The sequence below is a fragment of the Mauremys reevesii genome, linkage group 26, assembly GCF_016161935.1.
Source record: "Mauremys reevesii isolate NIE-2019 linkage group 26, ASM1616193v1, whole genome shotgun sequence".
Classification (NCBI taxonomy): domain Eukaryota; kingdom Metazoa; phylum Chordata; order Testudines; family Geoemydidae; genus Mauremys; species Mauremys reevesii.
In genome coordinates, this window is record NC_052648.1 from 677,780 (window position 1) to 810,005 (window position 132,226).

Sequence of the window (132,226 nt, forward strand, 5' to 3'; positions counted from 1 at the left end):
CAACTATCCTTCTTTATGCAGATTAATAGATAAAATCTTTAGAGCGAACACTGAAGAGCAGGGCAGGATAAAGGTAGGGCACCAGACTACAAATAAAACAAATTTAACATGCCATGGATTATTTTGATCCCTACATGCAACACATCAATAAGAAATTAAAAGCTGCTCAAGTCTGTTTACAGTGCTGAAGACACGATAGCATTCTTGAATTCTAAGAATTCCTTAGAGTTTTGGTGGACCAGAAAAAGCAACAAATTAATGTTAAACAAGTAAATTTGTTTTCTGTCAAGAAACTAATTTAAAGGCTCAGACTAACAGGAAGGAACTAACTACAAGAATCAGAATGGTGTGTGTGTCTGTTCTTTGCAAAACAAAAGAGAATTCAGGATGAAGTTTTATTACCACGAAGGACAAACTTAAAGGGCCTAAGAACAACAACTGTGAGGAAGTGCAGAAACATACCAAGAGCAGGGGGGTGAGGGGGGAGGAGAATACAAATTGGACGACACAGCTTCCCTACAGATGAACAAACCTGCAACAATACAAAGCAAAGCATGGGACCAATGTTGCAGTGTAACCTCCACAGACAAAATTCCGAAGGTGGTGGACAAAGGTCATGAAATAAAGTTGCCTACAGATTTCTATTCACAGATATAGACAAGACTATAGTATTCTGAAAAATTCAAAATTCTGAAGGTATGTGCTAATTTGTGCTTATACCTGCTTTTACAAAGTAAATTTTTTTGTCTAACCCATTTCACCTATAGCAGGGGTTCTCAAACTGGGGGTCAGGACCCCTCAGGGGATCCCAAGCTGTCAGCCTGCACCCCAAACCTTGCTTTGCATCCAGCATTTATAATGGTGTTAAATATATTAAAAAGTGTTTTTAATTTATATGGGGGATTGCACTCAGAGGTTTGCTGTGTGAAAGGGGTCACCAGTACAAAAGTTTGAAAACCACTAACCTATAGCATTCTTCTACATAGACAGCTACAGTGGCACAGGAGTCAGCAAACAGAGCAGAGTTTCAGTGGAAACCATCTCCCGCAGATTCCTAGTTTAAAGCTCTCTTAATCAGTTGTGCCAGCCTCCATCCTAGAAGTCTATTTCCCTTCTTACTCAGGTGAAGTCCATCCCAAGAGAACAGTCCTCTGCCCATGAATGCTTCCCAGTGGCCATACATCCCAAAGACTGCCTGAGCCATCTATTGATCGCCATAATCTTGTCACACCTTTGTTGCCCTTCTCTAGGAACAGGCAGAATCCCACTGAAGATCACCTGAGCCTTGATTTCCTTAAGCATCTTCCCCAGCCGGGCATAGTCTCCCTTGATACATTCCAGCTAGATTCTCGCTGGATCATTTGTTCCCACATGAAGGACAATCAGCAGATTCTTTCCCACTCCCGTTAGGATCCTTTTCAGCCTCAGGTCCACATCCCATATCTTAGCACTCGGCAGACAGCACACCCTTCTGTTCTCCGGATCAGCTCTAGTTACAGGCCTGTCTATTCTTCTCAGTAAGGAGTCCCCAATCACATAGACCTGCCTTTTTCTGGTGATGGTGCGATTCTCTGGTCTATCTCCTGTTCCCTCTGGCTGCAAGTCCTCTTGATTTCTATTGTCCCTTGCAATCCTCTGCAACCCATCCTGTATCCTCCTGGGGCTTATATTTGGTGTTATCTCCCTTGACTCTTCCCCTCTTCCTATAGGACTAGCTGCTCTTCTCTTCTTCCTTGCCCTCTCACCTTCAGCGACCACCTGCTGTGCCCCTTCTTCATTTTCCAACTCCACAAACCTGTTCCTGAGCTCTATTTCTCCTTCACTAGCTTGTCTTTTCCTCTGTCTGGTTCTCTTAGTCACATGCTTCCACCGTCCACTTTCCTCACCCAGCAGTCTCCCCTCAGAATTCTGTGGGCCTGCTTCCATCTGCAAGTCTGAGCTTTTCCCTTCAGCCTCCTCATGTCTTTGCTCCATCATCTGCTCAAACCCCCTTCTAAACTCAACCAGAGTTTCCACCTGCATCTCCAATCCTCGGATCTTTTCTTCCATCAGCTCTATCAGGCGGCACTTCGTGCAGATGAAACTTATCAGGTACCCCCTCCAGGTTCATGTACATGCTGCAGCTTCCACATCCAGTCATTTTCATTGTGTCTTCCACTGCTGCCTCTGTATCGGCCATAGCTTCCCACCTAAAACCTGTTATGCCATGAAACACAAACCACCACCACCCACAGCAAAACAAACCCCCAACGGGCACCAGAACACCGGCAGAACACCTTGGAATTCTGGGTTGAGGTACCAGTGCCTGATGGGGCAAAAATCATTGTCGCGGGTGGTTCTGGGTACAGCCTCACCCCTCCCTCCGTGAAAGCAGCAGACAACCGTTTCGCACCTTTTTTCCTGGGTGAACTGTGCAGACGCCATAGCACAGCAAGCATGGACCGTGCTCAGCTCAAGACAGCAATCTTGGACGTTGTAAACACCTCGCGCATTCTAGTGCAGTCTATGCTGAACCAGGACCTGCAAAGCCAGGCGAGGAGGCGGCGGCTACGGCAGCGCGGCGATGAGATTGATGAGGACATGGACACAGAATTCTCTCAAACCACGGGCCCCTGTGCTTTGGAGATCCTGATGGTAATGGGGCAGGTTCTAGCCATTGAACGCCGATTTTGGGCCCGGGAAACAAACACAGACTGGTGGGACCGCATAGTTTTGCAGGTGTGGGGCGATTCGCAGAGGCTGCGAAACTTTTGCATGCGTAAGGGCACTTTCATGGAACTTTGTGACTTGCTTGCCCCTGCCCTGAAACGCCAGAATACCAAGATGAGAGCAGCCCTCACAGTGGAGAAGCGAGTGGCAATAGCCCTCTGGAAGCTTGCAACGCCAGACAGCTACTGGTCAGTCGGGAATCAATTTGGAGTGGGCAAATCAACTGTGGGGGCTGCTGTGATGCAAGTAGCCAAAGCAATCATTAAGCTGCTGCTACGAAAGGTTGTGACTCTGGGAAACGTGCAGGCCATAGTGGATGGCTTTGCTGCAATGGGATTCCCTAACTGTGTGTGTGTGGGGGGGCGGTAGATGGAACCCATACCCCTATCTTGGCACCGGAGCACCAGGGCACCCAGTACGTAAACCGCAAGGGGTACTTTTCAATGGTGCTGCAAGCACTGGTGGATCACAAGGGACGTTTCACCAACATCCACGTGGGATGGCCGGGAAGGGTTCATGACGCTCGCGTCTTCAGAAGCACTACTCTGTTTAAACGGCTGCAGCAAGGGAATTACTTCCCAGACCAGAAAATAACAGTTGGGGATGTTGAAATGCCTGTAGTTATCCTGGGGGACCCAGCCTACCCCTTGATGCCATGGCTCATGAAGCCATACACAGGCAGCCTGGACAGTGGTCAGGAGCTGTTCAACTACAGGCTGAGCAAGTGCAGAATGGTGGTAGAATGTGCCTTTGGCCGTTTAAAGGCGCGCTGGAGCACATTACTGACTTGCTCAGACCTCAGCCAAACCAATGTCCCCTTTGTTATTGCTGCTTGCTGTGTTCTCCACAATCTCTGTGAGAGTAAGGGGGAGACCTTTATGGCGGGGTGGGAGGCTGAGGCAAATCACCTGGCCGCTGATTACGCGCAGCCAGACACCAGGGAGATTAGAAGAGCACATCAGGAAGCGGTGCGCATCAGAGAAGCTTTGAAAACGAGCTTCATCACTGGCCAGGGTAGGGTGTGACTGCTGTGTTTGTTTCCCCTTGATGAACCCACACCCCCCTTGATTGACTCATTCCCTGTAAGCAACCCACCCTCCCCCTTCGATTACAGCTTGCTTAAGGAAATAAAGTCACTATCGTTTAAAAATCATGTATTCTTTATTAATTCATTATAAAAAGAGGGAGAGAACTGAGAAGGTAGCCCGGGTGTGGTTTGGGAGGAGGATAGGAGGGAAGGAAAAGGCCACTAAAAAAATTTCACATTAATCACAGCCTTTTGGTTGGGCTGTCCACGGGGGTGGAGTGGGCGGGTGCACGGAGCCTCCCCCCACGCGTTCTTACACGTCTGGGTGAGGAGGATGTGGAACATGGTGAGGGTGATTATACAGGGGCTGCAGCGGCACTCTGTGATCCTGCTGCCGTTCCTGAAGCTCCACCAGACACCGGAGCATGTCAGTTTGATCACACAGCAGCCCCAGAGTTGCATCCCGCCACCGCTGATCTTCGTGCCGCGACCTCTCATCTCGAGCATCTCTCCTCTCATCTCGAGCGTCTCTCCTGTCCTCACGTTCGTCCCTCCTATCCTCACGTTGGTCCCTCCTATCCTCACAGTCACTGGCATCTTTCCTGTACTTTGCTACCACGTCCTTCCACTCATTCAGATGCGCTCTTTCATTGCGGGTCACTTCCATGATTTCGGAAAACATTTCTTCTCGCGTCTTTTTTTTTCCGCCGCCTTATCTGAGATAGCCTTTGGGATGGAGTAGGGATGCTTGAAAAATTTGCAGCTGCATGAGGGAGGGAAAAAAGGGAGAGAAGTATTTAAAAAGATACATTTTACAGAACAATGGTTATACTCTTTCACAGTGAACAGCACTATTCACCTTACATAGGACATGTGATTTCACTACAAGGTCGCATTTTGCATCTTAATATTGAGTGCCTGCGGCTCTGGTGTTACAGATCTCACAGACGCAGGTCAGGGCATCAGAATTCAGCTTGCATGCGGCCATGGTAAGCCACTGTCTTTCGGCTTCTGCAGCCTTCATATATACAGTGCTTTACCCCTCCCCCCACCGCATGGCTGGTATCATGAAAGCTCACTGCTAATCACCCCCCTTACCCCCCACAACGCGTGGCTAGTAGCTGGGAAGATCCCTGCTAGCCAAACGCGAAAAAGCTCATCGCTATTTCACTCCTCCCATCCCCCCGCTTGGCTACGTGCAAGGAAGGATTTTTTTTAAGCAGCAGGCCACGAACCCAGTAGGAAAATGGCCATCTCTGTCCCCTTAATTAAATTCCTGATTTTCAACCAGGTTACCCTGAACAATATCACTCTGCTGAGGATAACACAGCGAGATAAAGAACGGATGTTTCTGGAATGCCAGCAATCACCGGGACCATACGCAGCTATGCTTTGTCATGCAATGATACCCGATTACTTGCTACATGCATGGCGTGGTAAAGTGTCCTACCATGGTGGACGGAACAAGGCTGCCTTGCCCAGAAACCTTCTGCAAAGGCTTTTGGAGTACCTCCAGGAGCGCTTCATGGAGATGTCCCTGGAGGATTTCCGCTCAATCCCCAGACATGTTAACAAACTTTTCTAAGTAACTTTACTGGCCGCGAATGCATCCCAAGTCCTCAGGGCAAATCAATCATTAAAAAACGCTTGCTTTTAAACCATGTTTTATATTTACAAAGGTACACTCACCAGAGGTCCCTTCCATGGCTTCACTGTCTGGGATAGTGGCTTGGGAGGGCTGGGAGGGTAATTCCGTCTGGGTCAGAAAAAGCTCCTGGCTGTTGGGGCTAATGGAGTGCTGTGTGCTCTCTGCAAGCTCATCCTCCTCTTCTTCATCGTCATCTTCCCCGTCCGCATAATCCTCAGCCATGGCTGAGATTACAACCCCCACCTCAGAATCCACGGACAGGGGTGGGGTAGTTGTGGCACAGCCCCCTAAAATTGCATGCAGCTCAGCGTAGAAGCGGCATGTTTTTGGCCCTGCACCGGACCTTCCGTTTGCTTCTTTGGTTTTCTGGTATGCTTGTCTGAGCTCCTTAACTTTCACTCCGCACTGCACTGAGTCCCTGCTGTGGCCTTTTTCCATCATAGCCTTGGAAATTCTTTCAAATACTTTTTCATTTAGTCTTTTGGAACGCAGTTCTGTTAGCACTGAATCCTCTCCCCGGATAGCGATCAGATCCAGTACCTCCCGTGCAGTCCATGCTGGAGCTCTTTTTCGATTCTCAGGAGACTGCATTGTTAACTGTGCTGATGAGCTCTGCGTGGTCACCTGTGCTGATGAGCTCTGCACGCTGGGCAAGCAGGAAATGAATTTCAAAAGTTCACGGGGCTTTTCCTGTGTACCTGGCCAGTGCATCCGAGTTCAGATTGCTGTCCAGAGCGGTCACAGTGGTGCACTGTGGGATACCGCCCAGAGGCCAATACCGTCGATTTGCGGCCACACTAACCCTAATCCGATATGGTAATACCGATACTAGCGCTACTCCTCTCGTCGGGGAGGAGTACAGAAACCGGTTTAAAGAGGCCTTTATATCGATATAAAGGGCCTCGTAGTGTGGACAGGTGCGGCGTTAAATCGGTTTAACTCTGCTACAATCGGTTTAAATGCGTAGTGTAGACCAAGCCAAAGAAAGAAGTGGGACCGCTAAACACTGAGGATGAAGTCGAGATTAAGGATAATCTAGGCATGGCCCAATAACTACTCAAATACTTTGCCTCAGTCTTTAATGAGGCTAATGAGGAGCTTATGGATAATGGTAGGATGACAAATGGGAATGAGGATATGGAGGTAGATATTACCACAACCGAGGTAGAAGCCAAACTCAAACAGCTTAATGGGACTAAATCGGGGGGCCCAGATAGTCTTCATCCAATAATATTAAAGGAACTGGCACATGAAATTGCAAGCCCATTAGCAAGAATTTTTAATGAATCAGTAAACTCAGGGGTTGTACCGTACGACTGGAGAATTGCTAACATAGTTCCTATTTTTAAGAAATGGAAAAAAAGTGATCCGAGTAACTATAGGCCTGTTAGTTTGACATCTGTAGTATGCAAGGTCTTGGAAAAAATTTTTGAAGAAGAAAGTAGTTAAGGACATTGAGGTCAATGGTAATTGGGACAAAATACAACATGGTTTTACAAAAGGTAGATCTTGCCAAACCAACCTTATCTCCCTCTTTGAGAAGGTAACAGAGTTTTTAGACAAAGGAAACGCAGTGGATCTAATTTACCTTGACTTCATTAAGGCATTTGATACAGTTCCACATGGGGAATTAGTAGCTAAATTGGAAAAGATGGGGATCAATATGAAAACTGAAAGGTGGATAAGGAACTGGTTAAAGGGGAGACTACAATGGGTCATACTGAAAAGTGAACTGTCAGGCTGGAAGGAGGTTACTAGTGGAGTTCCTCAGGGACCGGTTTTGGGACCAATCTTATTTAATCTTTTTATTACTGACCTTGGCACAAAAAGTGGGAATGTGCTAATAAAGTTTGCGGATGACACAAAGCTGAGAGGTATTGCTAATACAGAGAAGGACCGGGATATCATACAGGAAGATCTGGATGACCTTGTAAACTGGAGTAATAGTAATAGGATGAAATTTAATAGTGAAAAGTGCAAGGTCATGCATTTAGGGATTAACAACAAGCATTTTGGTTATAAATTGGGGACACATCAGTTAGAAGTAACAGAGAAGGATCTCAGAGTATTGGTTGATCACAGGATGACTATAAGCCGCCAATGTGATATGACCGTTAAAAAAGCTAATGCGGTCTTGGGATGCATCAGGCAAGGTATTTCCAGTGACAATAAGGAGGTGTTATACAAGGCATTGATGAGATCTGATCAGGAATATTGTGTACAATTCTGGTCTCCCATGTTTAAGAAGGATGAATTCAAACTGCAACAGGTACAGAGAAGGGCTACTAAGATGATCCGAGGAATGGAAAACCTGTCATATGAAAGGAGACTCAAAGAGCTTGACTTGTTTAGCCTAACCAAAAGAAGGCTGAGGGGAGATGTGATTGCTCTTTATAAATATATCAGAGGGATAAATATCAGGGAGGGAGAGGAATTATTTAAGCTTAGTACCAATGTGGACACAAGAACAAATGGATATAAACTGTACACTAGGAAGTTTAGACTTGAAATTAGACAAAGGTTTCTAACCATTAGAGGAGTGAAGTTCTGGAACAGCCTTCCAAGGGGAGTAGTGGGGGCAAAAGATATATCTGCCTTCAAGACTAAGCTTGATAAGTTTATGGAGGGGATGGTAGAATGGAATAGCCTAATTTTGGCAATTAATTGATCTTTGATTATTAGCAGGTAAATATGCCCAATGGTCTGTGATGGGATGTTAGTGGGAGTGGGATCTGAGTTACTACAGAGAATTCTTTCCTGGGTGCTGGCTGGTGAGTCTTGCCCACATGCTCAGAGTTTAACTGATCGTGATATTTGGGGTCAGGAAGGAATTTTCCTGGAGGGCAGATTGGCAGAGGCCCTGGAGGTTTTTCGCCTTCCTCTGCAGCATGGGGCATGGGGTCACTTGCTGGAGGATTCTCTGCAATTTGAGGTCTTTAAACCACGATTTGAGGACTTCAATAACTCAGACATAGGTTAGGGGTTTGTTACAGGAGTGGGTGGGTGAGAGTCTGTGGCCTGCATTGTGGTCAGACTAGATGATCATAATGGTCCCTTCTGACCTTAAAGTCTCTGAGTCTATGTAACATTTTCATCAACAAGATTTAAGTTGTCACCTGAAAACTACTAGAAAGTCCAGAGTACTAAAATTACTACTGTTTATATATAAATTGATGTGTCAAAAGCCAATAGGTGGACTTAGCTTTAGAGTTTAGAACAGACAGTATTGCACTAATTGGTCATTTGGCATAGTGTTGGACAAGAAGAACATAATAAACTTCTCTCTGATTAGTAAGTGGTCCTAAATTGAGTAGTGTGCTTCCTAGTGACCTGATTACAGCAGCTACAATGGGCCAATCTGTTTGGTAGAGACAGCTGAAGGGCATGTGTTGACAGCCCTAGATTTAAATTTGAGAACAGAAGAGGAGGGATTTTCAGGAAAGGGGCCCTGTTGGTGGAGCTTGCTCCTTGTCAAGGTAAAGTGAACTTCTCATTCAGGGATTTGCATGCCTTTGTCTTTAGGCTGTATAGGTCCTCGTACCTGCCCCCATTCGAAAGGTTTGGGGTGTTAGTGATGGGAGAAATCAAACTGTTACTGGCCTGGGATGATTGGGTGCAAAGTACCTGGGAACAGCCAGTGCTCTCTTCTGTCCCTGACATGAGCCACCCAGCACCACAGCTCACACCCCTCAACTGTTTCTGTTTAAGCATGTGAACACCTGAGACCTCAGTCCCTCTGGCAGGAACAAAGCTACTGCCAGTCAGTGGGCACGCCCTACAGGACAGACTCTGCTGTAAGGATTTGGGGAGCACAAGATCGGATACTGACACTAGCTGGTGCCTATACTCCCCTGTTGTATATATTGCCTGAGATACAGTAATTAGAAGGCGGACTACACCCAACCCATGCCAACCAGGGGAAGTTGGTTAGACTGGCCTTGGAATTAGATGTAGGCACAGGCATCAGAGTTTATTTTGGGGAAGTCCAGTGGCTAGAGCCTTTTCCACCTCATGGATCCTTCAGCCCCCCCAGTACTAGGACCTGACAGAAGGCACCCCCATGAAGGGATGGGATCCCAGCCAGGCTGCCCCTGGGTGAGTTTCAATACCCAGACTGGGCAGTGGAGACATTTGAGAGATTTAGGGGGAAGCACGAGAGACAGTGACACAGAGCAGCTCTGAAGGGTACTATAAAGGAGGACAGACCTTTCTGCAGCAGTTTTTATACACTGACTTTCCATACAGGACATGATGCTGTAGCTTGCTCTGTTACAAAAAACTTGTAGAAAGTAATAATATGGGGAAACAGAACAGACAGTTCAGAAAATACGTTTATTTTACATTTGTGTGTATTAAAAGGGCTCTGGGAAGTTGTACACGACCTTCTCCAAGACCTGGCAAGAGTAAACTGTACAATAAGGCCATTAGTAACAAGAGTAAGTTTTAGGAAGATGTAGTAGATCTCCTTCCAAACAAAACCTAACTTAGTACAAAAAGAATTTAAGCATGAGGTTTTCAAGCTTTGCCAAACACAATATTACAGGGAAGTCAGTGATCAGTTTACCCCCTTCAACATCCTTTGATTTAACGACCACAGAGTGATAGCCATCTCTCTGGACTTTTCCTCTTGCCAAATCACATAGGAAAGGGGTGATCAGACTTCCGGCTACACTTCCTCACTGAATGACCAGCACACACAGGCATCCCTCTTGCAGGCTACTGTCAATAATGCACAGTCGCACACACATTTGGTCCTGCATCTACATATTGACACAATGACCTCTGAGCCACATTTCGCTTGGGAAGAGATCTCATGCCCTGCTGCAGCTGAAATGAGGCACAAGGAAAACAAACAAATTGGATGTGTGCACTGGATGTGTCAACAGTAACATTTCCTATAGCTCTTACTCCACATTTCAGCATTTAAGTGACCAACTGACAATAAGCTTCCACAAAGGATGTAGGGCTGGGGGTTTGAGTCTAAAATGAGGGACTCATGCCATGGTGGGTCAGTTGTAAGAATGCTCCACATCATCTCTCATGAATGTATTAGAATTATCCTAAGTTTCAGTGAGGAAATGTACCAACCAGATGTCCTTAACTTTATTCTGTTTTTTTGTGCAGCTCCCTGGGCCTTACTTTAGCATCCACAGGAGTTCAAGTCCCTAACTGAGGAACATTTCAAATCTAATCAAAGTACCAGTGTTTCAGGGTCTCTATTCCATGGGTGTCTTCACAGACTTTTTGGTTATGCAAAGAAACTTCCTTACTGACTTCAAAAGACAGGTCCTGTACTTGCTTGAAGCTCCTGCAAACAAGTCAGACAGACTAAAGCAATTACTGTGGCTAACTGTAATGAGCAGTAAAGTGGTATAAGATGGGGGTTTGCTTACCAATATAGCAAGAACTTGGGGGTGTTGTAGAGGGAGAAGTCCCTGGGTTCAGTCATGAGCAGGCCTGTGAGTTTTTCCATTTCATGTTATTTCTAGGGCTGTCAAAGATTAAAAAAACTAATCGTGCTGTTAAACAAAAGAATACCATTTATTTTAAATACTTTTGGATGTTTATTACATTTTCAAATATATTAATTTCAATGACAGAAAAAATGTACAGTGCTCACTTTATTTTTTATTACAAATATCTGCATTTGTAAGTTACACTTTCACGATAAAGAGATTGCACTTCAGTACTTGTATGAGGTGAACTGAAAAATACTCTCTTTTGTTCATTATTTTTACAGTGCATATATTTGTGAACAAAAAAGTGTGTTGTAATTGAAATAAATATTGAAAATGTAGAACATCCAAAAACATTTAATACATTTCAACTGGTATTCTATTGTTATAAGTGTGATTAATTCTTTTAATCGCAATTAATATTTTAGTTAATCACGTGAGCGAACTATGATTAATTGACAGCCCTAGTTATTTCAACTCTAGTCTGCTTCTTGGGGGAATATTTACCCTACTGCATTATGTCCCTTTCCCACCTCTGGTGGATGTTCCAGCAGCAAGCCTTTACTGAAGCGGTGTGGTATAGCAGGGGAAAGAAATTGGGTCCAGGATCCTCCCAGGGACATACACTGATGTAGAGGGGAGGTATAATCCATTATTTGAGCCTCTTTGCAAAGCCATATGGAAGAATGGGAGAGCAGAGTCATGGCCTTCTTTGCATTCTTGCTCTTGAAGACAGAGTGCTGCAGCCCACACCTCCGATCCCTGCAACCCACACCTCTGATCCCTGGTACCTGCTGTTGTCTTTCAGGACTTTAGGACTGCTAGCCTTGGTTGAAATTTGTTTGGGAGAGTCATTATGTGTCACACTAACCACCCCCTTCTGTGATCCTTTCTCAGAGGAAAGATGTTTTCTTATTGCCTTCCGTGCAGGTAGATCTTGGGGGTGGGAGGGAGGGAGTAAATGGGTGTGTATTTCTTGCTCTGTAGGGGAAGGGGTGAAATCTGGCCATTCGTGGCCAGCTCTAAACAAGGGTACAGAAGCTAGGCTTAGTGGCACTAGCCATTTCATATATAGATTGTCTGAAGAGGTTATAGGACCCACAGATCTTTAAACAGATTTTAAGATCTGTTATAGAACTCTGGAGTCTTCAGCATGATTTTGTAAATACCTTTCAAGTTCTGCATCCATTTTGAGAGCAACTTCCTTAAGTTCTTTCAGTACCGGGAATGCCTTTGAATTTTCTTCCAAGTAGCCAGGTGCAGCTTCCACCAAAAGACTTTGCGTGACAGCTAAATGCTTTTTTAAGTCCTCTACGAAAGAGCAAATGTTACAGCTATTATCACTGAATGTACAGCGGTACCTGTTAATAATATACATTTTAAAGATGTCAGCAGCTTGAGTGGTCACCCAAGAGCTTGAAGAACATCTGAGTGTACTGGTGAAAACACAGCCTTCAGGAAAAGACAACAGGAGCGTATTACTATGAGAGCAAAGTTGTCTTGAATTACATTAGGACTAATCACAGCAGGAGACTAGGTAACTTGCTCAATTCCGTTTGGGAGATTAGTAGGTTCTACAGAAAGTTGACAAGCCGAGACCATGTATTGCTACAACAGGAGCGCAAGCTCCATTTATTCAGAATTCCTTGGCTAGTTATATGTTGCTATTGATACATTGTCCAAATGTCAAACCTTGCAGATACTTTCAGTAATAATGAACCCTCTTATAAATGCTACGCAAATGCTCTTAGTTTAGTGTGCTCTGCTCTTCTTACAGAAAAAGAAATTGGATGGATGCAGCTTATTAACTAGAGATGAACAAATATGCAGACAAAGCAAAGCTTGGGACTAATGTTTCAGTGTCCTCTCCATAGAAAGTCCAAGCGCAGCGAACAAGAGTCATGCCCTAGATTTAACAAGGTTAGAGATACATTTCAAGTCACAGAATTACACAAAAGAGTCCAATATACTGAAAAAAAAATGCAAAATCCTGCTAATTTGGAGTTTTCATACCCAAATATATGTGTCTATTTCCTTCTATGTGAATGTTCTTCACAGGAAGCTCATGTCTAGTGGTATCCAGGGCAGTTGCAAAGGTTTTATACTCCTCCTTAAACTGTTCACAGACAGTAAGAAGAGGAGCAAGGACTTCAATCTGGAAACAAAAAGGGACACATGATAACCCAGCACCTCAATGCAGAGAAGCCACTCTGAAAGCGCAGTCAGAATGCATTATCTGGTTTATCTTAAAGAATAAAGTGAGATTTGAGTCTAGTTCACTATTAAAAAGATCATCAATATGGTTTAAAGAAATCAACAAATTCTGTGGCTGTATCATCACATACTCCTATTTTTAAAAGTGCTCCCCCTCCATTTTTGAGAAGGCCTGCTCCAATATCTGTTTCTTTACTTCCTGTTTGGAAGTGCTGCCAATGCACAAAATAAACTGAAAAAATGAAGATGTTTTGTTCTAACCTGTTGGGATAGTTTTAAAGGGATACATATATCACTATTAAAAAGGCTCTTGGTGTTTGGTTATTATAGTTTTACAATGTGTTCCCGTTAAGTGATGTTTTAAAAAAGTTCCCTCAGCTACCAATGCCAAGGTGGAGCTGCTGCCACCTATCCCAATGCATCAAAGTCCATTGCAGTTTTTCTTATGCTGATGCCATGCCGCAAAACAGAAAACACACTGCAAGCAGATGCCATTGTGTCACACCCCACAACCCAGGAGGTGATTAGTGCCTCTGCTCTGGCCCTGATAACTGTAGTAGCCCAGGATGTTTGGGGCCAGATGCTGTGCTTTGCAAGAGGTGTACCACAGAAGACTAAAGGATGTTAGTGTGGCTTTAAGCCTCACATGCCTCAGATTATGAGCTGCTCTGGTGACTGGTGCACTATCACCTCCCCACAGCTCAGTATATGCTCTCGCTCTGCCTTCAGACCTCCGTGTGTTTCCTCCAGTCCATACATGAGAGGCCACCAAAGCAGGTGCTATAGGTATTCTACCCCCTTTACATTGCCTGAGAAGCATAAAGTGCCACAGCAGGGTTCAAATTTGATGCTTTTTTGTCTGAGGCACAAAATGTACCAAAAGGCCAAAGGTTGCTTCTTCAGAGCACTTGCAAACTGCAGGAGAAACATGAAGTGTGATAAACTAACCTGTTTATCCAGCACTTCTTCAAGCTTCTGCTCTCTCTTCTTGAGCAATAGTTGGCGTTTCAGCTCATACAGCTTTTTTTGCTGTTTTTCCTTTTCTTCACACAATATTGATAAGTTTCTTTCACCTTTCTCCTCCAGCTGGGCAATATTTTTTTCTATCTATGAAATCCAAGAATGTATTTGGAGCCAATATTAAACCACAGCTAAGTACTTTAAGCATTAAGTTATTTCCAAAATATTTTTAGAGAGAAGAGAAATTCAAACAAGTTTGAATTCAGAAGTTAACTCACTGTATGCGGTGATTTTTCTGTCCCTTATATAGTTACTAAAATGCTATTATATTCTGTAAGGAAGATTCTCACCTCAATGATCATTTACTACAGCTCCCTGAAGTCAAGATGGCATCTAGTCTATAAAGGGCAAACTTAGGAAGTGTGCAAGGGTAGGGAAAAAAAAATGTATCTGAGTTTTCAGAGGGAGATGTGTCTCCTTACTCATCCCCTCTGAGATGACCATCCCTCCTCCAAGTGTTTTCACTGACTTCTCCTCATCTTCTGTATCATATTCACCCAGGTCTTCAGAATCCCGTACCAGTCTCTTAACTCCCCACCTTGTCCACTTCACTCCAGCCAAGTCAAACATTTAACCACTCCCTATGTCATCAGGTCCCTTATTTCTTCACCTTCCATGCAGCCTCTAATACCAAATCCCCCACCACACCCCATTTGACTACTCTCTCCTCCAAATTCCCCCCCAAACATTCTTCTTCCGTGCCATATCATAAGAAACAGCTAAGTAAATCTGTATCATTAACCTCAGTGACTACCTAAGCCTATTGCTGAATCACTTGTCCTCCCATCCCTGTCTATAGTGTACCATGCACACTTATACCACTGCAAAAATAAGAACACTCATTCAAAGTGTGCACTTCGTCTGGAAATTGGAGGCTCCTCCCAACTATCTCAGCAGCTTTCTCACTCTGATCATTGTTTAATGAAGTGCATGGAATGCTATATATGAGGAAGTGCCTGAAGTGAATCACAATTGCATAACCAAGGATATCTGAAGCACAAATTTAACTTGTGTGGGGCAGAAAGGTCATTTCAGTTATATTTAGAAAGTTTTCCAATAGTCTATGTTTTTTGTAGCTCTATAATACGAAAACATTTGACTATCTGTATCTTACCTTCATTGATGCATAGTTTAATAGCAATGCCTGAGATTCCAACATCCCAATCACATCATCAGGATCAGAAGATTTCTTAAGGAAATCAAATTTTTTTAAAATCAATGGTAGCACATATATTTAGAAATTAAATACAAACAAGTATTTCTAAACTAAAGTTTGAGTCTGTGTTCGAAGCAACATCTCTGATATTACAGGTATATTTGCAAACAAAGTCTGTCCTGTTATCACCAAGTGTCAACTACACACAGACTATTGTTTTTTTAAATGGGTGCATTTCTTAATAATGGAGCATTTCTCACCTAACAGCATGGAGGCTGGTTAACTTTGGGTTATTGTTCTTTTATCCTGTCACCCTACCTAGTGTATTCTCTGAAGGATTCACAATACCGCTAGAGGATATGAAGTTTCTATGCTGTGTTGGATGAATCGTTGTCAACATAAAAGGGACCTCAGTTTAATTTTCAAGTACTCTACTATACAAATCATGGGGTGCAAGTAGTCTACATGCACATTTGTGAACATGGGACATCATTAGAAAGCATGGGTAAGAGCACAGCAAGGTGAAGAACTAACTTGAAGACTAGCCAAAGTAGGAGTAGAGACTAAGAAGAAATGGAAGCTGGACTCATACAATGGAGTGTTGGTGGTACACAAATCAAATCCCCACCAGCAGAGACCATGTGAGCCTTTACTAATTGTACTTGGTCACACTTTAAAGGACAGATATGCTTGGTGACACACTAAGGGGAGGCCTCCATCCCTGTAGTGACATGAAGAAAGCACCATAGTGAATTATACATTCTCTCTTCCTCCATTTAAATGATATGGGATACTCAAGGTGATACTTCACTATACAACATGGCAGCTGTCAGAACAAAGGATATTTTGATGCTTTGAAATAGTAATTTTAGAATGTTTAGGATAGGGTGCATTTCACTGGCAAAATGCAGATTTTTTTCCTTAAAAAGGAACGTAAAAATTTTATATAGAGAGCTGAGGTTAGCCCAGTATAAGTAGGTCTTAATCTAATGAGCTTTATAGCCATGGCTGAATTTGATTTATTACATTTCCTTCTGTGAGCATTTATCAGGCTATTTTTAACAAAGCTGCTTGTACCCAATGCTTTTAGTTTTATTGGCAGCTTCTTTATTCTAGTACTTTGGGAACTTCTGCATGCAACATTAGCCCCCGAGCCCTAGAACAGCTCTTCAGCCCATAATAGTCCTTAGTGCTTTCAAGATGATGATACTCTCACCAACACCACAGAAACACTCGTTACCACATGGTTTCTGGGGACAAGTCTTCATTCCTCCCTGGACGTCTTAACTCTTGCTGCCGAAGTTAATGATGAACAAAAATCCTTATTCAGTACATTCCATTGAATACAACGGTGTCAATTTCCAGCTAATTTAAAGTGTCACTTACTGAATTCTGCTCTTTTTTTCCTGTTCTTGATTCTGCTCTGAAGAGAGACTTTGAGCCAGGAATCTTTTTTATGAGACTTTTGTCTAAACCACAAAAGAAAAAATATTAAAAAAATAAAAATCTGTGCACACACAGCGCTTCTCTACCAAAATGCTTTGAGCAAGACAATCAGCTTCTTAAAACCAGACAGTTTTAATATGATTTTATGCAGGGTGGATAAAAACTGATTTAAAAACTTTTAAATCAGATTTTATTTTATTTAAAGTACGTTTTTTTTTAAATGACACCTGAATTTAATACAAAATGTTAAGATCTAAAATTATAATCTCTTAAAACATTTAAATAAAAAATAATGCTGAATCCATGAGCATCTAGCAAAAACTGAGTTAAAGGTTATTTTTCCATGTAAAGAAAGAAGTTTCTCTGATTCCAAGGTCAAGCTTTATAAATATGGCACAATGGATCATGTACAATATTAAGGGGTTGTTTTAACAGAAATAAATTTTACATACTGTCTTGTGTGTTTAAATTCCAGTTACCGTCCTAATGCAGCTTGACACAAATCATGAGCAAAAAGTTAGTCATCATTTAACATACTAAAAATGTACAATTAATAAGAATCTGAAAACATTCAGCTATGCATTTACTTAAATGAACATATATAGTTATAGTGTACCTTCCTAGGTAGCAAAAATACAGATCAAATCTAGTGTAAAGGCCCTATTTAGTTGTAAATCAACATCTTTTAATGGTTATATCAATGAGAATGTACCTTTCTTTAGAAAATAAAGGAAGTACAAAATGGAAGAGTTTATTAAAATCCATTATTTAAATCAAGTCTTTTCACTTGACGATTTAAATTGCCTTGATTTAAATCAATCCACATTGATTTTATCAAGGGAAGAAAGAGCCCAAGCAGAAACATTCTCTTCCTGGCTCTGATACTGACTTGTTGTATGAACATGGCCACACCAACTTTTCAGAACTGGCCTTTAATTTTAGGTGCCTACCTTCGAATACCTGGGGCATAATTTCCAGAAAGGGTGAGCGCTTACTAATCAGAGTGGTGGATGCTCTGAAAAATCAAGTCCTAGGAATTTAGAAGTAGGGCATCCCAAAAATTGAGGATTTGAAAATTAGAGGCCACACTAAAAAATTTAGGCCTGACCTCACTATGTCAGTTTCTCCAATTGCAGAATGAGGGTTATAGTTTACCCTCTTTTGTAATATGCTTGAGATCTTTAGAAAATTGTTAAATACCATTAACATTCCTTTTAACATCATTGTTAAAATTAGAATGTGAGTTAAAGGAGAAAACTTACCATTAATAGCTGAGAGATCCAGGTCAGGTCGAGCAATTTTATGGCCCTCTAATAAAGTGGACTGCAAGTCATCTTTTCCCAAGACAGTACGATTTAGTGTGCTAGTGGCAGTGCCTGTAGAAATATATGTAATTTTAGTGTGGTAGAACAAAAGTGAGCAGCCCAGAACACCTAGTTCTGCAAGTTCACAACCGTTTGCACAATAGTTCATTTATTAAACAAAAAAACAAACAAACCAACCATCTGGATATTGCCACCTTTTTTGTCTTCCAAAAGTCAACAAACATAGAAGGTTTAACTTGCTGCAGAGTTCCTTTTAGTTGGGGTTCAACTTGTTCAGAATGCTGCTATCTTAGCCATTTCGTAGCTTGCCAACATGAGCAGAACCCAAAATGAAGTAAAAGGTAATGCATATGTGATTAAAGCTCTACAGAAGTAATGCTGAATTAAAATAATTTTAAAATATTCCTCTCTCACATTACCAGATAAACTAGAGGATCACCTGGACAAGTGCTAAGACATTGAGAGTCGCATATAAGATCATCGTACAAACATGTAGATTTGCAACATTACTAGTGATTTATATGTTGTGGGGGTTTATTGTTCATTCCTCTAGATCTATATAAAAATTAGAGAAGTATTTTTGGGTATTACAGTAGCAGCCCAATCCATCTACAGAATGACAGGTATCTGCTTATTCTAGAGAATTAATGTGGTGTTTCATTTCTAGATAGAGAATGTAGAACTAATCTACACATATTACATTAAAATACATTAGTATTAAGTATCAATGACAGGAGTCACAATGCTGCTATATTGTCAGATAAGGGGAGAAAGTCTAGAGGCCTACAAAAGCTATCTAGTCTATGATCTTTAGGTCAGTAGTCTCCAACCTTTTTACGCCCAAGATCACTTTTTGAATGTAAGGGCAACCCAAGATCTACCCCACCCCTTCCCATAGGTTCTGCCCCTTCCCCAAAGCCCCTCCCTCACTCACTTTCACTGGGCAAGGTAGGGGGTTTTGGTTGGGGAGGGGGGGTGATGCAAGCTCTGGGCTGGGGCCGAGGGGTTCCCAGTGTGGGAGAGGGGGGTCAGGGCTGAGCCTGGGGCAGGAGTGCAGCTCAGGGAGAGGGGTCAGGGCTGGGGCAGGGGCTTAGATGTGGGAGGGGGCTCAGGGTGCAGGAGGTGGCTCCTGCCAGGCAGCACTTTTCTCCAGTGGCTGCCGCTAAGGCAGGCTCTCTGCCTATCCCGGCCTCATGCCACCCCTGGAAGGGGCCAAAGCTCCCCCCCCGGGAGGGCACATGACTCTGTGCTGCTCCTCTCCACAAGCCCCGCCCCTGCAGCTCCCATTGGCTGGAAACAGAGAGCTGTGGTCAATGGAAGCTGTGGGGGTGGGACTTGCAGGCAGGAGCAGCCACAGAGGGAGACCCTCCCCCCCGACCCAGGCCACGCTGGCCGCTTCCCCGGAGCGGTGTGCTGCCGGGGCAGTCAGGGAGCCTGCCTTGGCAGCAGCCCCGCTGCACTGCTGGAGATCGCAATCAATGAGGAGATCCTCTACATTGACCAGTTGATCATGATCAACCGGTTGGTGGTCACTGCTTTAGAGAATTTCACAATAGTCCCTGCTCCCTCAGTGATACTACAGCAGCACAGGTTGAGAGAAGTCCATAAAGAATAGCTTTGCTAAACACACACACACAAACAAACCACTTACCTGAGGTGGCTTTGCATTTCTGAAAAAGAACTGCTCTTCCAGTTGGGGTTTCCCCTTTTTCAGATCTTTTTACACCAGAAACTACAGAGGAATTTGCTGAGGTACTCTGCCAACCAGAAAATATTCCAGTTTAATAATGATTATGAGGTGTCTTGGCTCCTACTTCATTACAGAATTTCACTGATAGATAATTTAAAAAAGAAAAAACAACACACACAAAAAACACTGCCTTGGGGCATCACAATGCTTTGCAAAGTCACATAAGAGGCCTGGGCTTGGCTTTAATTCCTTATCCTGATTTTTCTCTCTGGGACTTGGTGAGAGCTCATGAGAATGCAGCAGGGAACACTCAGTGACTGGGGTTAAAGAAACCCATATTCATAGATTCATAGACTCTAGGACTGGAAGGGACCTCGAGAGGTCATCGAGTCCAGTCCCCTGCCCTCATGGCAGGACCAAATACTGTCTAGACCATCCCTGATAGACATTTATCTAACCTACTCTTAAATATCTCCAGAGATGGAGATTCCACAACCTCCCTAGGCAGTTTATTCCAGTGTTTAACCACCCTGACAGTTAGGAACTTTTTCCTAATGTCCAACCTAAACCTCCCTTGCTGCAGTTTAAGCCCATTGCTTCTTGTTCTATCCTTAGAGGCTAAGATGAACAAGTTTTCTCCCACCTCCTTATGACACCCTTTTAGATACCTGAAAACTGCTATCATGTCCCCTCTCAGTCTTCTCTTTTCCAAACTAAACAAACCCAATTATTTCAGCCTTCCTTCATAGGTCATGTTCTCTAGACCTTAATCATTCTTGTTGCTCTTCTCTGGACCCTCTCCAATTTCTCCACATCTTTCTTGAAATGCGGTGCCCAGAACTGTCCACAATACTCCAGCTGAGGCCTGACCAGCACAGAGTAAAGCGGAAGAATGACTTCTTGAGTCTTGCTCACAACACACCTGTTAATGCATCCCAGAATCACATTTGCTTTTTTTCCCAACAGCATCATACTGCTGACACTTATTTAGCTTGTAGTCCACTATAACCCCTAGATCCCTTTCTGCCATACTCCTTCCTAAACAGTCTCTTCCCATTCTGTATGTGTGAAACTGATTGTTCCTTCCTAAGTGGAGCACTTTGCATTTGTCTTTATTAAACTTCATCCTGTTTAATAAAGACAAATGCAAAGTGTTCTATTTGTTTAATCAATGGATGAGCACTTACACCATCAGAGACTGCCAAACATATTTCTAAACCATAATCTAGTCTCTTTAAAAATATTTGTTTTTCAGTTGAAACCTGATATATTTAACTTTTTTAAATTGCCTTCTTCTATCAGCTTTCATTTTATTATGTTAGAGGCCAGCATTTTTTTTAAAGCAGGTAATTTGAAACCAGACTTAACCTTCCCCACAGGCTTTCTATCATATTGAAGGTAGCGAGCCTTCACAACTCTTCCACCTGAAAAGAAGGGGAAAAAATGAAATCTGGGCAGCAATAAGACTATTTATCTCCATCTAAATTACACCAGTCTCAGCACCGTGGCGACTAAGCACTTAGGCAAATGCAACACATAACGATATAAATTATAACAGATTAATATTTTACTCGTGGGATTTCCGGCTCATGGTGATTATTGACCCCTTATTTAGGGGAAGGAGGCGGGAAGGAGCTACACACGGGGCGAGGTGGGTGTGGATGAACTCGGGGGCGGCCAAATGTGTCTGGTCACAACGCGCAGGACGCGCCGGAGGCTGAGGAGAACGGGCAGCGGCACGGATCCGACACAGGAGTTTCCGGGGAAGCAGAAATCGGCGGATTTTTACCTACGGGCCCACCCGGTCCCCACCACCCTGTCACCCTTCCTCACGCCCGCCCGCCCGCAGCGCTGCCCCTACCTTTAGGCCTCGCGCCCGTAGCCCCCGCGCTCCCGTCCGCTTCAGCAGCTCCCTCCGCTCCCGGGGGCACCCTACACAAACACAGGCACCGGGTCAGGCGGGGCGAAGGGGCCCACTCGGGCTGTGCCCCGGGGAGAAGAGGCAATAACGGGGACAGCGCCCCTCACTCACCCCGCCGGGCTTCCCACCGCCGCCATCCCAGTCAAACTTGCCGCGCAAGCGCTGAGCGAGAGGGACACTCTAGCCCCATCATCGAGTTTATAACGGAGTAGCTAGAACGCCCACTTCCGAGTCTCGCCCCCTGCCGCCTTGGAGGGGAAAGGCAGGCGCAGCTATTTCCCGTCCCTGCGCCCCAACCCAAATCCTTGCAGGGACCTTGTACCTTCGCCCCCGTGGGACCAAGGCCAGTAGCTCGGGGAGCCAAGGTGGGCAGTAAGCACAGGACAATACATCCACTGGGACCCTTCCGCCAGCCCGCTCAGGTCCTTGCTGGGGCACCAGAAACCACTCCCTGCTTATACCCTGCCAGCCAGGGTGGCCCATCTGCAGCAGGCCATGAGCCAGTGGTTCCTACCCTAAATGTTAAAAATTATGAGTCAACGCCCCTTCCCCCCGCCCTGCCAAATCATGATCTAGGCTAAAAAATCATGAGCTAAAACATTAATTCTTCCTTTCTTGTTTCTGAGTCTTTGGGAGTAGGAGGTAATATTGTCAAGGTTTATCTACCATCACAAGTACTAGGGGGTTACTTTTTTTTATTTTAAAAGACAAGCTCAGATTCTCATATAGTAACTTGACGCCATGATCTGGGACTTTAAGGAAAAAACCCTAATTATTATGAGATTCATGTTAAAATCATGAAAGTTTACAACACTGCAGATCTTTTAAGGCTCCTGATTTCGGCCACCCTTTCCTGCAACCAGAACTTCTCCTGTGTAAGGGAGATGTAAAGGGATGGAAGTGAGGATGAGACACTCCATCCAGGGCCGTCTCTAGGCACCAGCAAACCAAGCACGTTTTCAGGGCTGTTGTGCTCCTGTTCATTTGTTTTTGCTTTGGCAGTTGTGCTCCTGGAGGTTTTTGGTTTTTTTTTTGTGCTTAGGGCGGCAGAAACCTAGAGCTGTGGTCTCAATGAGGTGATGCTAGTCTACAGGTGAGATCAGAGTGGCTGGGAATGTGTGTGAGAGAAGGAAAGGTATAAATTCTACCTCCTTTTTCATGCAGCACGGACCTGCTTCTTGGTGCTGAGCTGCCACCTGGAGCACTAAGTGCAGTTGGGCATAGAGCAAACCCAGTGCTTACTTTGTAATGAAAGAGATGTTGCGGTTCAAGCAATTTTTTTACATTCATAACTGATGCAGCAAGCCTAGAGGTGCTGGGCTATGAACTGCCAAGCCTAGAGGCACAAATCAAGCACCAAGGAAACCCAGAACCTGCTGCCCCCTCCCCAGTCCAGTGCCTCTGGCTACCCCAAATATTGCCTTCCAGGAGCTGAGGGCTGCTGCCGTCTGTCGGGGTGGGTGCGCTGTTTTTCACTTAATTGTAGGGTTTGTAGGAGGCTGTTGATTACAGTAGGGACCGGAAATCTGCAATGCAATGACAACAGTTGACTGGAGTGCTTTGCAGCTACCCAGTCACAGCACCATCGACTTCCCCTGCCCCATAGCAGTGAAGCGGCTGCGTGGCTAATAGGGAATTGTTCTTCGTTGGCTCATATGTCCTATGTACATCCCCGCGATGGAGTCTGGGCTTCCCAGGCACTTGTCTAGTAACATTTGTTACCGCCTTGTACCCACCGCTGCTGCAGAGAAACCGCTACCGGGATGGGAGCAGGAGCGGGGACAGAAAACAAGAACCACCTTCGCCTTGAGAAAGGAGACGGCTCTGCAGGGGAGATGCTGTCTCGCGCATGCGCACTAGCTGCTCGGCGCTCCTCAGGCTTTGCCCGGCATTGCCCTGTCTCTCCCCCGCAAACGCGGAAGTGAGCGGTGCCTCGGCAGGGCCTGGTGGGAGGGGCCGCCGCCGGGCTGGGAGTGATCGACCAACCGAGCCGCCAAAGTAACGCGATGGAGAGCGGGCCTTTGCCTCACTCGTTCCTCTCCCTCGGTGGGTGAGCGGGAAGGGGCTGGGGTGGGGAGGCTGGGGAAGGGCGTGGGAGGCTGGGGAAGGCCGGGGTAGTTGGGGAAGGGCGTGGGGATGGGGACTGGTTGGGGGATGGGGATGGTTGGGGAGGCTGGGGAAGGGCGTGGTGGGAAGGGGGTGGGAAGGCTGGGGGTGGTTGGGGAAGAGCGTGGGGGATTGGGGACTGGATGGGGATGGGGAGGCCGGGGGCGGTTGGGGAGGCTGGGGAAGGGTGTGGGGAGAAGGGGATGGGAAGGCTGGGGTGGTTGGGGAAGGCGTGGGGATGGGGACTGGTTGGGGCAGGGGGCTGGTTGGGGAGGCTGGGGAAGGGCGTGGTGGGAAGGGGGTGGGAAGGCCGGGGTGGTTGGGGAAGGGCGTGGGGGATTGGGGACTGGTTGGGGAGCGGGGCTGGTGTGGGAGGGGTGGGAAGGCCGGGGTGGTTGGGGAAGGGCGTGGGGGATTGGGGACTGGTTGGGGAGGCGGGGCTGGTGTGGGGAGGGGATGGGAAGGCCGGGGGTGGTTGGGGAAGGGCGTGGGGGGATTGGGGACTGGTTGGCGGGATGGGGAGGCCGGGGGCGGTTGGGAGAAGGGGGGCTGGGGGTCCTGTAGCACCCCCTGGATTGAAGTGGTTTCCTTTATATACAGGGCTTACAGTTTGGTTCAATGGTTCTAAGCACCCCCACTATACAAATTGTTCCAGTAGCCCTGGTTGGGGGGAGAAGGGGGCTGGTTTGCTCAGTGAGGGGACGGTGCGGTTGGAAGAAGGAGTGTGGGATGGTTTGTGGAGAGGGTGGGGAGAAGGTCTTAATGCTATATAGAGTTCTTTAGATGGGAGATGCTTTGTGACGGGTAAAGGAGAACTGGAGGCTAACATGGGAAGTGTCATATGGGGATGATGGTGGGAGGAGGAGGGTCCTGAAGAGGAAGTGCAGGAGGGTGGGTTGAATCAGATCCTCTATAAATACACAAGGGGATCTGTAGCTTTAAGCCCTCTCAGGTGGTGCAGAGCTTGCCCATGGGATTTGGGAGGTTAGTGGGAAGGAGACACATTTGGTTGCCCCAACTCCCTAGATAAGGTCCTTCAAGATTTGCTTGGGGAATCCGAACTACTTGAAACCGTTATTGGCAGTGGAGTTTGTTTTTTCCAGCTCATAGCTATTTCCTAAGCCGTTCTGGTGCCTGGGCTTTGGAAGTAAACCCAAGCACACAGGTGTGATTGTGGGTGCTCTCTGTTCCATGCTCTACAACTGAGCCAGTGAGCAGGAGGCACTACAGACCCATCTACTGAACAGGCTGCCTCAGGCCTGTAGTGATGGGCAGACTCCTACTCTGTGCTCCAGTTTTAAGAGAGAGTGCCTGTAGGTTGTACTATGCTATGCTGCTTCTAGCACCATTGCTGTGTTTAGCAGACAGGATTGCAATGTGGTTACTATTGGCACTGTGTCTTGTGTCCAAAGAATGTTAAGGTCTTAAAGCTAGGAAGCATGCATTTTTTTCTAGCTTCCTGTATTTTGACTAGAAAAATGGCTAAAGACTAATATCCATATCGTAACTAGTTCAATTTGTGAGCATTGTGGGGAATTCACAATTTAGAATTTCTGGATTTGGTGAGAAATAAGCTGTGCCCACGACAGTTCTACAGTTACTTGTTTCCATCTTCCGTAAGATGGTATCAGAGGTCATGGAGGTGGTCTTAGACTTCTGACGTGATCAGCTTTTCAAGGATGATGGCATCAGCACCCTCAACACACAACACTTCAAAGTGGATTAATATCAGTTTGCCTGCTTTTCTATCTGCAAATAAGATATTTATTACAAGCATTCAGAAGGGCTCAGGGATTTCAGACCTATTACTGGGCCAACAGGAGCAGTTCTCCTAAAATTGTCATGAGGCAATCCTACATTCCAATTAGCACATGAATATTCACACACACACACCCCGCCATTGACTTCAGTAAACCTTTGGTTTCTTTATGTTGTATCTCATCAGGAACAGATTTATATAGAAAAAACTGAAGGAAAAACAAGATGGCTGTGTTTATAATTCTCCACAAGCTGTGAACTTTGTGGAGAGGGGTATATATACTTATTTGCCTAAAAAGATTCTTCTTCAAAAGTTTTGACTTTTTTCCCTTTATAGTTGCATGATGCTATTATCCAGAATTTATATAAAATAGCACATCTAAAAATGCAAAGTTTTAACATTTCCTTGCCTTGAGAAAAGGAGTAAATTCAGTCACTCTAATGGGGTGTGACATATACGACAGCATATTACATCTGGTTGCAGTATACCTGAATGATAAATAGACTTTAATAAAAGCAATTGTTGCTTCATTTCAGTTTATTAGCTCTTTTCTTGTTATGCTTACACTGTAATCCATGTTAATCTCTGACATTCCGTTGACGCTGGCAGTGTGCTCTAGAAGACAGAACACTGAACTGGGATTCAAGAGACCTGGGTACTTTTCCCAGTTCTGTGTTCGGCCTGATGGGTAACCTTGGGAAAGTCACTTCCCGTCTCTGTGCCTCAGTTCGACCATCTGTAAATGACTGGCCACCTTTCTGAGCTGTATTGATGGATAGTACTATAGAAGAGTAGGTAGTGATGGTGGTGGTATTAATCAGCATCCTGTATTTAAATACTTTCCTTTTTCAGTAGTCATTCACTTCTGTACTTTACCCCAATGAACTTCGGTGTTGGAATGGGTGATTCCCATTGGAGTCAATGTGGGAGCTTTTTTTTCCCCCAAGCAGCTATTGTGCCATTGCTGCACCAGTGTTCTCCCTTCTTCTCCCATTCCCCAAACCCAGGGAAACACCTACATTTTAAGTGTTGGTGCCCAGGCTTACTCTCAAGCGTGGGAGAGCCCACAGTTCTATGTACTAGAATTTTTCTGCTTAGCTTCCTTGCTGTATCAAGTTGAACTGTGCTTTCTTGCTATACTTGAGAATGACTGACTGGCTTAATAAAGAGCGTTTTCCAGAAGTTGACTCAGTTATGCTGTATGTCAGTGAAATGGGGCAGCCCAAAAACTCAGATGTTCTAGCCAGCATAGGAATAGGGGAGTTCTTAGGTCTCTGTTCCAGTTTTGCTATGGAACTTAAAATGCTCGTAGGGCTGAATAATTTAGAAACTGTAAATGCAGCTGATGAAAAATTTAAATGAGACCTATCCATAATTGAATCTTCATACAAACGGCGCTTTCTGACAAATAGTGATTCAGGCACTAGACTTGTTGAACAATCTGATGTATGAATAAATTGTTTGTCTGACTCATATACTTATAACCCAAGTCTGCCCAGCTTAAAAATGACCTGTTAGTTGGAAGGACAAATGTCTTGTTTCTCATATCTTAAGAATTCAGAAAGAAAAAACCCTTAAATATGTAATATTGGTTGTCTCAACTCTTGAAAACTTTTAACTGATTTTATTTAAAGATCCCAGGATTTGGTACTTGTTCTTACACATTTATGGTGTGGAAAGTGTGTGTCATTTTTAAATACCATGCTAAGAATTTCTACAGATACATTGCTTATATCCCAAATATAGGGTGTCCTCAGCTTTAAATCCCAAATACAAAATATTTCTCTTTAAAATTGATTTGGTATTCTATACTTCAGTACTAACAGTGAGAATTGGCATTTATTCTATCTGATTTAAGGTATAGTTGATTGATGTTTATATATAAACTGATCAAAGTATTCTCATTGCCATTATACAAAATATATATATATATATATATATATATATTGCATCTCTAGGGACTTAAAGATTGTAAAAAGTGCCTCTGAATAGATATTGTTTGATTTATTTTTAACTAGACATTTCAAGTCAGTGTAGAATTCCTTTCTAGCATTTAGCTATGATCTTAAAAATAGTTTAATATTTTTACACTGTTAAAATGGGGGTAAAAGAGGAACCGCTGGCTATATATGGAGGCAACTTTAATTTAAGAACAATGTCTAGTACTATTCCAATAGGTCATTTGTATGTGTGATCCTCATGTGTGGAGGAGATGCATCTTACCTATGGTGCAGGGTGGTAAAAAATAAGCATCCATTTGAAGTAGACTTGGGCACTGTATTCCTCAGGTGCCATGAACTTTAGCTGCAAGAACTGTGCTTCAAGGCCTGATTCTACCAATCCTCAATTTGCAAATACAAGCATTAAAAAAAAAAAGTAGATTGAAAACTTCCCAGAAGTCCCCTGTCTCAAGCAGAGAGAGCGCCCCAGGCATTGTATTTAAAATTCTTCCTTGTATAAAAAACTAATGAAATAATAATGGGTGGCACATCCGTGAAAGGATTAGCAGAACCTCTTTGTTTTGGTCTTTGACTTTACCTGCCTTGTCACTGAGGTCAGTTTCTCTTGTTTTGTTTACTGATTACATCAAGTGCCTTTTTAATAATGAAGTGGAGCATGTAGAGTTGGATTTACCTGGGCTTTATTATGATACCGTATACAATATTGAGCTTCAATTGGTAACATGGTGGAGATCTTTGCAGGTATAATATGCCCTACTACTTTAAAGAGCAATGGTCTTTAGCCGCACAGTGTTTGTAAAGCTGTTTCAGATATGCCTAGATTATGGTATGGCTCAATAAATTATTTTTAAACCCACATAAAATGTAGAGATAAAGTACCTTAAGTGAATTCTCATGGGTGTAATTATAGTACCCAGCACAATGGGGACCCAGCCTCCTTCAGGAAAATAGGCCCTAACAGAGTACTATACCTCTACCTTGATACAACGCTGTCCTTGGGAGCCAAATAATCTTACCATGTTATATTGAACTTGCTTTGATCCACCGGAGTGCGCAACCCCCGCCCCCCAGCACTGCTTTACCGTGTTATATCCAAATTCGTGTTATATCGGATGGCATTATATCGAGGTAGTGGTGTACTACTAATCGAATGAAGAACTGGGGGAGAGTCAACATGGCTTTTGTAAAGGGAAATCCTACCCCACCAATCTATTAGAATTCTTTGAGGGGGGCCAACAAGCATGTGGACCAAGTGATCCAGTGGGTGTAGTGTACTTGGACTTTCAGAAAATCTTTGACAAGATCCCTCACTGACTCTTAAGCAAAGTAGGCAGTCATAGGATAAGAAGGAAGGTCCTCTCATGGATCAATAACCGGTTAAAAGATAAGAAACAAAGGGTAGGAATAAATGGTCAGTTTTCACAGTGGAGAGGTAAATAGCAGGATCCCCCAGGGACCTATACTGGGACCAGTGCTATTCAACATATTCATAAATGATCTGGAAAAATAGGTAGAGTGAGATGGCAAAGTTTGCAGATGATAAAAAAAAATCATTCAGATCCAAAGCTGACTGCGAAGTGTTACAAAAGGATCTCACAAAACTGGATGACTGAGCAACAAAATGGCAGATGAAATTCAATGTTGATAAATGTGAAGTAATGCACGTTGGAAAGCATAATCCCAATTATACAAAATGATGGTGGCTAAATTATCTGTTACCACTCAAGAAACAGTGGGTAGTTCTCTGAAAACATCTGATCAATGTTCAGCAGCAGCAGTCCAAAAAGTTAACAATATTAGTAACAATTAGGAAGGGAATAGATAATAAGACAGATAATGTCATGATGTCACTATATAAATCCATGATATACCCACACCTTGAACACTGCATGTAGTATTCGTCACCCCATCTCAAAAAGATACATTTGAATTGGAAAAGGTACAGAGAAGGGCAACAAAAATGATTAAGGCTGTGGAACAGCTTCCATATGAGGAGAGATTAAAAAGACTGTGACTGTTCAGCTTGGAAAAGAGACAACTGAAGGGAGATATGATAGAGATCTTTAAAATCATGAATGGTATGGGGAAGAGTTATTTACCCCTTCACATAACACAAGAACCAGGGGTCACCCAATAAAATTAATAGGCAGCAGGTTTAAAACAAACATAAAGAAGTACTTCTTCACACAGTGCATAGTCAACCTGTGGAACTAGTTGACGGGATGTTGTGAAGGTCAAAAATATAACTGGGTTCAAAAAATAACTAGGTGAGTTCATGGAGGATAGGTCCATCAATGGCTATTAGCCAAGATGGTCAGGGACACAACCCCATGCTATTCTTATGACTCTGACTGCCAGAAGCTGGGTCCAGATGACGGGGTGGATCACTCAATAATTGCCCTGTTGTGTTCATTCTCTCTAAATCATCTGACACCTGCCACTGTCAGAAAACAGGATACTGTTCTAGATGGACCTTTGTTTCTGACACAGTATGGCCATTCTTATGTTCTTAAGAAAATCACCAGGTAAGACAACATTAACATCCAGGCCACCTTCGTTCATGCACTTTGCCACACAATCCTCATGGTATCCAAACAAGCTCTGACTCTGCCTCCACAGCTAAGTCCATTTCATTTCTGCCATACAGCCACACACATCGTATTTCTCTCAATCTCACTTAATAAGCACCATAGCCGTAACTCTGACATCAGATTAATTTAGGTAATAATGCATTATAGGCTTTTGAAGTAAAATTGTCAAGTAGAGCATCTTAATTTTGCTGAGTTCAGAACTAAGCTGTGCATCAAAGGAATTGGATGTGTGCGTTGTATGTGATTGATTTGTAGGGACTTTGGGGCCTGGGCAGAGTGGGGCTGTGATGCAGGGGCTTGAGGGGTGGTAAGGAGCAGAGCAGGTAGTTGAGAGGGTGGGGAATACCTCTTCTACCTTATGCAGTACTGAGCAGCAAAGCTGAGGTTAGAGCGGGGATAGGGTGAGGTAAGGAGCATGCTTGCTCCCTTTTTCCCTGCAGCCTCCCCTACTATATTCCAGCTTGTTCTGTGATAGGAAGCCCATGGCAAAGACACTTTGTCCCTTGGTTTCCATAACCTTTAGCCATCAAAAACCAATCTTTGATGGTGTTTGATTCAGGATTAACTAATGTGGGAAATTACAAGTCTAAGAGCATTAAAATAGTTATCCAATAAAATCTTACATTTGCATGTAAAATATCCAGAAAGAAGGATTTCAAGTTGCTTAGACTTCTCAGTCTGCAGCTGATTGTAATATGAAAATTTTCAAGAGAATTCAAGTTCGTTTTTATTGAAAGAAGTGGTACATGTTTGGGAAGCTCAGGGTTAATTTTAGGGATTTAAACCTTGCTTTAAGTGGAAAAGCTCAGTGCAGCCTTGGAGCTGTTGGGGCACCTCTATAATATCCTCTCTTATGGGAGATGGAGAATTTCTCCTTTTCAGTTTAAGAAACCGTGCTGCTGTCATAGTCAATAACTGTATGTTTATGAAGCAAAGAAATAATTGAAAATTGGTGTTTCACATTACTCAGGGACACTAGTATCTTGTAAAGTCTGTGGTAACTGTATTTGACTTTGGAGATCAGGCACGTATTGTTGCTATTTTCATGTTGAAAAATACATAACAATGAACACTGCCAAAATAAAATCATGCATCTTTGAAACTGTATAGTATGAGTAAGCCCCTTTGTTTTCAGTTTAAACTGATTTTTACAAGAAAAAATCATGGGTTTTACAAAAAGCATTATTCTCTTTTTCTGATTTTTCACCCTACTTTTGTATCATTCAAATATATAAAAAATAACTTGTTATTGGGAAAATACAGCACATTGAATGAGATATATGTATTCAGATGATACATTAGTCTGTGTGGATATGCAAAGCTGCCAGTTGAAGTAAGGCTATGTAGTAGTCTAGAAGATACACACAATAAACAAACAGGCATGCATGCAAGCTCTGAAGTGCGTACACATCTTACTCCTGGGGAAATTCTGTGCCTAAAAATTACGCACACACTATTTTAAAATTCTCCATATTTATCAAAATAACGCAATATAGTCATGCTGGTTTCAATTATTTTGGTAATATATTTAAATTACAATACAATGGATGGAGAATGGGATTGGGGTGCACTGGAGAAAATTCCCAACTCCCCCTTACCTAATAGTAATGTAGCTAGGTTTGACCCTTTAGTTCTAGTTATTAGTCAACAAATATATGCAGCCATATGCTCAGTGTTACATCATAGGCAATTGAAGAGCACGTGATGGCTGGGGAATCAAACTCACAATTTATATTGGCTACTGACCATCTCCAGAAAAGTTGGTAGCAAGCAGCGGATAGAACACATTTTGATAGGAATTTTTTTCAGTCAAAAAATTTAGTTCAGTTCTAACCACTAAAGCACCGTAAGCATTTATAAGGCCATACTGTCCTTTACACCACTCTGGCAATGTAAAGGAGCCTTAAAACTTTTACACGTGTTTTATACTCCTTGAGGAATTCACAAAGACAATGGGAACAATTCACTAAGCAGGCATGCTGCTACGTTTTCTCTGCCTGAGGGGACAGAGCCTGCCCATGCCTACCTGCTCAGAAACACCCTGATGCCCTGCCCCTCCATGCCACGTGTGCTGACGAGAGCGACAGAGTGCCTCTCTCACACACACGACTGCCCAGACCCCCCCGCACCAAGCAGTGATCTACATCTCTTCTGGTTGTTCTAGGTGCCCAAACCGACCTGCCTGCACTGCCGTGGAGGGGCGCATGACCACTCTTGTGGCTTCCCTTTGTTCCCCATCAGAATTAATTTTTCTGTAGGGAAACAAAGAAATCTGCGGGGAACATGAATTATGCGCACACGCAGTGATGCAGAATTCCCCCAGAAGTAGCATCTGAACATACTGATTAATCTCATGCCCACCACGTACACATTTCAAGCTGTTAGCTGGCAACGGTTTAAATATTTGACATACTAAAATGGGAAGAAAACAAAAATCTGTATCAGAACACAAGGCAGTATTTGAAAGTTTAAAAAAAAACAAAAACAGGAGGAGAGGATGAAGTTGAGTGTATGCACTGCAAATGGCCCAATTATTAAATGTAAATATTTATAGGCTAATAGTTCTAAGTCTACAATAGTAAACTGTTTATTCAAATGAAAAGTTTCATTTGTGGATTAGAGACACATTGTTTTCTTAAACTCCGAGGTGGCATTATGTTTTGTGTTTTGTTTTAGTTCTGCAGCAACCACATTGAATTCCATTCATCAAAGCATTAATCTACTGAATACTTTCCCCCCTGTCCTTCTGTCCACTAAAATAAACCCCTATATTTACCCAGAAAAATTAAAAAATGTTTGCACTGATTTTCCCCTGTTTTTGTTGTTGTTGTAATAAATGCAGATAAATTCCTGGGGAAAAAAATAAATAAAATAAAACTTGAAAACTAAGGGCCCTAAGTATGAGGCAGTCCAAGTGTACATGAAAATGGAAAGAACTGAAATATATGAATAGTTCTTCCTGCACATTTTTGTTGTAATGGTAGCTTTCCCTTTTTAGCTTCAGTATGATTCACTGGATAAATATGCAGCTTCAAATTATGGCCTTATTTAAACTAAACAGCTACCCTGTACTGGTTGAGGCACTGTCCTGTTTTCCAATAGCTTACCAGAAAGTAAAATAGAGTGTGTTCTTATGTACTTTACAAAATGTAATTGATATTATTGTGGCTCAAGAACAGTTTGAAACTATCTACAGAATTAGTCATTAAAATTGGCTTGTTAGCCTAGTTTCCCAACTCCAATGTCTTCCTCTTCACATTTTCTGTCTGTGCAAGAAGAGAATTTAAAAAGTTTGTGCTAATCACTTGGTAAAATTAAAGCATGTTGCTTCCCCTCTCCTCCATCCAAAGAAAATGATTGGTGTTCTGGGATGTTGCTCTTCTCCAATGATGTAAATGGCAGCTACTCCCGTCTTCTGTGATGGAGTTTATGAAATGCTCTCATGTTGAATAGGTTATTGTTTGGGAAATCTTCAGTATACTCAGTGCTGAGCAATTTGCATGTACTTAACATAAAAATGAATATTGGCATAAGCAGTGATCCTTAACAGACTGATTATATTAGTGCTACTTGTAAGTATTCTGTTAATATTCTGTATCTTATATAGTCAGAAGGGGAGAGTAATGAAAACTGAAACAGAAAAAAGAATAGATTTTGCTATTTTGTTGCTTTCCTTCTTCCAGGCTGGCAGGTATCCTTGCTCCAGACAAGTTGGTCAGAGAAAGGGGATCTATAATTTTGGCTTCAGTTTACCTGTCTTGCCCTATTGTTCCAGATTACATTTGCCTCCAATCTCAGCAGTCGCATCAATTTGGCTTGCTGAAACCTGAAAATACTTTCTCAAAATATTGGAAGAGGAGATAGAGATGATGCAAGTGCAGCATATAGAATAGTACTTCAGGTTGCGATAAGATAGTGACCTGTGCTTTGTGAACTCCTTTGCAGCACACTGATCCCATGTAGTTGTTCCTCTATTCATGTCTGCAGAGGTAACAGAGTCTGGTGGACTGGAATCCAGATCTGGGAGTCAAGAACTCCTTAGTTCTAACCTTGTCTTAGCCAGTGACCTGCTGCGATCACAGCCAAGTCACTTAATTATCTCTGTATAAGTTTCCTCCTCTGTAAGATGAGGGAAATACCTGCCATATAGCTTTGTGAGGATTAATAGTTTTTGTACAGTGTTTTAAAGATGAGGGGCTAAGTGCCATTTAAATTATTAGTTTTTAATGCGGCAAGGTTCTATTTGTATTAATACAACTATAAAAGGGAAGTAAACAAGAATGACTGAAGCCAGTTGTTGGCTCATGATGTTAGTGTGCATTGCCCACTAGCTAAATTTTCAGACAAGCATCTTTCATGCTCTCTCCCATGCTGCTTCTCAGACTTGTGAGGTGCTCCCTGTAAACATCCACAAAGCTACCTCTTTATTCTCCTTCAAATCCTTCCTTAAAACTCTCCTGTTCTGTGACAGTGCTGCTGCTGGTGTGCAGAAGCCACTGCCTGCCATGATGACCAATATTGTCTCATTGTTTTCTTGTACTCCCTATCTGTCTGTATCCATCCGTTGTCTCTTGTCATATACTTAGATTTTAAGCTCTTTGGGACAAGGACTTTTTGTTCTGTTTGTTCAGCACCTAGTACTATGGGATCCTGATTCATGACTAGGGCTCCTCGGGTGCTACTGTAATACAAATAATAAAAAATAACATTGCTTGGGTCATATGATAAATGTCCTACTTTAAATCAATAAGGAAATCAAGAGAGGCGGAAGAAGATAATTTTGTCTGAAGGTCTATGGTTTGGTTTCTTTTGTATCAGCCTAGAGATCTAGTAATTCTCCAGTAGTACATCATGAATTCACTTCTGTAATGTACTCTACTAGCTCTAGCAGACTGCTTAGGCATACTATTTCCTTCTGAAATTCCAGTAATAGTCTGTGAGAACAAACATTCATCTTAAGAGTCTAATTTTCTTCTGTGTCCAATGTCTCTGCTACAGCTGACCTCAGTTTTGTGAATCGTTTAGGAACCTGTTTACACTGAAGCGCCAAGTGTCTGAACCAGCTAATAAAACTGTTATAAGCAAATTCAGCACAATTTTTAAATATGGTTTGCCTGACCAGCATTGACTAGTTTCTACCTAGTCTAGAGCATGTTCCAAAAGGTTATTTCCTCAGCCACACTGCCCAGGCCAGTATTTTAAAACCTCAGACAGTCCCCTCCCACCACTATGCAGAAAAGGCCTATCTGCTTGGGCAGTCCTTGGACCTGTCATTAAGCAAAATATGAAAAAAGGCCCACCAAACCCCTTGCTGGGTCCAGCAGGGCTCTAGGGTATATCTAATCTTGGCTTGAGGCCTAGTTTAGTTGAAATGTTTGATTTCTCCTGTTTGAGTGATTTTTAATGTTTATCCCAAGAGAAGTGTATTTCCGCCTCTAGGTCAGGGGTTCTCAGACTGGGGGTTGGGACCCCTCAGGGGGTCGTGAGGTTATTACATGGGGGGTCGCGAGCTGTCAGCCTCCACCCCAAACCCTGCTTTGCCTCCAGCATTTATAATGGTGTTAAATATATAAAAAAGTGTTTTTAATTTATAAGGGGAAGGGGGGGGGGGGGTCGCCCTCAGAGGCTTGCTGTGTGAAAGAGGTCACCAGTACAAAAGTTTGAGAATCACTGCTCTAGGTTATGATTTCATATAGTTTTTGAACCTGAAGGCAGAGAAGCCCTCAGTTCACTACCAGCCAAATCATGGCCTTGAGCTGTTGGGGTGAATAGCGGAGGCATCTTCAGCTGGGATTTGTAAGCAGATTGATGGGTAGAACAGTAGATATTTACATCTTATTTTGTTGAATGCCTGTTGCTTCACAGAACATCCATGTTCATTTCTGCTTTGCTTTTGAAGATTTCATGAGACCACTTTTAGCTCTTTTTAAAGGATACTGTCAAGGTAATTAGGCCTAATAATTGATATGCTTTAAAGTTTCTAATTTTATGACACTGGGCTGAGGTCCTCCTGTTTATATTTGAAGTGGATTATTGCAATGTTGCATTTCAGACTACTCCAAAGTGAACTTTAACATTTTAGTTTTAATGGTTTTGGTCACTTCATGCAAAGTAATTATTGAATAATTTAATCTGGATTTTTCAAAGGCAAATCAATTCCAAAGGAATTCATTGAAAGCTGGGTACCCAATTTCCTTAGAGTCCCATAAAAATCCCAGCCTTTAACATTAAAATAACCTTTAACACCAATATTAAACAACTCTCTAAATATTTTACATGAGGTGGCTGTTCCACAAGGAGGAAGAGGGCCTCTGAAAATTCAACAGTGTTAAAATAAAGCAAACCACATCTGGATTTCGTATTTAGTTGAAGTGAAGCAACCATTATAGTGACTCTTCCTATTTTCTCCGTCTGTGAATGTATGTAGTAATCATGTTGCAGCAAGTTCTTTTCACTGAAGACTCCGTGCCCTAGACCATCCCAGCGAGGAAACAGAACTCCCTTGTCTGTTTGATGTCCCCCAAAGCAGATTCCTGTGATGACTGCATGTACTGCAGATCTGTGTCTAGCATAAATACTTGCAGGTTGATGTCTACCATCTGCATGTTGCTTTGTCAGTGATCAGCCGTCCCCAGAATAAGAAATATTTCTTTTTCCTGTTTCTCAGTCTTGGAAATCTCCTGAGCTCAGACCACCAGCTGTCCCCTAAACAAGCAGTATTTCATGTTATAATGGGCCTCTTGTCTTCCATGAACAGAGCTGAGGCTATTAGTGTTCCATTTCCCCCAGCAGATATCCAAGACTGTAGTTTTGGAAACTCTGATGGATGAGTGAAAAATGTACCAGACAACCTTTATATTAGCTAGTAGAGGAGGTTAGGTGGGCTTTATCAACAAGGTCAGTGCCTAGGTAAGAAAAGCAGCCTCCAACCCTTCAGCAGCTGGGAAGTAGAAGGCTTCTGAGGTTTCTATGGGAATGCTGCCTCTGGACTCTGCTTGGGTCCATCTTTCATACCAGTCTCTGGCTAGTAAGTGTCTGAATCTTCTCGCTGCTGGAAGAGAGGAGGAATTCTGTGATTGGGGAGGGTCTAAGCTACTCTACTTTTTCCCAAGGACTGCCTGGCTGAGGAGAGAAGGTGAAGTGGTCTTTATCACTCTTCATCTTCTGTAGCTTCAGCGGTTTTTTCAATCCTCTTTTCCATGAATAATTCCAGGGTCCCTTCCACTGCTTTTAGCTTTCCCAAGCAGCAGTAAGGTGAAATTCTGATTGTTGATAGTGTCACTGCTGACTGGGGTTCTGAATAGCAGTGGTGAAAGGAGCTGAATCTTGTAAATTTTACTTTGCTGTTGCTTGGCAAAGCTTCTCCCTCCGACATAGCTACTGCCTCAGGGAGGGCGGATTAACTATGCTGACAGGAGAGCTCTCTCCCGTCAGTATAGAGCATCTTCATTAAAGTGCTACAGTGGTGCAGCTGCTCCAGTACAGCTGCGCCGATAAAACATTTTAAGTGTGGACTTGCTCTTATATCACCCTTTAACCTTTGTGGTTGAGTGTCTGCTACGAGTCAAAAATCAGTGATAATTATAGATTTAAGAAATGGATGGGATTTCCTGAGTCGTCTGATCCAACCGCCTGTGTGAGTGTCACAACGAGTCTCTTAGAAGTGAAAGATCAACTTAATTTTTATGCAGCTTAAGGAACCATTCTGAAAGGGATCATGTGGATTAACTAGAGAAGTGCCATTATTTGTCCCGCTGTTTGTAGTTCATTCTTCCTCCCAGTTGATAAGGATGAACTGAAAACAATCTAAGAAACTTGCATAACAGAAAATGTTTCAGAAACTCTTGCTTCTACACAGAATTGCTTAGAAATGAAGTTCTCCATTTTTAGATTATGTTCAGGAGTGGCAGAACTGTCATGTGCTTCTCTGGAGTGATTCATTGACCGACCGCCTGTGGTGGAAATGCCAACAAAAGAATGTTTCCAACTCTCTGTGGATCTTATTTGTGGAGCCCTTTGACCTAATATTGTCTGCCATTGAAAATGATTGCATGTTAATTTGTAACTTGTATTGACTTTTGTACTGTGTTTTGATTTAATTTGTGACTTGTATTTGGGTCACTTGTTCAAGTAGCATTCTCTGAGTATACTGTAATAGGGCACCTTAAATTGAAGAGAGCAAAGATAGAGCTCCATTGTCCATCTGCCTAAGCTGTAAGATTTCCCTTAGGAAACTGCTCTCCACTGATAAGTTAATAATAGAGGTCATTGAACTCAGTGTACCACAGTCACAATGGTTTGCACTTGTAGTGTGACTACCCGTGGAACTAACTAGATGGCAGTTGAATGCCTGGTGAAGCACCACACTGAGCGAAGGACAGTGATTCAGAGTGGATTGCAGATCAAAGAGGAATAGAGACCAGCATCTTTTAAAACTCTCTACCCCCATGAGACTGAAGCTCAATTGCAGGGATCCAGTAGGAGTTGAGGAGGGGACATCAAGGTAGTGGGAATCAATGACAGTACAGGAGCTTCATGCATGAGGAGCTTGAAAGCAAATGGAAGGAGAGAGATGAAGCAATAGTTGGAAAGACAAGGGTAAAGCAATGTATAGGGGGTTCTTTAGGTATGGAATGAGAGTTGTGAATCCCAGACGAGCTCGTTACAAAATCGTAACTGAAATGTGCTACAATTTAGACTAATTTTAGTTTTCTCTTCCTCCGATAGGAGGTGAAAAGCAAAAATACACTGTGGGGCATTAAGGGTGTGGTTGTTGATTGATAGTAATTAAATTAACTCTAAATTGTGTGTCTTCTCAGTAATTGCCATGTGTTTTATGAAAGAAATAGCCACTGTGTTACTGTGCTTATGTGAGGAGAGAACTACCTGAGAAAATGCAGGCTGGAAGGAACAGCTTGTGAAACCCAGATGCTCAAACTCTTTCCACCCCAACCTCTTCCATCTGAGTCTCAGTCATAAAGCAAGCCTTTCCAATGAGCGATCATAAGTAAAAATGGGCAGTTTGTTTGAAATAACATCACTGATGTTCAGGAAAACACCTTACTTTCCATAAATTTGCCCGTGTAATAACTTCATTTTATATTTCAGATTTTTTTTATTTTTTGGCTCAGTTGCTTTTGTATTTCAGGGAAACCGGCTGGACAGGATACCTTTTAACATCTAACTGTCTTCACTCTCCTTTTGCAGATAATGGGCATTGAGCAACAAGCTGGGGCGGTATGCTGAAGTCAGGTTGGGGGCAGAATGAGTTTAAAAGATGCTGGCAGTGCAGTTTGCCAGGAGAAGGCGGCCTATAATCTTCATATTTACCCCCAGCTCTCGACAGAAAGCACCACCTGCTGCAGAGTGACTGCAACTAAGGACAGCACCACTTCAGATGTAATCAAGGATGTGATACAAATTTTGGACTTGGATGTCTCAAAGCATTATGTGCTTGTGGAGGTGAAAGAATCGGGAGGTGAAGAATGGGTACTTGATTTGAATGACTCTCCTGTTCATAGGGTTTTGCTTTGGCCCCGCCGTGCTCAGGATGAGCATCCACAAAACGATGGGTACTACTTTCTTTTGCAAGAGAGGGACACTGATGGGACCATCAAATATGTCCATATGCAATTGGTGTCCCAGGAGAAGGACGCTCGGCGATTGGTTGAAAGGGGTTTTCTTCCATGGCATCAGGAAAACTTTGATGACTTATGCAATCTCTCCAATTTAACAGAAACAACACTCCTAGAGAATCTCAAACGCCGCTTTCTAAAACACAAGATTTATACGTATGCAGGAAGCATTCTGATTGCCATCAACCCCTTCAAATTCTTGCCCATTTATAACCCCAAATATGTCAAGATGTACGAAAATCACCAACTTGGGAAGTTGGAGCCCCATATTTTTGCCATAGCTGATGTGGCTTATCACACAATGCTTAAAAAACATGTCAACCAGTGTATAGTCATTTCAGGTGAAAGTGGATCTGGAAAAACTCAAAGTACAAACTTTTTAATTCATTGTTTCACCGCACTGAGTCAGAAGGGGTACGCGAGTGGTGTGGAGAGAACTATTCTGGGAGCTGGACCAGTACTGGAGGTAAACTTAGGCCAAAATTTTTCTTTGCACAAATAACTTCTTAAAAACTTTCTGAATAATTGCTGGTATGTGTCATTTTTAGGGAAGATTTTGAAGGCCTTTCTCTTGCAGAGGCATTGAAAATCTAAGTCTGTGTTGGTCTGCTACTTTGAAGACAGATTTTTAAATTATTTTTGTTTTTAATCTCTACAGTTTCCTTGCAACTAACTTTCTGCATAGATAAAATAGACCATTTACTCCTCTTTTGAAATAGGCTATTTCTCTATTTTGCCTTTGCAAGTTACATTCTCATCTTCAAATATGTCAATTTTGATTGGTTATATTTTCACAGCCAGAGCTCAGTGTGCTGGAGTGAAGGATTCATTGAGTGTCTCTCATTAGAACACTGTCAATATTTGAATCTAGGATCAAGCAGAACCAGTCACTTGGTTCCACTGAATAAGGAATACAGTGAATGTTTTCATAAGTAAATAGCTCTCCATTGAAATAGTTACCGCTCTGAGTCTATTGGTGCTTTTGAGCATGGTGAGGAGGTCTTTAGCATTTCCATTGTGAACTCCCTTTCGCAGGGATTTATTTCTCTGTTGTAAATATTTGCTTCAGGCAGAAGCATGTTCTCAGTTGGGAAGAAATTTTGATTAACCCGTAAGTGTTCTGAGCAAATTCTGTTTTAATTACTACATCATTTCCAGCAGAAGGAAAGACAGCAACCACCAGTCTCGTACAGGGGTAAAATCAGTCTAGAACAGTGTGAGATAACAAGAGGACAAACATAAACAGTTCTTGAATTCAATGTCTTCCATTTTTTACTCTAAATTAGAATATATTTTTCTAAAATAGTATGTTTGGAGGATGCAGATGACCCTTCAGTAATCCACCAGTGAATGCATGACTAATAGCAGGGGAAATGCTGAGGGAATTAATTCTAAAACTGTCAAGGGATTGTATTCAAACAATGTGTAAAAGTTTTAACACAATCATTTGTGAAGGATTCCAAATTCTACGTTAATTTTGGTGCAGAAGGAATATGAGGTAAAGTTTCCAGAAGTGACCAAGTCAGTTAGAGACAAGGTGGGTGAGGTAATATCTTTTATTGGGCCAACTTCTGTTGGTGAAACTTGTGATCTTACACAAAGCTCTTCTTCTGGTCATTCACTTAGAATGTCATAGCTAAATACAAGATGAAACAGATTGTTTAGCATAAATAGTTAACACCTCTGCACTCATTGGGCAAAAGAGGGGTGTTAGTGGGTTACAGATTGTTGTAATAAGAATTAAATCCAGTGTCCTTATTAGGGTGGCCACTCTTATATTACTGGAGATTCTGGTATTTCTGGGCATTATGTGGGCATGATTCCATCCCTGTCAGTGTGATGCGCTTGTAGGGTTCACGCCATATGGGGGCACCATTTTGAAGATTGTGTCATCTTGCCCCCACTGGTGTGACCTCACGTACATAGTGTGTGCAAGGTCACACTGGTGGTGTTGGAGTGGGGCGCCCTCCATTATGGCATTCTTGGATAGGGAACAAACGTTACAAAAGCAGGACTGTTGGTTTGAAAACCAGACGAGTGGCCTGCCTAGTCCCTATTGAGTTCATGATTTTTAGTGTCTAGAAAAGTTATGAATTTAAGCTCCCATGCTCGTCTTTTGAAGGTGTTGTGCAGGTTTCCTTTGAGGATGAAGGCTGAGAGGTCAGATATAGAGTGATCACTTTGTGAAAAGTGTTCAACCACCAGTGATAAGGGGTTTTTGTCTTATCATTTTTCTATGTGAGTCACTTAGGTGCTTTTGAAAATTTTACCCATGATTCTTTACAGAACAGGGAGCGCATGCAAGCATTTTGCCTTGCTTTTTGCTACTTGAAAGCAGAAGTAGAATTTGAGGTTTGCTAGTTGCTGGAGCTCAAGTTTGCAGTTTAGAACAGAAAACAGGAAGGGGTCACTGTGGAAAGCACTATTCAATCAGCTGATCTTGCTATGTCTGATACCATTAACTCTTTTGGACTCTAATTTGCAAGACGTGATACAGCATAATCAAATCAGATAGCGGGGCCTGAAATCACATGTTATATTTTGCCAACTGAATGAGAAATGCAAATAGCCCAAACTTTAGCAGCTATATTTGTAATTAATTGTTATGCAATAAAAAATAAATGCTGTTTTATTCAAGCATTCTTAGAAATTGCTTCGGACTTCCATGTTAGGTGTATCATAAAGAACCACTCCTAGCTAGAAATATGACTAAAGACTGAAACCTAAACTTGGGAATTTTCTAAATAAACCTTCACATAAAGATGACGTTTGAACATACACCATCTAAAATTTAGGATTTGATGGTTTCTTTTTATGAGTATTTCAGGCAAGAACTTTTCTTGTGGTTTAAGGGCCTTCGTCCATCACACATTGATTCAGCCTAAACTCATATCTGGGGCTGTACTTTCGTAAATCCCTTTGTTTGCGTCTTAATAAAAGTAACGAAATGCAGTACAGCTGTATCCCAAAATGTCTTGCAGAGATGAGCACAAGTTTGAACGAAGGGTGCTACTGATCAGCTTGAAACTAAAAAGGAGGAAATAAAACATTCATAGGTGCATGAAAGTTAATAAGGCAGCACAATCCTGCATGTGGAGAAGTTATAGAGGCACCTGTGACTCTAACCAAGAAATATGAGTACGGTTATGTCTGCATATTGGTTAGGACCTATAATTCTCCAAGAGTTCAGCTTGAGTGTCAGTGGGAGCAGTGAAGGTTTGAAGTATAGACAACTCACATTTTTACAGTAGGGTTAGACAACATGGTAATAAGAACTGCTCAAGTCCTGTTTGTGCTACTGCCTCCATTGATGGGTCCCAGTTTTCTTAGTGTAGATGTCCTTTTCTGCAAATTCCTATTCTGTTAAGTGATAATGACAGGTTTTTCCTCCTGCTAACGATAGCTCATCTCCAATTGATTAGACTCTGCCTGTTGGTATGCATACTTCCACCTTTTCATGTTCTCTGTATGTATAAATATCCCCTGTCTGTGTGTTCCATTCTATGCATCGCTCATGCTACAATAAATTTGTTAGTCTTTAAGGTGCCACAAGTACTCCTGTTTTTTTTAAAGAATATTATGTGAGTTTAATAGGAGAATGCAATGAAAACTTCGTAGCAAATGTTCTGTCTTATAGAAACTGAAGTCTTAGCAACCAAAATGCCCTGTTTCAGAGTTGGTGATTTGGCTACAGTGAGAGTCACTTGGGTTTTTCATTTAATAGAACCAAGCAGAATAAGGAATTTTTCTTTGAAAATGAGTGTTCCTGGGGATTTTGGTGCAGAAGAACACTTTGAAGTGTGTTTTAGTCATTTGGCAATACTCTATTTCCTTTTTGCTTTATATTTTGAGTCTTTCTGTAGTGGTTTGCAAATGTGAAAGACTATTAACATTAATGAAGGCTGCTTGATTGCAGTAAGACTGTAAGAGCCTTTAAGTACTGGCTTAGACCTGTCCCCTTTTTTTGGTGACCTCTTATTTAGTGACACCCGATTGCCAGGCATCTGCTCGTGGGCTGACCTCTTCATAGAGTTCAAATGAGTCATATCAGCATATCGTAAAAAAGGTGAATGGTGGCATTGTACTGGCAGTGGGGGGGGTGTAATTTTTTTAAAAAATTCATATACTTTAAGAATAGCCTGTCAGGAAACCTGAAACTACATTTTTTTTCCTTACCGCATGTTCTTTGTTCATTTTATGTGAAGACTAGTTAGCCAAAGCTGGTAGCTCAGCTGTCCTCAAATTAGTAGAAAGTGTTGAATCATCTAATCATTTGCTCAGAATAACCAAACTATGGAAAAAATAGAACTACAACTATACCTTGCCATGGGATTAATTTAAATGCTTCTTGTAATTACCTTCTCCAACATCTGAGACATTAGATATGCCAAAATGATTCATAGGTGTCATAGTTAACTATAAAATATATTGTATATCAAATAAATGAAAAGAAAAATTGGTCATGAATTAATATGGACTTAGTGCGTAAAAGATCATGGATCTTGGAAAAATAAGGTGGTCAGAAAATAGACTGTGGTTGCTTATACTTCTACAACACTTGACCAAAGGAAATACAATATGGATCGCTTATCTGGCATGCTGCTGCATACAACAATAGTATAGCAATCACATGCAATATCATAATAGGCATGAAAAGCATCTCTTGTTTATACACTGTAACTTCCACGTGTGTCTGTTTCTGTTTGGGAAATTGTCAGGTCCCATGCCGAAACATTATAATAAAACCTCTAACAGTAACATCCCTGGGAATGGTATTTGGCTGAATTTCCAGCTTCCAAGATGTAATTTTTAAAAGCTGTTTAAAGACTGCAAGGGGACCAATTGAACATTCAGGATATAGTAGCTATCTTGGTAATAGTTGCTAGAGAGAAAAGCTATTCCACTGTAGCGTTTAGTGCTAAGAAATGTAGCCAGCAAGCTGCTAAATACATTAGGAAATAGTTTGGGGACTAATTGAAGCTTTTTCTGCTTAACCACTTTCTCCCTCTTCATAACGTCTGTTGGTGGTATTTGGCCCTCTTTTCTGGGACAGAACTCACCTAACTATGGAACTTGCAGGAAGCTTTGCCTAGGTAACTTTCTTGGAGTTTTCCTTCCAGCTCCTGAGCTAGAAAAATAGATTGTGAAGACTATTCATTTTTTGTGGAAGACAAAACTGTAAAAGGGAACTAATCTAACAGAATTCCTCAGGGAGAAAAAACAGGATTGAAATATTTTCCTCCTAATTAAGTAATTTGCCACTGCACTGCCCTTGTTAATCTACACATGCTAACAAAACACTGCAGTTAAAATAAACGATTACTTTTTTGGACTGCAGTAACACACTGATTTCAGCATATTTGTGTTTAGCAGATTATGGACTATTTGTCATCCAAAGTGCTTTTTCATTGCCCTACCCACTCTCAAATTGGTGAGTACATGTGTGAAGATCATTTTAAAACTGTTTTGTGCTAATGTGCAAGACACTGGTTTGAAGGCAAACTTAAGAATTCCCAACCTTTAGACTGGATGTGACCCACCTTCTAACTGATGAGGCACCATCTACCCCGCGGTGGTAGTTGATACCTTTGGGAGTCACTTGCATCTCTTTTTTTCTTCAGGAACAAAGGAGGGAATGAAAGAGAGGTAAAAGATGGTACAATTATGGTTCAGCTTAAAAAATAATTTCTCTTTAAAGTTATGTAAATATGAAAAGAATTAAGAAATGAAACTGTTGCTGTCTTAGCTATAGAGTGGTTGTTACAGGTATCCTTATTGATACTATAGAATAACATAGGGAATCTGCAACAAATGGCAGGGACAGATTTTGGGTGGGTGCCAGAGGATAGCTAGCGTAAAGCTAGGTAGGCTCTGTTTTCCTCTCCACAATTTAAACAATTTATCTTTAAAGTGTAATCTCTTACTGAAGTGGAGGATTGTCTTTTGGTATGGGCAGTGCTTAGGAAAACTAAACTAAGGCTGGACATAAGGTTTAGAAATTTTTATATGGACTAAGTTATAAGAACATAAGAGCTGCCATACTGGGTCAGACCATGTTCCATCTTGCCCAGTATCCTGTCTCTGACTGTGGCCCATACTGGAGCTTTAGGGGGAGTGTACAGAAGAGGGCTATTATGGAGTGATCTATCCCTATCTCCCTCTGAAAGAATTTGCATCTCCTGGGAGCTTTTTATAAGGACAAAGTTTGGGTTGGTTAATCAAACTTTTGCACTAGTCCTTCTAGAACATGGACTTATTCCACATGATTGGGAAGGCTTTACTTCACTACATAGTTTTGGAACTCTCCAAGAATTCTGTATGGTCACTTCTGTCAAGGAAAAATGCAAAGTATGGAATATATGTAAAAGACACACAGAATATGTGTTAGAGATTTTGTAAGAATGGTAAAAAAGATAAATACTGGACTTCTAAAGTGCTGATAAACTTCACTGGCAGTAGTTTCCAAATAAGAGTCATTCTTGGCAAACCCACTTGCATAATTTGAGAGTGGTAGAAATTCATTGTTAATGTCTACTTTTGAAAGACTCAGCTAAAAAATCCAGCCAGCTTCTGAAACCAAATATTGGTACATGTGAATATCTTGGATTCAATACAATAATGGCCTTCCTAATCCACTGAAATAATAAAGCATGGTGCCTCTGAAGTGGAGGATGGTAGCACAGACTGTGGAATAGATTGAGGAACCTCTGCAGTTGTGCAGCAATTTTAATTCTTATCTTAGTTTGATTTGACAGGAGGATTCCAGGTTACTCAAGGATATTACGGAGATGACAGGTGAAATAAAAACAGCACTAGGTACTCTTCTGCCATTTGGGTAATGTATTCCTGGAGGCATCTTCATGAAACTTAATTCTCTTCAAAGGATGGTTCCAAATAAGTGTGGCCCAAGCTATTAATACTGCCTGTGTTTCTCTTGTAAGCCATGTTCCGTAATAAATAAAAAATTGCAAAAAATGAATTAATATGACAGCAGAACTCCAAAGGGAGAAACAGTGAGGCTTTCCCAGAGCCCAGCCAATTCATACTAGGGAGAAGCTGCCAAACTTAGTTATGGAAAATAAAGTTCTCAATTTTCCAACCCGCTAGAAGTGGAACACAGAGTCAAACAGTTTGAGCTTGCTGCCAGCCCTCAGTCTCCTATATTACAGATCTGCTGAGTCTGTGATGTTGGTATGAGGTGGGCCAAGACTAAGTGGTACTTCAGCTCTGGTTTTCATTCACGTTTACCACAAAAGCCTACATAATATATTTAGTGGGTGTAGACTATGTTCTATTTAAAGTAGATGCTATTCTGAGGACATACACTTTTTAAAACGACCATAGTCACAAAAGGCATGGCAGTTCCCTTTTTTTATTCACTTAAAACTTAGTAGCTTCTAGTTACATGATGTCAAATGTGGCCTGACATGTTGAGCTTTTTATCTTACTGATAAAATACTTCTTTGCCGTTAAGTGCACTCTTCACATGGCTTGTCCAGACATCCCCAGACCTTCAGACGCCATGCACTGGTCATGTCATTAGCCTTTACAGACCAAGACTGCGCTGTTCTCTCCAGTTAAGAACATAAGAATGGCCATGCTGGGTCCAACTGACAGTGGCTAGTGTCAGCTGCTTCAGCGGGAATGAACAGAACAGGGCAACTTATCAAGAGATCCATCCTTTGTCGTTCAGACACAGAAGGCAGACAGAAGCTTAGGGACACCCAGAGCATGAGATTGCATCCCTGACCATTTTGGCTAATAGGTCCACCAATGGCTATCTTCCTTGAACATAAGAACTCATCTAATTCTTAATTTGAACCCAGTTATAGTTTTGGCTTTCAACATCCCATGGCAATGAGTTCCACAGGTTGACTGTGCGTTGTGTGAAGTAGTACTTTTTATGTTTAATACCTTGATTGTCCATTGGCCCCACTGATTGTTTGGCAGGCCTCCTCCTTCTGATGTACTTAAAAAAAAAAAGTGCTGTTAGTTTGTGTCTTTTGCTAGCTGCTTTTCATATTCTTTTTTGGGCTGCCTAATTATACTTTTATACTCAACTTGCCAGAGTTTGTTCCTTTCTATTTTCCTCAGTAGGATTCAACTTCCAATTTTTAAAAGATGTCTTTTTCTCTCTAACTGCCTCTTTCACTCTGCTGTTTAGCCGTGGTGGCATATTTTTGGTCATCTTTTTTTTTTTTTTAGTTGGAGGTATAGAATGGTTTAAGCCTCTAATTATGATGGGTTTTTTTTTAAGTTTTCATGCTATTTGCAGGCATTTCACTCCTGTGACTTTTCCTTCTAAGTTCCAGTTAACCAGCCTCCTGGTTGTGTGTGTGGTTTTTTGGGGTGTGTGTGGGGGTGGTATAGTTCCCCTTTTTTATGTTAAATGGTGTCATGGTGGGTTTTTTTGGTATTCTCCTCATTCCCCCACAAAGATGTTAAATTTCATTACATTTTGGTCGCCATTACCAAGCAGTTCAGTTATACTCAACTCTTGGACCACATTCTGTGTACTTTGTACTAAATCAAGAATTGCCTCTCCCCTTGTGGGTTCCTGGACTAGCTGCTCCAAGAAGTGGTCATTAATGGTATCTAGAAATTATATCTCTGCATCCTCCCTGAGGTGACATGTTCCCAGTCAATATGGCGCTAATGGAAATTCCCCATTATGATTTGGTTTTCTGTTTTATGTAGCCTCTCTAATTACTGTCACCATAGAATCATAGAAGTGTAGGACTAGAAGGGACCTTGACAGATCATCTACTCTAGTCCCCTGCTCTCAAACAAGAACTAAGTAATAACTAGACCATTCCTGATAAATGTTTGTCTAACCTCTTAAAAACCTCCAATGACAGAGATTTCACAACCTCCCTAGGCAATTTATTCCAGTGCTTAATTTCCTTGTCAGGAACTTTTTCCTAATGTCCAACCTAAACCTCCCTTGCTGCAATTTAAGCCCATTGCTTCTTGTACTGTCCTCAGAGGTTAACAAGAAAATGTTTTCTCCCTTCTCCTTGTAACAACCTTTTATGTACTTGAAGACTGTTATCATGTGTGTCCTCCCCTCCTCCGACCCCCCAGTCTTCTCTTCTCCAGACTAAACAAACCCAGTTTTTTCAATCTTTCCTCATAGGTCATGTTTTCAAGACTTTTAATAATTTTTATTGCTCTCCTCTGGACTTGCTCCAATTTGTCCACATTTTTCCTGAAATGTGGTGCCCAGAACTGGACACAATACTCCAGTTGAGCCCTTAGCAGCACAATGTAGAGCGGAAGAATTACTTCTTATGTCGTGCTTACAACATTCATAAGAACATAAGAAAGGCCGTACCGGGTCAGACCAAAGGTCCATCTAGCCCAGTATCTGTCTACCGACAGTGGCCAATGCCAGGTGCCCCTGAGGGAGTGAACCTAACAGGCAATGATCAAGTGATCTCTCTCCTGCCATCCATCTCCATCCTCTGACGAACAGAGGCTAGGGACACCATTCTTACCCATCCTGGCTAATAGCCATTTATGGACTTAGCCACCATGAATTTATCCAGTCCCCTTTTAAACATTGTTATAGTCCTAGCCTTCACAACCTCCTCAGGTAATACAGGATGTATCCTCTTGATGATACATCCCAGAATGATGTTTGCTTTTTTTGCAACAGTGTTACACTGTTAACGCATATTTAGCTTGTGATCCACTATGATCCCTAGATTGCCCTACCCCAGTACTCCTTCCTAGGCAGTCATTTCTCATTTTGTATGCAACAAATTATTCCTTCCTAAGTGGAATACTTTGCATTTGTCCCTATTGAATTTCATCCTATTTACTTCAGACCACTTCTCCAGTTTGTCCAGATTGTTTTGAATTTTAATCCTATCCTCCAAAGCACTTGCAACCCCTCCAGCTTTTTATCATTCACAAACTCTGTAAGTGTATTCTCTATGCCATTATTTAAATCACTGATGAAAATATTGAATAGAACTGGACCCAGGACTGATCCCTGCGGTACCCCACTCAATATGCCCTTCCAGCTTGACATTGAACCACTTTTAACTACTCTTTGAAAAGGGTTTTCCACCTTAAAGTAGCTCCACCTAGGTTGTATATCCCTGGTTTGTTTATGAGAAGGTCATGACCATCCTGGTCAGGTTGTCAGTAGTATATTCTTATTGCTATACTCATACTATTAAAGCATGGAATGTCTATCTGTAGAGGTTTTATGATACAGTTTGATTCATTTAAGATTTTTTTAATATATTTGACTCTATGCTTTTTTTCACATATAGTGCCATTACCCTACTAGTGCATTCTACTCTGTCATTCCTGTATATTTTGTACCCTACTATTACTGTGTCCCATTGATTCTGGTTGTTACACAAAGTTTCTGTGATGCCTGTTAGATCAATATCCTCATTTAGTGCCTGGCACTCAAGTTCACCAGTCTTAATATTTAGACTTCTTGCTTTTGTATACAAGCACTTATAAAATTTGTCAATATTTAGTTGTCTGCCTTTATGTGATGCAATTGGATGGGACTCTTTTTTTATTTGACTTTCTCTTCAGTTTCTAACTCTGCTTTGTCAACTTCTGTCCCCTCCTTTTTACTAGGATATAGAATATTCACATTAATAAATCCTCCCCTAAGGGATGTGTTTGTCCAAACTGTGTGCTCCTATGCACCTGCCAGCTTTCCCTCGGCTCTTAGTTTGGTGTAGGTGGAGCTCGTCCTTCCTGTATAGGCTCCTTCTGTCCTAAAACATTCTCCAGTTCCTAATAAAACCAAATCCCTCCTCCAAATGTCATTGCCTCATGTACTCAGTGAGACCCTGGATTTCTGCCTTTCTAACTGGCCTTGTGTGTGGAACTGGCAGCATTTCAGAGACTGCAACCATCGAGGTCCTGGACTTTAATCTGTTCCCTGGCAGCATAAATTTGGCCTCCAGGAACTATCTCCTTCTTTACCTATGCCATTGGTATCTACAAGTACCACGACCACCAGCTCCTCCCCAGTACTGTACATATATCTGTCTAGATATCTCAAAAGGTCCACAACCTTTGTACCCAGCCAGGGCAGCGCTATGTTTTTTGCTGCCCCAAGCACGGCAGTCAGGCCGCCTTTGGCGGCGTTTCTGTGGGAGGTCTGCCCTGGTCACACGGATTCGGTGGCAGTTCTGTGGGTGATCTGCCAGTCCCGCGCCAGCGTACCTCTGCCGAATTGCCGCCGAAACCACGGGCCAGTGGACCTCCCGTAGAAACGCCGCTGAAGGCGGCCTGACTGCGGCCCCCACAGGGACCGGCAGGCTGCCCCCCGCGGCTTGCCGCCCCAGGCATGCGCTTGCTTCGCTGGTGCCTGGAGCCGCCCCGGCCATTCTCCATGCAGTTCTCCTGGTCATCACAAAACCAAATACAGATATTTCTAATAATCAAATCTCACAGTACTTTTACCTATCTCTTCCTAATAATTGGAGTCCCCTTTCCCGGAGAAGTATCCTCAGTGCAAGAAGATACCATGACATCATGTGGAAGGACGGCCCCAACTACAGGATGGTTCCATCTTAATGTTATCCTTCCCTGAGACTTTCATCCTCCTCACCAGCGTGGTGGCTGTCAGACTGGGGGTGGGGCTGCTCTGTTGTCCCAGAAAGTCTCATGTATATACCACTCTGCATGCCTTGGCTCCTGCAGTTCACCCACCCCGGTCTCAAGAGCCCGTACTCGGTCTCTGAGGACCATAAGCTGCTTGTACCAGATGCACATACATGCCACCAGCCCACAAGGTAAGTAATCAGACATGCTGCATTCAGTGCAATAAAATGATACACAGCCCTACCCCCCACCCTGCTGCTGGACTTAGAGAATATTTTTAGGTATAGCTAGCTCTCTTGCTCCCTCTCTTAATTCCCCCACTTGCTTCTCCAGTTCGCTAGCTCTTCTAGTTGCTTTCTAGCTGGCATTTTAAATGCTCATTCTCCCTGAGTTAGACCCACTCTCTTGTTAAGGGATTCTAAAGGGATTAGGATAAAAGGATAGAGTTCCTTAGGAAACTATGCTAGGCTCAGCATACAGGCCTCGTCCACTTCCCAACAGACCACATTATACGTTTCAGTCAAGCAGGCACACAGTGGACAGCAAACTCACCCCAAAGGTCACCTAGACACTTCTCCTTCACCTGAAGAACTTCCTCACAAAACTCCTGTTTGCCATTCCTGTTTGCTAGTTGGGTGCAGATGTCTGTCAAACACTGGATCCAACTGTGGTGAGCCTGATTTATTGGGTTGCTTTATCTCCCAGAGTAATGAAACTAGTTCACTCTTGATAATAAATATGCATAATCGCATAAAGCTGGACAGTTCTATCATTAGAAATGGACATCGTGGACCTAATTCTGGCTCTGGTCCTTACATACACAGTGGCTCGGAGTGAAATTGTAGAACTGTGGCGATTCTCTGACTGTGGAAGTGTTTCTGCGTGTTCTTCACTCCACCCCAAAATCTCTGTTTATCCACTAGTTGTCTCCTCATAATGCTACATTTTGAGCTCTAGGCTTGCACTGTCTTTGTTTTATCTGTATGTGCAATGCCTCACACAAGGAGGCCCTGACCAGGTTGAGGCCTCAAGGAGTTACCATATTGTAAATGTTGGGTTCAAGTACCAGTGCTCTATGCCTATACTCAATCCTCTCCCAATGCAGTCTTCAGTTGTGTCATAATATTTCTCACTTTTGTAGTTGTGGCCAATGATATCCTATTTATAAGGCAATCTGGGGACTCAGTGTGTTCCTTTGTGGTTCTACAAGTCCTCATTAAATGTGCTTTAATAGACAACCACAGTGTCTACTTTATGACTGTCTAGGTTTCCTTTCTTGTTACTTTCACTTTGGGAGGGTTTTGTGAGCAGGGATTTTTTTTCATTTATAGATCCTTATTTTCAGTTACCTGGGGTCTGCACAGCCTCTTAAATTAATTTAGACCTGACTTAATTTGGTGTAGCTTGCACCTGTAAATCCTGTTAAAACATTGCTCAGCCTTGCTGGTTTTAAGAGGAAAATGTAACTTTTGATTTTAGTAACCTCACCAATTTATACAGTAAATAATGCTCAGTCCTGTTCTCCATGATATAGAGCACTATGAAGTAAGGGGGTAAAAAGCATGCTGAAGTGGTATTTGCTTCTGATTTTGGGTGTAAGTTCAAACATTACTCAGTATTTTGAAATTTTTGGCTATTTAGAATGTGTAAAAGGGCGTAATGGGTGTAATTGACAATGAGACAAAACCAATAAACACGTTTCAAAAACTATATAAAACAGATATTTTACATCATCTTTTGAGAATTTGCTGTGTGCTTAGACTAAATAGCAGAGGTGAGGTCATCTGAGCCATTGGATAGTTTTAAATCATATGCGTCGCTTGCATGAGTAATCAGTAAAAAGTCTTTCAGCAAACAAGGATTATGTAAAAGCAGCAAAGAGTCCTGTGGCACCTTATAGACTAACAGATGTATTGGAGCATGAGCTTTCGTGGGTGAATACCCACTTCGTTGGATTATGGAATTTCCTATTAATTAACTCCAGGATGCCTGCTTGCTTGTAAATAGATTGTACTTGGGCAAACCTAGTACGCTGTGTGGATGTTTTAGTAGGTGGCAAACTGACAGCCTTAAGACTAATTTTTGCATGTGGTTGATTCTCTGCAGAGTAGGTCTACGAATCCTTTATGGGGGGGGTCTTCTCTAATTTGCAGTTTGGTGAGGTTTATTACTGCTGGTTTTTTGTACTCTAAATGAGAGGTAATTGGTGACATTCTCTTGAAAGCCATAGCTAAACCAATGCCTGGTGGAGAGGGGCAGATTTAACTTCTTGTGTCATGGATGTTCATTGTTCTGATGTCGCAAGAAATCCCATTTATGGATTGGCATCCGTTCCATTAACTATAAAATAGATTAATCAGCCAGGTTTTCTAAATATACCAGACATATCAAAAATGGGTTATCTGCATGTTCCCTCAGAGGTCCGTGCCTGTGAGTGGAGTAAAATCTAAGAGATAACATTGAGAATTACTTGTTAGGTGGTAGTTACAAGAATATATTAAGGAATGCTAGTGATATAACACAAGCAAAGCTGTAATCATAAATCCATAGCTAATGCACAGTATCCTAGTAGCTGATGTGTAATATGCAATTTAAAAGGATGTAAACATTCATTGACTGCAATCCTGAAAATGTGTTCTTAAACATCTGTGTTCAAATGCCTTACAATGTGTTCTCAGAAAGCTAGCAGAAAACCATAGAAATCTCCTCAGAAGAGACTACTTCAGGGATCTGTGCTGGTAAGTGTGGGACAGTGCAACTGCAACAGCATAGTGTACTCTAGTACCAGTATGGATTCCAGTGAGAACTGCAAATGAAACAGCGTGATTAGCGTTGATGCAATGCGCCATTGATGCTTATGCCATAACTGTCCAATGGTTTACTTATGGCTGTCATTTTCAGGATTCTGTCATACATGGCCTTTCGGTGAAATCATTCCATGGATTTGTTATATTAGGAAACACAAATTTCATCTGGGAATTCATAACTGGGGCTGCTTGAAGTTATCACGGGAAATGTTTGTGGCAGAACTTTCTGCAGATAAAATTCACACTTGGGGGTGTAATATCTTCTAAACTGCTGCCTTTCCACACTCTGACTGCACTAGGTCATTTCTGTGTGCATTTTAATCAAATGACAAGGTCTCCTTAAATACACCTCAGCTAAAATACCTTAGTTTGGTTTGATTTTTGTCTTGACTTCTGGCTATTTTAAAAAAATGTATAAAGGATCTTTATTAAGATTTAATACCAAATGATAAACATTTTAAAAAGTCACAATTAAATGTTAGGGATATGGCGACATTAAACTGTTTTCAGTGCTGTCTATTAAGCAGCAGCAAATGTTCCTGTTCAGAATTCCCAACTTACAACTTTAAGTATAGGATAGCACAGGTTTCAATAATGTTTTCTTCCTGTGCTGGAGCTGTTGATATCTTCAGATTTGGTGCACTCCACTAATACACAGACTATGCATCCCAGAGCCATCATAACCTGAATAATCATGAAATCCATGGGCACTTCTAGGGTATAGATTCCACAGGGAGACTGCCTGGCATGGAATGCATCTTAAAGTCTTAACATTGGGTGGCAGTTACAACAAAAGGGAGCCAATACCCGCCAACGCTTGGAGACAAAACCTAGCAGATTCTTTTGAAAATAAATGTGTGGTCATTTACATTAATTTGCATAAATGTACATAAATGTACATATATCTGTAAATACATATTGCCCATTTATCCTAATTACCCACTCCACACATTTATTACACTCTCTCTTTCACTTTATCCCAACTCATTATACATGCATTCTACAGGCAAAATTCTCTCTGCACCCACTTCCTTTTAGTTGTGTACCCTCTAATTCTGCACCCACCCATCCACTCACTCTTCATAGATACAGCCACTCATTCCACTCTCTCATCCACCCATGCCATGTGCACCATGTCTATTCCAGACACCATTCATTCCTCACTCATGCATACACATCCTTTCTATCTGCTCATTCCATATACACATTGCTCATCCCAAGAACCCCCACTCCTGAAAGCTCATCTCCAACTGACCGGCCCCACCCATCCCTAGCTTTCTGCCCTCAGCTACTGCTAAATTAACAATTTGACTCTTCCACCAGGCTCCTGTAGCAGGGCTGCCAGTCAGGAATTTTCCCTAGAGTCTAATAGAAGGGATGAAACCTCCTGAAGTTTATGGCAGAAAATGAATTGAAGACAGGCTGATACTCTCAGATTTTGTATCTTAACTCCCCATAGGCTAAAGGCAATAAAATTGCTGCTGACGTATTTCCATCTGAAAGTCTGGCTATCAAGGTCAAGTAAATGTGCTGCTGTCTGATCCATAAACTGGCCCACAGAGGGAAGGTTGTTCAAATAATTTTAGGCCAAAACTGATCTATAATCTGTAACAGAAATACAGGCAGAGCTTGAGTAGGTGGGTTAATGACATTTAAATTGGAACCCTGCGGATGGGGCATGCCAAGCTGAACAGACATTTCATTGTGTTAGAGCAGCAGTTCTCAAATTGTGGGTCAGGACCCCAAAGTGAGTTGCGACCCTGTTTTAATGGGGTCGCTAGGGCTGGCTTAGACTTGCTGGGGCCCATGGCTGAAGCCTGAGAGCTTCAGCCCTGGGTGGCAGGGCTCCGGTTACAGGCCTCTTGTCTGGGGCTGAAGGGCAGTGGGGCTTGGGCAGGCTCAGGCTTCGGTCCTCCCTCCTGGGGTTGTGTAATAATTTTTGGTCTCAGAGGGGGGTTGTAGTGCAGTGAGGTTTGAGAAACCCTGTGTTAGAGGCATTGGAGGTAGTGATCTACTGTCTTTAGTGTCCTGGCGGCAGTATTTGTTGTTCCTCTTCCATCCTTCTCTGAGCCTGGGGAAAGTTATTCATTAAAGTGAAAAAAGAGGAAACAAATTCTAGCAACCTAATTATTGTTTCTCTGGACAGAGATTTTGGACTGTCAGATTGAATGCTACTCCTGAAAGCTGCTCATGCAAGTCTCTTCATGACAAATACTAATGAACCTAAAATTCATTCATTAATTGAAAAAATGTTGAAAGGACCAGTTCACTCTGAGAGCAATTCCAAGATGAATTTCTGCTAACCAAAGCCATATCTCTGAACTTCCATTTTTCATACAAGATTAGTTTTATTAATCCTTAGAATTCAAATAGGCTAACTTTGCAAAACAGACTTTAATTTCATATTTTCTCTTTAAAGACAAAGCAACTTTTATATTACTTTGTAACATAGAGGGTGGGATTCATTTTTGGGAACAGGAAGCTTGCTCACTTTGTGGTTTTGACTACAGAGAGGTACTTCCTTGGTAGTTGCAGCTTTCTTCCCCTACACAAGATCCTTCTCTAAGCTCATACTTGCTTTCTAATGAATTCAGGCTGTTTAACTGAGGTTTCCTTTGTTAAGCTTTCTTTAATCTTGGCTGTTCGTGTTGCATATTAAAGTAATTTCTAATAAATTTAAGAACCCCCTTCCTCAAATTCTGAAATACTGTCTGATGAGCAAAATGTACTGATATATGACAAATAAGAAAGGAGTCTTAGAAACTGTTCACTCTTATAGCACATGCATCTTGCTCTTTCATTAGGATTTTGGATGTTTAGTGCCAACCAGTAGTTGGATGAATAATGAACAGTGTAAGCTATGTACCAGCTTATTCTGTTTCACTGATGAAAATATAGATTCACCCTGTGCTTTGTTACAGGCTTTCGGAAATGCAAAAACAGCCCATAACAACAACTCCAGTCGTTTTGGAAAATTCATTCAAGTCAACTATTTGGAGAATGGTATTGTCCGAGGGTAAGTATGGCATGAAGTTCTTTCTGGAGATAAACTGTATGTTCTTAAAGTTTTGTGCAGACTTGATGGAGTCTGAAATAGCTTTTCATTTGAGCATTCCTCTTATATGAATGACCTGTTTCTGTGGATGGTGATTTCAAAGATACATAACTTCATTGTGTTTGGATTTTACATAGCCCACGTAAAAACAATACCTAGAGCTTTTCCTCACTAGGTCAGAGGTCAGTATTCGTCTCATCCCCAGTTTGCTGAGGTGCACACAGGGGAAGTGGCTTGCCCAAGCTTACCCAGCATGCTACTGGCAGAGCTGGAAATAGGCCCAGATATCCTGAGTCCAGTCCAGTGCTCTGTCTGCTAGGCCACACTGGCCAAGGTAATTAATCTCATTTGAATATATCCCTACACAGCCATGTTTTTAATAGCACAGTTTAAATTAGTAATACAATTAACAATGTAATTAATACAAGTTAAGATTCTGTCTAAACAACTAAGTAAAAGAGGCAGAGGCGAAAAGGCATCCTTTTAAAAAAATGGAAGTGAAATCCTATGGAGGAAAATAGGAGCATAAACTGTGGCAAGTGAAGTGTAAAAATATAATTAGGAAGGCCAAAAAAGAATTTGAAGAGCAGCTAGCCAAAGACATAAAAAGTAACAGCAATTTTTTTTTTAAAGTACATCAGAAACAGACAGCCTGCTAAACAACCAGTGGGGCCACTGGACGATTGAGATGTGTAGTAAGATGAGGCCCTGAAATATAAACTCTTGTGTCAGAGGCCTATTCTGAGGCCTGAAGCCTGAACCAAAGTACTTCCAGGCACTGCTAAGCAAAAGCTGAGCTGTGAGCCAGAGGCAGGCCCCACTCACAGAAATTGGTGAGAAGAGGGTTGTTAGAAGCAGGTGTGTTCACACATAAGTTCTAATAAGAGGAACTTGTGCCAAGATGGAACCTGGACAGCCTGATACAAGGACACTCCATAGACATAACAAGGAACCGGCAGGTGCATCTTAAAGACAGGACAGCATGATGGATAGATCTGTATGTCTGGAACAACATGATCAAAGGGGAGACAGCACCCTAATGAGCCAAGGGGCTGTACCTCAATACATCAGAAGGGATGAGTAATCTGTCTTGTAACTGTATAAAAGTAGGTCCTGGAGTGCGCATCTTTGGCCAGCCTAGGGGGCAGTGGAAAGTCTACTGACTGAGTGAGCTGTCCCCACTGCCAGGGGGCACATATTCGTAGTATGTCCTGTAGAGTCTATAGGAAATTAGTACTGTGCTTCGTTTGACAATAAACCTGGCTTAGGTTCCTTCGTACCTTACTAGAGTCTGTGGTCTTTGGGGGTTCTCTCGGGGTTTGCTGTGTCAGCGATCTGCGCAGAGCTGGGACAGCACACAGAGGGAACACGCACGCAGCCAACTGTTATAATCATCGACCAAGAGCAGAGCACCGCACTGGTAGCTACTAACAACAAGATGCTAAAGGATCACATAAGGAAGATGAGGCAATTGTGGAGAAACTAAATGAATTCTTTGCATCAGTCTTCATGGCTGAGGATGTAAGGGAGATTCCCACTCTGAGCCATTTTTTTAAGGTGGCAAATCTGAGGAACTGTCCCAGATTGAAGTATTATTAGAGGAGGTTTTAGAAAAAAAATTGATAAATTTAACATCAGTAAGTCACCAGGACTAGATGGTATTCATCCAAGAGTTCTGAAGAACTCAAATGTGAAACTGCAGAACTACTAACTGTGGTATGTAACCTATCACTTAAATCAGCTTCTGTACCAGATGACTGGCAGATAGCTAATGTGATGTCTATTTTTAAAAAAGGCTCCAGAGGCTATCCCGGCAATTACAGGCCGGTAAGTCTGACTTCAGTACCAGGCAAACTGGTTGAACCTATGGTAAAGAACAGAATTGTCAGACACATAGATGAACATGATTTGTTGGGGAAGAGTCAACATGTTTTTTTGTAAAGGGAAATCATGCCTCACCAAATCTACTAGAATTCTTTGAGGGGGTCAACAAGCACGTGGACAAGGGTGATACAGTGGATATAGTGTACTTAGATTTTCAGAAAGCATTTGATAAGGGTCGCTCACCAAAGGCTCTTAAGCAAAGTAAGCTGTCATGGGATAAGAGAGAAGGTCCTCTCATGAATCAATAATTCCTTAAAAGGTAGGAATCAAAGGGTAAGATTAAATTATCAGTTTTCAGAATGGAGAGGAAAACAATGTGTCCACCAAGGGTCTGTAGTGGGACCAGTGCTGTTCAACATATTATTCATAAATGATCTGGAAAAAGGGGTAAATAGGTGGCAAAATTTAGACATGATACAAAACTACTCAAGATAGTTAAGACCCAGGCAGACTGTGAAGAGCTACAAAAGGATCTCACAAAACTGGATGACAGGGCAACAAAATGGCAGATGAAATTCAATGTTGATAAATGTAAAGTAATGCACGTTGGAAAACATAATCCCAATTATACATATAAAATGGTGGGGTCTAAATTAGCTGTGACCACTCAAGAGAGAGATCTTGGAGTCATTGTGGATAGTTCTCTAAAAACATCCGCTCAGTGTGCAGCGGCAGTCAAAAAAGCAAACAGAATGTTGGGAATCATTAGGAAAGGGAGAGATAAGACAAAAAATATCATATTGCCTCTATATAAATCCATGGTACGCCCACATCTTGAATACTGCATGCAGATTTGGTTGCCCCATCTCAAAGTAGATATATTGGAAATGGAAAAGATACAGAAAAGGGCCACTAAAATGATTAGGGGTATGGAACAACTTCCATATGAGGGGAGATTAATAAGAGTGGAACTCTTCAGTTTGGAAAAGAGACAACTAGGGGGGATATGATAGAGGTCTATAAAATTATGACTGATATGGAGAAAGTAAATAAGGAAGTGTTATTTACTTCTCATAACACAAGAACTAGGGGTCACCAAATTAAATTAATAGGCACAGTTTACCTGCAGAACTCCTGGCCGGCCAGGGGGTGTTGTGAAGGCCCAGACTATAAACAGGGTTCAAAAAAGAACTAGATAATTTCATGGAGGATAGGTCCATTAGTGGCTATTAGCTAGGATAGCAAGAATGCAAAACCGTGCTCTGAAGTGTCCCTAGCCTCTGTTTGCCAGAAGCTGGGAATGGGCAACAGGGGATGGATCACTTGATGATTAACTGTCCTGTTCATTCCATGTGAAGTACCTGGCATTGACCACTGTCAGAAGATAGGATACTGGGCTAGATGGACCATTGGTCTGACCCACTGTGTTCTTGGATTGTCACTGTATATTTAATTTCCTGCTAAATGGTGGCTGTTCCATGTCATCCATTTTCCTCTCCATGTTGTAATTTAAAATAGTTTCAGATCTACTGTTTGAAAAAAGTTTTGGGAGAAGTGAAATAGAAGTGAGGAAGTTTTGTTGTTGTTTTTTAGAGAAGTCACACACCAGTTGAAAGACAGGTGCAGGAGAAAATGACGACACTAAACAAGGTAGTTAAAACTCTGTACGCATGCATTAGCTATTACTTGGGCTTAATGTAGCTGAAGAGGAGTGGAGGATTTGATGTGTGTTGGCAAAAAATGTTCCCAAATGTAGTTTAATTTTAGCTAGGGCATCGTAGTTACAAAACTCATTAAAAAATCAGTATGATGGTGTCTAAATATAACTTGAACTCTGCAATAGACACTAAACATTGCAGGTTATTTTTTAGGAGTGCTCCTATCCAAAAGTGGAGTAACTTTATATCAGTTGTATAAAGCGATTAAAGGTTATTTACTACAGCAACAATTAGATGTTATACTGGATCCTTCATTACAAGTAATAGGTTTTGTCCAATAATTGCCTCCTATATGTCGTCTTTGCACTTAATTATCCATCTAATGTCATACGCTGAAATCTATTTCTGTCTTGATGAATAAACTTTGTATGTATGTATGCAGAATACATAGCAGCATCACACCACACGTTTCTGTAAACACATTAAAGTTCTGCTTTCATGAGGTGGAATGAGATAGTTTAGAACATTAAAAAGGAGTTCTGGTTTATGCCGCAAACCTGTCTGTGTTATGCCAGGTATTGAAATTGTAACAGTTAACTGTTTCTGGAGTTTCGATGCAATGATCCATTGAAAAGTCTTATTTATATCATTGCTGTTTCTTAAACACGTCAGAGATGAACAACAAGCCTCCACTCTGTTTCAGTGCTTTGAGTATTATTCTGGATAAATCTGGCATCTTTACAGATGAAGTCACCCCAACTCAGGAGATTGGTACCATGTGAATTCATTTGTTTTCTGTCTCCAGCATGAGAAAAGGCTACTTCAGCTCTGGCTTCATTCTTTGTCCATTTGTATCCCCCGTGGAAGAGTAGATTGTTCTGTTGCTTACTCGCCATACAGTTTCCAACATAGAGTTCCCTGCTTTCTGGCCTCCCAGTGTGGCTGGTGGGGTGGTCCAGTGTGGGCCAGCAAATTCAGGAAGTCTGGCAACAATGTTTCTGTTATATGCTCTCTGCATGTTGTGGCCCTTGCTTGAGTCCCTAAAGTGATAAGCAGCTCTACTGGCAAAATCAAGTTGTGTACAGTATTTATGGTTTTACAGCAACAGCTAATCTTAGTTTAATCTTTTTCCATTCAGATCTACCAAGATAAAGCACCAAAAAGATAAATGTTCCTCAGGGTAGCTGTCCATTTCAAGCATTCTTACTGTATCCTCTCAAAACTAGCACAATACGACTGAGCTTTTTGTCTCAGGCTATCAGAGGTGACAATGAGGCCATTCTACCCTGAGCTCTAGGGTGTATGAAATCTTCATAAACTCACTTGTAGCTAGTTGCCGTTTTGTGTTTAATATCCAGATGCTCTGTTTGACTGTGTTGCCTCTTCATGTTTTATTTCTTTTGGGGGATTGCAGGGCTGTTGTTGAAAAATATCTGCTTGAAAAATCTCGCCTGGTCTCTCAGGAAAAGGATGAAAGGTAAGAGGAGATTCGTATTTTGTACTGTCTGTTTGAATGTCTCTCCCACAATCAGTGATGTCCACCTCTCTAAGCACAGTCTTTTCATATAAATGAAATTCCACAATTCTCTAATTCTCATGACAAGAGACTAGATCAGAACGAGAAGAGTTTGGGGTGAACTATTGGTACATGTGTGCAGGTCATCAGCAGTTTGTGTATCTGTCAAAAGGCTGGACTGAACCCAAATGAATACTGACTAAATATGTACTGATCAGTGCTCTCTAGAAATATACTCCTAGCATGATGGCTGCCAGTCCTGATCAGATAACAAGGATTATTTAGAGTTATGAAAATAAAGTTAACTCAGTCATGTCATGGTGCCAGTATTTCTTAGAGCTAATAGACATTAAACATTTTTAAAGGTGATTTGCACAAAGTTTTTCACAAATTGGGCTCCCTCCCCCCCCGCTACTTATGATTTATGTAGAAGGCCTGAAGGTTCTTCAGAGAACTTTTCCGCTTGTTTTTGTTTTGTTTTGTTTTGAAACCTTAAATATCTGAAGTATCAAGCCCAGTTTTGGTGGAAGAACAGTTGGAGGCTGGGGTCTGTCTCGGATCACTTGTGAGCTCTATGATGTTAATGGGAGTGGGAGTACAAAGACCTTCTTTATCCAACATGTTAACTAGCAATTGAAGCTAAAATGCTGTTTCTTGACACTAGTTTTTCAGTCATCATAAAAGCAAATGGACGCCAGCCCAGTTCTTTTCCCTTTGCAAGTCACCTTTAAGCACCTTCCCTCTGTGCACTTGGACACTGCTACATACAAGTGAATTTGTGACAGTGGACCCAGGAGGAGGAAATACTTAAGCCATTTTGAAATTTCATATAAAGATTTCTTCTTCTCGAACCAGTGCTGCTTATCTGGATGTATGTGCCGGGAAAACAAATTATGCACTTTTACATTTTCTAAGTAAATTCTCTACAACAGAAGTACAAATCTTTATTTATTACTTTAATAATAAAGAACAAATGAGAGGATAAGAGTAATTTTCTTCCTCGGGATTTTTTTCTAAACACTGTATGTGTCATTAATGATATGTAACGTAGTAATTATGGCAAAGGTGCCTTTTTATCAATTTGGAAGTATGTAAGGCTTAAAGAGAAACCAGTGTCATATCTTCATTAAGTAGAAATATGTTTCAATCTATAGGAACTACCATGTGTTTTATTATTTGTTACTTGGAGTCAGTGAGGAAGAACGTAAAGAATTTCACCTCAAGAAGCCTGAAGATTATTTCTACCTCAATCAGGTAAACATTGGTACTCTGTGTGTAACTTCAGTGACGAAGGTGCTGTGTCCCTCTTTGAGATGTTGTAGTGATAAAGGATACCAGAGCAGAGAATCTTTGTTTCCTCTTGTGTCCTGTGATGATTCTCTATCTAGAAACTAGTTCAAATGGCAAAGGTGGCTTTTTGACAAAACATTGCTTCTTAGCTATGCAGCAACATGAGCATCAACATCACAAACTGTGGTATGAACCACTCATTACTCTTCTCTCTCTGAACGAGACTTAACTCTCACCAAACTTGTCTATGCTTCAGCTTTCTGGGCCCCATATTAGAGATCACGGCAGGTCCTAAAGATGAACCTATGAGCACCATATTGACATGACACAAAATTCCCTTTGTACAACCATTTTAGAGATGTTCGCAACCTCAATATCAGTAATTAGACTGCACTTTTTGTTTGAAGACTGTTGATTGTGCTTATAGCATCTTTCAGCTGGAGACTGGTTGAGGAAACGGGACAGAGTATGCATTTGAAGTAAGAGCTTAGTCTTGCAGTTGCTGTAAGAAAATTGAAATAAAACAAAATTCTGGACTTTGCCAGAGCAAAACAAAAATTGCTTCAGGCCTGCACTTTGGATTGTTCATCTTCCTTCATTAGAGTGGTAGCATAAGAGTTGTGCCAGTATCTCTGTTGTTCAGTGTGTTTATGTGAACTGAATTATTGTGGGGCTTTTCTGTAGCATAACTTGAAAATAGAAGATGGGGAAGATCTGCGCCATGATTTTGAAAGATTAAAACAAGCCATGGAGATGGTTGGCTTTCTTCCAGCAACTAAAAAACAGTAAGTAGAATTGTTTAGCCTCTTTCTGGAGACAGCTGGTTAGTGTTCATGTGTTGCAGTGAAATTGATGTGAAGTAGTCTGTTTTGCTGTCTGTGCTGTAAAAATGCATTATGAACAGAATGGTGTGGTGTGTTCTAATTTGTAAGACATCAAAACTATATTTACTTTGCTAAGCCCATTAGAAAACAGGGAAAGTAAAGGTCTACTTTTGTGGGCTGCCGTAGGCCAGTTGTGTTATCTACATCTCTTCAAATAGATGTGGCTGTGTTTCTATTATGCACTCTAGCTGTATTAACCTGTTAACTTCAATTAGAACATCAATTTTTAAAAAGTCACTATTGTTTTTCTTCTTCAGGATCTTTTCAGTACTCTCAGCTATTCTTTACTTGGGCAACGTTACCTACAAGAAGAGAGCCACAGGTCGGGATGAAGGGTTGGAAGTGGGACCCCCAGAAGTACTGGACACCCTCTCTCAGCTTCTGAAGGTAGAGTATTCCCTTTAATGAGTGCCGTAAACATTAAGCTACTGTCATGTTCTGCCTCAATAACTTCTTGGGAGCATTCAATTTCAGCATGCCCCAGAACTGACATAGGAGTATTGCAGGGATATCTTATTGGAGAAGGGAGCCAGCTTGCTATAGTGAATAGGAATGTGCACGCTGTGAGTGACTTTCTTGGGGATAGGGAGAGATAAAGGGGGTGAAACACAACCCACAAGATGGGAATGGTAAAATCTGGTTACTCTGTTAGTTCTTCAGCTCTGTATCAGGAGCAGAGAAGTGGAGCTTAGCTTGGCAGCACTGGGGCCTTCCCACCACAGAAATCAATCCTAACTGCATGTAAACTGAAAAAAGGATTTTAAGAAGCTCAAAGACTTGTCCTAAGGGTTTGACTTAGGTATCTGAGGAATTAGTAATGACTGCTGTCACCATATTGCTGTTGGTCCGGTAGCTAATGTTTAAGGTTGTCAGTAACTCTTGTTTTTCTTGCTTTTTGTGTGAAGGTCAAACGGGAAATTTTAGTCGAAGTGCTGACAAAAAGAAAAACGGTGACTGCTAATGACAAACTTATCCTGCCATATAGTCTCAGTGAGGTGAGTGTCTAAAGGCATTAGAAGAAGGAACTTGGCCCATTTACCCTATAGCTGACCTGCATTGTGAGTCTGTTGGTAAAAATGCTAGAACAGTTGTCTTGGGCTTTTCTTACTCTTTAAAATCACTAACCAGAAAATAGTCCCTGATTACATCTGAGCTGTGAATATCATGTTGGATTGCTGTGGGATTTTTACTTTATTAACTCAAATACATATTTTAAATAGACATGGCCAAACTCCCATTGTCAGCTTGTGGAAAAAAGGTTATGTATTATACATTTAGTGAGTCAGTACAAATGAATGTTAAAATAAAAACAAACAAAACCAAAGCTAGGGCACTGAAAACCCTTATACTGTGCCAGTGAAATATTCAACATTGGAGTAATCTTATTTTTTCTGACTGATACTGCACCACTGTAGGAAAGTCCTCATATTTCAGGCCAACTTAATGAACTGTTTTTTATCTGCAGGCTATCACAGCTCGTGATTCAATGGCAAAGTCACTGTACAGTGCCCTGTTTGACTGGATTGTTCTGCGAATTAATCATGCGCTTCTTAATAAGAAGGATATGGAAGAATCTGTTACTGTAAGTTCTTCACCAGAAATAATACCCTTCTAAACTCAGCCATTGCAGTTGTGCACATAACGCTACCAAAGATCACCCAACAAGACAGTACGCTCAAATATCTGGAGTGAAATCCTGGCCCAATTGAAGTTAGTGGTCATATTCTCAATGACTTCACTAGAGCTGGGATTTCAAGATAGGTGTCAAAAAGGCAGTGATCTTCTATCATCTTGAAAAGTGTTTGTTAAAATTTTAAACATGCCAGTCATATTAGAATAGACAGTAATTCTCATGCTTAGTGCATGGTCAACAACCACAACTGTAATTGTATGATTAGCTCAGTTTCATGATGGCCTACCTAACAGGACTTCTGCATTGTTTTCTTAGTGCTTGTCCATTGGTGTGCTCGATATATTTGGATTTGAAGATTTTGAAACCAACAGTTTTGAACAGTTCTGCATAAATTATGCAAATGAGCAGCTTCAGTATTACTTCAATCAACACATTTTCAAATTAGAACAGGTAAGAAAGCACATATTGAAGGAATGATCTCCCAGCAAAAGTTTAAGGATGAGGTAGTAAAATCTTTTATTCATGTATTGATTTGTCTTGCTTTATAAAGCACCTAACCATTGCAGAAAATTAAAAGTATCCCCTCTCCAAAAAGCTTATGCTGTAACATTCTAGTTGTGAAAGTACTTAGTTAAAAATCCTGTTTCAGGTCCTAGTTTATTTTGTGGAGTGTGTTTGTATTATGGTCGAGGCCCCATTCGGGTCCCAGGGTCCCATTGTACCAGGCACTGTACATGCACAACAAAGACAGCTCCTGCCTCAAGAGCTCAGTCTAAACAGAAGATGGGCTACACCACCAGGATACAACATAGATGCGGCGAGCACAAGATAACAATGAAACTAAGTTACAAATTTTGGGACTGAAACGTCATCAACTTCCTGTAGCCAAAAAGGGAATTAATTTGGAAAGGTTTGGGAAAGCAGTCAAGGTTCGTTTCAAATTATTTCATCTGTTCATAAATACTTTGATTTAGTTGCTTGTACTTGGGGCATCCTGCAGTGAACTAGTCTTAATGCAGTTAAAATAGATGGGTCATATTTTTGGGTGTGTGCATATAGGGTAAAATTACCAGTCTGGGGCATATGGCACTGGAGTGTCACATGTGCATTTATTTATGCTACTGGATTCACATGTATGCACTGGCATATTTTTATTAAATACGAGGTACCTGGTAAATGTAAAAAAATCTGGCCGATACTCTAAATGAATAAGAATGAGGAGATTCAAAGTGATGCTTCTCAGTATGTCCATAATTTGTTTACATTGCATGTAGATGCGAAGGCATTAAAAGCCATTATTATTACCAGAGCAGCTAGGAGTCCTAGTCATGGACCAGGACCAGGACACACACACCCTCTTCTTCTCCTCCCCCCTGCCCCCAGCCCCCCATGCTAGGCTCTAAACAAACGTAGAACAAAAGCCATATACAATAATAGTAAATCAGACTATATATAAGCAAGAGGGTGTTTTATGGTTACCACAGAGAATGTAAACTGTTCTGTCTCTTTAACCTTTCTGTAACAACTTGGCTGGCAAGAAGTCTCTGTACAGGTGTTTCCACAATCCCTGCAACTTCAGAAACTAACTATATAAAAGGGAGTTAGCTGACTGTTTTCCTGTGGGTCCAGTTTCTTTATTAACTTGTATTTAACTGCAGTAAAGTGCTCGAGAGAAGTCTCATTTGTTTGCTCAATGGGATAATAAAGATTTATCTTTCTGTGCTCTGGCTTTAACTGGTCCTGGGTCTGGAACCAAAAAATGTTAATCTTTCAAGTGTGAATCTCTAGAGCACAGAAACAGAAATAGTATCCAATAATAAAGTACGCTGCATCTTCTGTTCTGCAATCTGGGAAAAAACTATCACTTTCCTCGTTTTAAATGTCTTCATTAACACATTCAGTATTTAAAATATTCAGTTTTTCTCATTGCTTCCCCCTCTTGATGGTTGTTAGAGAATGTACTTAACTGCATGGATACATATCAATTACATGCTGTGTGTCCTATAAAATTAGCTAGAGCACTTTGTGTGTGCATGGTACTTGATTTTAAATGTGCTTTGATGTGTGGTGCAGCATTCAAGATTAGAATCTGGTCTTGTGTCCTTAGGCTTGTTGTTTCTTTGTTTTCTTGCTGCTGCCTTTAGAAAAAAACCAAAAACTTTTCTGGGTCATGACAAAATAATTTGTGCTATGGTCAATCTGCACGAGGGAGAAATTGCTCTGTATTATGTATTTTATGAACAGTGTGTAAATAGCTTTAAACAAAAAAGTAAAGGAAAAAGTTGCTCAAATACACACATTTCATAAGTAAACACAGTAGAGAGCCAGCAGCGTAGTAATTTAGGACAGGGTTGTTATCCAGACTAACCAGAGTAAATAGTTATGTGCTGTTTTTGTTTTTCTAATTCTGTTTTCCCAAACAGCTTTAATCCTTAAGTAATTCATTTCCTGTATCTCTGTCTGCGTGGGTTCCCTCAGAGATTCTTTGTATATCTTTTTGAGTAGGGACTTGTTCATAGAACTTAAATACCTTTTTTTGTAGTGTGTTGTTGTGCATATAAATCACACAGAGTAGATAAATTGGACAGATTTAGTTCCACCCAATTGAAAAGGATGCATTTTCTAACGTCCATCATGTAGAAAGCACCTCCACTTCACATTCTGCTGCTTCTCTCTTTTTAAACACGTGGTTCTGTTTTTCACCAGTGTGTAAATACATTACTCAGAACTGTAAGTGTATTATCTCCAAACCAATTTGCCTCTGGCTTCCGCAGCACGAAGAAAAGCTGATTGTGGAGCTGGCACTGCTAGGTTGTTTAGCACAGAAGTATGTGGAGATGTACTTTGCACAGCTTTATCAAAGAAAACTCCAAATCTTCTGGACCAAGGCAATGCTTACTGCAGGCAAGACATATCCACCAGTCGCCCTTAGAGAAATGGATTCCATCTCTCACTCCCCAGTGTTTTGTAGGCCTGGTCTGCCTGGCATATGGAATTTACCTACAGAGATTAAATAAAATATTAATTAGAGAATCTATGCTTTAGTATCTATAAGTGAAATATTTTTTTTCTTGTTCTGACTGCCCGTGTATGAACTAACAAACTTGGAACCTGGCAGTATCTATCTAAGGAAGCCATGCTGTGGGGTGCAGTGTTTAGTTAGCAGGGCTTGACAGGGCTGGCTGCTGTGGTGATATGGAAATTTTCTCGAGTTGCACAGGAGGAGTATCAAAGTGAAGGGATCGCTTGGCACAATATTGACTATACAGACAACGTGACCTGCATTCACTTAATCAGCAAGAAGCCCACTGGCCTCTTCTATCTGCTAGATGAAGAAAGCAAGTAAGTATCAAGTTTCTTCCTCAGGACTTGCTGTGTGTGTCATAAGGGAAAATGTCATAAATAGAGGAAGTTAATGGTTATGGTAGATAACAGATTAAGGGGAGGGAGGGATCTTCATATGTACAGTGTACAGCTAAATCGGATTCCTCTCTGAGAAATTACGCCAGTATGTTGGTGTTCTTGAGTAAACAGAACTTGGAGTTTTCACTGTATAATTATGGAGATAGTATGAAGCATATGGCTGTGGAATGTAATTATGAAAGTGCTGTAAGATGTAACTACTTAGTACCAGTCCTTACAAGTTTGATAGTGGAAGGTGGGTATGAAATGTCTATATGTACAATAGATGTTTCTAAATACAGTATTCTGCTTTGCTTTGGACTGCTTTCTGCTCAACAGTTAACTCTGTTACTCAGCTCTCTAAGTGCCAAAGCAGGACTGTAAGCTGCTTACCCCTGTGTAGGGCATATTTATCCAGTTTGTCACTGCCAGTGACATCTTGGACTGTACCAGCTCACAGCTCTCTGTATGAGCAGGCTTACCTTCATTCATACTTGGAGAGCAAGAAGCTGACATTTCCCACTCTGTTTCCTACTTTATGTCCTTAGCTTTCCACACGCCACCAACCAGACCCTACTTGCAAAGTTCAAGCAGCAGCATGAGGAGAACAAATTCTTTGTTGGGACACCAGTGAAGGAACCTGCTTTTATCATCCGGCACTTTGCAGGGAAAGTTAAATATCAGATAAAGGTATGTAGCAGATTTTGAATAGTCACCAAAGGCCCTTTTCCTTTCCTTTTCCCTTTTCTACCCTACAATTCAGTATAAACAGAAAACTTGTTGGGTCTGGGTTAAACTTGGTGTTTCACTAGAGTTGGATTAGTTTTTTTGTGAAAGTCTTGGAGTGAAGACCAAGACCATGTTAAGAAATATTCAGGCTGACACATCCTCTTAGCCAAAACACAGTTCCATGGGAATCCTTTCTGATTTAGTGTTTCGGGCTTGATGATTCTGTTCTGCAGGATTTCCGAGAGAAGAACATGGACTACATGAGACCAGATATTGTTGCTTTGCTGCGAAGTAGTGACAGCGCCTACGTTCGGGAGCTGATAGGAATGGACCCAGTGGCTGTGTTCCGCTGGGCTATTCTGCGGGCAGCAATTCGAGCGATGGCTGTCTTTGCAGAAGCAGGACGTCAAAGAGCCCAGAAAACTGCAGGTATTGAGCACAGAGAAACCACTCTGGAAATATTTTTAAATACAAGCAGATATTGTAGGCTACAATCTTACAGACATTGTAGGATAGAACGTGTTAAAGCTTAATGCTGAAGGGGAAACTGTCCTACAGTTTTAAATAACTTGTACAAGGCCAAGAAGGGCATAGATGTTGTTAACCTGAGTTCAGAAGTCAGGAATTCCTGCTTTTAAGCCCTGTGTTATGGCTACTTCCAGCATGAAAGTCTGTTGCCACCAGTGCATGCTTTAGAAACAGTGTGTGAAATATGATAAAATATTTTGTAAAGCTAGTTGTGATGCAGGCAGTTCTAATGCATAGCAGGTATTGTCTGCCTGTCATTGCATATTTAATGGCATTTTGTCAGGCTCCCGAAGCCCGCACTGAGATCCCAATTTTATAAACTAGATTGTTTCACCTTTAATATTAATACTCAGTCTTAAGAGCTTTTTGAACAGATGAGTTTGCCAGCTGTAGTTGGAGTAATACTTTAGACCCTCAGGCATATTTCTGCAGTTGTGATTGAAATGCTGTGTGTTCCATTGTGTGGATAAATTTTGTCAAAATTAACGAGCACTGTCCTTTACTTTCCACAACAGGAGTGGTGCGTCACGGACCCCGGGTTCCCCTGGGAGAACTCCAGAGAGCAAATACACCAGTAGAAAAAGTTTATCGGTGAGAGACATGTGCTTGGCCTCTAAATCAGAGCCATTTACGCAGAACAATGGGCAGTATCCTAAGGATGGTAGGGAAGAGTTGATATGCCCTGTGGGGAAGGGCCCTACTCTGCCGGGCCATGTTGCACATAGTACCTAGTGTCACCGCTATCCACATGCTTGGTTGACAGCTACACCTCTACCCCCATATAACACTGTCCTTGGGAGCCAAAAAATCTTACCGCATTATAGGTGAAACCATGTTATAGCGAACTTGCTTTGATCCACTGGAGTGCGCAGCCCCCCCCGCCCCAGCACTGCTTTACTGCGTTATATCTGAATTCGTGTCATATCAGGTCGCGTTATATCGGGGTAGAGGTGTAATTTATTTTTTCAATATCTTGGCAGTTGTATTGAGTTCTTCCTATTAATACAAATAACAATTGGAAGTAGTACAAAAAAATAGGAGATTCACTGTATGAGGCATAATTGCTCTTTACTTAGTATGCTTAGGCTGTATAAATTGTGACGAGAGACTCAGAAGAAGCTGTTCACTTGGAATATATATCTTTAATTACCCCTCTTCTAAAATGTTGGGAGGTCAAAGATGCCTGAATAATGTTGAATGAATGTGTGTGGGCCTGTGGAAGAAGTGGGTTTTAGGAGGGATTTGGAAGAGGAGAGAGGGGAGGATGCTGCGCTGTCATTGAGAATTATGGTAGAATCTCAGAGTTACGAGCACCAGAGTTTCGAACTGAGCGGTCAACCACATACTTCATTTGGTACCAGAAGTACACAGCAGCAAGAGACGGGTGGGGGGGGGGGGGGAAGGCCAGTACAATACTGTGTTAAACGTAAACTATAATGTTAAAAAATAAATAAAGGGGAAGTTTAAAATTTTTTTCACAAGATAAAGAAACCATTTCTTTGCTTGTTTCATTTAAATTAAGATGGTTAAAAGCAGCATTTTTCTTCTGCATAGTAAAGTTTCAAAGCTGAATTAAGTCAATGTTCAGTTGTAAACTTTTGAAAGAACAACCATAACATTGTGTTCAGAGTTACAAATGTTTCAGAGTTACAACCAACCTCCATTCCCCATGTGTTCATAACTCTGAGGTTCTACTGTAGCTGCATGCATAGAGAGCAGTATGGAGAAAGGAACAAAAGGAACGTGGTGCCTTGTGGTGAAGGATCCAGTAAACAAGATCCAAAGTATTGGGCAGGGAACCTAGATGAGTTTTGTTACTTATACACAGTAGCAGCCTCCATTTGCTAGCCACTTTCCAGACACTGAGGAAGATGCAGTCCCTGCACCTCTGAGCATGCAGTCTAATTATTTGTGTTACAGTAGTGCGTAGACCAGAGGTGGGCAAACTACAGCCCCCGGGCCGCATCCGGCCCGTGGGACCATCCTGCCCGGCACTTGAGCTCCTGGCCAGGGAGGCTAGCCCCTGGCCCCTCGCCTGCTGTCTCCCCTCCCCTGCAGCCTCAGCTCATCGCGCAGAGAGCGCGGCTGGCTCTGGCCAGGCAGCGCAGCTGCCTGTCCTGCCGCTCTGAGCGTCATGGTAAGGGGGCGGGGAGGGAGGGGGGTTGGATAAGGGGCAGGGTATCTCAGGGGGCAGTCAGGGAGCAGGGGGCAATCGGGGTTGATAGGCATGGGAGTCCTGGGGGACCTGTTGGGGCAGGGGTGTGGATAGGGGTCGGGGCAGTCAGGGGACAGGGAGCAGGGGTGGTTGGATAGGGGGCGGGGTCCTGGGGGCAGGAGGTCCTGGGAGGGGGCGGTCAGGGGACAAGGAGCAGGGGGGGTTGGGTGGGTCAGGGGTTCTAAGGGGGACAGTCAGGGGGTGGGAAGTGGGAGTAGGCAGATGGGGGGCCACTCTGTTTGAGGAGGCAAAGGCTTCCCTACCCAGCCCTCCATACAGTTTCGCAACCCCGATGTGGCCCTTGGGCCAAAAAGTTTGCCCATCCCTGGCCTAGAGGCCTCAATTAAGCATCAGGGTCCTCTCCTACAAGGTGCTATAGAAATATCTAAATAAGACAGTCCTTGACCCAGGGATTTGACAGCATAGGATACCAATATGTTGCAAAAGTGCACTATGAAGAAAACTGGAGCTGTCTATATGCGCTCTCTTGTCTAGATATCACTTCTGTGTCAACTTTCCCTCATTCTGTTACTGCTATAGAATTATAAGATTTTGCTTTCTAGAGCATATCCACTCTTCCTACTAGTACCCAATTTGGAGTAATAATCCAGATATAATCCAATTTCCCAGCCTCTGGCTGGAATACCAGATATCAGCTGGAAATAAGGAGCAGATAAACTCATATATGCTGCTTTACTTGAAATGTTCTAAAGAAAGGAAGGAAAATAACAAAGATCTGTCTGTGTGTAAGAAAGAATTGTTTATAAATATAAAGTCTTTTTATGGAGATGCTCCACCTGGTTGTTAAATAAGAAACAGTGCTACCGAATATCACTGACGTAAACTCTGAACCTAGCCTTACCACTAAGTTTCTAAACTCTCTATCTGTAATTACTGTATGTTGCTTTCTGTGTTGTACATGCCTTCCCTTGCTGTTGGACTCTGAAAAATGAAGAATTCATAAGAGTGCCCATACTTTTATAGCATTTGTTTCTAGGAGTATAGCATTGATCACTGAAAATGCAGTGAAGTGGTTGGGAGCAAGGAGATTCCTTACAGAGCTGGTTCTGATCATTTCTCTGTCTCTGCATATTTACCTTTCCATACAATATTTAGGTTCTATACATGTTCCTTTTGCAGCTGCTCAGTGCTTGATTTCTCATTTGATTGCTCTGAGGATTTCGATATAAATGCTTTTGAAGACATCATTGCTTTTTATGAAAGCAAGAAGTAAGTAGAAGTGAGAAGACTTTGTAGTTGGGAGACCAGGGAGGCACATTCCTGGGCATAAGCACCTTCTGAGCATGGTCAGGGCAGAAATCAAGCCTCAGAGTGTGTTGAGCATCATAAAATAACTGGTTCATAGCAAATTGGACACTTTCAGCCAAGTGCAACTGAAGTCCATGCTGAACTCTTAGTAGGCCAATAAAACTATCAGCCATAGTGTCACTCATTTCCTTTAGTATTTTAATGAAAAAAAATTAACAGCTTTCTTAAAAAGAACTGTCAAAGGAACTAGAGGCAATGAATGAATACCTTTTAAAAAAATGGTTGGTGCTGCCTGACTGAGCAGTGTAGAATGGCGATGGCATTTTATGGTCAGAAGTGACTTCTTACACTTCTGTTATATTTTTGGTTTGTGCCTCTCTGGAAAGTAAAGAAGGTAAGTTTTTTTGCCAAGATGTGACACTCCCCAGCATGGTGCATGGTTAAACTGATTGATTCAACCACTAATTAGAGACCATCCCAGGCTGACTTTTAAAAGCTAAACATGAGTTTAAAAAAATAACTTGAACTGGAAATGGGAGAAGTAAAGCTTCACTTTGATGCAGTGTCAAGTACTCCTGCAATATCTAGCTTTCTGGTCTACTTTTTCATGACATTGTGCTAAGTAGACATACTGTAACATTCAATCATATTGAAGCTATTCAAAGAAATATTTATATTTATTGCTAGATTAAGTGCAAAAAAAGTCTCAAATATTGTCTCTAAAGACCATTCAAATAGCTCACAAAATAGCTTCTTTGCACATGTTAAGCTATTTAAAATTCTATATCTCTACAAGGGAGCAATTCCCACTTTTGGGTCATTTTGCTCCTAGTTATTTTTTGCACACTTTTCCTTGGACATCTCATTAAGGACTTGCTGACTGTGTTGACTTCTATTGGTGAAAAGCTGTGATCCTCAGTGAATTCAGAATTGATGACCCAAAAGTGTGCATCAAATGGACAGTAGTCCTAGAAAATAACTTGACCCTGGTATTTGAAACATGGGGGCACTAATTGATATGTCAAGCCGGCACTTTCTCCCAGAAATGTTCATGTTTAGGGAAAAAGTAGCCTAGGGTGGACTTGCTGCTGTTTAGAACATACTGGATGATGGGACTTTCTTTTTATCGCCTTGTTTTCTCACTCATGGTTGTCTTTGTCTGGCTGTGGATCGTTTAGAGACTTGCATGACCAAATCATCAAGAGCATAAAAGGACTTCCCTGGCAGGGTGAAGATCCCTGTAGGCTGCTTCGGTCACTCAGCCGACTTCAGCAACCTCACCTCCATTTCCTGTGAGTTTTGGTGCTCTGGGTATTGCTTTGCAAGTGCAACAATAATGAAGTAGTTATTACAGTCCAAAACAAAATGGTTATTTTTGTGACAGAGCAAGCCTCTGTTAAGATTAATTTAAACAATACAGAAATTGTGAGCAAACTATTTCCTCTGTAGTGGCTGCAGAGAATGTTACATTGTTTCCTTTGCACTAGCTAATGCTAAATTCTGCTTTTGATACCAACTGGCCCCTAAACATCAAATTGTATAGAACAAATCAGTTATTGGAACACTACAGAAAATCAAGTTTCACAACATAAGTACAATTTGTATAGCGGGGGTGCTGAGCGCCATTGAACCAAACTGTAAACCCCATGTATGATAGAAACCACTTTAAGCCAGTGGGTGCTGCAGCCCCACTAGTTCCAGCACCTATGAACATAAGCAAATATAAAGGAATAGTTTCCCAAAGTGCAGGACATAGGCTAACAATACATACATTCCTAGATCCAGTGTCTTTAACTGTCAGGTGTATATATGTATGAAAATGAATCTATAATAAGTTGCATAATAATGGGATATTAATTGCCTGATGCTGATCTGGGGCATACCTTACACCAAAGGGTTAACACTGCAGGAATTAGCAGGGAGTGAAATGCAGCCCCATTCCCAAGGGATTCGTTTTCCAATTCACGGCCTCATTCCATTTGGTATCTTTGTGCCTTAGCCTAGGAAGTCCTGGAGACAATCCCATTAGTCAGGCCTTAGAATTCCTAACTGACATGTTGGGGCATGTGCTGTCCAGCTGTGAACAGCTCCCTGCTCTCACAGAGTGATGCTGGGACCAGCAGGCATAGCCTTTTGGCAGTGCATAAGTGTGATAAGGAGACTTTCAAAGGCTGCACAGTTGGTTGTATAGACTAATAGCACGTGTTTTATTTTTTAAAGCAAATACAGCATTTGCAGCTATTAGTGTTTCCCTAACAGCTGTGAATTATATTTGTAAACAAAACATTTCCTTTTTGCGAATACTGCAGGTATTGGAAATTGGCAAAACCATCTCCTTGCAAAGTGGCTTGCATTCCCTGCATTAATCACTTATAAGGAACTCCTGTGTGTGCATGAACACCTCCTGAAGCTGTTGCACTCATTCTCTTCTGCTCTGCATCTTAGCATGGTCTAATTTGCAAGGCATGGCTAACACACTGAACTAACAAAAATCATATTATGTATTTTCTTAAACAATCTTTAATATTTTAACAGGAAGAGTAGAGGTACCAAACAAAAGCAGATCATTCCCAAGGTAAATTTATTCAGCACATTTTAAGATGTCTTGGGTTTTGCAAGTAATGAATATGCATCTTGCATCAGGAAAGACTGTTCTAGAATATAGAAAAATCTCCATCTCCCTTTCACATCCAAAAGATGAGTTTGCTTTATAGGTACAGTTCTTTTATCTGAAGAGTTACACAAATATTTCTTGAATCCTCTTTCTGTAAAGCGATGTGCATGTAACTGGAAGGCTTATGGAATAGCTAAATATGTGGAGAAAGCACATTTCAGTGTTCCTAGAAGCCAGGAACACACTTATCTAGATGCTATTATCTGAGGTAAACCTACTGAATTCTAGAGCTCTGGAGCTCGAGTAGAGTTCACAGGTGATCTGTGACGCAGCCGGGCAGGGGAGACTACTTGTGGATGGACCCTACCTGCATTACAATACGGGAGGAGATGGCACATGTGCAGAGCCACTGACTAGCCCACAAGGGACAGAAGTATTGTGGGGAGGCTGTGTGTTTTCCTTTCCTGTCCTTGAAGAAGAAATGGTTTCGGTATTTGGAAGAGGATGATTTAGGTTTAAAATAAAAATCATGAGACTCACTGAGGGATTCAACATTTTCCATATAACAAGTGTGATCACAGTTTATATAGATGTATATTGACTGAGTGAAAACAGCAAATCTCTCTGTTCTAGAACTTGCTGGACTCCAAGTCTCTGAAGCTTATAGTAAGCATGACTCTGCATGATCGGACTACAAAATCCCTCTTACACCTACACAAAAAGAAGAAACCACCTAGCATAAGTGCACAGTTTCAGGTAAATGAGTATCTGAACTGGAGATATATAGATATTTCAGCCTTCATAGAGAATCAGAAACCACTGCTATGCCATGGAGTGTGCAGTGAATGCACACCACTAAGGACCTGTCCCTGAACAGATTTGATTTCTGGTTTATTTCCTAAACCTGTTTGCAAGTTCTCTATATAGATGATCAGCTCATTCTCCTAGCTCTTATGCAATCTTCTGACACTTGTGGTCTGTCCTGTGTCACCAAAAAAATAGGACCTTCTGGCAGTCAACACCTATAGGGTAGGCGGCGATAGGTCAGTAATAAGCTACACAAACACCTATTTCTTGCCATTGTTTGAGTATCTTCAAGGATTAGAGGTGAAGGTGTCCTTGATGTTCCTGGCAGAGAAAGCAAAAAACTGACACAAAAGAGATGAAATGGTGGCACCTAAGGCCTCCTATCAGATCAATTGTTGTTTGATTAGCCATAAGACTAGAGGGGAATTGTACTCAGAGGAGGAAGGTCTGCTATTGCCAAAATATCATCATCATCACCACCACCACACACACAGTGTACTAAGGACCGTTGAGCCAACCAGAGTGACCACAGTAGACAGCCAACGGCAGCTCCAGGCACCAGTGCTCTAAGCGTGTGCCTGGGGTGGCAAGCCGCAGGGGGCGCCCTGCCAGTTGCCGTGAGGGCAGCAGTGAGGCTGCCTTCGGCGGCATGCCTGCTGGAGGTCCGCTGGTCCCGTAGATTTAGCAGCAATTTGGCGGTGCGTACGCCGAATCTGCGGGACCGGGGACCTCCCGCAGGCATGCTACCAAAGGCAGCCTGCCTGCCTGCCTTGGGGTAGCAAAAAAGCTAGAGCCGCCCCTGTTGACAACATCACACCAGGCATCATGTAGTGAAGTTCCTAGATCTGGCTTTATCCTATGAACGCCGATCTCTGGGCAGCCCCATGGGCAGTGCCAGGTATGATCTGGGTGTGCACCCCTTTGTGCGTTGATGGAAAGTGAGAGCACAGTGTGCGTGGAGTGTTTTTGTCCGAGCAACATGGCTGAAGAACATTCTTAGCTATTGCCAAAGGCAACTCAAAATAGTGATATTTGAAGAATGAGTGTATTGAATGTCTCATTCCAGAACTCCCTCAATAAATTACTGGAGACCCTGGGGAAAGCTGAGCCATTTTTCATCCGCTGCATCCGCTCCAATGCTGAGAAGGTAGGTCACTCTGCCTCCCAGAGCTAAGTTGGTCTGACTACTGGATGTACAGATAGGGCATCCCCATCAATGTACTGTTGTCAACATGTTCGATTTTACTTTGCTTTAAGGCAGCGTGCAACTAGCATGTGTAAAGGCAAATTGTGCTTTCTCAGATACTTGACAAAAAGATAGTAGTGCATGAAATAATTCTTAGCCCTTTCTTAGGTTTTTGAAGAGAATGTAATGAAAGCAAGGGAATCTTGTGTGTTGTGGGGAGGTACATTGATTGATGCCATGAAGAAATGGCTTTTGTCAAAATAGCTACAGCAGGCCTTTTATAAAACTTGTGTCATCACAGCAGCCTTGGGGATTATGGTTCTGGCTGGTTCAAGGGACTGGCAACCAGTTCTAGCTCTACTCAGGTTGGTAGCGATAGGATGCAGTTACCATCAGACAGCTGTTTGGTGGCATGTGTGGAATGAATTAGTGGGTCTCAGTACAGTTCTTTGGGGGTAGATGTCTGCACCTCAGGAATTTGGCTCTAGTTGCTCCGCTGTTAGTTCTAGCAGAAGTACCAAGAAGAATCCAAAGATGAATAGTAACAAGCACGCAATTCTTTGTATTATTTGGTTCCTCTGGTTCTTTTTTCTGCTATGCCATGTAAAGTGCTGTTGCTCTTCTGTCGAGTGGTGGCAGGTGCCAAGTCTTGCTGGTTGCTGATTTCTCCTCATCCAAAGGGAAACCAATGTGGAGTCTGGGTATTTTCTTATTGCAGCTTGTTCATTTACACTGTAGACACCAGTCCCCGAAGAGAGAAGATCATAAACTGCAATTAGGTAATATGCTTATTCAGGAATCTAGTCCAAACACCAACGTCCAATTTCCAGGAAGCAATTCTGCCCCAAGAACTCTAGTTAGAGGAATTAAGGCAGAAAGCAAACTTCTCCAAGGTTCCTCAAAGAACCTACATCACAAAATTAACAGTATGCAGTAGAACCTCAGAGTTATGAACACCAGAGTTACAAACTGACCAGTCAACCACACACCTCATTTGGAACTGGAAGTACACAATCAGGCAGCAGCACAGACCCTCCAAAAAAGGAAATACGGTACAGTACTGTATTAAATGTAAACTACTAAAAAATAAAGGGAAAGTTTAAAAAAAAAAAAGATTTGACAAGGTGAGGAAACTTTCTGTGCTTGTTTCATTTAAATTAAGATGATTAAAAGCAGCATTTTTCATCTGCATAGTAAAGTTTCAAAGCGGTATTATGTCAGTGTTTAGTTGTAAACTTTTGAAAGAACGACCATAACGTTTTGTTCAGAGTTATGAACATTTCAGTTACCAGCAAACTCCATTCCTGAGGTGTTTGTAACTCTGAGGTTCTACTGTAGCATTTCTTTAAAGATTCTACACTGCTCACATGCTAAAAAGAACTTTAAAGACTATGTAACAGTGCCACTTTTTGACTCCTGCCATAAGAATACTGTCTCCAGCTGTGTGGATCTGGAGGGAAGAAATGTAAATATTTTGGGTTAGCTTGCTTTAGGTGAGTAGGAGAAAGTCACTGACAGAAAATCAGTGTAAATTCTCAGTAAGAGATCTTGTCTTTGAAGAGAGAGTGTAAAATGTGTCCTGTATTTAGGTCTCTGTTTCCCTGTGTCTCTTTCAGAGGGAGCTATTCTTTGATGAGGGATTAGTGTTGCAGCAGTTGAGATACACTGGCATGTTGGAGACTGTGCGAATCCGAAGATCTGGTTACAGTGCCAAATATACATTCCAGGTACTTGGAGTGTGGTGGGATCAGACCAGTATGATTTGGGAAGCATCTGCATCTATAAAAAACACACCACTTATGAGATGCCCAAGTGTCTTCACCTGTGTATCTGTGTAATATATGCTGCTGATGACCACTTGGACTCAGTTTCAGTTTCTATGCCAGGAAATATCTACTTAATCTATCTCTGAAACCTCAATGAAATGCTATCTAAAAGCATGTACCATTAACCTAGACAGGTCCTGTCCTGACAAGGCACAATCTGAACTGCTCTTGAGGATTATCTATGCTGTTCTATTTATTGCATGTAGAGAATTTTAATGTCCCAGCTATGTATATGTAAATAGGCCTATCCCATTATAAAGTAATATACTTGTACCCTCTGGATACGGCAGATGCGCACACGTATCCATGTACTAAACATTAACTTGGATGTGAAACTGGAAGGAGCCAGCATTTTACAGGTTAAAAAATATTAGTGCAATTTTGGAATATTGATATTAGTGATATTAGTACTTCCTGAAATTAAGCTAAGTTATTTGGCCTGCAACGGTTTGGAAGCTAGAGCTAGTTAGAACTCCAGGCTCCTGAATTGTCTGCTAACTCTGGTCTCTCACTGTCTCTATTTGTTACCTGCTCAGGATTTCATAGACCAGTTTCAAGTGTTACTACCCCAAAATGCCAAAGCCTCAAAGGAAGAGATTTCGGCTCATCTGAATAAACTGAAACTGGACAAAACCAACTACCAAATAGGGAAGACCAAGGTCTGTAAAATGTGTCCTCCACTTCACCCCCTGTAAGAAACACTAATGGGATTCCCTAGCAAAACATGCAGACTCAGCACAACGTATATTTTAATTTCTTTCTTCTCCTATCCACAGGAAAATGAACTGTTTTAAAAATATGACTCTGTCTTCTCCAGGATATCTCAATTGCTTGTAGCTCCTCCAGCTAACGGCAGTTTCCTGGACTTGGTGCAGGGCTGTACCCTGCCAGAGACAGCCTTTATACTTTAAGGACATTGGCTCTGTGGCCTGTGGGCACCACTGGCTTTTATCACAAAGATCAGTGTTTCCATTTAGGAAGAGATTTGTGCTGCCTTCAGAGAAGTGTGTGGTGGAATCCGAACATGAGGGTTTAGTTAGTAAAACAGAATTTAAAATAGATTAATGGGAGGAAGAATTCATGATGTTGGACTTTACAAGTGAACCATATTCCCAGCCCTGTGTGGGACAGAATTGTCGCTATCTGTCCTCCATTTATGTTTAATACCCAGAAAACTAGGAAATGGGATGGAAAGACTTATTAATGTATCAGATATAATGAACAGATGTCATGTGGCAGGAGGCAGCCACAGCTGTTTGGAAAAGGAAATGCAATACTCTTATATCTTGAAAGCAAAGCATATGCACAGCCAAGTATAGTATCCCTGGGGTGTATCCTTGTAAGAGATGGAGCAGTCTGGTACTGATTAATGCTCATGTGACCTTTTTCACTGACTAGGTGTTCATGAAGGAGGCTGAAAGACAGAAGCTACAGGACACGCTACATAAAGAAGTGATCAGGAAGATTGTTCTCCTTCAGAGCTGGCTCCGGATGGTTTTGGAAAGGAGACACTTTCTCAGAATGCGGCAGGCAACCATTACTCTGCAGGTATGTGCAACTTGATTTTAGTGTGAGCTGCAAATCTCCACCAAAAACACTTCTGTGGCTGCTTCTGACCAATGAAATCTTGCTTCTAGACATGTTGGCGTTCATACCGTATTAGGAGGGCATTGGAGAGGACTAACGCTGCCATTTACATTCAGTCGGTATGGCGAGGATACAGGGAGAGAGAATCCTACCATCAGCAGAGGAGGAGAATCTCCCTTGTGCAGGCTCTTGTCAGGGGACACCTACAGCGCAAGAGGTAAAAGAAAAGGAGTGATGTGGTTCAGCCAGGCCTAAATTCAGATACCACTCAGGCTGTTTCAGAGCTAGTTTGCTACGGTTGCAGGAATGAATTCTTCATTATGGTGCATTGGCTCTACCAATAACTGGTGACAATCTGATCACCGTCCCTTAAGAAAGAGTAAACGCTGCATGTGGCCAGATTTAAACTGGGATGTGACAACCCAGGCACTGAAGTTTTCGGGTTAAGCCAGAGTTCCCAAGCAGGCTACAATGGCAGCTACCTTGGCGTGCAAGGATTGCACCAGTATGGAGCAGGTTGCAGATGTCCTAATCATACTATAGAGCTGTGGCTTGCAGAGACTACAAGGCTCCAGGCAGCCATGCTGGGACTTTAAAATCGAGGTTACCTGCTGGTTGTACTCTGTGAGCCATATTTAACCCACAGCCATGCTTCTTGTCCACTTCTGGGTTAAGCCTTTACATGTCCTGTCTTTAATGTGTTTTAACCTAGATTTCAACAAATGATTGTGGAAAAGCAACAGGAAATGCAACAAGCTCAAGTGGGAGAGGATAGTGTAAGCCAAGAAGATGGTAATGAACTAGCATTGGAGCAGTTGGCTGTAAAACCTGAAATGCAGCTGGATCAAGGTGTTGAACAGATGGCAGCAGCAGTAGATGAAGCTCAAAATGATCGAGATGAAAAACTGAGCCAAGCTACTGAAAAGGCCGTTCCTTCTCAGAAGAGCATAACAGATGGCCATGAGAAGCTCACAAGCAGTCGGGAGAAACGGGAATCTCGCCGGCAAAGGGGTCTGGAACATAATAAATTACAGAATAAGCACGTCCTTTTCCCCTTAGAGGAGCAGTCTTTAGTACGTCAGGAAGAAGAAACCTCTGCTAAAGAGACTCCAGAAACTGTCCAAGGGCCAAACAAATTCACAGCAGACAAGACAGTCCTTCCAAAAGGTACAGAGGAAGAGAGAATCCCAGTGGAAGAAAACCAAACCCTTTCAGACACACAGGTCCCAGGTGAAATACTGGACAGTCATGTCTCCTTTCCCAAGCAATCCAATGAATCAAAACAGGAAATACTAGATGATAAGGATATTGATAAACTGAAAATTCAAGAGAACCAAAAGAATCAAGTAAAAGGCAGTCAAAGCTTTACCTGTCCTGAAAGGCCATCAGATCTCTCACTGCACATTAAAAAGAATCTTACTCCCACCAGAAGCTTTCAAACTGCAGATGAGAATTATGGAAATAAAAATAAACACCAAATCTCGAAGGTGGACAAAGATCTGGACAGCCCTCCCTCTTTCCAGATTCAGAGGTATCTGCATGACCCGGGAGAACTGAGGGACAAGCGGGAGAAATGGAAAGGAAAGAGGCAGTCAGAGGCTGGTCAGAATGATGTACTGAGCCAGTCTTTGGATGAAAGAAACCGAACTGGCCAATCCCCTCAGACCCTACTAGCGTAAGAACAGCTTTCCCAATTGCTTTGACAATTCTGTGGTCAGCAGCAGCTGGCTTTAGAGAAATCCATTATCAAACATATTTAAAATAAAGGCGGGGTGGGGAAGTGGGAGGAGGTATTGTGGCAACCTGTTCACCTGGCCCTAGTGTGTGGTAAAGAAATTCTGTCTGTGCTTTAAAATTCCTGGGTTCCAAGGCCCTGATCCTGCAGTTAGATCCATGTGGATCAACCCTCGCACTCTTGCTGAGCTTCCTTGAAGCTAGTGGGGTTTTCAAAAGGATCCTGTGCTACTGTGTGGATCCAGTTTGAGGACTGGGGCCTTAGCTAGTACATTAGTATCTGCTGTTTGTCTGCATCTCTCAAAGAACTTCCTTTCCTACATCACTGGATAAAATGTTGCTCCAAAATGGCCAATCTCTTCAGATCCCCAGCATTGGCTCCATGTTTATGGTAGACAAAATTTAAAGTAAAGAATCTTTGACTTTTAAATGCAAATATATGGGAAGAGTAGTGGATTACAATAATACGTGTCAATTAAGATTCTCCTACACAGGTTAAAAATCAACATGTGGGATTTTTAAAAAATGCTTAAATCTGCAGGATACTTCTCAGAAGGTTTATAACTATTTTATGGGAAGTAAGATTTTGTCCTGAACTATCTGACAATATGAACTTTGATTCTTAAAGTATAAAATCTGGTTTTTCAATGCAGAGTAATACTCTTGTAATCTTATAGAAAAAAGGGGACTACTTCTTCGCTGGATGATATCGCTAACCTTGCTCAGTCTGTCACCATGATTCAGGTATTCACACTCTTCAGAAGTGTATTTCTATTTTCCTTACTTGCCTTATTAGGAGTGTGAAGCATAGGACCTTGTGTATATTTGAACTGCAGCATGTACTGTAGATGCAAGTTCCTTTTAAGTCAACTTTGGCTTTATTTCTATGTAATAACCCCAGATGTACAGTACTTTCCCTCTTAATTTGTGTAAATTTGATTTTAAACATTAGCTTTAATAAAAATTTTAAATCTGAAAGATTTCATGTGCCAGCTATTACACAGCAATTTGTGCATTGAATTTCATATGCTTTCACAAATGGAGTCCCAGATGAGGCATTATATATAATAGGGCATCATCTCGCCACATGAGGGATCTACAAATTGAGTGAAGTGGATTCTTTCGATTGTTGTACAAAAACAGAACTTGGTAAATTTCTTAAAAGATAAAACTTAAATGCGTGAACTAGCAGTTCCTTCATGGACTGGATTTTAAAGATCATTCTGTTTCTTTAATATTCTGTAGCCATCTCCGGAAACAATGGCGGAGGAGAAGAGCAACAAGAAACAGACTTTGCAAAAGAAGTCCAATGAACAGTTATCACCCTTGGATTCAGCTGTCTCAGTGCAGCCACCTAGCCAGCCGATGGATGTCAAGTACGTGTTATGTTTGTGTCTATGGGATTGACTTCAACCAAACGAACCAAATAACATGCCCTTTCCATAGCATGCCCTGTTATACCCAGGTTTTGCACATGTCTCTATGCATGATTATAGTGCTGTGGGACAAGGTAAGGAAAAACAAGAAATATTTTTCTCAGCCAATCAGCAAAAATGTGTTAGTAGCAATGATAGACATGAATTGCATTTTTTGTGCATTCATTGTCCCTGGAACTTTGGTTCTAGCAATAGATTATTTCCCCAAAAATCTATGCTATACATCTATAATTAATTTATTGACTAAATGACCATTTCAGATAATGTGTTATGCCCTCTCTCTGTGTTCTTGAAAGCTGTGAATTAATATGTGTAGTAAATATAATCCAGGTAGACGCTCCCTCCTTCCCTTCCCTTCCTCTTGTCTCATGCTTTACCTTGCTAGTGCTTGGAATTTATGCTCTGGAGATTTACTTCTCTCTATCATGGCCGTTAACTGTACAGTTAAACACACCCTTTCTCTTAAAGCCTGTCTGTGTCTGTATAAAACAAGCTTCCATTACAAACATGTAAAAGAAACATGCAACCTGCTTTTACTTTCAGATCCACATTTAAAAGTCCGCTGCGTAAGCTTCTGGGAAAGAAACCGGAGAAGAAATATGTTAGGGAGAGTCCTGATGTAATGGAGGAAGGAGAGAATCTCCCTCTTCTATCGTGTATTCTGATATCAGAATCAGTGGAGTCACAAAAATTATCAGAAGGTGAGTTTCCTCTGCTCTGTTTCAGCCAGGAATGTGCAAGCAGTTGAAATAAAAAAAAATGGGTTGAATGCAGAACCTTCACAGCATTAGACCCAACAGTGAACATCTCAAAACTTGTCCTTTTCAAATTCCCAGTGGTGCCTATGGATGGCAGCTTACCCTCATGTGTTCAGTGAAATTAAGATTCTGCAAGCATTAGAAATGTTCTGTGATCAAAGTTATCTTCATTTTTCAGAAATCAAATTATATCTGACTAAAGCAAAACTTTTGATTCTGTTCTGCTTCCCATTGAGGCAATGTTTCTCAATAAGCCTTCTAATTTTACTAAATAAGCTGCATGTTCCTGTGCAAAAGGGAAGTAATCTACCCAGAGTTTCAGATTTAGTTTGTCCTCAAGGCTTCTTCTCTTGTGTAGTCTTAGGGCTTCTCTATACTTACCGGGTGATCGATGCATCAGCGGTTGATTTAGCGGGTCTAGTGAAGACCTGCTAAATAGACCGCAGATCGCTCTCCCGTTGACTCCTGTACTCCATGGGAACGAGAAGAGTAAAGGGAGTTGACAGGAGAGCGTTTCCCATCGACACAGCACAGCGTGAACCCTGCGGTAAGTAGGTCTAAGCTACGTCTACTTGAGTTATGCTATTCACGTAACTCAAATTGCATAGCTTAGATAGACTTTCCCCTATAGTGTAGACAAGGCCTTAATCTTAATGCTATATTTGTCCAGGCTTTGTCACCAAAATTACAGATATGGAAACAGTATTTCTTAAATGTGGTTGGCAAGTCTTAAGTGCAAGAATGTTTGTTTAGAAAGGTGAATTAAATTTATACATTTTAAAATCTGAAGCTGTATGCATCTAAAACTCACTCTTGATGGATATTGCATCAATATTTTCTATGCAGACATATCCACTCCAGCTAGATGCAATTGGACATGTTCAGAATGGTGTTCTGAATTTCTGGCTTCCTTGAATTTAACAGTGGTTTCTTTGTAGTTTTAACAGTATAAATGCCCAGATTTCATCGCAAAGGGAAAACTGCAAGGCTAGAGTCTTGTCCAAGTCTTATCTTGCAATTCAAAGAAACTTCTCCAAAACTGCATTATCCTAAAAGTTTGTACAGAGAATAAGATAATTGTAGACTTTTTTTGTTTACTTTAAATATTTCTGGTGATATGGATTTGACTTGACCTTGTGTTAACTGAACATCACTATGAAATGAGTTGTTTAAAAGCAGCTGCTATGATTATAAAATACAATTGTGACCCTTCCCATATTGTTGGTGCCAAGCTTTCCATTGTGCAGTGCAAGGGAGCTGAGGGAAGTAAAGCTTCAGAATTCTATCTTCTGCTTAGAATATATACTGATTCTTTTCCCCAGCTCCTTCTGGACACCCACGTCGCCCCCAGGCAGGAGAGCGACCTGTGAAAGAAACTAGCAAAGGGAAGAGGAACCGTACTATTAAAATCAAGAAGATTTCAGTAGTGTCTGAGAAGTGGTCAGCTTCTGTTATCCGTGAGATCACAAATGCCAATGAGCTGAAATACCTTGATGAGTTCCTTCTAAACAAGGTGAGATGCAGTGAAATAGAATGGAATGCAGATCAGTGTTGTAAGACCAATTATCTGATTATGGTTCTTCTCACTCCATTTTTACTTGTCAGCTAATATAAATTGGAGTGGAAGCTTTTAATGATTTATATTTTACGTTGTATATTTTCTCACCTTTTAAGATGTTTTTATGCCTAGATTTCCAAGGAAGGTCTGCTTAGAACTGTTATATGGATGGACCTGGGACATTCTTTCAGCCCTGTTCTGTAGCTGCTGTATGTGGGGATGTCCCTTTGACTAAGAGTTCCATGAACAGAGTGGCCATGGGACTGGGTCTTTAGCTATATCCTTCAAAGTACTATTGCTCATCATGACTTGGCATTGAATAAAGTGCTGTATCTTTTTGGTTTTCTCAAAATGTAAATCTGAAATTGCTGCTAGTAGGATTTAGTGCAAAAGTGCAGGTGCTGAGTAGAAATGTCAGATTGCTTTGACGGGATGTTGTTGCCACTTTTAACAACCTGGAGGTGCCCAGCTCACCAGTGTGGAATTTGAAAGTGTGGAATTCTCCCAGGCATCGGTTTCAGTGATGATTTAAGGGGAGGAGGGAAGTGATTTAATAACTTGACACAAACTAGATCCTGCTGGATTTTTTCTCAGTCCAGGTGTTCCTAATGTATATGGTGTTTCCCTCCCTTGGCAAGTCGCCTTCATTCTTGTATGCAGGCAGTAAGCTGACATTAACAAGAATATATGGATAAGAAGAGCACAGTCATTGGAGAAGGAGGCAGAGACAAGTGTTCTCTTTCCATGTGTGACAGAACCCCTTAGTATTCTCAGGATGTATCATGAAATCCCATTCTGGATAATTAGAAGCTTCAGACATGTCTGATCCCAAAGGGTTAGCTTAAATGTAGTACAGACTGGCTGGTCTCTCGTTAAATATAATAGTGACAAATATCGTTGCCTTTCAGATAAATGACTTGAACTCCCAGAAGTCTGCTACTGAATGTTTATTTTTTGAAGCCACAGAAAAGTTTAGAGGAAATATCAAAACAATGTACTCTGTTCCTGTAAGTAATATGCCTTGTTAGCCCTAAAAGCAATGTGAATATCACACTGATTTTGCAAAGAGCTGAAGTGAAGCATTTAAAATGAATGCTCTAGCTTTACTTGTTTGTATTATCCTTAGTCTTTCAGCATCCAAGTAGGAATTTCTAACACTGATTAAATATTTCAGTACTTTTTTATTTTAATGAGAAAATTAGGATACAAATGCCAGATCCTATAAACTTACTCATACAAATAGATGCATTTCTTTCTTTCGCTTTCTGATCATCTCTCTGGCCCCCGGTTACAGTGCTGCAGCAAAGATGGCAGGACTTTATTGTCATCAGCTCATCCATGTTGCTGCATTAGTTAACGCAGTGGGTGACCATTAAAAATTATCCAACAGTGTTTCAACATTAAATTAATGGTGGAAAAAAAGAATGATGCACTTTACTGCACTGATTGTTCATATTTGAATAATGCCTTTACTTCCACTAGAACGGGCAAATCCATGTCGGCTATAAAGATCTGATAGAAAACTATCAGCTTCTAGTTATGAATCTTGCAAAAGAGAGGGAAGAGAAAGATGTCAAGCTGGTTTTAAATCTCTTCCAATCCCTTCTCGATGAGTTTTCCCGAGGATATGCAAAAAGAGAAGAGTCAGAGCAGCATAAGGTATAGTACTTCCTTCCCGCTAGTCGTGGTGGTTGAAAATTGTTTTTAAAACTGTTTAAAGAATTAGAACCACATTTTTCCAATGTCATTGACATAATCTGTTACTTCAGAACATTTTCCCACCTTGGTGTTCTTTTTGGAAACTTTTTTCCATTTATTAATCCTGAATCCAGCACCTGGTAATAGATTTTTACAGACTTTGGGCAATTTATATGAAGGTACTTCTCATTATTATGCATTTTTCAAGATACTGAAAATACTAAGATCAAGTTGGGAAGGATTTTTGCAAAACCTCCAAAGTTCTTGGTAGGGTTCAGCGATTCCAATGTTTTATCACCAGACAGTGACCCCCTTCTAGCGGATTCAGGAGATGGTTTGAACTCTGAGAGGAGCCTTATCCAGCTTTGTTATGCTAACAGGTGGAGGCTGCAATGTAGAATCTCAGATGAAACTGGAGTGGGTGTGGTAAAATTGTGAGAGAGGGGAAATCTTTGGAGTTCTCAGATTAATATACCTTTGTGTATCTCACTGCAGCAAAGCAAAACCCAGAAGAAGAAACGAAAACAAGAGCGTGCGGTGAGTATTTTTTTTTTAATTGTGGTACTGCACAAAGTCCCCCGCCATGCTTGAGGTTGCACAGTATTAGGTCCCACAGGATCCTCCTACTGCAAAAAGCTGCTTATACTAATGTGGCTTCTTGGTTTGCAAACCAAACTAACGTAGTGTCTTCATCACAAAGCTTTATAGCTGTCATCTTCCACAATGCAGCAAAGTGTGCAGAACCGTTCCCGGAGGTGTGCTGGGTACTTCCAGAGTCACTTAAAATGTTAAAAAAATATTTTTTTTGCTGAAGATAATCACCAGCCTTAGCAACATACTGTAATAGCAACATACTGTAATAGATGTAACTCACCATAGACAAGTGCAGTAATGCACGCTGGAAGGAACCATTGAAACTCCAATAACTGCTGTCTCACAGGGCAAAGATCAAGGCATTGTTGTGGATGGCTCCATGAAAATATTTGTTTTGTGCCCACGAGCCATCAGAAAAGGGAATAAAATAGCAGCTCTGTTAAAGGATAGAGAAAAATATCACACCAAAAAATAATGGCAATTCCCTGCCTTATAGATTTGGTCCCCTCCTCTCAGCAATTACATAGAAGAAATATGAAAGGTCCAAGGAAGAGCACCAAGAACGATTAAGCATTTGGAGGGATTCTTGAAAGAGAAGAGCAGGGCTATTCCTTTTGGAAAGCAGAGGTGTCCTAGGAGATTAGCTCTCCCAGCATCACCAGTTGTTTTATATCCCTCTATCCTGTCAGTTCTGTTTATTCCTGTCCCATCAAGCAAGCAAGCAAGGAGCACTTAGTGAAACTGAAAGGCCACAGTTTTAAAACAGCGTGTAATTGCACAGTGGAACTTGCAGTGGTAGGATGTTATTGAGCCAAATCTCTTAGTGCAATTCATAAAAGATTAAACACTTCATATAACTACCATGATGAAGATATAAATTAAAGGCTGTGGATGCCTGTTTGTAAAGCATAAGCTGATTGCTATCTGGGTTCAAGCAGAACCAGGCAATTAGGTGTCACTGTGGGTTTTCACCACTTGCATCAAATTTCTAGCATTGGCTTCTGGATTAGAAGAATCACTGGTCTGTTGTCTTGTGCAGCCTGGTGTGTTCCTAAATGCATACATCTCACCTCACTTGGGGTGCTTTTTAGGACAGACTGTTTTTTTAAATGAGGAAATTGTTTAAAGGGGAGGAGTGACTGCTAAATGTTAGTAGCAGACTGCATCTGATGAGTAACTGGGTTAAAGGAACTAATAAATGCCTTAATTATGAAACAGACCAACACTAATTATCTTGGGCCTGGTCTATACTACAATTTTAGGTCGAATTTAGCAGCGTTACCTCGATTTAAGCCTGGATCCGTCCACACAACGAAGCCCTTTTTTTCAACTTAAAGGGCTCTTTAAATCGATTTCTTTACTCCACCTCCGACGAGATTAGTGCTGAAATCGGTCTTGCCAGGTCGAATTTGGGATAGTGTGGTCGCAATTTGACGGTAGCTATCCCAGAGTGCTCCATTGTGACTGCACTGGACAGCGCTCTCAACTCAGATGCACTGACCAGGTAGACAGGAAAAGGCCCACGAACTTTTGAATTTCATTTCCTGTTTGGCCAGCGTGGCGAGCTGATCAGCACAGGTGACCATGCAGAACTCATCAGCATGATGTGCGCATTTCCGGGGCACATTGCCCGGCCCATACTTTGTGAGAAGTCTGTGTCCATGTCTATGTCCTCATCACTCTCGTCACTGCGCTGCTGTCGCCTCCTCGTCTGGTTTTGCTTTTGCAGCTTCTGGTTCTGCGCTGAAAAAAAGGCGCAAAACAATTGTCTGCCATTGCTCTGACGGAGGGAGGGGCGACTGAGAACATGGCTTAAGGGAATTAAAATCAACCAAAGGGGTGGCTTTGCATCAAGGAGAAACACAAACAACTGTCACACAGAATGGCCCCCTCAAGGATTGAACTCAAAACCCTGGGTTTAGCAGGCCATTGATGTCACGAAACAAATCAGGTCAATTTCTTGTTTTGATCCACTCCATCCATCTTTTACATCTTAGGCTGGCAGCAGATGGCGCAGTACGACTGCTAGCCATCATCATCTCCTGGGTGCCCGGCAGAAAATGGGAATGACCTGGCTGAGTCACTCCCATGTCTGCTCAGGCGCCCCTGACCGACCTCACCGAGGTTGGCTAAAAGAGCACAAAGGAGTACGACAACGATGGCTACCAATCATAATGCACCGTCTTCTGCCAAAAGGCAATGAGCTGCTGCTGTGTAGCAATGCAGTCCCATGTCTGCCAGCACCCAGGAGACGTATGGTGACGGTGAGCTGAACGGACTCCATGCTTGCCGTGGTATGGCGTCTGCTCAGGTAACCCAGGAAAAAAGGTGCAAAACCATTGTCTGCTGTTGCTTTCACGGAGGGAGGGAGGGAGAGGGATCCTGATGACATGTACCCAGAACCACCCGCGACACTGTTTTTGCCCCATCAGGCATTGGGATCTCAACCCAGAATTCTAATGGGCAGCGGAGACTGCGGGAACTGTGAGATAGCTACCCACAGTGCAACGCTCCAGAAGTCAACGCTAGCCTCGGTACTGTGGATGCAGTCCGCCGATTTAATGCATTTAGAGCATTTTGTGTGAGGACATGCACAATCGACTGTATAAAAACGATTTCTAAAAAAAAACTTCTATAAATTCGACCTAATTTCGTAGTGTAGACATACCCTTGGGTTGAGAGCACTGGTTCTCAACCAGGGGTACGCAGAGGTATTTTAGGGGGTACATCAACTCATCTAGATATTTGTCTAGTTTTACAACAGGCTACATAAAAAGCACTAGTGTAGTCAGTACAAACTAAAATTTCATACAGTGAGTTGTTTATACTGCTACGTTTCAGTGTATCCTATATAGATGTACAATATTTATATTCCAGTTGATTTATTTTATAATTATATGGTAAAAATGAGAAACTAAGCCATTTTTCAGTAATAGTGTGCTAACACTTTTGTACTTTAATGTCTGATTTTGTAAGCACGTCGTTAAGTGAGGTGAAACTTGGGGTACGCAAGACAAATCAGAATCCTGCGAGGGGTACAGTAGTCTGGAAAGGTTCAGAGTCACTGGTTTAGCCTTACACCAGAAGCCAGATTTCCCTCTATCAGTTTTAATAGTGGAAGAGAGGAGAAAAAGTAAGGTGGAGATAGCTCAGATTGTTTCTGAAGAAAATAAACAAAGGGATCTATTAACTTCTCCGCTTCCCCCACCCAGATTGAGGAGCACAATGGCCATGTGTTCACGAGCTACCAAGTGAGCATTCGGCAGTCATGTGAGCAGTGTTCGTCCTACATCTGGCCTATGGAGAAGGCCTGTCTTTGCAGTAGTAAGTGGAAATGGCTCATTCTTGCCATTTGGTTTTAAAAAATTGAAGATCCTTACAACTTTGGTGGGCACAGGCATAGCCTTGTTGGTGGGGGTCTGGGCTGGGAGCGCTCTGAAAGTGGTGGGGCCTGGGCAGGAAAGACCTTGCATGTGGGGGGCACCTGAACAAGTTGCCGTGGGGGTGCATGTGCAAGCTGGCTGGCACAGGTGGTAGGTAGGGTTCTGGCAATTCTTGCCAGCCTCTTCATGGAGCAGCAGCAACACCATCACTCAAAGAAACTACATGTCCCTTTTCTGTGGCTGAAGAGTTCAGGATGAGGTGAAATGAGGGAGGAAAACCTCATGACTACTTGGGTTTCCTAATGACTTGAAGTGATATTGGCATATCCCAACAGGAGCAGCCCTACAGCTAAGAATATTTTTCCATCTCCCATGGAGAGGGTAATGTGTATTTTGGGGAAAACTCCAGTATGCAGCTTATTCAGATTATATAGAGACTAACAGCAAATGGGAAACAGAGGAAACTCTGCATTTGAATCTGCTTTGATCCGTTAGTAACAGTCCCTCTCCTCTGTAGCCTGCAAATTGATTTGCCACAAGAAATGCATGTCCAAAACTCAGAGCTGCTGCACATCGCCCTGTGGAAAAAAGGTAAGAGAAGTCCTCCACTCAGAGTACACATGTGTAATGTGTTAGACCAACTGTTAGGCAGTGATGGCCTGATTATACCAACAACTGAAAATCTCACCCAGTGCCACAGCCCAGATGCCATTCTCACCAGTGGGCGTCTTGTGATCAAAAGTTAGTAACAAGCATGGCATAAAACATTCAGCTTTCATTTAGGTGTAGCAGAAGGTCCTAACTTAAATGAGTTTGGTAGCCTGGAAACATAAATCCATATGACACTTGACCTGTATCAATTCCAGAACGAGCAAGGTGTAGACTCCCGTCACTTCGGAGTGTGTGTGAGTTCCTTAATTAGCGATAAGAATTCAGTCCCCGTTGTCATGGAGAAACTACTAGAGTATGTGGAGATGCATGGCCTCTACACAGAAGGAATCTACAGGAAATCAGGGTCAGCAAATCGCATGAGGGAGCTGAAACAGTTGCTGCAGACAGGTATGTCTAAATAATGCTGTCAACCTTTCCTGCTTCCAAGCACACAATTCAGCTGCCCTGCTATTCTGAGAGCATCTGTAAGACTATTTCTTATCAGAAAAACTGCTCTGCACTAACTTGTGCAGTATGGAGCCTGTATTACTGATTAGCTGGCTAATCTGTTCATGCTCATAAATATGTATCGTGCAGGCAAATTTTGAGTAGCCACATGGGCTCCAGGGAAGTAGATACGCTAATGCTTGAATTCTTTGTAGGTGCCCTTCTTTGGGAGCTGATTGTGTGCATCAGAGGAATCAGATGGCTAAATCTAGTAATTCTCTTTTCAGATCCAAATTCAGTGAAACTAGAGAATTATCCCATTCACACCATCACTGGCATCCTGAAGCAATGGCTGCGAGAGTTACCTGACCCACTCATGACTTTTGCACAGTACAGTGACTTTCTCCGAGCAGTAGGTGGGTTTTTTCAACAATTTGTAGAGCAATAGGAATGTTTTCACTTGTTCTGTCTTGGAGAAGGATTTAGTGTTCCAGCACTAACTCTATGTGTTATATGGCCTCTTCCTAGTCATCTCTACAGCAGTCACTAAAACTTGTCCTAGGAAAAAGAAGTTCCTGGGGAAAATCCATTTTTTGGCTTTCTGATGTCAAGATTCCTGTCTCACTTTTCAGAATAGCAGCATCTGCAATGACACTGCCCTTTCTTGTGAGGGGGAAATGTTAGTATATTAAGTGCAAAAAATGTGACCAGACCTGGAGTCTGACATTCCTTGCATTTGTCACTCTGTCCTTACCATACCATGTTACAAGCATGTGAAAAGGGGGGAACTAATACAATCTGGTGTGTGCTGTTGTCTCTCACTCTAATAGAGTGAGTAAATGAAGTGACAGCCAAGGCTTCTGAAGTACTAAGCAACACAAGAGGTTCAGAGATGCGTTTAGCTTAAGATCCCCAAACATCTCCAAGAGCATTCAAATGTTCTGGCATTAATTGACTGGTGCTTTAGAACTTCTGTGAGCTCCTGAGTGTCTTGAGATCTTGCTGTGCTCGTCTCTTCTTATGCAGAGTTACCAGAAAAGCAGGAGCAACTCGTTGCCATTTACAGTGTCCTTGAACAGCTTCCACAAGCCAATCACAACACCCTGGAGCGACTCATCTTTCACCTTGTCAAGTAATGATCTTTCCTTTCCTTTGGGTTTTATCTGTGCTGGGTCCATTCTCTCTCTGGTGTCACGTTCCAATTACTGTTAAAAAGCCATGTAAACCAAAGATAAGTATATTCATCATGTGGAATTTTGAATTTGTCTTGGAAGCCTTCTGACATACTGACCCTTTTTGGGATCTGAGTGGGGATTTTCCTGCTTTTTGTGACTGACTGACATGACAAGGGTGAGAATTTAGGGTTGGGCAGTTTGTGTGCATGTGTGTGCTCCCTCTTTCCTGCAAGCCAGTCTAATTGTGTCAGGTGAGCCAAGCAGCATTAGCTCTGAGAGCATTGTAAATCCTGGTTGAGTGGTGGTGGGTTTGAGCAGCCTGGAATGCAGGGATTAGTGTGATTGGATGGCAGATACTATGAGGATGTTAGCGCAGTTGAATGGCAGAAGCAACATGAGCACTGTAAATATCTGTAGGTGTTCTAGTGATGAGCTGGGTACTGCTGGCAGGGGGGCATGAAGTGGAAGGATCTGCTTTCAGCTGAGGGGACCTAAGTAGGAACCTGAAAATAGAGGGATAACTGACTCACAAGAGAGGGGGCACAGAGTGGCTGGCCAAGGTACATCCAGGCTACCTCTGTCTACGTGGATTCATGTTCTGTTTCATGCAACAAGATGTAAAATTCACTTATTTTAAAAAAAGTTTCCCCAACCTCTTACGTGCATTGAACCTTCTGGAGCGTCCCCCCTCAGCTGCCATGCTGGGACACTAGCAAAGTTTGATCAGATCATTTGTTTTCTAGCAAGATTTACTAAGAAACTTTCATTTTGTTCCAAACATTGAATTTCAGAGTGGCTCTAATAGAAGACGTCAACCGTATGTCACCCAATGCTCTGGCCATTGTCTTTGCTCCATGTCTCCTGCGCTGCCCTGATAATTCTGACCCACTAACCAGTATGAAGGACGTCTCAAAGACAACCATGTAAGTCTCGGCACTTGGCTTGCTACAGAAGTCTGTATGGATCAAATTGCCCTTTCAGCTGGTGTGTGTCTCTGGTGCTGTCATGTGCGCCTTGTCTACCTCTTGCAGTTTGATCCATGTTAGAGCTATCCAAAGTAACAAACTTTGTTCGAGCCCTGTTGGCAGGATAGGCTGGCGGACTGAGTGCAGAATTAGGAGCCAGTAAATCCTGAATTCGAATCCTAGCTCTGCCAGTGATTTCTGTGGCTTTGGCACAACAGGCCCCAATCTTGATGAGGATATCAGGGTACTATTGTAACTTTATTAATAATTAAGAGTCTTAACAATTCTGAATTCAAACTAATGCTAGAAAATGTTATAAATTTGATTCCTTTATTTGTGCTGCAAGCAGGGCTTGGATGGATGGAGGGGGATATGTACAGCATGATGGCATTAATCTGTATGTGTCAAATAAAAATCATAATTGGGCCAAAAAGTAGCACCATTCCTGTATATACAGCTGTCCTACAGCTGTATTGAGATAGGAGCATTACCTACATGGTGTGGCACAGAAATTAAACACTGTCACTTGCCTACTTGGGAGCCCTTCAGCCTTTACCTTTGAGCCTCTCTTCTTGAGTTGTGCCCATATCCTCTTTGTGCTAATCACTGGCATCACTGCCTTACTGCAGCCCCTCTAGCTCTCTCTGCTTATCCCCACCCTTCCTACGTGGCTGGCCTTGGACCTGCATCAGTCATTTTAAATAAAGAGCCAGAGCAGAAATGAAAGAAGTGTTTGAAAAATAATAAAGCGGTGACTTTTTCCAACTTCTGATTCAGTTTGCTCTTCCTGTGGGGCTGTAAAGGTGGAGAAGGGCAGTTGCGGGAACATTCTGTACCCACCAGTGTCTGTGCCGGAGCAGGGAGAGGACAGCAGGTAGAGGAAATAGAAATAGCTAGCGCCGTGGGTGATGCTTGTTCACTTACCATTGTTGCATGGAGACACAGTGTGCAAGGTTCTGGGTATCCAAGTACGAACATGTATCATCTGTAGCACTGCTTTTGGTTGTGCCCAGTCCTGCTTGTCTGTGTAGACTCTTCCCTTGCACTCATACAGCACCACCCTCTAAAGAAAGTGCCTCTGGAGACTCTGGTTTGAGAGGGGGCCATCCACATGTGTGTCTAACATCCCTGAGCTGGGTGTATTCACTGGCAGTGTGTTGAAGATCTGTCCATACGTTAGTGACACATCTCACCCCCATGGTTGTCCTCAAAGCATGTGTAAGTATCCAGGGAGCAGGTTGCTGAATGAACTCTTGCACTTTCACACAGGTGTGTGGAAATGCTAATAAAGGAGCAGATGAGAAAATACAAGATTAAAATGGATGAAATTAACCAGCTGGAAGCAGCTGAGAGCATTGCTTTCCGCCGACTCTCATTGCTCCGGCAGAACACGGTAAGTGCTACAATGAATAATAGCCCCACATCCAACAGGGGCTCTATCGTGGACTCCGTGGGGTGGGGGAAATGCACTATAGCCTCACCATTCCCAGCCTGCTCAGCTTGTCAAAGACCAAATGCTGGTTACTGACCTTGGATTATACTGAAAAGGGGGTTGGCCCAGTGTTGCAGTGGGAACTAGGCCTCTTCCCATGTGGAAGTCTGAGCTTGAATGAGCTCAATGCGCTGGGCAGGGAGCACCTCTTGATGATGTAAGTACAGAGAGCATCCGGGCACCAGCCCAGCAACTCTGTAAGTAGGATTGTGAGGTGGTTGTGCCTGTTCAGTGCCAAGTAACCTACGGGGATGCCTTCATTTCAGGGGATATGGTGATTCACTTGTTCAAAGTGTGCTCTCACTTTAGTCTCTGGTACTTCCATGAAAAGCTCAGCTATGCTGAGTGTGCCAAAGTCACCTTTCTGACAGCTTCCTGGATAGCTAGCTCTGCAATGGCATGGACGGTGATCAAAAGCATAATGTTTGGGGTGGGAGCAATCATAAATTATGTATATATTTGTGCATAGTTCAAAGAGCTGATATCTTTTCTCTAAGGCACGGTGGTTTAGTATAAAACATGAGTCACCCACTCAGAAATCTGGATTCTATATCTAGTTCTGCAAGACTCCATGTGTGTCTTTGAGCAAGTCATGTCACCTCTCTGGGACTATTACCTCTTCTTTCAAGCAGGGGCAATGGTATTTGCCTCCCAAAAGGCATAGATGCTGGAGCTACGGGTGCTGGGGCTTGAAGTGTTTTCCATGATATACAGAGTTTACAGTTTGGTTCAATGGCTCTCAGCCCCCCCACTATACACATCGTTCCAGCACCCCTGTCAAAAGGAGTGGTGTGAGGCTTTCCTAAGAAGTTGCGGAATGCAGAGAATTAAGGCCCTTGAATGGAAGAGGTGGGCCTACAACTTCTGGCTCCTAGCCCCAGTGTTCATTCTTCTCAGCTCAGGAGGGAGATCAGAGGGACGAGCATCCCTTTACCAGATCCTGGTTGACTGGGACTAGGGGACTCAAGAGATGAGTGTACAGCTTCAAGTGTGCATATAGTACAGGCTGCCAGCACTGGGATCGTTGTCAGAGTAGTAACTCCTGCCCATGCTACTGCCCACGTAAGAAGAGCAATTTCCAAATGTGGCACAATCAAAACAGAGCGTTACCAGGACACTTTCCTTTGTGAGGGCTATTTCCCTCCTTTTTTGGCACTAGAGTGGCTTTAAACAAATGTATCTCTCTCTATATATATTTTTTGTATAATTACATAAGAACATAACGAGAAGACTGGGTCCATCTAGCCCAGTATCCTGTTTTCCGACAGTGGCCAATGCCAGGTGCCCCAGAGGGAATGAACAGAACAGGGAATCATCAAGTGATCCAACCCCTGTCGCTCATTCCCGGCTTCTAGCAAATAGAGGCTAGGGACACCATCCCTGCCCTCCCTGGCTAATAGCCATTGATGGACCAACCTATCCTCCATGAATTTATCTAGTTCTTTTTTGAACCCTGTTATAGTCTTGGCCTTCACAACAATTAGTAAAAGTTGATTAATTTCCAGCTGTCTTAAATGGCTGAATAATTTTCGGGGGAAAGTCAAAAACAAAAAATCTGCTTTAAGCAGGAACCAGGCCTGGAAAAATTTCAGCCCAGGGGGTTGTGGGCGGGGGAGAGTTTTACAAAGCTTTGAGTGACTGAAAATGGTGGTTATCATGGAAATGCTGAAGTAACACTAACTATAGTTGCTCTCATGGAAGTAGTACCACAAAACTTCCTAATTTAAAATGCAAAATGAAAAGCTCTTTGGGAACGTATCTGGAGGCCAGAGGTAGAAGTGTAGGGAGTGAACTGGAGTTAGGGAACTTGCTGTGAAACTGTTCTACATGTGGACCTAGGATTTGAGTCAGCCCAAGTGAAAAGCTGACACACACCACTGTGTGTGCTTCCAGTGCTTTACAAGAGAATCCGTCAGTGTCAGACATGTGACCACTCCTACCCCAAAGGACTTGCAGTCTAACTGCACAAACAAAGGCTCTCAGTACCAAACAGAACTTGCACTGAGTGAGACAACTTCACAATTCTTTGGTCTCATCGTGACATTGATTTTTTTATTTTTTTTTTAATTAAAGCAGAACTTCCCTCCAGACATCACTCTGGAGTTTTGCTTTAAAATCAATGGAATGAAGAGAGCCTTTTGTTTGGCAGTTAAATAGTGTTAGACAAGTATGTGTTAACCTTGCTTGTCTGTTTTTAATCCTGGATGTAAGAATTGTGACAGCCAAGCAATGAGATTCCACATATAGACCTCAAGATAGTGGGCTTGAATTTGCTGATTCAAAGCCTGATACAGCTGGTCTGTGTGCCCTAGAAATCTGACATAAGTGAAAAATCAGTTAGAGTTTAAAAAAAACAAAAATCCAAAACCACCTAGATCTGTCTGACCTATAATAAGAATTAGAAAACTGATATGACTCCAGTTGATACTGCCAACAAGTTGCCTTAACAGGTTAAAATATGTTCAATGGAGTAAGAAGGTCTTTGATAATGAAAGATCCAATATCTTTGTGCTTGGGTAGATCAAAATGTTTTTAAAACCTTAAATATTGCTTTTATGGAACGTCCAAACACATACATTGCAAAATATGACAGTGATAGAACTATCGACATTACCATTAAGTCTGACATACAAAGTTTTAATGTAACTGTTCTGATCAGAAAAAAACAACTTTCTGAAGTTACCATGATGTAGTGAATTTGGTCTTCATCTTTCTCTAGCTCTGGCCTGTAAAACTTGGGTTTTCTTCTCCTTATGAGGGGGTGCTGGTATGTACAAGACCTGATGTGTTTATAGTGCATGGTTAATTCTCCTATGGCACCACAGCATGATGGGATATTTGCTGCTTATTATAACTTATGTGGTATGAAATAGATTTCAAAACATTCCAGACTGCATGCATCATTGCAGCCCTTTCCCCAGAATGCATGTACTGCTACTATCCAATGCCTTCCTCACTTCACTATTTCTTATTAATGAAGTTCTAACCTGTGCTCATACTGAATGGCACAAGAATTTGTAGTTAACTCTCACAGCTAAACAAGTGTTGGCAAACATACTCTCTACATTGAAAAACGTGAAAAAAGAAAAATGTTAAAATAAATCAGGTGAATTTAAACTTTCAAGGCAAATTAAAACTACTGTGTGACCTATTCAAACATATCTGTATATATGGAATGGATTACTAACACCCCCCTTCACTACCTCTGTGGGAGCCCTTCACTTGCCCTATCTTCGCCTGCCCATCTTTTATAACTAACTTTCTGTCCAGAGGTAGTGTGAGATATCCTACTCCTGATCATGAAGCATGACACATCCAACTTTCTTACAGAGTAAAAGCCCCCAAGACAAGGGAAATGACAACAGCTTCCCTGAGCTCGGATCACTACAGGAGGAAGACGAGGTGTCTGATGTTGATAACCGGGAAAAGGAGATTCTGATAGAACGCATACAGTCAATAAAAGAGGAAAAGTGAGTCCCGGCTTCACATTTCTAATTAAATCCCATTGAGTTTATGCCTCGTGTCCTGGGAGGCAACACAGCATGCTGCTTTACTTCTGTGTTGCATTTCAAACATAATTTACAAAGTCAGAATGGAGAAGAGGAGAGGCAGTAAAAGGTAACAGGCAAAGGAAATATTTTCAGATGAAATTTGGTGAGGTATAGGTCCAGGACTGCTTTGCTTCTAAAGTCTGCTTTGCCTAGAATAGTTCATGTCAGCAGCATTGGTAAATATTGTAAGTCAGTGTCTTTCTGGAGTGCTATGATCTATATGTGTTTGATGCAGGGAAGACATAACTTACCGATTACCTGAGCTTGACCAGCAAGGCTCTGATGAGGAAAATCTAGACTCTGAGACCTCAGTGAGCACGGAGAGCCTGCCAGAGGACCGAATAGGGCGGCTGGATACTGAAGGTCAGTATTAAGGTAGTGTGTGCTCTTTTTTTTTACCCTCTACATTATTTCATATTTTACATATTTTGTGACATCTGGTCAGAACCAGTCATGTCAATTTACATTTTTTAAAATGCACTTTAACTTCCAAATAGCTTTTTCTTTCTTTAAAGGAACCACGCTGTCTGAATTCCAGTGCCATGGTCAGTGCCCCAGTGTGCCTGCCAAAGACACTTGTGGAGGGCCCAGCATTTCTCTTTCACTGGCCTCTACATTCTCCTCAGTTACAAGACGCAGACCATCATCAGTGCTGGTCAAGATGAAAGTCCCCTGCCGAAATCCAGTGATGCCGACGACAAATATAAAACTTCCGTATGGGATTCCCAAACTGACAGAATTCCAGGGAAGAATATCAGCTGAAGAGTCTCAGCCAGTGGTGAGACGGAGGGACCGGCTAGCAAGGCGAACTGATAAAATTCACTCCGTATACATTGCACAAGGATCTGTTGTGGCCCAAACTCAGGAACCTTTGGACGAATATGAACCAACAGCAAAAGTGAAGCGGAGGTTTTCAGACCCTTACTCACACATTTCATGCATAGATGAATGAAATATTTAAAATGTTGGAATTTTTTTAAAATTGGGACCACAACTTTTAGCTCTGCCCCTCCTTTAAGGATTGTGAACTTGTGCACTTGCCTTAAGAAGTCATTGGCGTCACAGTCTGGAACTCTCAGCACTCTAAGGGTTAAGCAGGGTTGCTTAAAACAAACAATATCCTGCTATTTGTAAACAAATTAAAAAACTGGTGGGGGAGGGGGAAAGTAGAATCGAAATCTGCTTTGGTCAGAGTAAAATACGGAGACTTGAGTCTGCAGGAAGACTCTAGTGACCTTAGTTTCTCCTGCTGTGCCTTTTTGTATTTGCTTACGATGGGCTCTAATAGGTCCGAAGGTGAATTAGAGTCCCTAAGTTTTGCCTTACTCCAGTTTTTTGTATGTTTTATGACAAATTCCTTTGTGGTTTACAGAACTGTTAATGTAATAGCCTTAACTGAGACCAAAAATGTATCAAAATGTTTATTAATACATTGCACTTTTTAAAAATCCTTGTGTTAGGTTATCAGTGTCCTACTGCTACAGTGTCTGCCCTTTCCAGAGAGCCCTTTAGTAGGAGAGAAGACACTTGATTCTGAGCAAAAGTAGATCTGCTTCCCTGAGATTTGGATGCCATTTCCCCCCACTTCCATAAAAGGATTTGGAGAGGGTTCTGCAGGGTCAAATACCGATCACCAAAGTTCCTGTAATCATGCAGTGTTTCTGAGAGTTCAGTGTTTTGCGTACAAGTATAACCACATTGCTAAGCAAATGCAGTTGTTGCAGTGGTCAACTTTGTGCAAGGCTTTGTTCAGCATATGTTGTGTATCACAATGCTGCAAAAGTCACTGAGGGTCAGGTATGAGAACATGCAGGCAGAAACAGCTTCTAAAACCTGGGCCGTGTGAGTCAGTCTTAGTTTACTGTTCAGTCTCTCCTCTGCCAATGTGAATTGTGAGTGTAGATGGGGCCAGCTGACTATCTGGCTGATATGAGGAACTCCGCTTACTGGCTCCAATCAGGAATCCCATCAATCTCCTCATTGTAGAGTGCCAAGCACTACATACATGTTTGTTAGAGCTGGTAGGAAGATGGAGCATTTTTCCCCATGGAAAATTTTGAATTTTTAGCCAAAAAACAAACTGAAAAAAACAACAAAATCACATCATTTTGATTTGGAAATGCTGTTATGGTGGCTCATGGGAACTGTAGTTTGGGTGCCTCAGTGCCATATTCCTTAAAGCCTGGTCTGACTATATCTCCCATGATACACTAGGGTGTCTTAGTGGGAAGGGTCAGGCCAGGCTCCAGCTTTTTTGCCGCCGCAAGCAGCAAAGGGGGGGAAGGGAAAAGTCGCGATCGGCGGCACTTTGGTGGCTGCTCTACCGCACTGCTTCATTCTTTGGCAGCAATTCGGCAGCCGGTCCTTCCCTCTGAGAGGGACTGAGGGACCCACTGCCAAAGACCTGGACATGCTGCCCCTTTCCATTGGCCACCCTAAGCACCTGCTTCCTGCACTGGTGCCTGGAGCTGGCCCTGGGTCAGGCATTATAACAGTCACATAGCTGTAGGGCATCATGGGAGAAGAAGTCTAACTGGAGAGCCTGCCCCAGAGAGAAGAATGGAACCACAGGAGACCCAAACTACAACTCTCATGTATTTCTGAATAGAAATCCTTCAGTTTTCAGACTTTCAATAAAAAAAATCAGTTTTCCACAAAATGCAGATACTTTTTACAAAAAAATTATCTGAAAACCCAATTTTCCATGCAAAGAAGTCTTGATGGAGAACATTCAGCCAGTCCTGCTGCTTTATTATAATTAAATGTGCTGCTGCAACAATTGGTGATGAAGGAACCAACGTTCCACCCTGCATTTAGAGCTGCTGTGGAGTCAGTAGGGAGCGCACACTGACATAAAAAGACACTCTGGTAGACCCTGGCATGTGGAGTTTGCAGCTCTAAAGCTTAGAGGTGAGCTGGAAAACTCAAGCAAGTTATTTCACTAACTTTACAAATAGGTGCTGAATACCCCCATCAGCCAGGTAGGGCATCATGAACAAAAACTGTGCTGCTTTTTCTTTCTTGGCATATGACACAAAATTAGTGGGCATAATTTAAAAAACAAAACTTATACCTCCCATCTGAGATCAGAACAGAATTAACCCCCATGGGGCTGAGTTATCATTTTCTTCTACTGTGCACTATCAGCTAGCCTCAAGCACAAATTGCGGCAGGCTACTGAGACTTTAAAGTATCTTCCATATGCCTTGAAAGTTTTTTTTTTTTTAAATATAGCAAAACCATATACAAAAATGACCATGCCTTTTAGAAACTGGACTAACCTCATCCTGTTCTTGCCATCTGTGCGTTCTGTGCTGAGGGATAGTGTCACATGATGATGCATATGCTGGAGCAGAAGCTGGATGGCCACAATGGAAGGGAATGTCACATGAACAGAACAAATCCAGCATGTCTTGGTTGACCCGTCAGTGTGTTCAGTACTGTATAGCTAGGCATAAAGTGTCCTACCCTAGGTGGTCATAAGCTAAAGAGGACAGACAACACTGCCCACAGTCAGTGGATGTTCTACCCTCCATCTACCCCAGGTACTCCTTGGTGAGGGGTTATTGTTTGAAGGTTAGAGTGGAGAAACATGTTTCAAGGTGGAGGAATTTTCTCCCAAGTTTGGAGAATTATGGCGACGTTTTGCCACTATTAACGGAAGGCCTATGCACTGTCTGTGAGCTGGGCACGTGAAACAGGCTGTAGCTCACATTTAAACCTATTTCAGTGTTAAACGTCTGTGAGGTCAGCTACCGTCCCTCATTAGGGGCCGGGATTTTAACGGGTGCGGGCACGGGGCGGGGTGTTACCGGCGGGAACAGCAGCGGGGGTAGCAGCGGCTTCCCGCTTGAACTCGCCTTTCATGCATAATGGGGTTGGGGGGGGGCTGTGCCACGGCCGGGCTGCGGGACCCCGGCAGCTGCGTGGGGCGCTGCCGCGACAGGAACCTGCTGTGCCAGCGGAGAACGCGGCTTCCCCACGGACCCTGCCCCGGCCCAGCTCCTCGGGCGGCACCGCGCCACTCCCGCTTCAGCTGTTCTGGGCCCGGGCTGGCTCTGCGCAGGCGCCGCCAGCAGCCCCGTGGCGCGTGGGGAGCCCGACCGCGCCCTGAGCTCCGGGCTGGCTCTGCGCAGGCGCCGCTAGCAGCCCCGTGGCGCGTGGGGAGCCGGACCGTGCCCTGAGCTCCGGGCTGGCTCTGCGCAGGCGCCGCCAGCAGCCCCGTGGCGCGTGGGGAGCCGGACCGTGCCCTGAGCTCCGGGCTGGCTCTGCGCAGGCGCCGCCAGCAGCCCCGTGGCGCGTGGGGAGCCCGGCCGCGCCGTGAGCTCCAGGCTGTTTTGCTTCCCCGCCGGTGACGTGTCCGCGCGCCCCTGCTACATGGAGGCAGCCGCCGCCGCTGACCCGGAAGTGGACTGTTCGAGTTCCGGTTCGGAGCGATGGCGGCCACTCGCCTGGAGCTGAACCTGCTGCGGCTGCTGAGCCGCTGCGAGGCGCTGGCGGCCGAGAGGCGGGAGCCGGACGAGTGGCGGCTGGAGAAGGTGCCGGGATCGCCGATTTCGGGGCCCGGCCGGGAGGCGGCGTCCCGGGCAGTCTCCAGCCCCCGCCCAGTGCCGCTGGCCCCTGGCGCTCCCGGGGCTTCATTGCTGGGCTGCCTCCCCCCGTGCGGGAGCCGGGACAGAGGGGTCCCCGTCCCGCCCCCCGGGCGGTGCCCCTGCCTTCCTGCCCCGCTGTGGTGCACTGGCTGCTGCCCCACGGCCCGTCAGCAGCCGGGGGACGGTCTGCAGCGCATGAGGCTCCTTCTCTCTTGTAGGATCCCAGGGAACGTACCGCAACGCGGCTTTATACGCCCTGTTACGGATGCTGCACTAGCTTAGCAAGTACGGCGGGTGGGGCTGGATTTTGCAAGTGTGACTGTAGCAGCACCGTTCTGCCCGGCTAGATTATCCCGTTCTTTAGGCTGGGAGCAGGTCCTGGGCCTTTTCCTGCTGCTGTGCAGGCCCTAGTTTGATGAAGTGACCAAAGCAGCTTGATGAGCCGTTTCGTCTGCAGACTTCTCAGAGGGATGCAGATGCTGGTGCTTTGAACTGCTTTGCCTGTGCTGTAGTGGAATGTCATAGTCTTGTTCATAAACCTTAACATGCTCATGTGTTTGAAGAACGCAATGGTCACCCTGGGAGCTGCAAAGGATGTGGTGACTGGGAGGAGATACCATTGGCAGAGAACTTGTTTTGAGACAGTTCGGCCGTAGGAGAGAAATCTTATGTTTCTAGTCTCTGATGTTTTCTTGGACGATGTTCTCTTTCCCTGCCACAGTATCAGTCTTCCATGACTGAGATGTCCAGGGTTGTGGGTAGGCTGGTGTATTTGGTTTCCTTGGCTAGAGCCCAGTCTTTCTGACTGGGAGATACCGTTCAGCTTTACTGAGATAAATCTAATATAGGTGTCCTTGGACTTTAGTATTGAAGCAAAATTTAAAACCATATCATGTTTTCGCTTAGAGATTTCTCCAGCTTTATTCAGTGAGAGAGTTAAATCTGCGGAATTTTCTTTATGTATGCTGTGTTGTAGTTGTGCTGGTCCCAGGATATTAGCGAGACAAGATGGGTGAGGTAATATCTTTTATTGGACCAACTTCTGTTGGTGAGTGAGACAAGCTTTTGCTATTACACAGAGCTCTTTTTCAGGTGTTGGAAGCTTCTAGCTTGTATCTCTCACCAACAGAAATTGGTCCAATAAAAGATATTATCTCACCCACTTTGTGTCAGATTTTTTTTCTTAGATCATTGATTGTTTGACTTGCTTCACTATAGTGTTTTACTTGGGCCTTCATAAACTTATTGAATGCTACAGGGCTTTGGAGCGGAGCTGGAGCGCGGAGCAGTGGAACTGCAGGTTTTTGCCTGGAGCTGGAGCGGAGCCGGAGCACAGCTCCAAAGCCCTGGAATGTTGGCCTCTCAGAATTGTCTAATTTACTCAGAACTATACTGTTGTGAAGAAAGGAGACGTTAATCTGCCGATCTTAGTTTAATCATCCTGGCTGTGGCCACTGGATGTCACCCTTATTGCACACACATGTAGCAGACCCCTTTTCTTGTAGAAGAATCCTGTTATGATTGCCAGACTCCCTGCTTTCATATGAGGAGATGGAGGTTCAGTGTTAGGGGAATCCTGTTCTCTAAAAAACAAGTACTATCTTGTCATTCCTGAGAGGGAAATTAGATACAGTTTGCCCAACTTTTCTAGGAAATGTTGAATATGAGCAGTAGGCAATTCTGTGCCCCAGTGTAAGCAAGAATATTGCAGCCTGTGTGCAGCCTGTATCATTAATGCACACACACCCCTTGCATGTCAGTCCTTTGTTTGCCTGGGGGAGCAATCTTGCTGCTCTATGGAAGTTGAGGGACCCATGTGAAAATAGCATCTGGGAACCTCTGGTTTATGCTGTGTCATACCACTTTTATCCCGTAGCTTGTGGTATAGCAGGGCTTTGTAGTGTGCGTTCATGTTTGAAGTAGATATGTGGTATTTCATAAGGCACAAAAGCCTTTGCCTAGAGATACAATTTCTTGGCTTACAGATAGATGAGACACACCGGCAAATTAATCAGCACCAGGCCATGGCTTCTGTGGTTGTGATAAATAAAGCAGATGGCTGTGGGAACATGTGTGCTATTCAGGCCATTGCTAGAATTCCCCTTTGAAGAAGGAGTTTTAAGATTTGGGAATAATCTTCAAAGCAATCTCTTTATAGCTTGGATCATATTCCACACTCTGCCCTTGGTCAGTGTAGGCAGGAGACTTCTGAGAGCCAGCAGTGCAGGTATTGCTTCTCTCTTGCCAGCTGTTCCTCGTAGTCTCTACATTGCACCTGGGAGCCAGAGAGCTGTTTCTTGGGAGGGACTCACTTCCACTTGATCTTTTCTTTGTAATTGGCCTTGTGCCTCAGTTTTTTGTTTTGTTTTGCCAGTTTCCTTCCAGGCATGTGAATTCCTGTTCATCCACTATCGCAGGGGCACTGTAATAGGATGTACTGGATGGAAACTGAACATGAATATCTCTCAGCAGGAAATGTAATGGGATGGTGTCCCCACGGGATGGTGACTGCAGCCAGATGGGCATCACTTCACTAATCCACAATCTAACTTGCCCAGTTCTGATGGCTTCCTACTGGCAGCTTTCTTTCTCTGCCAGAAGGAACTGGTTGGTTGTACCATGTGGGTGGCTGTTTATGGAAACAAAAAGTTCAGTGAGGACGGAGGGTAACCTACGGGTTGGCAAGGCAGACATTTGCCTGTTCAGAGAGTTGCAGAGTTGAGTCCTGCTGCTTGGAAGTAGGATCTTTCTATTAGATCTTTCTCCAACTTGCAGTACCCAAAACCTACTGAAAAGATGCCTTATTCCTGCTGAAGTGAAGATGTTATGACCATTGTCCCCTTAGTCTTCAATAAACTATTCAGTGGAGCATTGGTGGTTGGGATGGGGACCTGAAATGGAAACCCTTCACTTTTGCCTACCACACCATCAGGGTGCCAAAGTCTTCAGCTGCCTTCTACCCAGTTGCCAAAACCTCCAGTGTCCTTCCCTGATAGCGTTCACAATACATGTGTGTACTCTCTGCAAAAGTACACGTGGCAGTAAAACCTTGGACACCATAAAAAGTGAATAACAGAAGGAATTCTGTACTGACTGCATTATTCATTTTTATAGTTAATTCAGTAACCCCTTTCCCTCACTTCCAACTTACATGAAGTTGCAGAATTCACAGATTCCAAGACCAGAAGGGACCATTGTGATGACTTATTCTGCACTATAGCTCTCAGAAACCAGAGGGCCTCACAGCAGGATTCCAGTCCAGTTTGCTGCAAATTCCATGAGCGAGTGGGTCTCGGATTCTAAAGGGTTGTTCTACAATTTAAAAAAATCACTGTCTGAAATATTTGTACTTGCTAATATTACTACTTGTATATAGTCACTATATCTGAAAAATTAGAGTATTTTCAGTGTATGTTGGGAGTATTTCATAAGAACGGCCATACTGGGTCAGACCAAAGGTCCATCCAAGCCAGTATCCTGTCTTTCAACAGTGGCCAATGCCAGGTGCACCAGAGGGAATGCACAGAACAGGCAATCATTAAATGATCCCTTCCCTGCCACCCACTCCCAACCTCTGGCAAACAGAGGCTAGGGGCACCATCCCCGCCCATCTTGGCTAATAGCTATTGATGGACCTCAGTGAACTTATCTAGTTCTTTTTTGAACCATTATAGTCTTCACCTTCACAACACCCTCTGGCAAAGAGTTCCACAGGTTGACTGTGTGTTGTGTGAAGAAATACTTTGTTGTGTTTGTGTTAAACCTGCTGCCTATTCATTTCATTTGGTGACTCTAGTTCTTCAGTTATGAGGAAGAGTAAATAACACTTCCTTATTCACTTTCTCCAACACTGTATATGTTGGTGCAGTCAGTTTTTCGCCCCTCCGGTCAGTGTGTCTCTTCAGCACAGCAATAATGGAGAAGAAACTCAATTTTTTTTTTTAATACTGTGAAATCACAGAAGTTGGCAGGGAGCCTCAAGGGCAGATATAGCATCTGAAACTTGCTAACTTGGTTTTTGCCTCTTAGATTTCAAGCTGATGGTTGCTGTTCTTGGAAGCTTATTTCCATTTGTGGGAAGGAAATTTTGGTTTGAGAGTCCAACTGTATGCCTTGTCAGCCTGCTATTAGCTGGAGGGTGGGGGAAGAGATGCTGGGAGTAGCCCACAGTGCTTAGTTTTATCTCATTAATTCACAAGTTCCATTGATAAGATCAGGCTGCTAGACTCTGCATTTCCTTAACCTGTCTCCCAGTGATGATCCTCTCATTAAGACTGTAAGATGCAGATTCTAAAGAGTGTGTATGCGTGAGTCAGACAAGCCACGTTAACCCAGGTAAAAACAACACTGGATGATGCTTCCTATGAAAATGACAGTCCTCATTATCATTAGTGCTTTATATCTGTAGAGCCTTTAGCATTTGCCACACTGCTTCCTGTTAATCCTAACTCTTACAACTGTCTGGGTTTTTTTTTTAGTATGTAGGTGCTCTCGAAGAGATGCTCCTTGCATTAAAGAAACACTCAAGGTGAGATGCTGTCTCTGAGACTGAGGTTGGAAGGAAATTGTGTGTGTTCTTTTTCAAGTAACCTCTTAGGTGGGAAATAGGCACAACCCAGGAATGCTGAAGCTGTGGGACACTCAGGACTGTGGGGATAGCAGAATGGTTTGTGCTCAGGGGATGCCCTCTGTAGTTATAGCCCTAGAGCTCACTTGCGAGGGTTTTTTTTTTGCTGTTGGGAGGGCGTGTGACTATCGGTAAAGACAGCTCAGGGACTGTTTCACTTGTGTTGCAGGAGCACTCAGAAGCCCCATTTATAATCTGAGCCCCATTGTGCTGCACAAACCTACAGAAAGACATGGTCCCAGCCCCAAAGCCCTTAACAGTCTATTCAGACAAGCCAGACAGGTGGCATAGAAGTGTCAAAATGTCGTATTGGGCAATGTAAATGAAAAAGCCTCCAACATTTCCCAGGTGCTCAAGCATTATTGTTCTCGTGCGCCTCCCCTGCACTCTGTCATCCCCATGGAAATACATGCAAGTGTCACCAGAAAAGGTGCAACATAAGCAGCAGCACAGCAAGCTACAACCCCCCTCCCCCACTCACCATCCCTAGCTGCTGCATTTCAGCCCTGTCCTAGAGAGGCCACTTCTAGAAGTGATACTTGATCTTTCTGCCCAGTTCAAGCCGTTGTCCTTCAGAAATTACGAGTGAGGGTGACCCTAGCTCTAAGCTGTTTCTGCTGGAAAATGCTGCCTTAATCTCTTGACTGTTCCACATGCATGTGACTTTCTGAAATACTTGCAATAGGAAATACTGATTCTTCTGGCTTCCATCGTTTCTTTTGACTCTTGCAGCAAGCCTGCCCCTGAACTGCTGAATGAATACGCCCGCAAAGTGGACTTCTTAAAGGGAATGTTAGAAGCTGAAAAATTGGTAAGAACCTTTTGTCCATCCTGAAGTGACTAACTGAGCATTTGGTTTTTTTGTCTCTCTCCCACATCTCAAAGCAATAAGCAGGCACCTTCGTGCACCCATGCACAATCTTTCTCTCAAAATCCTGAGTGAATGTGTCTTGGGAACTTGTCTGTTAAATGTAAGGGGTTGATATTTAGAGTTACAAACTCTTTCTGCCCACCCCTCAGAGAACCACCAAGAAGGCAAATGTTTCTTCTGTGATTTATGGTGTCCCCTTTGCCTTTGAGATGTGAGCTTTTGGGGGCAGGCTGTCTTTGCTCAGCATCATTTGCCCTTTGTACAGTGCTGCGTACATCTGCTGAGCTATGGACTACTGATGAGCTGTGCTGCAGTTAGACTGGATTGAGTCTGTGTTGTCATGCCCACTCACTCACCTTCCATTCTGCAGGAAGTAGCAGCAGAAGAGCTTCCTGGTTATTCTCTAGCCTCCTCTGCAGAGCACAAGATTAATTTGGCCCTCTCTTTATAGTCATCAGCAGCAGAAAAGGCCTTGGCAAATCAGTTCCTGGCCCCCGGCCGAACTCCCACTACAACCAAAGAGCGAACCCCAGCTACTAAAATGGTTCATCTACAGACAAAGGCTCGCTACACGGGCAAGATGAGGAGTGAACTGCTTGGTACAGTAAGTTACGTTCTACTGCTGGTCGCTACTGTTAATTCAAGAGGGATCTGCTGCCTCAGCCAGCTGCTCCCCTGGCGCTCCCCTTCCAACCCAAAAGTGACCAGGTCCATATGGGCCACTGTCAGTGACCCTGCCTAGTAGCAATGCTCAGCCATCTAGTTCCAGCATGAGGGTAGGAGCAGAGCCAAGGGGAATCGTGTAGCCTCTGGTGAAATAGAATCTCATGCTTTGAGGCCTTGTGTACAGAGGTTACAACCAGCCCTCTCCCTGGGAGACCACAGACTCAGCTGGCAGCATGAATGCAGGGGACTGGGCTAGGTGACCTCTTAAGATCCCTTCCTGTTCTGATTCTGTGCTGCCCTTCAGAGGGCTGAGCTACAATTCTGAGCCTGGGCTCTCTCCACTTCTTGTGCTGGACTCTTGGAGAGCCGGTCCCTGCTTCATGGTGTTGGATTTTATGATTGGAAATGTTGGGAACAAAGGATACTCTAGGGCATGGGGGTTGCTTGATGCAAGGCTGCAGTCACTTCATCTGTGCATGTGTAATCTTACTGTGTTTCTCTCTCCTCTCCTCCTCCATGTCCCCAGGATCCCTTGTCTGTCAATGGTAAGTTTATTTCAAAGCAGATGGCTGGAATGTGTGTGGGGAGGGGAGGAACAAGGGGTGACGCATCTTGCCTGACAAGCCAGAGCATGCTCTCTTTTTTGTTTTTTTAAAGTAGTTTGCCAACCTGGGACTCTTCTCGTGAACCACCACGTAAAGCAACTAAAAGGGTCTGCTTGGTTACTGAGATTGCAGTAGCTCCCAGTTTGGATCAGGGACCCATTGGGCTAGATTCTGTATAGTTGAAGTCTCTACCCTGAACAGGTTACAAATCTAACTTAAGACTAGAGGCAACAAGCCAATCTTTTGCCAGAAGCTGGGAATGGGTGATGGGATGGATCACTGATTACCTGTTCTGTTCATTCCCTCTGGGGCACCTGGCATTAGCCACTGTCAAAAGACAGGATACTGGGCTAGATGGACCTTTGGTCTGATCCAGTATGGCTGTTCTTATGTTCTTAATGTTCCCTATGTTCTCCCCCTGCCAGAACAAGATCACATTCCTCCAGGAGCTAGCAGCATGCATAGTTTGATTCCATAGAATATTAACCTTTCTAAATGTATGAATGAATAATCCTTACTGCCCTGTACTTGGCCATATTAGTGGGCAGTTTCCTTAGCTAATGTTAAAATACCTGGTGCTAGGTTAGCCTGGGTTTCTGGCAGCAGAGCTGTGGTGCTCTCACTCATGAATATTGGCTCGATCAAGGGTTTGCCCCTCTTCCTCTCCACTGGACACAGGCATGACACTGCATGACATCAGAGCATGATGTCTGTCTCCCCTTGGGAGGTAGGGCTTTCTAAACCTTTGTTACCTGGTGCAGACACCCAGACAGATTTAAACCTCTTCTCTCTTCTTCCCCCCCCCCCCCCCCTGTTCCTCTTACAGAGTCTTTAGTTTTGTTTCTGCAGTTTTCAATTATACCTGCTTAGTTTCCTGGTGCATCAACTTTCCACAAGAGATTCAAGCCTGGAGGTTTTTCATCTGCTAAAATACAAACTTTTTTCTTTCCCCCAGAGACTGAAGAGCTAAATTTAAGGAAACGGAAGTAAGTCATAGTTTAATATTTTGACTCTTTGTGATGGGGAGTATTTGACTCTTGAATGTACTTTATTAACTCAGCTAGGAAGGTTTTAATGCCCATTTGTGGAAGCACCAAACTTGAATGGTTTCTTATTAGCTGTTTTAGCAAACTGCTGCTCTGAATGCTCTTGCCATCTAATCAGATTTGTGAGCAGTAGTGCAACTCTGACATCACCTAATGGTGATCTAAAAACCACTGAGAACAGTCCATGAGAACTCCCAGTGAGTCCTAAATTTCCTCCCTTGTGCTCTGCAGAGGCTTTGTGTCTGAAGAGAAGCAGTCAGCAACTGAGCTGGATGCCGTGTTACAGCATCATCGCAGCATGCAGGAGAAGCTGGCTGAAGAAATGTTGAGTTTGGCTCGCAGTCTCAAAAACAACACTCTGGCAGCACAGAACGTTATTAAACAAGATAACCAGGTAGTACGGATTGCAATAGAAGAAACTATTCAGATTCTCAGTATTGCAGTCCATAACATTAATTTGCAAAGATATAGGGTAAACTGGAATATCTGTAACTTAATTCTAAATGTGACTGGAGCAGGGGGGATTTGCTTGAAGGACCTGTCGTCCTCCATAGTGCAACTTGTCCTTACTATAGATTCTTTAGTTTTGTAATAAATAGCCAAAACTTTCAAACCTGGATGCCTGATGTAAAAGTGGTGTGACTCTCAGGTGCTGATCACCCACATATCCTGCTGAAGTCAGTTGTAGGTACTTGACACCTTTGACAATCTGGTGCCTACAGATGGCTTTAGGGGAGCCTATCTTTAACTACTCCGGTTTTGTGTTTGGTATTTATGGCTGGCCTAATCATCTCTTCTCCATTGTTGAAATATATGGCTTCTACTGTTTAGGCTGCATCAACACAACTTGGCTTAATCAATGACAAGCACTAAGATGTTGTTGTCTTTCTCATCTTGCAAATCAAATCTGACTTGCAGCTTGCTCTTTGTTTGTTCCCAGACATTATCTCACTCTCTCAGGATGGCAGACCACAACTTTGAGAAGCTGAAGGATGAATCTGAACGCCTCGAGCAGCATGCCAAGAAATCTGTCAACTGGCTGCTCTGGATAATGTTAATTGTAGTTTGTTTTATTTTTATTAGCATGATCCTTTTTATCAGAATTTTCCCTAAACTCCGATAATTTGCACAGCCTACAGGAGCAACAGATAGAAAACTAGACAGTATGTGACACTCCGCTCATTCCCAGCAAGTCTCTTTGACCAGTTTGGTAATCACCCACTGTAAGGCAGTTACCTGCCTCTGATCATATCCTGAAGGGTGTCACCAAGGGCCTAGTCTTCCATCTCTTCCTTGTGTCCTTACAAGAGTTGGTGGGACACCTTGTGAAAGGCTTCCTAAGTTGGGTCCCTTGATAGCCCTTTTGCTTGGCTAATATGGTTATTTTGTTTCTTGAGAAAGAAACTGCAATAAAAATGGCACTTTCAGTGGAATATCCCTAGAAATAGATCATTCCAGGTGCCTTGGTAGATGTGGTTAAGGCAAAAGCTATTGTTCCTCTATAAGGGAGAACAGTACACAACTGAAGGATTAAAGGCCATATTTGCTATTTAGACTTTAACAGGACCCTTGCTGGGATTGTCTTTGTAATCTTCCTGTAGCAGATATGGAGGGAGCATTGTTATTGAGTGGGTCCCCTTGGGTTAGAGTAGTCAAGAAGGAAAATTAACTTCACAACCTTGCCCTTCGGCCAAATGGACACTGGTCATTGAAGTCTCCTGAAGCCTGGAGTTATGGGAGAAGACTGAGGTTGGAAACATCTAGTTTGGGAAGCTTGAACAAACCCACTCATCTCCTCTTACAATCACAAACCCCAACATCCAACCAAAGTACAGAGCGTGTCATTTACCATTATTCCATTCCTTCAGGAAGCAGCTGATGGCGGCTGTTCAGCCCTAAGCATACAGTGTACTCTGCCGACCCTGCCTGCCTTCGCATCTTGTTGCTTCACTATAAAATGAGAGTTGAGGAAGTTGGTTTCTCTTTAAATAAGGCATTTACTTAAGGAAAAAATCGGCCTGTACCTTCTGAGCTGGGCTTATTTGCATGTTTGCTTTCCTTAACACTTATTTTTCTAGTGGAAGATACCTTGAAGATTTCAGCCACATTCTGCTCTTGATGAAGTGCTGGCTTGCTGTACTGGGTGAAAAAGAGAGTGGTGTAATCATCCCACCAACCTGCTCATAAAGAGAGAGTGTGAGATTCTGTTTCTCTCGCCCTAACTTTGAAAGCATCAGTACTGCAAACTGCATGCTTTCACTTCAGTTTAAACCATTCTCCCTATTACAAATTGTTACTGTTGGTATTCTGGATATTGCTGTCTATTTTGTACAAGTTTGTATTGGTTTCTCTTTGACTTATTTATTACTATATGATTTTCATAATTAGAAGCAACTGCCATCTTCTCTCTATATAGCAAGTGAATGTTGCACAGTACTATACTGCAGCTTCTGGGGTGATCTGTATTCCTGCAGATAATGTAGATTTAAGAGCAAACCCATCCATAGTAGAATGTGTACCTTGTAATGTCACACACATCCTCCTTAATGACTTCACGTTGTAAGAAAACTATCACTGTTCCAAACTCCTGTCTTCATCTGGTGCCTCTGAGAGGAAAGTTGAAAAGTGCTATCTTCCTAATTCTTTATGGGCTAGCTTTGTAATGCATTGTATATCTAGGCTCTGATCCTGCAGAGAGAACTACACGGGAGCCCATTAGGCCTGCGTGGGTGATGGGGCTCAGCCTGGACTGTTCCCCTTGTAGGATCAGGGCTGAAGTGAGCCAACTCTAGCCTTGCTGTAAGCAGATGAAACTCAATCTACTGCAACGAGACTTGCACCCACTTATGTCAAGGCCAACTTTGGTCCAGGCTGTATTTTGTTGACAGACACTTTGCATCCACATTCTGTAGGGTGTAGGGTGGTGATGTACAGAGAAAGTAATCAATAACAACCTGCTAGAGTTGATAAGACTTCACGTGATGTTGTAAAGGGTTACTGTGTCCAGAATCAGATGAGTGGTATTGTTGAAATTATACTTTGTTAGGGTGAGGGTGACTGTGGTAAAGTGGGGGTGTGCCTGTGGAATCCGAAGCCCAGCCCAGAATGAGAATACTTGAAAAGCATCCATTCCATCCAGGAAAAAATCTAGTTTCCATGCTCCAAGGCAAAGAGAAACTTGTGTATGTGCAAAACAGACACAGAGAAACACTTGGAAAATGATTCTTCAAAATTAGGCAGGACTTGCATTGCTCTTCTAAGTGCAGTTGCTGGTAAAAGCTAGATAGGTGCGTCTGGTGTTTAAGTATTTTTAAATCGCTTGTGAGGAAGGGAAGGTAATAGAAGAGATCACTTTTATGAACCACTAGGTGGCCATGTTACCAGTGCTTCCTGCCTGCTGTGTTCTGTTACTCTCAGCAGGATTGCTGAGAATAGTTGTATGATGCTCTACAGTCATCAAGGCTGGTGGGAAAATGAGACTGACTACTGTTTGGGGGCTGTCTATTCAGAGAAATGAGCGAGAGACTGGCTTCTTGGCAGAGGTGCTAACTATATTTAAAAAGCATTTTTGATTGTACAATTTGATCTACATCGGCCCCCTGTGTTAATTCATAAATAGGTTACCAAACTTACTGGTTGAGCTGTAAAAAACACATTTTCTTGTAGATACTCACCTGCCTTCATGATAAATGCTGACTTAATTTTTGAGCAACCTGTTACCTACAACAAGCCCTGAGAGAAATGAAAAGTTGCAGCAGTTAATTCATGAGAAACATTAACTGCCCTTGGCCAGACCCCCCAAGTTGTCAAGTCAAACTGTAACGACTTATGCAGCTGAAGTATTTGTTGTTCACAAATTTGTTTTTTTCCCACCTAGTTGAACTCCCCTTGCGGGATCACTTTGCTGTGTTAATTGGCAGCTGTGACCTTCACTTGTTTCAGATTAATTCAATAATCCCACTAGTTCCAGAACTAGTCTTCTACCAGCAGTCTTTGGAATGGGGGGAGCCTGGAGCCAGAGATCCTATTTCAGCTGAGGATTCCTCCACACCACGGGGTCTCAGGGCCCATTTTCTTTGCCCGAGTGTGCTGCAAAGGGGCAGAGCGTTGGCCAGGATTGGGCCACCCTCTTGATATTCAGCCCAAACTCTCCATCTCCTCAGTTCATCCCATGCTCCATCCTAAATAATTCCTTTCTCCTAAGTTTTTACACCTTCCAGATAGTGGTAGACTGTTACAGTATTCTCAGTTCAGTCATCTCTTAGCCAAGTCACCGTCTGTATCTCTTAATCTTTCCTCATGGGTCAGTCTGTCTAGTCCAGAAGTTGCAGACTCCCAGCACCTGCTAAGTAAAGAATTCAGACTAGAGACAAGCCCTTGATACAGTTTCTAGGTAGAATCATGACTGATGCAAGGACTGTTGTTCATAAGCTGATGCTTTAACTCTCAGCCCTATTCGGTAGCAGGCAACTCTAAGAAGGCCCCCCTGGTCACAGAGTAGCAAAGGCAGTTAATGGAGAATTGCTTGATTTCCCCAAGGGGAAGTCCTAATGAGATGCATTTGCTTGGCACAGGTCTGTGCCGCTCTGTAAGAGAGGCTGGGTGTTTTGGTAGGCTACCTGCTGTCAGGCAGTAAAGTGAAAACCTTTGTTAGAGACCTGGGTCATGTCAGGCCAGTAAGCACAACAGCCTCTAGGCCTGGCAGCAGTAGTAGCTGTGAATCAGTCTGAGCTCTGTTGGCAGTAACTCTTCATAGAACCGTGTCCTCAGGCCACAGCTGGAGCAGATGATTTAGTGGATTTCTTAGGGTGAATGGTCTGTGGGTGTCAGCAGGTCCATAGGCAGCAAGAGGTGAGCATTGTACCCAGTGGTTCCTATGGCTGGGGGGTAAAGCAGTTAGCTAGTCCTGGGTGTTTTCCATTGGCTATGCCATACAAAGACTCTGTGTACCAGACCTCATGGACTGTGGCCACCCTGCCAAAATGGGGGCCAGCAGGGGCAGTTCGCCAAATGGTGAAAGCAACAGACAGGAGCCTAGAGTTCTATTTTTGGCTCTGCCATTCACTCCCCATGTGGCTCTGGGCAAATCCCTTCCCTGCTCTGCCGCCATTGTAAATACAGGATAATACCTCACATGGGTGGGGCTTCATTCTTCATTGCTTCTCACCTGCTAGAGAAGTGCCAGTTCTTTTGGAATCCCATCTCAACTGTGGTGGAATGACAGAGGAGTGGTATGCAAAGGGGATATTTCCTAGCGTAAGTTGGGACAACGTGCTGCTGGAGCCCTCAGCATCGAGTTGGAGAGAAAATGTGACCACCCCCCTCCCCCAACACCACATGCTTTGTTGATTTTAGGATGCCCACATCAATGGGGGTCATAACAAAAGGAGGGAAGCGAATGACACAGGAGGGAAAGCCATTTGTGTGCATTGAACAGCAGCATCTCACAAAGTGTAGGCTCACTTTCTTCCTTCCATGGGACTGGCCATGCCCTGCATAGAACTTATCAGTTCATCCCTTTATTTCCTACCAAAAACATGTTTAGATTCTATCAGTATATTACATTGTTACTCTAGCAGCTCGTAAAAGGGATGGAGTCGGAGCATAGGTTACTGCCTAGAAGTCCTGAATGTGGTACTGTGGTATTGCATCCCTCCAATCTCTGATACACACACATTAGTTCCATTTCATTCTAGCAATACGCCCATAACTTGCAGCAGCAGTGACTGCATGGGCTGTTGGTTGCTGCAAAGTGTTGTAACTCATCTGATGAACTCTTTATTTCTACAGCATCCTACAATCCCGCACTCCCTAGCAGGTGATGAAATCTCACTTGTATGTGGAGCAGATGCTAAGCATCCCTGTGACACCTGAATTATGGCAGAAATAGACCAAGAAGGAAGATGTGGGAGGGAACCCTGTAAAGATAAATGTGGCTGAATCAGGCTTCACACATTAGATAGTAAATCCCCAGTGGAAGAGGGAAATTGAACCTCAGGTGGAGAAGAATCACAATTCCAGATTCAACAGTGGGATCTTAATGCCCAAGCTGTTTTCCTCGCCCTGTCAGTCGCACCTGACCAGGGTGCCAATGTGATTCTATAACCCTGCAGCTCACTAGAAGACCTGTCCATGCTCACCCACCTGCTCTACAGTGTTAAGGTGCGCACCCAGGAGCTACCAGTGCCGCCTCCTTTTTGTGGGCACTTAAATCCGCTTAAGATAGCCTTGTATTTATTTAGCACAAGCCAGTAAGGAATTGACTTATGCCACAGAGATGTGTAGTTCTCTCAAACTGATTTAAGAATGTCCACACAAGATGCGTGTGGGGAAGGTTGCACTGATTTAGCTACATCTGTTTCAGTTCAGCTAAACTGGTACAGCTTTTTGTTAAGCCTTGTCTAAACACAAAGAGATCATGTAGGCACACAGCCGTATGTATCCCAAGTGTATATCCTGGGGCGTATAGTGTTGGGATGTGAGTTAGGCACATGCCTAGCACAGTGCCTCATGGCTGTGCACTGCTGTTCTGGAGATTTGCAGTTGAACGGACATTTCTGAATGTAAGGGCCTGGTCCACAGCCCATGAGGTGAGTGGAAGGGTTCCTGTCTCAGCCACATTCGCATTAAATCCCCTTTTGGAAGAGGACTGAGTTGTATATTTGGTCAAATTGTGCTGCTTTTGCATGTGGGGGAGATCTGGTATATTGGTGCTTTGTTTCTGATGGTGGTATGTCAGATGTCTCCCTGCGTTGGTCATGTATGAGGACTCAAGTAAAGCTGGCTTTACATGGCCATTTTCTGCTCAATACTATGGCAACACCAGGAACACATGATGGTGAAGGATTTTGATGCTGAATCTGAGATACAAAGTGCTTTCAGGAAATAGAAAGCGTTTACAGAGGGTTAACAGGAATTCGTTCCCTTGTTAAGCTGCCACCATGTTTGCTGTTGAAGTTGGGGTGCAGGGGAAAGGGGTAGCTGCTACTTTGACTTGGAGTTAGAGGGATTCCTTTTGCCAGTCCAGAGCTGGTTTGTCCCGAGATCATTCTCTAGTGTTATAGGAAACCACAGTTCAGGCCTGCACAACCCCCCACACCCTAGAGCTAAACAACCATCTCTGCTTAGAGCCACACATGGGATAGCCAGAGAGCTTGGCAAAACAAAGGAAAATCTTTATGGAAGGGGCATTTTCTCTTTGTTTAGCTACTTCATGGTTTCTGCTGCTGTTTTGTGTTCCTCCTGGACATGTTGTCTGGTGTTTATCTCATTGTTTTGTCTCTAATGCCATTTGGCTGTAGGAGGTGAACAATAAATCAGGGACTGGAGAATGTTTAGGCTGAACAAACTCCACGTTCCTGAGAGGGAGACTCCGATTCCGCCGAGGCATCTTCCTCACCTCTCTGGAAGCACAAACAGCCTAGATTAGCTAATGACTGACAGGTAGGCGGGCAGCTGGGGAGCCTCTGGGTAGTAAACAATTAGAGAAAACTGGCACACTAGTAGTTTTCCATCAGAGGTTGTCCTCCTGCCCATTCTGTTTGCACTCCATAGCCCTCCTCCCACCCTTAGTCTCTGACTGTGTGCTCTCTGGGGCACAGACAGGGTCCTCTTCTGGGTTTGGAAAACAGCCAGCATTTTGTGACTGGTATTGCAGTCCAAATAATAAATAACTGGTGCTTTTTTGGCACTGTAAGTGATGGCCAGGGGACATGTGCTGGCCGGATTGATGGATTTGAGCCCCTATGAAAAGGTACCTTGTGGTGATAATTCTGTAGGGGACAGCAACCCTGATGGGCAGAGGAAAGTGAAGGTGAGAACAGTAATGGAAACAGGAAATAGAGGTGGATTAGATGGGTCTGGGGTTTAGAGTTTGCTAAGACTCGAGTGTCTGTGCATCCTTAGCTGTGGAACAAACCTCTGGATATTAAGGCATCCTAACTACAAACTCTGTGGCCTGGTATGTCTTGTACTTTGGTGTTTGTGTTACATTGCAGTTTGCTGTGCCACCCATCTGCTCTCAGTGAGCAAAAATTTAAATCCGTATAAATAAAAAGAATTACATTAGAACAGAGGAGGAATTCAATGGAACTTAGACTGAATATTGCCCCATCATAGTGACATTTTAAAACCAGGCTGGACAAAGCACTAGTAAAGATACAAGAGGGCCAGTCCTACAGTAGGGAATGGACTAGATGTGACCTCCTTGATCTCTTCTGTCTCTAGCTTCTTTGATTCCATTCAATGAGTGGTGCCATCTGTCATTTTCACCTTGAGCGAAGGCTACATTTGCTAATGCAACAATGGGATTGTCCAGAAGGATTTAGCAACATTTCCTGTGTTAACAGTAAAACACTGGGGCTTCTTTCCTTAGCACGTAAGGCGACAGGATCTTCATCCTCTGAGCTTTCTCCCACCAATAGCTGTATGTCTGAGTACTCAGTTATCGGAACGGGTGCGGGCGGAAGGAAGGGTAAGAAAGGAACTGTGTCAGCCCATGACGTGAAATCTTTTGCATTAGGAGACTTGGCACTAGTTCTAGGTCTTGGAACGGGATGGGATGAATTTCCCATGGTCAGCTCTCATGCATGCTCAGCTACTGGCCTACAGAGAAGTCTGTTCTGCACTCTATGCAGTGACATCCTGCATCTTGGGAATCATGTGGCACTTTTAAGTCCCTTCCATAAAGAACTGTCTGGGCTGTTATACTGCAGTAATGGAGGTGTCTAAATACCCCCTGTTGGGGATCTGGAATTTCCCCTCTTTTTTCCAACTACAGAATGTGTTGCAGCTGGAAGCCCCAAGCTCAAACCAGTGCACTGTATTGGGTCGTGGTAGATTCTCCATCACTCATGAGTTTTAAATCAAGATTGGATGCTTTTCTAAAAGATCTAGGGATTATTTTGGGGAAGTTCTATGTCATACAGGAGCTCAGACTAGATCATCAAAATGATCTTTCTGGCACTGGAATCTAGTAATTGCATATAAAACACGACTACCAATTAGTGGTAGAACGTCCCTTATTCATGATTGAGTAGGATTTCTAAAGCCTCTGACAGCGGGTTATCTAGGCAGTGAACTACAGCCTATAGTGCAGCTCAATCTTTCTTTGCCTCCAGCAGGGTTCATTCCTCTTGCTGGTGCTGGGACAAAGCTGTTGAGAAGAATGTTTTGATCTTGGCCCTAGTCTCTCTCTTTGACCTAAGCTGGGCTGGTTCTGTGGCAATGCAGCAGTTTACGAGCACACCAGCACTGCAGTAACCCTCCTACCTCCCAGGATCTGAAAGTCAAGCTGGATCCTCTGTTTACACCACCAACCAGAGACATTTGACTAAGGGACATATGAAACCTTGGAGGCCCTGCGCAAAGCTTGCTGCATTCAGTGAGTCTGCAATAGCATGAATGGCCAGCCCTGTGCATAGAACTTAAAGAACCATGTGTTGCGGGCGCACGAGGAACAGAAACCAGCTCAGTCTCTCAGCTGCACTGGCTCTAACAGATGTAATGTGTTTAAAAAAAAAAAAAAAAAAAGTAGCGCCTCAAATAAATCATGGGTTCTGATGTGGGCTGCCCAGCGGGAACAGGCCTGCTGAGTAAATGAGAGCTAGTTTACAAAGTCCCACTGCAGAGCTGGCTTTTAGCTCATGCTGTAGAGGCTCATGCACTAAGCTCCAGAGGCCCCAGGTTCAATCCCACCTGCCAACGACTGGAGTCTGTCGGCACTACATAGGCAGAGTGGAACTATGTTAAATTCTCAGCTTGCTGCTGTCTAGGTGAATCCTTTCTGTAAGAATCTTGCTGCCAGGGAGCAAGCATTTTGAAAAGAATTCCCAGTTCTGATGGGATTGATCTGATGCGGCTAAGTTTTGTTTTTGATTTTTGTTTTTGAATCAATTCAGTGGTTTCAAATGAAGGCTTTTGGAAGGAGGACCAGTGTGATTCTTAGTTTCCAGTGTCACAGAGAAGAGGAAGTCTGAAATGCAGCAGTGCCCTCCAGAAAGAGTCCTCAGCATTTGCAGGCTGCAGTAGAAAAGTGTTCACAGGATGGAAAAACTAGATTGTTTTGTGACCTAATATACGTTGCAATTCTTCTTCTGGATGTGAAGCCATGCCAGATAGGTCATGTGTGAAGGCATATAATCTGAAACAGCTTGGATTTATGATAACACCAACTCCTTGGCCAGTATATTCTTGCCTTTATGCTAATGTGTTTTTGGCAAAGCACAGGGAAAGAGAACATGTGTCACTATTGTAATAGTTAAGGGCCTGGTCTGGAGGTGTGTGCCCTTAAAGACATGATGCTGCTCTGTGAAAGAGGGCACAGGGGAAGCAACAGCTAAATGCTATTTGACAGTCCTCTTTCTACCCCCCCCCAGCCCATTCTATGACCCCTTGACACATGCACAGAGCAACTCTAGGGATAGGTACAGCCTTGGGGGGCATCAGAGCACCCTGCTCCCTTCCCAGGTCTGCAGTGGGGACCTGAGAGTAGCAGATGGTAGCCTGCTGCATCTGCAGTGCCTTAGAATAGAGAGCATCCAGTGCACAGCAAAAGCCCATCTGTTACCTCTCCTGGGCCTGCCAGAACCCACAAGTGAGAGGGCTGGACCCACAGGCTGATTCCACCCTGAGAACTTAGAGGGCCTGAGTGAGCCAAGAGTGTAGTTGTCAAGATTTGTGTGTGGCACTGTTCAGCTCCTGCCAGACCCTGTGGGAACCAGATGGGATAGTGCTGCTATTGCTGTGGAGCATGTGAATACGCATTCCAGAACTGCAGCTAAAGAATAGATAGGAATTGGGTTTGTGGAAGTCCCTGTGCACATGATGTGGCCCTCCTGGCTCAGGGCCCCACAGTTCAGCTCAGCTCCTGCCATGGCCATGAATTGTTTTCACAGGACTTTTACAGCTGCCCCATATGAACCTGCAACAAGGGGCTGGAACTGTTCTGCTGAGAGATCAGTTTTATTCCACTTTCTTTTCTGACAATGGGCTCTCTTGTTGCCATGGGGTTTTTTGGATGGTGAGGATGGGGGGCACTCTGCTGCCTTGTTTTGTGTGTGTTGCTGCTGCCTCCTCTGAGTGGGGCTTGGTGCTGGCTGTCAGGGATGGGAAGGAAACTAAAATATTTGGCCAATCTCTTCAGGGAGCCCCCCTGTTGATATTCAGGCTTCTGCATCACTGAGGAGAGTCTCACTGGTGCCCAGCACCTGCAATTCCCACCAGATTCAATGGGAGCTGTAGGGGCTCCCTGGGAAAATGCCTGTTTGCAGCCAGCTGTTACTCAGGGGCAGACATGATGGGGTCTGGGGCTGGTTCTGAGCTCCCCAGGCTGGTGGGAAAGTCCCCATTTCCCCCCCCTCCCCACTTGTTTTCCTTTAGCTGGGGCAAATCAAAGCTGCCAGGGAAGATGAAAGGCCCTGGCCTGCTGTGCTGCAGCACCTGTTAGAGGCACTATAACATCATGTATCTCATTAGCTGGGAAGCATGTCTCATTAATTCTGAGCAGTGTTTCCAATGGAATCTGAGCTGCCTCTGTGCTGAGTGCTGTGATTGAAACTCACTAATTAATACAGAGAAACACACACAGTGATGCTTTCATCCTATGCTCCATCTTTTTCTCTGATCCTGTGATCAGACAGGAGAGATGCCCCTGCCAAAGGCCCATCCTCACTTTTACACTTACAGATTCTTCATGCTAATTCATTTCCCTGCTAGATTTTAAGCTGGGCTATGTCTCCAGTGCAGGGAGGAAACCATTTGCTGAGGGGCTCTTCAGATCCCATTGTCTCCAACAATCTGCATGGGAAGCCTTGCAAGAAGGGCTGAGAGAAGAGAGAAATTCCAACCTACTGAGATCTCCACAGGGGAGAAGATGAAGCGTATTAGAACTCAAGACAAGCTAGTGCTGAAAAGTTCCCTGTTTGTTTTGGGAGGTTTGAGGGGCTGGTTTATTGGAGCTGTCAGCAAAGATCAAACCTATTGTGTTACATACCCAAGCTTCTGGAAGTGCCATTGCAAATCTTGCACTGGCATAAAAAAAATGGGAGCAGCATAAGCTATGTCAGCGGGAGAAGCTCTCCTGCCGACATAGTGCTATGCACATGAGCACTTATGTCACTCGGGGAGATGGAATATTCACTCCCCTGAGTGCTATACTTTTGTCAACATAGGCTGTAGTGTAGATATAGCCTTAAAAACACCTTCATGAACAGCATAGAGTCAAGGCTGATGTAGTTAGGTCAACACAGTGTCAGTGTAGACACTGCATTGCTTATGTCGACTGTTACTGGCTTTCAGGAGCCCTCCCACAATGCCCCACGCTAACAGTACAATCGATACAAGCACTCCTGGGGAGGACACACTGCTGACACAAGAAGCAAAATGTAGGCATGCACAAGTGATGTAATTACTGTGGCACCTATATGCCAACATAAGTTAGGTCAACTTAACTTTGTAACTTAGACATGGCTTGAACTAAATACAAGTTGGGAAAGATTAAGCAGAGATGGTAACACATGGTGGAGGTGGTCACTTGGAATGAAGTGGGCAATTGCAGGTTAGATTGTTATGCATAAAGGGTTTGAAGTGGGCACAAGGGTATCAGGCAGTGTGGTCTATTACAAACTTGTAATAAGCTATAAAGGCAGAGACCCTGTTAAGTCAACGGTGTCCAGCCGAGTTATGAATTTAAGTTCACAGTGTTCTCACCTATATATTCTCTCTCATATCCTGAGACCAACATAGCTACAATAACACTGCAAAAAAAATTTCAAATACATTATGAATGTAAGCTGTTCATTGTGACTCTTGTGATGATTGAGAATTTCCAATTTTCCAGTGCTTGGACACTTCTCTTATCAGTGTTTTACAAATGACATGCACATTTATGCATGTCACAGCATTATACTTAGATAACATTATCTTACATCAAGAAGGAAAAATTTTAAATACATGAAAGGAGAATGTGATTATCTCAAAGTTCCCCATTAGCGGTTGTTAGAAGATAAATTAATCATCTAGGGAAGTAAGCACCGAACAAAGAAAAAGCTCATTGTTTTGGGGTACAGTTACTGGGTCAGATAAGAACATACCTTGTGTACTCAAGGCTATCTGCATTTACCATCTTTGGGAGAGAAAGGGAATGTTTGGGGGGGAGCCAGGTGGGGTGTGTGTGGGTGTATATGGATTCAGTGGGAATATTGTTAAGGCGACAGGATAGTATTTAATGTATCAGCCCAATGATTTTGGCAAAGTGTCTTGAAGTCCATAGAAATTAAAACCGGAAAATGCCTACAGATCATCTTGTCCAGGGATGGGCAACCTTTCAGAAGTGGTGTGCTGAGTCTTCATTTATTCACTCTAATTTAAGGTTTCGTGTGCCAGTAATACATTTTAACATTTTTAGAAGGTCTCTTTCTATAAGTCTATCATATATAAACTAAACTATTATTGTATGTAAAGTAAATAAGGTTTTTAAAATGTTTAAGAAGTTTCATTTAAAATTAAATTAAAATGCAGAGCTGACCGGTGGCCAGGACCCGGGCAGTGAGAGTGCCACTGAAAATCAGCTCACGTGCCACCAGTTGTCTTCCCCTGATCTAGTCCAACTGCTAATGGAACTCTAGGGAAAAAATGCATAAACAGAAAGGTATTGGCTCTGCTCCTCAGAGCCCGCACAGCTGCTAGTTTATCTGATCTTACAGACAGCATACTGTAGCATTAACAACATGTAAAACTGGCTGTCTGGGAGAGATGCTGGGAAGATTGCACACTGGTGTTCTAATCTGAAATTAGAAACTGAAAGTAGTATCTTGGTGAAAGATAAACCTGTAACTTTAATCCTTCTGTGACAAGTTGCAAACCAGTATCAGTCACTTGATTTGGGACAGACTGGCAGCTGGAATAGAAGGAAGTAAGGCAAATGGAGCCCTACTGCCACAGGTTGTATGAGCCAGGGGTTTTAACTGACATTTGGTCTTACATCTTTAAGTAGATAGTCAGTGGCAGACTAATTCACATTCGTAGTCTCAACAATGCAGTGTTACTGTATGTGTGAATACACTTTAAGATAAAAATTCTGTATTTCAGCTGTTTCCAAGCACTTCAACAAGTTTGGAGTCTCAGCTGAGAGCTGGTCACTAGTAAGTCTTCCCATCCCTGCTTTGCAATGCTCTGTTTGTGCATGTGCATTTAGGTTGGATTTAGCGGTTGTTTGCAGTGTAAAGCAATTGAAGGCAGTCTTGGTGATCTCCACTGCTGGGTTTTCATTGTCCTAAGTGGACGGGATTGCAAAATACAAATAAGAAGCAGAAATGGTGAAGGCTAAGTGAGACTTTAAACATTCTTTCAGTTTTAATCATCTTGGGTATTGTTTGTAACTCAGACAAAGCAGCTTGTTAAAAAAATAAGAGCTAAGATTTTTCAACAGCAACTTGTGATCTTTTTGGGAGTCCAGCTTGACACCCTTTAAAGGGTCTAGATTTCCCCCCCCCAATATGGTAAGTGCTCAACATTCTCTAAAAATCAGGAACCTTTAGGGGAGCCCCAAGTGAAGTTCCCAAAAATGGAGAGCCCCCTCCCCCCCAAAAAATCATTTAGTCACTTCTGAAAATCTCAACTGTGATTTTTAAATACCATCCAATATACTAAGTGTTAATAACACAGACTTGCTCCCAGTCTGCAGTACAGAGTGATTTTTCTCCTGTAAATGTCACTATATTTCTATATCAAAGGGTTGTTAACAAATAAAACAGAGGGAGGAAGCAGGGATAATCAAAATTGGATGAAGGTATAACTGAAGGTGGAGGGATAGACACCTAGGATATATCAACTGTAATATAAGCCCAAGCTTAGTAGCACTCAAGTTAGCAGACTCTGGGATTGTTAACCTAGCACTTGAGCATCAATACTCATTTGTAACCCCAGGTTAGGAATTTCTGAACCCTGGGGCTCCAGCATCTACATTGCTGAGCCCAACTATGCCTATAGCTCGGTTTTTTTCCTTAACCAAAAGAAGGTTGAGTTATCTGCTTGAAAGTCTTAAATCAGGATTTGGGGACTTCAACAGCTGAGTCAATTTAGGAGTGGGTGGGTCAGCTTTTGTGGCCTGCATCTGATTCTATGATTCTATCCCAGACTTCCTAGTACCATCCCAAAATGTGGGTGCCTTAGTCCTATGTTTGTGGTGCAGTGTGGGAAAACTTGATTGTCTAGAGGACAAAGTTGGCCCATGGAATTGTGGGATATTTTTGGCAGACTCCCAGAGCACAACTCCAGTGGGGATGCATCTACATTGCAAAGCAATAGGGCTTGAACCCTGGGTGGCAGCTTGACTCAGGCTTGGACCCTCCATCCCCATGGGACTCCGGGTTAGTGCTATTTGCACGTAGATGGAAGGGGGGTTAGGCTTGAGCTGGAGTTCAAATCCTGGGCTACAATGCAGTGTAGATGTATGACCTCTAATGGAAACACAATAATATGACATTTACAATAGGCTCTCTCTCAGGCTTTGCAACTGAGGTCCAATCTGGCAGGGGCTGAATAACCCTCCTGACACTTTATCCATGGCAGAGATTACTACTTTCTTCAACTCCAAGGAAAATACATTTATCTTTAATCAGCTTCTTGTAGATAAGCCCAAAGCAAGATCAGGTGTGTAGAGGAGAGAGCATTCCTCCCAGGCCAGTTCTGACATGTGAGTAGGCTGGAAGAACAGTCATACATCAAGCAGAAAGACATACATGTTGAAGGATTTGTCACACACGACACCAGAGAAAATTCAGCAGAGTGTTGCTGTTTAAACAGCACTTTTCGGCTTTCTAACCATGTTGCAAAGGTGAAGCCTGTTACATAAGTACCAACCCAGTTACTCATGACTCACAGTGGAGTAAAGAAGAGTGAACTCTGGGCTCAGCATCAGCAGCCCAAACTCCCAGCCTTGTGCTCTAATCACCAAGCTAGGGAACCTTAAACCTTTTCACAGTATGGCCCACACCTGAATAGTCTCATGGACTAATTCCTCTGTGATTTGTGAGTGTGTGGACCATTGTCTCACCCATTCATGATTGTGTAATATCCCTGTACCAACTGCAGCAACCATTTACATCAAAAATTAACAGTGGGAAACTATTTAATATAAGTTTAGCTCTTTTAATACAAATCAGTAGATGGAAAAGAGGACAGCCAACACTCAGTGACCAGCCAGCTCTCTGCAGACCACTGGCAAGTGGTCTATAGACCATAGTTTGAGAGCCTCTGCACCAGGTTACCTCTCAGTGAATATAAAACTGAAGTAAATGGTCTGGTACATAGTGGGGTACTGGAGAAGGAGAGGCAAAGATTTTGGGAAAGAATAATTGTGTACTTATAAGGCATGTTAGAATTATAAACTCCGTATTAAAAGAGTTTGTATAACTCACACTCTGGCGGAAGTGGGACTATGCAAATATCAGAATTATTGGACGTAGTTCCCTTGGTTGCCAGGAAATGTGTTGTGATGCATAAATTCAAGGACAAACAACATTTAAAGAATGGAGGAAAAGCATCAAAGTCTGTATCCCACTGGAGCAAGAAGATGACCAGACCTTTGGAACACAGATCTGGACTGTAATCTTAGGCACTGAAAAGGCCAATGGTTAACATAGCATACCCTCTCCTGCACATCACAGGGCTGATCTCTAGAAGAACTGAGCACGTAATGCTCTTTTTTGGTCAGGAGTTCTGTTGGGAGTGAATCAAAGAATGCTAGTAAAATTAAGATTTTAAAAAGAACCATATCATTTTCAAGGTGGCTTTTAGCCTACTTGTAGAACTGATGTGGCCAGCCAACCACCACTAAAAAGCAATGACTGTTTTAGTAAGCCTTAGATATATGACTTATGCACTTCTAACTTTAAGAAGTCAAAGTCAGTATGAGCATGAAAATATTTCTTCTTGTTATGACTTTTAAAAGTGACATGACATAGCTTGAATATCACCCAAAATGTAAACATCAAAACAGTAAAACAAACCAACACTGCAGGGTGTGAAAGTGAACCATTGCAGTACAAAGGCCCTGAACTTGCAAAGACTATGCACTCAATAGACCTATAGACCGTGCACAAAGTTAACCATGTACTAGAATTGGGCCCTAGACATTAAATCTAACTGCAGATGAATGTGAAACAGACTTCTGATTTTTCATTGTAAATAAGAATGCAAACATTGACCAATAAACTGGATTTTAAAATATACATTTTTTTAAATATTGTTATAGCATCTTGGGTAAAAATATCTGTATACATTTTTTAACCAGGGCCTGGAAATTAAGTGATGAATTCAGATATGTAGTAAAAAAACCGAGATTCAAATACTGTCACATCTTAGCCATTATATGAAAAACATTTTCTTTTAAATCTGTAAAGGTTATGAAAACAAACTTGCAATTTCACCTTAACTAAATTAATTTCCAAAGACTTACAGCAATGGCATGGCATACCTCTACTCAAAGGAAAATAAGTGTAGCTTTCCAGACTGCATGATTTTGGTAAAGCCCCAATCTGGCTCTCCAACAGGCTTAGCCTATTCCTCAAAAAGGTCAGCCTGTTGCAGAAGCCCTTCATCCTACAAAAACAAGCACCTTCATAACTGCAACCTAATGAGGAAGTGGGGGACTCATAGCAAAAATTGCATGCCCTCCCAGGCCACATTCTGGTACTAGGTGGGATTAACCATGGCTAGCTGACACTATGGTCCTTGTCTACGTTGACTACAAAGTTGGGGTCAGCATTGCCTCAGCTAACTAGATCCTTAACATTTGTGTTTCTATACAAGAATGGTTTTTGGACTGCTGTCATCTCTCTTGGTTTAGAAACCAACAGTTAAACTGGTGCAACTTTGCAGGGCAGTTACACAGGTATAAAGGTGCTCATCCCAGCATTCAAGGCCCTATACATCTCCTGCGCTCCAAAGTGTTACATAAATGTGACGTTCTTAGTTATTTAATAATCTGCCATCATTCAAATTCCCTTTTTATTCCCCTATCTGCTGCTGCTGCTCAGCTTGGCTACACTGGGCTGGGTGCTGGGGGACGGACTAGGTATTGGGCACTGGGGAGGGCTGGCGGCTGGGTGCCAGGCACGGGGCGGCTGTTGGTCACGGGGCAGAGGGGGCTGGGCACGGGGACGGACTAGGTATTGGGCACTGGGGAGGGCTGGCGGCTGGGTGCTGGGCACGGAGGCGGTCGTTGGTCACGGAGGCAGAGGGGGCTGGGGCTGAGCTCGGGGACGGACTAGGTATTGGGCACTGGGGAGGGGGCTGGCG

The 132,226-nt window shown here is 42.8% G+C and overlaps 3 protein-coding genes across 15 annotated transcripts; 2 read left to right on the forward strand and 1 right to left on the reverse strand.

Moving 5' to 3' along the window:
- Positions 1 to 5,760: 5,760 nt before the first annotated feature.
- On the reverse strand, positions 5,761 to 21,856 carry HAUS8 (HAUS augmin like complex subunit 8). 4 transcript variants are annotated; one of them, XR_005591409.1, is made up of 12 exons: positions 21,724 to 21,853; positions 21,553 to 21,623; positions 21,060 to 21,115; positions 19,653 to 19,758; positions 17,939 to 18,052; positions 16,617 to 16,699; positions 15,189 to 15,263; positions 14,003 to 14,161; positions 12,854 to 12,995; positions 12,010 to 12,151; positions 10,083 to 10,692; positions 5,761 to 5,771 (listed from the first exon to the last, which is right to left on the reverse strand). XR_005591409.1 is itself a non-coding variant. In XM_039515456.1 (11 exons), the coding sequence occupies exons 1-11, from the start codon at positions 21,747 to 21,749 to the stop codon at positions 10,572 to 10,574; spliced, it is 1,095 nt and encodes a 364-aa protein (XP_039371390.1). In that variant the 5' UTR covers positions 21,750 to 21,853; the 3' UTR covers positions 9,698 to 10,571. The 4 variants fall into 4 exon arrangements, 2 of the variants coding, with proteins under 2 accessions (XP_039371390.1, XP_039371391.1); XR_005591410.1 differs by lacking the exon at positions 5,761 to 5,771 and adding an exon at positions 10,778 to 10,875 and having other exon boundaries at positions 10,595 to 10,692; positions 21,724 to 21,856; XM_039515456.1 differs by lacking the exon at positions 5,761 to 5,771 and having other exon boundaries at positions 9,698 to 10,692.
- A 1,614-nt stretch (positions 21,857 to 23,470) lies between these two features.
- MYO9B (myosin IXB) lies at positions 23,471 to 102,967 on the forward strand. 9 transcript variants are annotated; one of them, XM_039515397.1, is made up of 42 exons: positions 23,478 to 23,658; positions 39,237 to 40,130; positions 56,976 to 57,070; positions 62,006 to 62,068; positions 63,262 to 63,361; positions 64,082 to 64,182; positions 64,539 to 64,668; positions 65,187 to 65,276; positions 65,747 to 65,863; positions 66,230 to 66,364; positions 69,135 to 69,256; positions 69,865 to 70,006; positions 70,279 to 70,474; positions 71,089 to 71,164; positions 73,929 to 74,018; positions 75,236 to 75,349; positions 76,593 to 76,632; positions 77,305 to 77,427; positions 78,545 to 78,625; positions 80,281 to 80,391; positions 81,027 to 81,149; positions 81,889 to 82,038; positions 82,128 to 82,294; positions 82,790 to 83,752; positions 84,489 to 84,555; positions 85,057 to 85,187; positions 85,791 to 85,948; positions 87,328 to 87,518; positions 88,472 to 88,570; positions 89,046 to 89,222; positions 89,757 to 89,798; positions 93,068 to 93,179; positions 93,756 to 93,829; positions 94,105 to 94,297; positions 94,624 to 94,752; positions 95,363 to 95,468; positions 96,303 to 96,434; positions 97,746 to 97,869; positions 100,688 to 100,735; positions 101,299 to 101,438; positions 101,755 to 101,894; positions 102,035 to 102,175. In XM_039515397.1, exons 2-41 carry the CDS (start codon positions 39,294 to 39,296, stop codon positions 101,891 to 101,893), a joined length of 6,228 nt encoding a protein of 2,075 aa, XP_039371331.1. In that variant the 5' UTR covers positions 23,478 to 23,658; positions 39,237 to 39,293; the 3' UTR covers position 101,894; positions 102,035 to 102,175. The 9 variants fall into 9 exon arrangements, with proteins under 9 accessions (XP_039371332.1, XP_039371331.1, XP_039371333.1 ...); XM_039515391.1 differs by having other exon boundaries at positions 23,483 to 23,658; positions 101,755 to 101,882; positions 102,035 to 102,967; XM_039515396.1 differs by having other exon boundaries at positions 23,483 to 23,658; positions 82,790 to 83,608; positions 101,755 to 101,882; positions 102,035 to 102,967.
- A 2,880-nt stretch (positions 102,968 to 105,847) lies between these two features.
- On the forward strand, positions 105,848 to 120,572 carry USE1 (unconventional SNARE in the ER 1). Of its 2 annotated transcripts, none has more exons than XM_039515464.1 (8): positions 105,848 to 106,057; positions 110,590 to 110,639; positions 111,471 to 111,549; positions 112,061 to 112,213; positions 112,802 to 112,820; positions 113,836 to 113,866; positions 114,158 to 114,320; positions 114,867 to 120,572. In XM_039515464.1, the coding sequence occupies exons 1-8, from the start codon at positions 105,956 to 105,958 to the stop codon at positions 115,047 to 115,049; spliced, it is 780 nt and encodes a 259-aa protein (XP_039371398.1). In that variant the 5' UTR covers positions 105,848 to 105,955; the 3' UTR covers positions 115,050 to 120,572. The 2 variants fall into 2 exon arrangements, with proteins under 2 accessions (XP_039371398.1, XP_039371399.1); XM_039515465.1 differs by lacking the exon at positions 105,848 to 106,057 and adding an exon at positions 109,843 to 110,446.
- Positions 120,573 to 132,226: the final 11,654 nt, after the last annotated feature.

What these genes read in the sequence shown, in the direction of transcription:
- HAUS8 (XM_039515456.1), bottom strand. Translation starts at nt 21,749, where the DNA reads ATGGCGGCGGTGGGAAGCCCGGCGGG. An exon ending in GCGGTGGGAAGCCCGGCGGG is followed by an intron (nt 21,624 to 21,723) that starts GTGAGTGAGGGG and finishes GTGTTTGTGTAG; the next exon opens with GGTGCCCCCGGGAGCGGAGG. An exon ending in GAAAAAAAGAGCAGAATTCA is followed by an intron (nt 15,264 to 16,616) that starts GTAAGTGACACT and finishes GATTTCCTTAAG; the next exon opens with AAATCTTCTGATCCTGATGA.
- MYO9B (XM_039515391.1), top strand. Translation starts at nt 39,294, where the DNA reads ATGAGTTTAAAAGATGCTGGCAGTGCAGTTTGCCAGGAGAAGGCGGCC. An exon ending in CTTCCAGCAACTAAAAAACA is followed by an intron (nt 64,183 to 64,538) that starts GTAAGTAGAATT and finishes TTTCTTCTTCAG; the next exon opens with GATCTTTTCAGTACTCTCAG. An exon ending in AACGAAAACAAGAGCGTGCG is followed by an intron (nt 89,799 to 93,067) that starts GTGAGTATTTTT and finishes TCCCCCACCCAG; the next exon opens with ATTGAGGAGCACAATGGCCA.
- USE1 (XM_039515464.1), top strand. Translation starts at nt 105,956, where the DNA reads ATGGCGGCCACTCGCCTGGAGCTGAACCTGCTGCGGCTGCTGAGCCGC. An exon ending in ACGAGTGGCGGCTGGAGAAG is followed by an intron (nt 106,058 to 110,589) that starts GTGCCGGGATCG and finishes TTTTTTTTTTAG; the next exon opens with TATGTAGGTGCTCTCGAAGA. An exon ending in CTAAATTTAAGGAAACGGAA is followed by an intron (nt 113,867 to 114,157) that starts GTAAGTCATAGT and finishes TGTGCTCTGCAG; the next exon opens with AGGCTTTGTGTCTGAAGAGA.